The following is a 110,829-nucleotide window of genomic DNA, read 5'->3' on the forward strand; positions in this document are numbered from 1 at the left end:
AAAATACAAATTACAAATAAAATTTTACTACATATTCACATAGAAAACTTATTTTAACTTGTAATAATATTTCACAATTTTTACTGCATTTTTTATCAAATAATCTAATGTTAGCAATAACAAATACTAAAGTTTTCCTATAGATTTCCTATTCGTTATAGTACTTTATTTATTTTACTTTTATTTTAAACATTTTTTTATTTATTTGTTTAATATCTGTGTTTTTTTCATTACGTATTTTAATTATTATTTGTGTGTTTATTTTGACCTAATTTTAAATTACTTATAACTTTTCACTCATTTATTTACTTATTTATTTTAATCTAATTATTTAATTTATTTTGTTTAATCTAATGTTTATTTGTTATTTATTTATTTAATTATTATTTTATTTATTTGTTTGAATTATTATAAAATTGTCTTTATTTATATTGATCTAAACAATGTTTTTATGTATTTATTTACTTACCCCTCTTAGGGTCTCCAGACCTTTTAACCCCCGCTTCTATAATGAACACCAATATTTACTCTCCTGGACAATTTACTTTAGGAAAATTGGTAAATGAATAGTGACACATATTAATTATTTAATTGGCTTTTTTTTTTAGTTATTGCATACAGCTAAAACAACTGTACTATACTTTTTTCATTTTAAGGGATAGAGTATTAGTGTACTAAACTACAGTCAGGTGTATTCAGATTATTTTCTTTCTCTGTTGTTTCTGTCAGAGGTCCTGTGGTCGCCGTGGCCAGGACCTCCGGCGTGCGGGAAGAAGCACGAGAAGCGGATCAGTCGAGGGCGAATCCTGGGTGGGTGCTCACCCCTGGATGGCAGCGCTCTACATCGGAGACGAGTTTTGTGCAGGAACGCTGGAAATAAATATCTATTTACAAATTACTGTCAATTTAATTTTAAAGTTGATTTTATGTTTATTGCTAGAAAATTGCAACATGACACTAATTCACCATTTAAACTTTTAGTAACAGGGTTGCATATATATATATATATAAACATGAATAAAAAAGAAGCTAAACAGCTCACATACAATTTTGTTTCAATGAACATTCATTGGTCTTAATTCTTATAACTGTAAATTGTTTCAGGAGTTTTAGACCCTGTTTTGTACTTTTGTATTCATTAAAAGTCCCATGTGTGTTCAGATGTGGGCGTCTGCAACATGGGCGACTGAACAAAGGCAACACATTATGTGAAAATGTGCTTTTCAAGCTTCTCAGGAAATGTATGTAAAACACACACACACACACATGCACACGTGGCCGGTGTGTATCAGACACGCTTCAACATGCTGAGCACTAGCTCTTGTGCTGATTGTTGCTGTGCATTGTTCCCCGATCTCTGTCTCCAAAAGCACATAAATTACACTGTATTGTTTCTGTATTTTGCCATAGATAAAAACAGTGAGTGTTTCTCACCTGTGCTAAGCATTGCTATGGGGCGAGTAAGCGTGCGTGTGCGCGTGTGTGTGTGAGTGCATGTGTGTGTGTGTGTGTGTGTGTGATTTAGTGTCTTGTGTGTAATAGCAGCAGTTTTAGTGAAGCTGAAGAAGGTGCGCTCTGAAAACGCCGTTCATCAGGCCCATCTGTCTGCCTGAGAAACAGATGATGTTTCCCGATCACTCCTGCTGTAAGATCTCAGGCTGGGGTCACATGCACCAGAGTGAGTGCTGCTTTACTATCACTGAGATTCTGTTACAGTTTTACCAGTGCTTGAAGTGTACGGCACTTCTGACATGTTGCCAGTAATTACAGTCAAAGTGTCAGTGTCTGAGTGATTAGAAATGACGCCATATAAACCTCTCTACCCAGGAGGGATCACCTCTCATCTCAACAAATCACCTGAATGAATGCAAGCTCGGTCTACCAGGGGTTTTGAAAGGTACTATGAATGCTGAAAGGTATATAAAGGTTTTAGAGTAACATATGCTCCCCTCCAGATGACGTGTATTTCAGCAGGACAATGCAAAAACACATACTGCAGCTATTACAACAGCATGGCCTCGTAGTAGAAGAGTCCGGGTGCTGAATTGGCCGGCCTGCAGTCCAGATCGTTCACCTATAGAGAACATTTGGTGCATCATTAAACGAAAAATACATCAAAGATTACCACAAATACTCTTCAGCAGCTGGAAACCTATATCAGGCAAGAATGGGACTAAATTCCAACACCGTAACTCCAGAAACTCATAACCTTGATGCCCAGAGTTTTGAAAAGAAGAGGAGATGCTAAAACATGGTAAACATGCCCCCTTCCCAACTATTTTGAGACCTGTAGCAGGCATCACATTTGAAATGAGCTCGTTTTTGTGCATACAATTGTAAAATTTCGCATTTAAACATTTATGTTATATGTTCTATTGTGAATAAAATATCATGTGATTTGAAATCTTTTAGTGTTCATTTTATTCAAATTTAAAAAAACGTCCCAACATTTCAGGAATTCGGGTTGTGATAGAATTCTATGGAAAGTCCCCACAATTCACAGAAGCAAACTTGTGTGTGTGTGCGAGCGCTTTAATATCTGATTTAAATCGTCTCTTTTCATGAGGGCCACCAATGCGTGTAAGGGTTAATTATGTTTGACACACTGACCTCTGACTGACATCTGACATCTGCGGCTGACCGGTGCGCGTGCTCGAGGCAGCGGGGGCGCGCGCTCGCGCAGCTGTCATGAGGGGAAGATGAGCGACACCGTGATCGCGGAGGGAGCCGCTAAACTCAGAGACGGCAAAAAAGTACTTAAACGCCGCATGTGTGTGTGTTTGTGAGTTTGAGAGTGAATGTGTGTGAAACTGTGCTTTCTGTGTTTGCAGTGGAGGAGCCGCTGGCTGGTTCTGCGCAAACCCTCACCGGTCGCAGGTCAGTTCATCACAACACTAACGACACCAAACAAACACATATACAGCTCAGGAGCGAAGCACTCTCTTACTCTAGATGCTACAATAAACTGTACGTTTTACTCATTTACCAATAAGAGTTTTACTAGATTTACAAGTATTACCTGTATAATAAAATATTTCTGTTCTACAAAAGAAAAAAAGAAAAAAAAAAAAAAATATATATATATGTAATGTTACTGTGATGCATACTGGGAATGTTACATCTGTAAATATAAAAGAGTTTCTGTAAAACAGACAGACAGTCGTTGTGATGCTGCATCATAGACATGTATTGTTCACTGTGAGGTTGTTGTTTACATGTTTTTAGTTGTAATTTAATTGTAATAAAATTGAGCAAATATAACCATGTAGCCTGTAAAATATTGTAAGTATTATATAATAAATAGAATAGCATTCCAGCTTACAAACAACATTCTGAACTTTCTGGCAAGGTTCGCTCAAAGTTAAGAACAATCGTTCCTAGTGTTATCTGCTATTTAATACTGTTCTTAAAACATTAGCACAAAAATTACTACTCATACATCATTCACAGAACATTTTATTTCTGAAACATTTAAGTTAGTCTTTCATCTACTGTTTATTTCTGAACATTCTGAGAATATTCAAAAGTAACGAACCCATAACGTTGGAATGTTCCTTTAACGTTTGCATAACAATGTGTAACAATATGTCTTTTGAAACATTTAAATTAACTGGACATTTTGAACATTCATAAATAGAACATTCAGAAGTAACATTTTCATAACATTAACAACACGTTCAGTATTACATTTATCCTATTTGGTTCCATCCCAGTGCTATAGAATAGAATAGAATACAATTAGTCTAACAGAGTTTCTCTTTAACATGTTAATACAATATGAAAGTTAATTTTCATGGAATACTTTGAATGATGCAGGTTCTGACTGTTGACTTTTTCTTTACACAGTCATATTTTATTTCAGTCAGCAATGTTTTCTCTTGAAATAAACCTTCATGATGTTTCTTCATGATGCTTAGGCTATATAATGTAGGAAACATACCGGGTTCATGGACTTATATTGTGTCTTACATTCTGTCGTTCGTGCTGGTCACTAATTTGACTGGTCAGGCGTTGCAGGAGTTTCCTATAACAGCACTGGAATCTTTCACTATTCAGTAGAACAGCACTCCTGCTCGTATCGTACTGCTTTACTGATACACCTAACCGTCCGCTGCAGCGTGTTTGAGTGTGTGCAGATCACAGGACATCAGAAAGCCGTTTTTACAGCTGTTCACACTAGTGTGTGTGTGTGTGTGTGGGGGGGGGGGTAACAAAGGTTGTTTTGTTTGTTGGTTTGTTTGCTTTTTGTAGTCGCAGTTATCATGTTTGTCCTACCTTCATCTTTGAGAGGATGTAGAACTTGTTTTTTGGACAGTTATCTCTATATTGATATAGAGATATAGATAGAGAGATATTGATATCTCCATTTAAATGTGGTTACAGTAGTGTGTAGTAGAGCTACAAAACAATATTGTGGTAGTATGGTACAATGGCACCTGATCCACTATCATTCAAAGGTTTGGGTCAATATGCTCACCAAGGCTGCATTTATTTAATCAAAAATACAGTAAAAATTGTGAAATATTATTACACTTTAAAATAGCTGTTTTCTATGAATACGTGGTAAAATGTCATTTATTTCTGTGATCAAAGCTGAATTTTCGGCATCATTACTCCAGTCATATCATATGATCCTTCTGAAATCATTGTAATATGCTGATTTGCTGCTCAAGAAACATTTCTGATTATTATCATCAATGTGGAAAACATTGCAAACAATGCATCCTTGATTAATAAAAGCATGATTTCTTTCAAAAACAGCATCAAAAAAAAAAAAGGGTCTCAAACCTTTGAAGGACCTGTTCTTTTTAAAAAACACGAAAAAATGCATTTCAGACGTACACTTGCCTGAGTATACTTCTTCTATTATGAAGGCAGTATTATTCCTTATTTCCTTACAGGAATCCAGAACATTTCATTACCCAATTCTAGATGGAGTCACACAGCTGCAGCTCACATGCATGAAAATGGCATGTCTGAACTAGTTGATACAGGAAATCAGCAGTCTAATAAAGAGGTTGATTGGCAAAAAGTATTTTATGTATTTTGAAAATACAAAAATACTAAAATTAAATCATTTAAATACAAAATACATTCGATTTTTTTCAAAGGTATTTAAATGCAAAAAAGTATTTTGTATTTCAAATACGTATTCAAATACTGCCCATCCCTGGGGAAGGTTAATAAGCCTCTTAATATATCAGATAATTTGCTGTTTTTATTGTAAGTCTCTGTAGGTGAAGGAGTGTGTGTTTGTGTCAGACTGTCTGGTGCTGTACGTGTATAAAGAGCACGGTGTGAAGGAGAGGAGCGTGACGCTGGAGCACATCTGCGGTCTGGAGGCCTGTGTCGGCGGCGACGGCGTTCCCTTCATCCTCTCCGTCCTGTGTCTCAGTCAAACCGCTGTGCTTGGCTTCGACAGCAGGGAGGCGCTGCAGAGCTGGGACCTGCGGCTGCGCTACTGCCTCGGGGAAGGTCAGAGATCAACATTCAACAAAATATATTAATTCACAATCCACAATATTGAATAATAAATGCGTGTCTGGTGGGTGTATTTCTATAATAAATAGGGAGTTTAGTGAAAATGACATCATGCAATGTCTCATGCCCAACATTTAAAATGCTTTTTACACACATAGCTTTATGAGCTCATATTGATTTAAAGACTACTTGGAATGATTCATTTCATATTTAGTAAAATCATCAGCTCCAGAACAAAAATAAAACTCACTAGTCTTTTGATATGCTTTTGATTAGTCGAGTATAGTAAAGCGAATCGCTTGATCTGAGGTGTCTACAGCGATCTATCACGCCACATTAAAGAGCACCAAAATGGTATTTATTTCTTTATTTCAATTTTTTGTCCTAGCTCTAGCATATTTTGTTGTATTTAGTGGCCGTGTGTGTTGAACATGAAAAGTGATGCACAGTCTCTGTTCTTCTGTTATCTTCATAAATAAATAAATGCATAAGCCTATATGCTCGTCCTCTAGGTTGATTATTAAAAATGAAAACGTGAAAAAAATAAAAGCAATTCAATTTGTTATTACAATTAAAATATAAAAATTTAAATGATGGGTAATAATTGTCACAATTCTCTGGAGCAAGGAAACGAGGAGGTAAGGAACTCTTCAAATAACAAACATAGGGACCGCTAGAAACACAGAATGACATTTAAGACCGGACACCAGAGACAGGAAACACAGGGCTTAAGTAAGATAGACTAAACGAGGATAAACTAGATAATTAATAACACACAGCTTGGGACTAATAAACTGATAAGCAAAACGAAGACGGGAACAGGAACTAACCAAATATGGGCACGAGAGGAGGGGAAACACAAGACACAGGAAGACAGGACTGACAATAATAGATTATGACGGAATTTTTACGACCCTGTCTGTCATTTTGATAAATGTTGTAGTCCAACGCGACCTCTGATATATATATATATATATATATATATATAGATTAGGGGTGTAACGGTACATGTATCGAACTGTTTCAGTATGGGTCTTTCGGTTTGGTACGGATGTGTACCGAACGAATACAGTATTTTTATTTTTTTGACAGTCTTTGATGCATGACAGATCGCTGTATAAGACTCTTCAGAAACGTGCTTGTATAAACCCAACACAAATAATTATACTTAGAAATTAATTTAATTAAAATTTTATAATTAAAAGTTTCAAAAAATACTTTATCACATGGCTTATGGCTATTTAAATTGACGCAGGTGAAAGAGTGATAAAAATAGTGAAACAATTACAACATTTAAAGCATTCACTTTTAACTATGTCTTGGTGGTTCATGGACACTTTATGCATCATTTACTTGAAGATATTTGATTCATGTGATTGTTGTGTTGTGTTTGAGCTCTTTGTAGTTGTGAGCAGGAATGTGATGTAGTCAGCTGTTTGTGTGTATCTGCCTCTTTGTTTTGATTATTCAAACTCTCATAAATCTGTTTCAAAGTTAGTGCTAACAGGTTTAACCCTGCCTGCATTCCCTCGTCACATCACACAAAGAGAAGCTGTTACTGTTTCGACGTGATTTATGGCAGCGTGGAGCAAATGGCATCAGTATCACTTACTAGAGCTCTCTAGTTAGTGTGTTTACTAAAGCAACAAGGACTATTGTTCGTTTGTTGGATTAGGGATTTAAACAAACCCTGAACTATAACCTTTCTAAGACTGTTGATTTTCATTTGACAGAGATGAATGTAAGAAGCCATGCATATCCTTCAGAAAATATAGCTAAGCGTCCAGTGTGAGTGTATTGTTCACAGCTGAATGAATGGTGCATGAACATTATGGTGTTTGTTTTCTATCTCTCAGTCCACAGTTTCAGTGTATCTGTGCTGCCCGGCACTAAACTGGAGAGCGGCCCGGCAACTCTGCATTTGTGCAACAATGTCCTGGTCATTGCTAAAGACCTACCGGCTGTCATCATCGGTCACTGGAATCTGCTGGACCTGCGGCGATACGGGCCGGTCAACAACGGGTTTGTGTTTGAGGGAGGAACGCGCTGTGGTTACTGTGAGTATGGCAATAAAACGAGGAAATCGTTTTGATAAAATGCAATATCAAGGTTTTGCTAGTTATCGTGATCCAGTTCAGCTTCTTCTGTTAGATGCCAGGAGCTGTGAGTTTGAAAAAAGCTTTGGCACCTTTTGGGACTTTTTTTAGGCTGAGGAAATAAAATGGCAAACTATCTAGCCAAATTTTGAAATATAAGTTTGTTGTTTTTAAGTTGGTATTAAAAAGAACATTGAATATATCACTGTATATCCAGCTCTGAAACCCTCCACCTCCCCCAGCTCCACCTGTCTAGACCAAATACATTGCCATATCCATAAACATGCTAAAACTATTCCAAGAGTTTATGACTGAAATATTGTTATATACTATTATGCATAGTTATATATAGCATTCCTTGTATTGCTCAGTAGTTGTTATTAGCATTGGTAAATAGATGTAGAGCCATATTTCACAAATGCTTGTTTGCTCAGTATGCGGCACTAAGATGATTTATGATGCTCTAAATGGTTGCATTGGTTTGTGACAGCATTCAAAACAGCTGATTTGTTTACTTGATTGAATGTGGTTGTGTGTGTGTGTGTGTGTGTGTAACTGGTATTCCCAACGTTATGGAGACCAAATGTCCCCACAGGTATACAGTGGTGTGAAAAAGTGTTGGCCCCCTTCCTGATTGTGTATTTTTTTGCATGTTTGTCACACTTTAATGTTTCAGATCATCAAACAAATTTAAATATTAATCAAATATAACACAAGTAAACACAACATGCAGTTTTTGAATGAAGTTTTTTATTATGAAGGGAAAACAAAATCCAAACCCACATGGCCCTGTGTGAAAAAGTGCTTGCCCCCTAAACCTAATAACTGGTTGGGCCACCCTTAGCAGCAACAACTGCAATCAAGCGTTTGCGATAACTTGCAATGAGTCTGTTACAGCGCTGTGGAGGAATTTTGGCCCACTCATCTTGGCAGAATTGTTGTAATTCAGACACATTGGAGGGTTTTCGAGCAGGAACCGCCTTTTTAAGGTCATGCCACAGCATCTCAATAGGATTCAGGTCAGGACTTTGACTAGGCCACTCCAAAGTCTTCATTTTGTTTTTCTTCAGCCATTCAGAGGTGGATTTGCTGGTGTGTTTTGGATCATTGTCCTGCTGCAGAACCCAAGTTCGCTTCAGCTTGAGGTCACGAACAGATGGCCGGACATTGTCCTTCAGGATTTTTTGGTAGACAGCTGAATTCCTGGTCCATTTATCACAGCAAGTCTTCCAGGTCCTGAAGCAGCAAAACACCCCCAGACCATCACACTACCACCACCATATTTTACTGTTGATATGATGTTCTTTTTCTGAAATGCTGTGTTACTTTTTTGATGTAATGGGACACACACCTCCCAAAAAGTTCAACTTTTGTCTCATCAGTCCACAGAGTATTTTCCCAAAAGTCTTGGGGATCATCAAGATGTTTTCTGGCAAAACTGAGACGAGCCTTTATGTTCTTTTTGCTCAGCAGCGGTGTTCGTCTTGGAACTCTGCCATGCAGGCCATTTTTGCCCAGTCTCTTTCTTATGGTGGAGTCATGAACACTGACCTTAACTGAGGCAAGTGAGGCCTGCAGTTCTTTAGATGTTGTTGTGAGGTCTTTTGTGACCTCTTGGATTAGTCGTCGCTGTGCTCTTGGGGTAATTTTGGTCGGCCGGCCACTCCTGGGAAGGTTCACCACTGTTCCATGTTTTCTCCATTTGTGGATAATGCAAGCACTTTTTCACACAGGGCCATGTGGGTTTGAATTTTGTTTTCCCTTCATAAAAAAAACCTTCATTTAAAAACTGCATGTTGTGTTTACTTGTGTTATCTTTGATTAATATTTAAATTTGTTTGATGATCTGAAACATTAAAGTGTGACAAACATGCAAAAACATAAAAAATCAGGAAGGGGCCAACACTTTTTCACACCACTGTAGTAATACCAGTACATTTTAAAATCCCGGTAAAATCCCCACGAGGAAACAAGCTTATAAATAATACACAAGTTTTTTGAAAATCTAAAAATGCCTGCAGTTTTGTGTGAGTAGTAGGTTTAGGTGTAGTGTGTGTACAGTAGAAAAAACATTACACCTATGGAATGAACCCATTATGATAGGAATACAAATGTGTGTGTGTGTGTGTGTGTGTGGTCACAGCTGACAGTGTGGTTGTGAAGTCTCAGCTGGTTTTGGGTGGTCTTGTTTGTAGAGTGATGGATGTCTCTGCTCAGTGACCTCCACCTCATCAAACTTCATCAGATTCCTAGAAGGAGCAAGCCAGACATCAATGACATCCTTCTAGAGACGGACACACAACACAATACCAGCTGGAGGCACAGCATGACATTCAGAGAATATATTTATCAGTTATTTAAATCATTTAGTAAATGCACCTTCTTGTGATTATCATTATTAACTGAAACTAAAACCATAAACAATTAAACGCTAAATTTATGTCAGCAGCATTTGTAATTTGTTTAGTTTAATTTGAAATAAAATAAATAAAATTAAATAAGGAAACTAAAACTTAAAAACTATACATACATATGTTTAAAAAACTAATAAAAATTACCAAATTAATTAATTGATAACAGAATGATACATATTAAAAATAGACTCCAAATATAAAATATAAACAAAATTATAATATTATATCTTTGATACTAAAATAAGATTGATGACAAAACAGACAGATCAAAATGTTATTGTTTCTCCTGAGTCAGTTTTGAAGGTTACAGATTTGTTAAAGGAATAGTTTACACAAAATAAAGATTCTGTCCTTTTCTGTATATTAACCCTCATATAGTTATTCTGTTGATTTTTTTAAAGAGTATTCTGGCTACTTTTTTTTTCATTAAAAATTAAAGTTAAAGGATTAGTTCACTTTTAAAAAAACTTTTGCTGATAATTTACTCACCCCCGTGTCATCCAAGATGTCCATGTCTTTCCTTCTTCAGTCGAAAAGAAATTAAGGTTTTTGATGAAAACATTTCTCCATATAATGGACTTCAATGGGACCCAAACGGTTCAAGGTCCAAATGACAGTTTCAGTGCAGCTTCAAAGGGCTTTAAACGATACCAGACGATGAATAAGGGTCTTATCTAGCGAAACGATCGGTCATTTCAAAAATAAATAAAAAAGTTTAAGTTTTATAAGCACAAATGCTCGCCTTGCTCTGTTCTGTGATGCGCGTTCGTGACGTCACGTAATACGCAATTACGTGGAAAAGGTCACGGTTGAGGTAGGCGGAAGTACCAAGTCAGTAGGCTTTTTAATATTAAAACACCCAGGATACGCACACGAAATGGGCATTTTAAACGATAAACTGACACAAAGACATTTGAATATGTGTATATGGTCCTCCTTTCCGCACATTTGTAAACACTGACTCGGTACTTCCGCCTAAGTCAACCGTGACCTTTTCCACATCATTGCGTATTACGTGACGTCATGAACGAGCATCACAGAACAGAGCAAGGCGAGCATTTGTGCTTATAAAACTTAAACTTTTTTATTTATTTTTGAAATGACCGATCGTTTCGCTAGATAAGACCCTTATTCATCGTCTGGTATCGTTTAAAGCCCTTTGAAGCTGCACTGAAACTGTCATTTGGACCTTGAACCGTTTGGGTCCCATTGAAGTCCATTATATGGAGAAATGTTTTCATCAAAAACCTTAATTTCTTTTCGACTGAAGAAAGAAAGACATGGACATCTTGGATGACATGGGGGTGAGTAAATTATCAGCAAAAGTTTTTTTAAAAGTGAACTAATCCTTTAATGAGGAATGGTGCTGTCTAAAATATAAAAAAATTAAAATGGAATATCAAAAATTTATGCAATTGAAAATCTTTCTGAATTTTGTCTCTACATGTGTCTGTTTGTTCTCTGTTTTTGAGTGGTATATCGCATTAAATAAAATGACAAAAATATCATTAAAATCATAAAAGTGGACCAGTAGACTTAAGCAATATGCAACTATTCTGAAGTCATACGGTGGCTTAGTTTTAGATCAATTTGAGTCAGTTCCTCGTCACACAAAGCTCAGAATTCCTAGGTTATAGACCAGGGGTAGGCAACGTCGGTCCTGGAGTGCCGATGTCCTGCAGAGTTTAGCTCCAACCCTGAAAAAAACCTCACCTGCCTGTAGCCCTAGTAATTCTGAAGACCTTGATTGGCTTGTTCAGGTGTGTTTGATTAGGGTTGGAGCTAAACTCTACAGGACCGATGTTGCCTACCCCTGGTATAGAGTATATGGACTACTTTAACAATGCTTTAGTGTTCTTATTGAAGCTTGGAAAATTCAATTTCTATTCATTTGAATGGAAAAGAGCAACCGGTGCATTATTCATTTCAGTATCCTTCTCCATTTGTGTTCCACGGGAGACTGTCGAACACACGGGTTTGCAGTGAAAGAGGGTTTGATTTCGTGTGTCTGTGTGCAGGGGCCGGCGTGTTCTTCTTGTCCTGCACCGAGGGTGAGCAGATCAGTTTTCTCTTCGACTGTATTGTTCGTGGCATTTCTCCGTCCAGAGGCCCGTTTGGACTGAAGCCACTGCTGCCAGGTCAGTGCTGCCGCCGGGACACGTCCAGCATGGGTCTCATCACGTCTGTTTAAACCCTCATCTGAGGCCAAATCTGGCTCCAACTCCTGATGCTTTCATGCTACATCCACCAAACTCTAATTAAGTCTGTCTCTCTCTAGGGCTGTCAATTTGGCTGAAAAACTAAATTAGAATTTTGTACTAAAATATTATCAATATTCAAATTTGAACTGATGTCACATGGACTATATTAACGATCTCCTTGCTACGTTTCTGAGCCTTGATCATGTTAGGACCCTTGCTGTCTATGAAGGGTCAGAGAGCTCTCAGATTCCATCAAAAATATCTTAATTTGTGTTCCGAAGAAGTCTTACGGGTTTGAAACGACATGAGGGTGAGTAATTAATGACAGAATGTTCATTTTTGGGTGATCTAACCCTTTAAAAGGCATAATTTCTGTTAGGGGGGAAAAAGCTTTAGGCTTCTCTCCTGAGGCCACAAGAGGGAGCATCAAGCAAAATATTACTAATGTACGTTTCTTCAAAGCAATATAATAACATGACTATCTTTTACAAAAGTGCATAATGTTTAAAATAATGTTTAGAAGCCATATATAATTTATTATGTTGCTTAAACAATTAGAAAAAAAAGCATCATGTATGTATAGTTTAATAGTAAGGACCGAAAACCAATCACAAAGAGCACTTTTTCATTTAAGAACATGAGATTCAGTGGGATGGGAAAAAAACACTAAAAGTCGTGTTTTTTAAAAGTTGAACTTTGAAAATGCGATTTAATATGCGTTCTGTGTGAACGGCTTGGTTTCAGTTTTCACGTGAACAACATCTTCTCCGCATTGATGTTCTCTATTTCTGCAATATATTGAATGAACAACGCAGGAGCACCGCATCCAACGTTTTTGCATTCGAATATGGATTTTTCTTTTAAATTCGACGAATATTCGATATTTGATTTATTTTATTTTTTTTGTCAGCCATATCGCTCTCATTTATCTCCCATATTCACACTATATACGGCTTTATTACCTTCTGATATCAGGGCTTGTGTACTTTCAGACAAAGCTTTTTTGAATAAACATTCAACATTTGTCTTCACATTTTTAGTTTTAGGATAATATCAGTTTGGTTATTAATTCAAGCTAGTATGTTATGATCCCCTTGTGAAAAAGAAGTGCACTTAATAGTATTGAATGTGCATTTGTAGTGTACTTGAAATCTAAAAAATATATACTTTTAAAAATTGTACTTGTAGATAATATACTTTTAATGTGAAGCCACTTAAGTGAATTAAAGAGAGACACTTTCATGACGGTTTCTTAACACACTTTTAAAAAGAGCACTTTGTAATAATGTCTAATTAAAAGTTTTAGTACAGAAATGTATATTTTAGTTATGTTTTATTTCACCATATATGCTTGTCCATAACGAGGAAACAAACATAAATAATTGCATCATGTACACTGAAAACTGTACATTAGTGATACCAAGTTTCCTAGCTCACATGAAGAACTGCCAGTAGCGACTGACACATGAAGTTCTTAATAAGTCAACTTTACAGCATGTATTCTGGATTGTAGTCACGTGAGAGGTGAATCTGGTGCGCATTGCTGCTAATTCAGCCTTCAAAATGTCCTCAAATCGCTTTATAGTGACCGCCATATTGTCTTCAATGTCGGCTCGGCCTGCCGCGGTCACTGGTTTTGATTTCTTCTTAATTGGCGAGGATGACGGTGAGAGATAAGTGAGTTTCCGACTGTGTGACATCTCCAGACCAACGACAAACAAAAAAACTACCCCAAATGTAAAAAAAGAAGACGAACAACAGTAAAAGACGGTAATATACACAGAGCTCAGCTAATGTGTGACTTGGCTCATGAAAGCGTCACGTGATCATTCAGTAGTCTTTTAAAGTATATTATCATATAAAGTATAATATTTCCATGACAAGTACTCTTTTTAATAGAATGCTAAAGTCTACTTCTTTTTCATAAAATAATTAAAAGACAGTTATTATTTTTTTTATATAATGTATGAATTATATAAATTTTTAGCCCCAGTTTTGAAGCCTCTGACATAATTCATGCAAGATCAGCCCTAAGGCTTTTTACTGGAACGTAAGACACTAACAAGTATTTACATATCGGCTCATCCAATCAGAACGCTTCACACCTCCTCCTGACCAATCAGAGCTCAAGCTCCTCTCCTATTCTGAGACGACGGGAGATCAAGGGGTCAAAGTCACAGTTTATATACGCGATCATTCCTGATGACTGTAACCTCATCCTCTCGCTCTCTGTGCTGTGAAACTCGCGTCTGATAGCAGGTGTGAGACTGAGCTGAAGGAAAATGCCAAGTTCTGTCAATCTGCTACATCTCATGTTTGATTCGGTCAAAAAGCTTGAATGCAAAGCGGTGTTTATGAAGTCCCTCGGGATGTGTGTTGATCAGTGATGATGAGCGTCAGCGCTCCTCTGGCCGTTTGCCATCTCATCCACATGTCTGCTCTATTAATAGCACTTTAAGTGCTAGACACACACTGGGGTTCTGCTGTAACCCCCCGAACATGTGCTCAACGTGTCCCTCACTCACTCGTACAGCGCGTAACAACTCAGCCTGGACAGAGACTGGTGGGGACCACATCAGTAAATGATTTAAAAACACCGCTTTTAGTATGATCAGTGTTAATCAGTGATGCTGCGATTTTCTCTAGTTGTCAATCTCAAACCACCAGTTTTTATATTCAGTATTGGATTTATTTGGGGACGAGGGGTGATGTAATAATTACCCAAGATTGGAGCAGAAGGAAATTGCAGTGTTTCAGAAGTTTATTAAAAAAAAAAAAATAGAGAGAGAGAGATAGAGAACTGAAAACGCCACTGGGATGTGGCGTCTTTTTAGTCCATCTAAAACATAGGATTACATGTTCATCTGAACCTGAAATCCCAATCAATTTCTCCTTACAATCTCATGTATGTCCTCATATTTATTGTCTTCAGCATAATTAATTACAATTAAATACATTTTTGACAGGTCAGTTACGTGATGCATAATGCAGTAGTCATATCTTGATGATTTCTGTGCACCTCCTGTGTGAAGATGTCCACACTGAATACTAAAACAACAGCAACACTGTTTCACATGAGAAGCGTAACGCCACTTGAAGTCAGTCTTTCAGTTTGGAAACTCGCTCAGGAATGTTGAAGCCTGACTGCACCAAGATGCGGGTCTGTGATATCAAATGAACACAGTTCACTGAGGCATTTCATTTGCTTAAAAGTAAAAGTTTGTTCGTGTTTAGTAAATGTTAGCAGACATGGGTTTCCAAAACATGGCATTTGACCATCTTTTTGATAAACGCACAGCTGCAGATCAAATGCTAGTATTCCCATTTTGTTTGTTTCCATGTTAGTTTCTGGTTTGTGTGTCTCACAGTTGGTTTTGATTTTCTCTGTCTGTGTGTCAGAGCCCAGCATCAGTGCAGCTTCAGCGCAGGACAGACTGAAGCATGAGACGGAGGACCTGGAGCGGAGGCTCAGTCTGCTGTCTCACAGCACAGGTACCGGCTCACCTGAAACATCCGTCTGCTTGTTGTATATAATATTGCATGTTAAATGCAATTAAATGAAAATGTACTATAGTTTCAGTTGATATTAAATGTGATTAGCAGATATCGTATTGTATGTGTCCAACACAAATTTCCTTCGGGACAATACAGTTTATCTTATTTGATCTTATCTTATTAGCTGAGTGTTTTTGACTCACTTAAGTATGACTTATGCATATTTATATGTAATCTCATAATTACTTCTGTTGTTTTTCAAATATGGTTAAAGTACTGCAGAATGAACTGACAAGCATTTATGATAAAAGTTAATGTGAAATTTCTAGTGAAACCATGTAGTTAAATACATTTGTAATTACATATTTTTAATAGTTAAGTTGCAATTTATTGCATTTAAAATATAGTAACTTTAAACATAATATTGAATAAAACCCTGCAGTTAAAATGATAATCAAGTACTTTAAATGTGCTTTAGTATGTTAGTCAACACATTAAAATAAGTGTACTTCTTTAAAAAATGACAAAAGATTATTAAAAAATAATGATTTAAAATGTGACATTATTTACACTTAAGAGTGTTAGGTCATTAAAGTGTCTCTTTATGTCACTTGAAAAATAAGAGGCTACTTAAATGTTAAACATGATTTAAAATGTACTTCAAAGTAAAATGTTTAATTTGACATTATTTACACTTTTTAAAAGTGTACTTAAGTGTGTTAAGAAACAGTCATGAAAGTGTCTCTCTTTAAGACACTTAAGTGGCCTTTTATTAATATATTTTTAACATTGGAAGTACACTACAAGTGCACATTCAATAGAATTAAAGGCACTTTGGTCACACTTTATATTACTACTATGTACTTGCAGTTATTTCTCATAATGTGCATTAAATATGTAATCAGAATTAATAATATTGCTTTCTTTCTCTTCTGTCCTGAAAGCTTCCAGCTCGCGTTTTGGCTCTTCGCTTGCGGGCGACGACCACAGCATTTCCGGTTCCTCTGACACCTCGGACACGAGCCAATCGGACTGCAGCATAAGCAGTTGCCCTGTGCCGTGGAGCGATCTGATTCTGCCCGGCTCTGCTGAAACATCTCAGGTGGAGGAGAAACTCCAGGTCCCAGTCAATCCTGTTCGCTCACGGAAACTGAAAGAGTCCGGCCGACAGAACTCGTCTGACAGCGGCATCGTGACCGGTAGCTTCTCGTCCTACAGCGGGAGTCTGGATGCTGCGGGTCCGGGAGAGGAGTACGGCACGCTGTTTAACCTGCCAGAGAAGCACCTGTGCTCCTGCTCATCCTGTCCCGTCCACGAATACCAGGTTCCCTCGTCCCTGCGGTTCCTGTATGACTCTCCCCGCAGCCTTCTAGAGGGCAGCAGACACAGCAGCACATCTCAAGACGAGCCCTGCGCTGAATCTCCCAGCCAATCAGATTCAGAGCTTGATAAAGGGGAGGAGTCACAGACAGGGGAGGGCCTAATAAAAGGGGAGGAGGCTCAGGGATTATCCTGTGGTAAAAGCTGCTGTTCACTTCCTCCTGCGGGGATGACATCCCTCTACACCTCCTGCCCCGTCTGCGGAGGACTCAAGGTATATACACTACTCAGGTTTATTATAGTTAATTATGGTTAACTGACACATTTTAAATTCAGTGAAATTGTTACTAAAATTATTAATCATTAAAAACATTAATTTAAGTAAAATAATTAAATTATCCTAATTTCAGGTAATTGCAAAGGCAACATTTCTCATTTTCATTCCGTTTACTTTGATATACTAAAATAAATAAAACTTAAATGGTTAAAAAAACTATATAGATAAATAAAAAAAACTAATAAATTGTAAAAAACAAACAAAATTGCTAAAACAAAATGAAAACAGAAAATTAAAAAACAAAAACTATTTTAATATATACTTTCTCTTTACTTGTTACACAAAAATGAATGGATTAGGGCTGGATGATATATTGGAGTAAAATCATTAAAAATGGTTAAAACATTAACTGAAATAGAAAAAATCTATTTATATATACGTTTTTCTTGATGTCCAAAAATAACAAACTGAAACAATAAAAACTGTAGACATGTTTAAAAAAAGACAAAAACCAAACAAAATTGCTAAAAATTAAAATAAAAAATAAAAAAACTACAATGTTTATATAACACTGCTTTCTATTTATTTTTTCCACAAAAATGATCACAATAATCATTATTGTGACATGGCTTAATGTGTTAGTCATGTCACGAAGGCTGCAATTTAGTTGTTTTGATAAATACAATCTATTTTTTTTTCTTTTAACTTTAACTTTTCACAGTACTGTATCTTTGCATGCTGATTTTCCAAGTTTGGAGATGTTGCCATGGTTCTTATTACACATTGTACTCGTTTTCATCATGCTGCATATTACTGTGAACTTTACTGTTATTTTCATTGAAAACATTATATTCTATGAATATGACATAATCAAAATAAACAAATTATTTAATTTATCATCACAAAATTGTTGGCCAAATTGCACAGCCCTACAAACAAACACAGCAAACTTGAAGTTGTTTTATTCATTTATTTCTTCAATTTAATTTTAAATTGCAGATATAGTAAAAACAAATATATAATATTTACATTTCTTTCTTGGAGCTGTGAGGAAACACTGAGCTACTAACAGAACTTCCTGATATACTGCTCTAAGAGCAGACTCCTGCATTCAGAGCAGTGTTGTGTTTAGTGACATTGATGATGGTGTTCTGTAGCTTTTAATCGATGTGCTCTGTCTGTTTGTTAAACAGGGCTCCTTTCCACATCATTCACTGCCTGCTGTGCCAGGTGAGATTCACACAGCCAATATATCCGTTTACAGCCTCCCTCAATCTGCATGACCCAAAATACACTGCTTAGAAGTTCATTTCATGAGTCCTTATCTGGAAAAGACATGCACTTTAGCATACTTTTAAAAAGCACACTTATGACAGAAATGATATACTTATGCATGAACTGAATGCAATGTTGTTGAACACTTAATTGCATGTTAATGGCAATTAAATTAAAATTAGATATAGTTTCAATTTATATTAAATGCAATTAGCTGAAATTTAGCTTGCTTTTTTGACACACTTAAGTAGGACTTCAGTACATCTTTATATGTAATTTCATAATTACATCTGTTGTCTTTGAAATATGGTTAAAGTACTGCTGAATTACTGACAGGCATTTATGATAAACTAAAATATACTTTAATGTCTATTGTCATGTATTTAAAAGATGAAATTAAACACTTGCAATGAATTTTCCAATATATTAACATTAAATGTAAATCAAACACAATCAATTGTCAAATAATTTTATTTTAAAGGTCACTTTTTAAAAAGTCTACTTAAATGTGTTCAGAAACAGTCATGGAAGTGTCTCTTTTTAAGTCACTTAAGTGGCCTTTTATTTCTTTAATATTATACTATCTGCAAGGTCGTTTACATACTCTTAAGATTTTCTTATTTATTAGCTAATATACAGCACATTTTAATCTAGCTAATAAGCACAGACACACTCTTAAAGCGCCAGGTGAACATTCAGCCACGCCCACTGCTGATGTCATCGAACCACCCACCAATCAGGAGCCAGTGCAGATCAGACACTCATCTTCGACCAATCACGATCCACGGAAGCCCTCGCCTGGACGCTCACAGACCAGTGAGGAGAAGCGATCGGTGAACTACGACTCCAGCCTGTCTGATCTCCTGTCACACTACAGTCCTGCTGCGAGATCGGACAGAAGCAGCGTCTACGAGGCAATGGCAGCGTCCAGACACACCGTCCTGTACGAGAACTGCGTCCAGTGCAGGAGAGGAGAGGGCAGCTGCCGGATCCTCAGACCCACTCCTCCGTCCAGAGACACGCTTGTCCAGGAACTGAGGAGAAACATCTCAGAGTCCTCCTGCTCCTCCACAGTCGCTCTGCAGCAAATACCTGCAGAAGGTAAGAGAGCATCACGCCGGACTCTCGTCTCCTCTCTAACCCAACTCTCCTCTGAGGACCCTTCCAATCTTATCCTCCTCACTCCAGGAGTCTCTGTCTAATCGAATTAATATCACCTTTCCTCTTCTACGTGCAAACCCGTCTGTGTTGTTGTTTCCTGTTTCTGAGAGGGTTTGGATGGATGAAGATTCTCAAGAAAGTTTGATGCACGGTTACTTCCAAGTGTGTCTGATTTCTGTCTGATTTTTTTCAAAAATCTGTTTTTAGACACTTTCTGACCAAAACCTACAGTCTGTCATTTTTCATGCAAATCAGACATCAAAATATACTACACAGAAGAAACCATTAGTAAGCTGGTATAGGAGAATATACAGTTTCTATTGAAAACTGATATGTAGTGCAGATAACATGTGTTTGTTTCTGTCTTTGTGCAGATAATAACAGAGAGAGAATATGGGCAGAGAAAGGAAGAACGTATCCTACTTATGAAATCATGGACAGCCGATCACCAGACAGGAGCCCGGAGGTGACCGTCTGAATTACAGTGGATAGAAGTGTAATCGTACTTTACCCCCGGTTTCTTATTTCACAGACAAGGCTTAAGCCTAGTCCTAGACTAAAATGTAAATCTGAGCTGTTTCAGATGAAAGAAACTTGCACTGACTGATCTTAAAACATGTCAGTGCTTTTGTTTGGTCTTATGATGAACACCAGTAATGTTTTTTTTTTTTCTAAGGCATGTTTATAAACATCACTTAAATGTCCTAATTGAACTATGGTTTAATCCTGGCTTAATCCTGGTTTGGTCTGTCTGTGAAACTTTGACCTAAGACTTTGAATGTTAAAGTGAAAATTAAACACTTGACCACTGTTGTAAGTTTGCAACTATTACAATTATAAATCGCAGAAGGGTAAAAACATGCAGTATGATGTAAAAGGAAAGGGAAGTGGTCTGTGGCCAAGTATGGTGACCCATACTCTGAATTTGTGCTCTGCATGTAACCCATCCAAGTGTACACAGTGAACATACACCCGGAGCAGTGGGCAGTTGGTGGTCCGGTGTCTTGCTCAAGGGTCTCACCTCAGTCGTGGTATTGAAGGTGGAGAGAGTGTTGAGTATTCACTCTCACCCCCTACAATCCCTGCTGGACCCGAGACTCAAACCCACGACCTTCAGGTTATAAGGCCAACTCTCTATTTCATTAGGCCACAACTGCCCCCTAAGCAACACAGCTACAACAAACACTGATAATGGGTGTGTTAGATTTATAGTGTGTGAATAATCAAGCTTTGACAATAACCAGTCATATTGGCGGCACCAAGGGGCCCCCAAATAAAATTCTGCTTAGGGCCCCATAAAGGCTTGGGCCGGCCCTGTATATATATATATATATATATATATATATATATATATATATAAAGCTTTAACATACTGAAATTAATATTTACGAGTGCTTACATTGCAGTAACAGCTCTACCTAGTGGTTATTTACACACAAAATGTAATCTGCTTAGAAAATGTAAAATCTTAGAAATTAGGATTAATTTGGTCTGAAGACATTAGCTATCAGCATTTAAAAATACTTAAATATTATATTAAATGACATTTTTTTATTGCATGCAATGAAAAAAAAGAAACTTAAAAAAAAACAAATTAAACATTTTCCTCTCATTTAATAAGTCCTGCAGGGTGTGGACATAGAGGAGTTAAATACAGCTGAATGCCACACACAGTATGCTCCATTGAGAGTTATTCATGTACAAACTGCATTTGTAATGCACAAAGGCTTTATCGTCTGTCTCAAAATCCAGAGCACTTACAGCGAAACCATGCTGAACCTGTTCAGACAGGTCACGCATTCAACCGGCGTGGACATGTTGGTTTTTAAGCAGGAATCGCACTAATTAAGGTGTGTTTTTCCATGGATAAACGTCTCTCTCTTCTCCGTCTGTCAGGAGGAGTGCAGCAGGAACGAGCTCCTGGCGGCTTCGCAGAAGATTTCTCCTCATCTGACTGAAGGTGAACTCACATCTGTGTGTGTTTTCTGGGATTTCTCCATGTCGTCTAATGTGTGTGTGTGTTTCTGTGTTTTTTTCAGCGCTGACGGACAGACTCAGAGGAGACGCGGTGACATACGTGAATATCCCCACCAGCCCCACGTCCAAAAAACAGCTGCATTACATGGAACTGGAGCTGCAGGAGTCCAGCGCCGCCGTCAGAGGTGCACAACATACCACTAGTGATAATAATAATCATATATTAATAAGAGATCAGCATCATGCATAGGCATAGCATAGCTATGACTGGTTATTCAGTTTAAGTTAAACTAAATGAGAAAACACACATTAAGTCATTTAAAAACACATGCAAGATAAAATCCATCAGACAAAAATAGATTTTACTCCATAAATACATAATACTTTACATCCGCTTTGAAGCATAAATAATAAATATATATATATAAATACAATATTAAATATTCCACTCAATTTGATGCAGTTACAAACATCTGAAAATGCCAATTGTCACTATATATGTAGTGTCTATTTTGATTGCTATTATTTATGAAATTGATATGATTATTGTAGTTATTTAAAATATTTATGTATATTATGTATATGTTTTTGTTCATATGATTTAGTTACCACTGTGCAGTAAAACCATAAAAATAAATTGTGATTAAGTATTGGTTTTATTATTTTTTTATGCACAGTGGTAACTAGATAATTAATATTAACAAAAGAGCAGTTTGGGGTTGGTAAGATATTTTAATATATTTGAAAGAGGTCTCTTCTGCTCACAAAGGCTGCATTTATTTGATAAAAAATACAGTAAAAACAGCACAATTGTGAAATATTATTACAATTTAAAATAAGTGTTTTCTGTGTGAATATATGTTAAAATGTAATTTATTGCTGTGATGTAAAGCTGAATTTTCTCCAGTTTTCAGTGTCACATGATCCTTCAGAAATCAGTAATAACACATTTTAATCCGTGATACATTTTATTTTTCAGGATTCACACATGAACAGAAATTTCAAAAGAACAGCATTTATTCAAAGTAAAAATTTTCCGTCACATTATAAATGCATTTACTGTCACTTTTGATCAATTTAATGCAATTTAATCGTTTCAGCTCTCTCAGGCAAGACTTTCTCACTGAGGCTTGTTCTCATGAACGTTCCCTGTTTGTTGTCTGTAGGCAAAAGCTGCAGTAAATACGCTCAGATTGACATCACGGCGACAGAGGCGGCTCACAGAGTGGGTTCCCAGCATGCACTGGGGCGAGAGGAAGGTCTGCAGAGACTGGAGCAGCAGAGAAGACGACGAGGTCTTCCTCACGCTGAAGAGAGATCGACTCTCCTCTGGACAAACTGACCAAAACACCTGCATCGGTGAAACACAGACAGTGTAGTGTACTAGTGCAGTGTCTGCAGGCTTGTTTCTGAGGAATTCACTATGTAGTGAACAGGGAATGAGTGCACGTAATATATATTCACATCACACACGTCTGTCATGCTTAGACGAACCTGTTAAACACACATTCAGTCTACAGTGATCTGCTGCTATGTGAATAGATAGATATCTGTGTCCTCATGTTAGATAAACGTGCAATGCACAGAACCAGAAATGCATTTTTTTTATTTATGCATTTTTTTTTATTTGTTGGATTGCTTTCTAGTTGCATTTGTATGAAATAGGCTGCATTTGTGTAGCATCTTTAGTCTTTTCATTAACATAAATTCAAGTGTACTGAGTCATTTTTACATTAAACTGCTGATTTTGTATTTTGTACATTACAGGCCTGTATGTTCTCGTTTTCTTTTTCAGCACTGAAGAAAGTGAACACAATACGTATTTTTTTTGTACTGCAGTGTAAGATATCAGAGACTGAATCAGACAAATTTAAGATGCATCAGAACATCGAAACATGAGAAGCTGAGATTCCAGAAAGAGGGGGGGCCTCAAAGCTGTAACAGGACAACGTCATAAATCGGATTCCTGGCTCCAACTAGCTGAAGCAAGCCTCTGTCACAGAACATCTTACAACCTTCAGACAAAAGAACACTTATTGATAATTCCAATTCAGGGAGGAGAACGTCAAACTTGGGGCAAATAATCAAGACTGATGGTGAAAGAGATGGCCATCACGTGTTCCACGATTGAATTCATGAGCTTCCTTAGACTGACTTCTCCCCCACATAGAAGACAGACCAAACCAATATTCCTTTGTCTAAAGAACATGCCTTCGTTCTCCATAGAACTACACAAAGACTTTCTTTTTCATATGCACATAAAATCATCCTAAAAGCACATTTCTATGCAGAACCCCATATTATGTTTGTAACCCACATATTAGACTATCATGTTTTAATCAAATATTATGTATGTCTTTTTAATCATTATTGAATAGCTGAAGGATTCAGATGCGTGTTTGGTACGTATGAGTGTATGAGAAAAATCATGCTTTAAATGTTTCTTCCAATCAATTCTTTGTCAAATCTATCATAGTCTTGTTATAGAAATCATGTTCAAAAGTATATTTTGCAAGAGCCTTTAAAGTCCGGACTTCTGACTGAACAGATAACATGTTGATTTATTGATTTGGTGGAGGAACAGAGCAACACCCCAAGCAAGGACAGTATCTAATTGGTCAAGACGTCCAGATGGGACGGTCTGAAAGCAGAGTTTAAAAACTCAGGACACCATCAAACTCTCTCTTGGTCCTCTTCCTTCTCCTCTTCTTCTCTTTTGCCACCGTGTTTTGACGCTGCTCTTTGAGCGTGCTCTGGCCCACGTGCCAGCTGCTACCACGAGAAGAAAACCAACCTAGTCTCTTTACATCCTTTTATTCTTTTACTTTAATTTATTTTATTTTCCGTTGTGAGTTTCGTGTACTCAGTTAAGTTTTGCCGCCACGCCTCGTCTCTGAGTTCAACTGGAGTCTGTGACCACCTCAAAACTTCTACCAGACACAGCTCCATTGGCTTCCCAAGACGTCACTTCAAGACTTCTGAACTCTCAACCAATCAGACACTTCATGGAACCCCTTTCCTGCAACGACCATGACGACACAAAGGAAACCCCTTAACACAGGCAAAGCAAGCAAGTAACACCTCCAGGTTCTAACTGAATCAGGTGCAGTTAATACAAATGTTAGCCTCATTGAGAAACTCAAAGCGAGGGTTAAATAAGTGATTGATGGTTGTTCAGGTCTATGCAGTTGAACATATTGCTGTAAACTTGGGATTTCACATTCCCATTCTCTTAAACTCATCCTTTCCTCACTTTCTCTCTCTCTGCAACGTGTGAATGTGTGCATGCTTGTGTTCATGTGTTAGATTAGTTTGTCTTAGGTTTATATAAATAAAATCTGATTTATATTGAAAAGAGAAGTATCTTGTGTTTTGTGCCCACAAGTTAATGTATTAATCTGCCGATCTAGTTACTGTGCTATTAAATGGTGTTTTCACTATATTTTGGATTTTAATATCCAGTGCAGAGTTGATGTTATAAAGTCTAAAGTCTCTACTTCTGCAACAAAAGCAGCTGAAAAGAGCTACTAAGAATTATTTTAATTACTAATAATTGAGAAATAGTTGATTCCAATCTTACAGTAATGAATAATTCCAAGTCTTTCCACACATGGCCATGCACTATAAAAAGGCACTCTTTGGATTGGTTTTGTTCAAAACAATACAGAACAACGCAGAGAAGCATGAAAAGAAAGACATTGTTTGGAGGAGAGAGAGTTGGACGAGGGTGAGGAATAGTTGGGACGAGGGAAAGGGCTGATTGGACCAGGGAGAGGAGTAGACCAGGACTGTCTGGTTTGGTTCAACTAACATCAAGAGACTTCAGCAGACAGTCAGGACTGCTAAGAGGAATATCTGTGCCCTGCTGCCCAACCCAAGATTTTTACATCTCCAGAGTGAGGAAAAAGGCTATGAAAACCGAAAATTGTTCATTTGTGAACTGCACACTTGTAAATAACATATCTGTTCATTCATTTACACAGTTACATTTTTTCCTCTATATTTCTACGTCTGTATTCAGTGCATTATTTAATTTTCAGCTTTTCTTATAGTGTTATATTACATAGTGTTTCTGTGTATAATTCCTATGTATGTCTGCACTATCATGTATGTTTGGGAACAGATGATTTTCATTTTACTACTGTAAAGTAATCTTGCAGTAGATGAAAAACATTAGAAAAACTCAAATACCTAAGAATTGTATATGAACTTGGTATGCACCACAATACAGTACAGTAAAAAAAAAAAAGTGTGCATCCTCTGCACATTTGGTCAATTTTCATTACAGTATACAGTACTGTAGCAGTTTCCTGGTCTCCTGACACAAGACTAGCTATATCTCTAAGCAGTCATTTCTCAGTTCTGCAAACATGCAGTACACATAACATTTGATAGTCACACGTTTGAAGGTGTACAACATGTGCTACAGTTTATAGAAAAGTGAAATTTCCATCATCTAATGTATACTGTACTGTAATTATACTGAATGTGTAAATATCAAACCCATGTATATTATTCGTTCAGCTCTCTCCTCCTCCGTTGTTAGGATGCAGAGATTCTGATTGGTGTTATCAGTTTTGCTACCTAATGTTTAATACTCATTGCTAAACATTTTGAGAAATGTGTCTTTGTTTTGAGAACTGAATTAATGGTTTGGGGAAATGGGCCAACTAAAATCGAGCTGCAACAGATTCTTACCAAACTCTGCTATTAGTTTTTGTGATCGGCATCTTCTTACTGATTTCATGCAATTGTTTCATCCGATATGGAAAAAAGGCCTATATCCATGATGAAAGTGGAGCGAGCAGTCGGAGAATCGGATCACCAAACAATTACGGGATGAATCTCAGACATATCCGGATGGGATTCGATTTTAGGCCACCCCGGTAGATCCGGCCCTGCTAGGTGATGTTAGTAAGTTCATTAGCAAACATTAACAAGCATGCTATCTCATATATCTAGCTCTGTGATGGAAGCATGATATAATGTCTATTAATGATTTATTTAATGAAAGTTATTATAAAGTGTTACAGTATCTCATCATTTAGCAGACACTTTTATCCAAAGTGACTTACTAATGAGGACAATAGAAGCAATCAAACCTAAAAAAGTGTTTATACCAAAGACTATAATTATATTTACAGACCATTCAAATGTTTGGGGTCATTAAGATTTTAAGAAATTGATACTTTAATTCAAGGATTCATTAAATTGATTGAAAAAATACTCTAAAGTACTTTTTTACAGGAAATGATTTGACAGTATATGTAATAATTGCATGTGTTAAGATTAGTTAATGAACTGTGAACATGAACATTTTTATTTAGTATTATTAACAAATTATATATTTACAAATGTATAATAAGTGTTATCATAAACACTATTATGCTATTTTTTCTCAAAGTGTGAACCGGTTTGAGTGAACGCTGGTGTGTCTGTCTGCCGCTGCTCCCGGGTTAATTCTTTTAAACATTTTAACGACTTATTTGGATCTAGTTAGACGTTCGAAGTGTTTGCCTGCTTTTCCTCTCCTCAAAATATTCAAATAACTATTTTATGTGAGTTCTGCTGTTTGCGGTGGATGGACTAGTGAGGCTTGGCGCACGACGGCTCGGGATCTGCCGCTTTTGGCTGAATGCTGTGCCGCTGGGTGCGATGAGGTTCGACGTGCGACGGCTTGGGATCTACTGCTCTCGGCCGGCTGGTGCGCCGCTGGGTGTGATGAGGCTCAAATCGTGCCTAGTCAGTGCTGACTGAGGTATTTTGCAAGGGTGAAGTCTTTCTTACTCACTGCTCTGGTATGGTGCACATGTGCTACTGCTTTTAGTTCTCCCTATCTTGTTGCTTCGGATGTTGATTTATTATACCTGGGTAGTTATGACTATTTTCTACTCATCCTTGGATTTGCATAAACTGAACTGTTCATACCCTCTTCCCACGGACATTTTTAAATCCTGTGCTTCCTTGGAAGTTCTGCGCCATCCCTGATATATCCACCGAGGATCTCGTCGCAGTATTTGTAAGGGCGCGCTGTTCGCCTCCAGTAACAGTATCCCAGTATTAATTTCTTCACGTCGTTCATCATCAAAGACGGAATCCCGGTGTGTAAATCCACTAAATCTCTGTTCAGTTAAGTTGTCATCGTCAAATGCTGTAAGTGCTGTAAATACTGTGCCACGGACGGTGAAGATGGCCTTGCTAAATGCAAGGTCTTTATCAAACAAGTCATTTATTTTAAATTACTTTTTCATTACAAAGTCGCTTGATTTTTTATTTGTGACTGAGACGTGGCTGCAACAGAATTATTTTTTTTATCTCTTGGTGAACTTGCTCCTCCGGACTGTGAATTGTTTAGCACTCCAAGGCATACTGGTCATGGCGGTGGTGTTGCTACTGTTTTTAAAAGTCTTTTTAAAAACAAAAAATGGCACTCTGATGTGTACTCCAGCTTTGAGGTACAGTTAATAAGAATTGATATAGGGGGCCCTGTGCTATGTGCACTGGTTTACAGGCCTCCAAAATACAACAAAGGTTTTATTCAACAATTCTCAGAGTTTCTTGCTGATATCGTGTCTCATTGTGATAGATTGTTGATTCTAGGAGATTTTAATATTCACCTCTGTTGTCCATCTAAACCCTTGGTGAAAGAGTTTTTACTCCTGATTGATTCCTTGAATCTGTCACAATTTGTGTCTAGCTCTACTCACAATTTGGGTCATACATTAGATTTAGTGTTGTCGTATGGCTTCCCAATAACAAATTTGAGAGTGATTGATGCTGCCTTTTCAGACCATTTGCCAATTCTGTTTGAATTTGTCAGTGTTTCCACCACCCCTACTTGCTCTCAGTCTGTAAGCTACTCTCGTTTTATTCAGCCACTCACTGCTAGTTTATTTTCAGAGCACTTTCTAGCAAACTTTGCAGGTGCCGCCTCTTTCGACAAATTAAACACGGAAGAGATGTTGCAGGTTTTTACTAATTCCTGTTCCATTTCTATTGATTCTGCTGCTCCCCTTAAACCAAGGAAAGCGAAGAGAAACAACATTTCTCAGCCTTGGTTAAATGCAAACACCCGTGCTCTCAGACAGGAGTGTTGTAAGGCAGAGCGAAAATTGAAAAGGGACAAACTCCAAGTCTCATATCAGTGAGAAAATGGGCGTGTTTAGCTAGTTATCAGTCAAAGAGGCTAAGTTTGAATTCTTTTCTAAACTGGAAAAGTGGGTGGGTATTCAGGGTACCGCTCTGCAGTGGTTGGCCTCTGATCTTAAAAATAGAACCTTCTCAGTGAATATTGGGAATTTTTTTTCCTCATCGGCTCCTTTGTTATGTGGCATGCCCCAAGGTTCCATCTTAGGCCCTCTTCTCTTTTCACTATGCATGCTTCCTTTGGGAGCCATTTTTAAGAAATATAAGATCTCTTACCACTGTTATGCTGACGATACACAGTTTTATCTTCCAGCAAAAACTGACGACAGTGGCTCTTTGGATGTGCTTGACGACTATTTAGAGGAGATAAAAGGTTGGATGGCTGATAACTTTCTACAATTAAACAAAAGCAAAAGTGAAATTTTGATTTTAGGTCACTCTAGATATTCATCTGATTTTAATTTAGGGTCCCTTTCCGCTAGTGTTCAACCCTATGTAAGAAATCTTAGGGTTTAATTTGACTCGTTTCTTAAATTTGATAAACAAATTAGTACAGTGGTAAAGGGGAGCTTTTTCCATCTTAGATCCATTGCTAAATTGAAACAATTGTTGCCTCATAAAGACTTGGAGACTGTAATACATGCTTTCATAATATCTCACTTGGACTACTGTAATTCCCTTTATTGGGGACTGCCTCAATCGGCGATTTCTCGCTTACAAACTGTCCAGAATGCTGCAGCGAGGCTTCTTACTGGAACAAGAAAGAAGGATCACATTTATCCAATCTTTACATTGGCTTCCTGTATATAGCCATTTATGTGTACAAGGCGCTAGCGGGCCTTGAACAAAAATATATCAGTGACCTTCTGATTGCTTATTCTCCTCAAAGAGCTCTTAGGTCCAGTAATCAGTTTCTTTTAACGGTCCCACGATGTCGCTGTAAAACCAAGGGTGGCCAGGCTTTTTAAGCTGCAGCCCCGAAACTTTGGAATAGTCTGCCTGTAAATGTGAGACTCGCTCCTTCACTAGCTACTTTTAAGTCTGCTCTTAAATCGTATTTGTTCTCCCTGGCTTTTGAATAATGCCTGCTTAAGGCTCGGTTTTTTTTTTTTTTTTTTGATGTATTTGTATTTTTATTTGTTGTACAGCACTTTGGTGCAACTCTGTTGCTTTTAAACGTGCTATAGAAATAAACTTTGACTTGACTTGACTATTACTGTATCCCAATTTACACACTATACACTATGCACTTATACAAGGCAAGGCAAGGCATTTGTCATTAATAATCAGAGTCTGATAGCCCCTCCCCCTTCCTGACGTAATTATAGCTGCGCAGTTGAGTGCATGAAGTGTCCAACATTCCACATTTTGTTTTTTTGTTTTTCCAGTTATTTAAGTGCATCATCCGGGTATTTAAAGTGCACTCTTTCTTTTTGGAATTTTCATTGTGAATGCATTACTCGCACTATTCATACTACAAAATGTCATAGAATAGTACATAAGTACGCAATTTGGGATACACGTTATATATATATATATATATATGATACTAAAATAACACTGACTGTGATTGTTTACAAATGAGTAAAAGTTACAATTAGCAAAATTTGTTTCATTTCCTCATGGAAACAACACTAAGCTAATTGTATTTTGTAATTACATTTTCTTGCATTTCACACAGAATCATTCAAAGCTTTGTTTCTTTCTGTTGGTTTGTGTTACTGTGATGAGAGTCAGATGAAATGAAAGACTTTTGTTTCACACAGGAACTGTTCCTGATGTTCTTCCTCGTAGAAGATCAAGCAGAAGCCTACCTCCTGAGAGTAATTCTTTATATAGATGAACAAATACATGAAGAGGCAACGAGTGTGTGGATATTATTTTAATTTTGTTCAACAATGCGATATTGGATTAAGATCAATATCTTTGCATCATAACGTGTTTTGTGTTTCAGTGAGCGATCTGAGGGTTGTTCTTCTGGGGAAGAGTGTGTTAGAAAACAGTGCTGTGGGAAACTTTATATTAGGACGAGCAGCGTTTGATGATGAAGCTCCTCCAGATGTTGTAGAGAGAGTCAGAGGAAGAGTGAAGGACAGGCATGTGATGGTCATCAACAGTCCTCGGCTGCTCCAGACAAACATCTCAGATCATCGGCTCACACAGATAGTGAGAGAGTGTATGTATCTGTCAGACCCAGGCCCTCACCTTATAATTCTGGTCCTTAACCCTATCAGTGTTCGACAGAAGATGAAGAGCGTGTGAAGAAGGTGCTGGATGCTCTCTCTGAGCAGGTTTTTCAACACACCATGGTGCTCAGCACAGAAGAGACCAATGAAACCAATGACATCCTACAGAAACTCATTCAGAAATGCTTCAACAGACACTTTAGTCTTCAGAGGAGCAGTTCTCCTGACGACATTCTGCAGACATTTGAGGACTTCGTGCAAATGAATGCTGGACGTCACCTGGTTTGCAATGAAGGTTCACAGTATTTCACAACAAACCAACAGGCCAGAGCAAGATGTGAGTGTGACAATATGTTATGTTTCTAGTGATAAATTAACTACAATAATAATCAGTTATACAGTAGGTTCTTTAGATTCAGTTTAATGTTCTTCGCACTAAGAAAAGGTTCACTGAAAGGTTCTTTGGGGAACAACAAAATAGCTATTCAATGGCATTACTTTTCACTCTTAAAAATAGCTCTAAACAGCACCAGTTCTTTGTCTTGTATTAATAGTACAACCCTTTTTATAACGTTCCATAAAGAGCAATACAATGCTGTTGATGATTTCCACCTCCTAGTTGATGTGCTAAGACATTACATTTCTGCTGTAATGTCTGAGATCAGCAGAATGTCTGAGATCAGCAGGAGATTCAGTGTCAGCACTTTTCTATTAAATGTGGACGTAAAGTTAAATGAGGAATCTTAGTGCTGATATTTGCACAAATTTGGTGACAAGTCATCTGAACTTTTCTACATTACACAGTTCCCTAGTCAAGAATACAGGAGGAGCTTATCCCAGGTGAAAAAAGGGCATTTCCATAATATGCTTAAACTGAACTTTCTTCAGTTAAGCAAGGAGAAAACTGAAGTCATTGCATTTGGAAACAAAGATGAAGTTCTTGTAGCGTCTGCGTAAGCTCATTGATGGTTGATTACACTTGGTTTTAAGAGACCCTTTTAGCCTTTTGACATCTGCATATAAATTACTGACCTGGCCTCACCATTTACATTTATATGGGTGCTAAATTGCCAATGGTTTTTCCCCACTATCAAAAACAGGCTAAGCAGATCACCTCTCTGGTCTCCATATCAAACTTCAAACACATTCAGAAGAGGAGTGAATGACAGCCACAGCTTTCAGTAATGACCCTCTGTGACTTACCCTCTTTGTGGAGGGCGTCAATGTTCGTCTTCTGGATCATTGCCAAGTCAGCAGTCTTCCCCATTATTGTAGTTTCAAAGAACAAGAGATACCCAGAATTTATACTGTAGAGATGGTCATTAATTGAAACTCAAATGTAAATATTCTAATATTTTGAGATACTGATTTTTGGCTTTCATGAGCTGTAAGCTCTAATCATCAAAATTAAAACAAAAAAAAACTTTTGAAATGTTTTACAATACATGTAATGAATCTAAAATATATGAAAGTTTCACTTTTTGAAATAAGTTACAAGAAAAAATTAACTTTTTCACGATATTCTAATTTTGTGAGATGTACCTGTGTTTGCTGAACTATGGGAGTTTACAGTAAGAGTTGCTGATGCCTTGTTGATTTTGAACAAGTGATTTGTTTGATTAATAATAACATTATTATTTTTTGGGCTCTACATTTTTTAGTATTTAGATGCTGTTATTGACTGGCTAAACATAATATTTTGTGAATCTGTTGGTGTTACAAATTATTTATTTTAAATAAAAAATAATAGTAATAGTAGTAATAATAAACAGAACTCCTCTATATTCCACTTTCAAGATCAGTGATAGTGAGGACAGACTCTGCCATCATTATAAACGGAGAGAGAGGTGAGTTAACACAAGCAGACTGTAAATCATGACTCACTCTGAATGTGTCCATCAATCAGTGACTTTTATTGAGACAGCAGGAATGTGTGTGTGTGTGTGTGTGTGTGTGTTAATGAGGGCGAGATTGTTCTGGATTCTGAGTGGGCAATTGTAATAGATTCAGCAAAAATGCACTGCATAGATCTGCAAAGTACAGAAAAGCCAACCAAACAAAAAAAAACACAATTACTTGATTAAACTTTCCCAAACAATAGCACAAGAAACACTTTCACACTCCTGTCTCCCGAGCATCAGTAAACACAGCCATTACTTTACAAGTGTAAAAATGGAGAGTCTCAATCTGAGACAAATATGACAGATTCAGAGCATCGATACATTGATCCCTGTCAACTACTTTCCTTCCTCTTAGAAGGAAAATGAGCTACAATTTGAGTTACAACAGATAAATATTCTCAGGATTAACAGGTTTCACAAACCCTTGTAGGCTACACTCTTAAAAAAAAAAAGAAAAAGAAAAAAGCTGTCACTGTGGCCGAATCCTTTTAAAAGCTATTAATACCATATAAATACGAACATGTACACTTTAGGTACTAATATGTAACTTTAAGCTACTATTATGCACCCTTCAGGGGTAACCAAGGTACAGAAATATACCTTTCTAAAAGGTACCATACCCAGTGACTTTTTATTTATTTTTTAAGTAATCTGATTACGTAACTCGCGTTACTTTTAATGTGTTACCCCCAACACTGGCGATTTTCTCATCACTGTTATGTTATGTTTTTTTATATATATGTAGTACTATCTACTATATGCCTTACAGTAAACATAATCACTATTTAAAATAATGTGTTGAAAAAGTACGTTGTCAAGACTAGTTATTGTAATTTATTCAATATGCAGTCATTGTTAATCCTTTTTATCTTTTATTTAAAAAATTCACAAAAATCTTAACATTTCATTGGATAATAAGAATTTAAAATGGGGGGAAATATGACTGTATATATGCTGTATATATGTTTTCACTTTATTTTAATCAAAGGCACCCCCCCCCCCCCAAAAAAATAAAAAAATATAAAATATGTAATGTAATGGATTACGTTACTAATTACATTTTTGTCGGACTACAATTTGTCCCTTAGTTGTCATTTTCTGATAATATGGTAAATCTTTTTGTTACCATTGTGCATGAGAGGGAGAGTATCTCTGAACATCATGATTTGTGCTTCTTCTCTCGGCCTAAACTCGTGATGATGTGAGAGTCAGAGAACGCCGCTGCTGTAACCACGGCAACGCTTCCTCTCGGGCCATCGTGACGTCACTGAGGCACACGGCGACACCTGCGCGAGCACACACACGCACACACACAGAGAGAGAGAGAGAGAGCGGGGCTGTGGTCAGTCTGATCGTTGCTCCTCGCCATAGGTGAAGTCTGGGAATAAAAGCATGGAACTGGACACAGAGATGCGCTCTCTGAGCTCCGCCCCTGAATAACATCATCATCATCATCATCAGAGTCGGAGAGGAATAACTGGAGGGCACGAGAGAGGACGCACGCGGACTGTCAACCTGCTGCACGCGTCGCGCTCATCCGTCGCCTCTGAATGTAAGTCATAGTTTTCATTCATTCGGTCCGTGACTTTATCAATGCGTTTATTTGCTTTTATTAAACTGTTCGGAATTGTTACATTGCACATGATGCATCATTAGTGATTGCATGAGTATAAACAGATAAGATCAGAACTCACCTTCATAGATCCAGATTCATCATTCCGTGATTTTATGTTTGGAGATGTATGTCCTTTAATATTTGGTCCCATAGCTCAGAGATCATGAGAATGACAGGTCTGTTTCATGTCAGACAGACGGGATTATTCAGGTATGACAGCCATACCCCCCTTTAATAGAAGCATGATAAATGACAGCATTATTAGAAGTGACATTGCCATGCATGGAGAAACTGACTGATGCTGTTCACAACCTGAAATGACAAATCACTGGGAGAGAGAGATAAAAACAACGCCACTAGCATGAGTAAAGGCTTTAGAGACATGCACATATTCATTTCATTAACCAGCAAGTCAAAATATCAGACATTTACAAAATAACAAATTAATATCCATACTCATATTTCCCACTATATTGCAATTACAAGAAACAACAAATAAATACAAACATAACAAATAAATAAAGATAAAGACTAGGAGAAGAGGTAACATTTTACCAAATTACCCAACACGTCTCTATCTTTCTGCTACTACATTGTTGCTGGACTTTTTTTATCACTTTATTTTATCAGCCTTAAGCATAAATGCCTCAGTGCAATATACGGGGTAAATTTATTTAATATACTAATACAGTATGCATACATGTGAATAAACAACCTTTAAAAAAAAAATCAACCGACACAGCTGCCATTAATTTGTTCTGGTATTCAAATGTGACATAGATCTTAAAATAGACTATGAAAGTTCCATTCTTCATTTTTTTTTAAAGACAGTAACGAGTCCAAATTAAAATAATTCTGTGGCAGTCAGATTTATCAGTAGCATCAATGTGAATGGTTTTGAGCTCTTATTTGTGGTTATATAAGGTTCATGCTGTGTAATGTGCTGCGTCGGGCATGAGAGGGATGCAGGCATGCTTCTGACATTGTGCCGTTTCACTGTGACCTTGAAAATGCAGACGCAGCTAAGAGCAAGAACAAGTCAGCAATCGCAGATGCTCACAGATTCACACGCACAGACACACCTGACCTGGCAGCATATTGCGTCGGCTTTGTGTGGTGCGTGATTAACCCCTCACACTGCCCTCTCTCTCTCTCTGATTATTTTTCTCAGGCTAATATGAGGAAGCCTCCGGTGTGCTGAAGGACATCTGGATTTACTGTACAAGTAGCATTCTCAGCATGTGCTAAGCCCGACTGTAGCGTAACGAGAGAGCGTTGAAGCAGAGAGAACGGCCATGGCCTCTGACATCCAGCACCATCCGATTGTCTGCGTCTGCCAGCGCTCCTGGAAGAAACTCAGGCCTGCGCGGGTGCTTGGCCTCCTCGTTAGTCTCATAGCAATAAGTGCAGTGGCCTTGTCATGGCGAGCTACTGCTCAGTGGGAGGGGCTACAGAGCCACGCCCCACGCAGGACACTGCTCTCCACACACCTGGGTTACCATAGTAACGTCTTGGAGGACACACCCATAGCTATGCGCTCATCCGCGGAGTCAAACGAGAGTCAGGGGGACTATCCGACTGACCTGTTCAGTTTGGAGGAACGGCGGCACGGTGCTGTCGTGTTACACATGTTTGGCATGATCTACATGTTCATCGCTCTCGCTATCGTCTGCGACGAGTTTTTTGTCCCCGCGCTCACGGTCATCACAGAGAAACTCAAGATCTCTGATGACGTGGCTGGAGCCACCTTTATGGCGGCCGGGGGCTCAGCTCCTGAGCTCTTCACCTCCGTCATCGGCGTATTCATTTCCCATAGTAACGTCGGCATCGGAACCATCGTCGGCTCCGCTGTGTTCAACATCTTGTTCGTCATCGGAATGTGTGCCGTCTTCTCCAAAGAGATCCTGAACCTGACATGGTGGCCTCTGTTTAGGGACGTCTTCTTCTACACCGTTGGCCTCATCATGCTCATTGCTTTCTTCCTGGATAACTACATCACGCACTGGGAGAGTATCAGTCTGCTGCTGACCTATGCCACCTATGTGGTCTTCATGAAGTTCAATGGGAATGTAGAGTCTTTTGTCAAGGGCATCATTAACAGAAACCAGGTGGTAGAAGTGGAGGTCCAACGTGAGCCTCACGCAAAGGTGAGTTCCTTCCACTTACTATCCAACCATAGTAGAGTCAGGGGTACCCCCATTTGGGTTGGGGACTGGTTGAGAAGAAATTGGTCTAACCTGACCTGATTGTAGAGAGCGTTTTCCGAGCAGGAATACTGCAGTATCGGGACATATCACAATATCGGCATCCCAAACCCAAAGAGACAGGGTGTGGGACAGGGCCTTCAACTTCTGAAAACCCTGCTAAAAAATCCAGCAAAAACCAGCGTGGATTCCAAACTGGTCCAGGCTGGTTTATGCTGGTAAAGTGCTAGTCTTGTTGGTGGATCAGCATATCCATGCTATTCTCGAGCAAAATGGAGCTGGTGATGCTGGTTCACAGCATGGTCTTGCAGGGTTGAGTGTCAGAAGGCCAGCTGTCTGTACGCAAGTAGTGTTTTGGGGACAAACATAGCTTTTTTGCTTGCATATTTCTCTATTTAAAAAAATAATGATGTGAAGGAAAAACAAAAGGTTAAAACATATGATTTACTGAATTATAAAATAACTTTGTAATTTCTTTTGCTCCCTCTTCTGAAAGTAAAACTGAAAGTCTGTGCAATGCGAAAGGCCACGATAGGCTGTGATAAACCGCAGTCACACTAGACTTTTCATTCCATTGACTCCCATTCATACACATGTGACTGTGTCGGACTGGAAACGCAAGCCCGTGTGAAGATATTTCACATTTCGCTGTGTAACAAAGTTCAAGCTTGGTGAACTCTTGCCTGCGAATACGCATCACGTAATACCATGTGACCAACGGTAGATTGATACATCACAGCATGACCTTCGCATGACCTCTTATCTGAATTAAAAGAACAGGCATTTAAATCTGCTGCGCTGCAGGAAAGTGGAGTACATTGAATGATCTTACGATTTAGATGTATTATAATTTGCTATACAAAGGGACACGATAATCAGATAATGTGAAAGCTATGAAAGGCTATGATAGGCCAATTATGTGAAGGGAAAATGTTCGTGAAATACTGAAGCCAAAGATATAGTTGAAAAACGAATGTAACCACCACTAGTAGCTAGCGAAGAGAAACATATCAATTTTATGATCTCATGAACGATATAGCTGTTGGATCAACCTGATTTGAATAACTGAATGCTTTGTCTTGAACACAAAGAATGTTCTTGCACAAACCCATTCTAAACCCATCTGCCACAAGTGCATAAAACAACATAAATACTTATCATGGTGTAGGTTGATGTAGAGATAAAGACAGATGCTGAAGAGACAAGCAACCGTGTTTTTGATAACAGGCCCGGAAAGACTTGATGAAAGTTTTTTGTGAGCGTTCAAGCGAAAATATAATTTGATGATTGAGACACGAGCAGTGTCGGTGTTCTCGGCGGGCACTCGGAATGACAACAGACATGAACTCATTCGCTCATCCGCCTTGAAAACGCCAACATCTCTATATTGTAGCAATACGACCGAGCAACCGCAAACATTTGCTGCGACACCAGTTCGTTGCACGTTACCAACGAGACGGCGTGCATCTTGGAAGGAATGTCAAACTCGCAATCTTTCGCAGAAAACAAACTTCAGACTATATGCCAGTAACCCCGGGAAAAGTCGGGCAATAAGTCAGGTGACAGCTTGCCTTACTGAGCCGTGAACGTCAGCATCATCGACTGCAAAAAATGAAACAGAGAGTTCAGTGCTTATATACTCAGGTTGTTAAGTAGTGATTGGCCACACCAGTTAGTATGAATGATGTGACATTTAGTGTTCCTGACAGAACCTGCGCTGACGCTTTCACTTCTCTGGTAGGATATTGATTTCATCTAAGGCTGATGATACACGGGGCAACTTTTTGAGCAATGTTGCCGTCAATGGAAAACCAGGTGAGATACAGGACCCACAACCGATCTTAAATATCCAGACACAAATTTGTTACCCATTCTCAATGGGAAAGTGCCCAAGCAACATTGTTAAAAAAAAAGTTGCCCAGCAAAATTGCTCAAAAAGTCACCCCGTGTATCATCAGCTTAACGCTGTGTGGCTGTAAGTCGTAGTTTTTGTGTTTCTGCTCTCCTATTTTTCTTTTCTGTTCTTGCTTTTCCTTTTATCCTCAGTGATTCTGCTTGTTAACTGCAAGTGTCATCACTAATGCTCAGTCATCACTTGTAGAGTGAATGTACTTTATTTCACTAACTACAACACTGCTTCAGTGTTATTTTTACTCTCTATAGATCAGGACCATATGAAAACTGAGCAGTGTTTGGGAAGTCGTGGCCTAATGGTTAGAGATTTGGACTCGTAATCCAAAGGTTGCGGGTTCGAGTCTCGGGCCGGCAGGGATTGTAGGTGGGGGGAGTGAATGTCCAGCGCTCTCTCCACCCTCAATACCACGACTGAGGTGCCCTTGAGCAAGGCACCGAACCCCCAACTGCTCCCCGGGCCCACTGCTCCGGGTGTGTGTGTGTGTGTGTGTGTGTTCACTGCTGTGTGTGTGCACGTTGGATGGGTTAAATGCAGAGCACGAATTCTGACTATGGGTCACCATACTTGGCCGTGTGTCACTTCACTTTCACTTTTTTAACACTGGGGATTTTACTGTGTAAACATGTAACCAGCAACATGTGCTTTTCTTTATTTAATTATTTATTTTAAAAATAATTCGAAAATTGCCTTGGTCTTTAACTATGGGCACACACTAAGAAACATGATATGTAACACATACACTTTTTTCACTTTAGAGTTAACCAGTTTTGTTGTGGTCTTGCTGGGATCATACCAGCACCCAAAAGACAACAAATGCCGGTCCATCAGCACAACAGCATCCCAAGCTGGTCCCAGCATGCAAAACATACCTTATGCTGGTCCACCAGCATACCTGCTTACCGTGCTGTGGACCAGCAAACTAGTAACCAGCATCCCATGCTGCTCCCAACATGCAAAACATACCTTATGCTGGTGACCAGCAATGCTGGCTTTTTCAGCAGGGAAAGCAAAAGCATGCCTCTCACAAAGCACACCAGCAGAAACAGGGCTATAAAATGCTGTCCTGCATTTGTTTGTTGTTGCTACTACAGTATATGACTCTCCCTCACGCTATTAAGTGCAGATCTAAACAATCACCAGAAACACTTTTGTTATAGAAAGCAAGTAATCTGTTTTTTTTTTTCAGACCACAAGGTAATACAAACTTTAAAAACAGAAGAGGTCAGGGATTGAAACGTTATTTTGCTGAACAGTGGGATTTGGAGGAGGACAGGCCAGGATTGAATCGATCCTCTGTATGAGTTCATTAGGATGACGAAGAGCCATATATATTCTAAACACACAATACTGGACCTGAATCAGCCCTCAAATGTTGCCAGGCAACAGGCAGATGTTGTCTTTATGGGATACACGTAGACACATATACACATGTTCATGCGGGACTGTGAATATAGTTTTCCTGCAGTTCTCTTTGTTTTGGTTGTTCATGAAGGCATAAGCTCTTCATTTGTGATGCAGTACTCATGGATGCATCTGAAATAATCCTGCAGGCTTTATGTACCATAATCCATTTCTCTCCGCTACTGCAACCAGGCCTCGATTAACAATAATCATGATCTAATACCGTAGTTTAACTTTTAGCCTAATCCCTAACCCCTGCAGCTTTCAAAGCATCCTCAAGCACGGCTAAAGACGATTCCCAATCTCCAAAGGATGTTCCCTAAAAATTGTCTGCTTTGCATGGTGCTTCATTAAAGGGGTGGTTGACTGCTGTATTAAGGCTTTAATTAGGATAAAACCCTATATTAAAAGCTAACAAAAGGAGTAACACTTACAAATAACAACGTATCTAAAAGCATGAACCAACAACAAACAAAAAAAACAGTACCATACCAGTAAAAGCCATGCTTGCACAGGTTCTGCACGATCCTCTTCACTAATATCCTCTGCGGCTCATTCGGGCTCAAACTGATAAGCAATAGGTTGTTTGCAAACACGTGATTCTGATGATTCGTGAAATGCAGCTGGAGGGCAGGAAGTAATTTTTTCTCCATAGGAATCAGTAGCAGAAACTCAAGATGCCTGTGTTTTGCGTTGTTTATGAATGCTCAAATCGGTCAAATGGAGAAAACACAAGGAGATGTTAACATGTACGAAAATGTGTTGTTCATAAGGAGGGAAAAGTCAAGAAATTGACTGAAAAACGCAGGAAAAAGTGGCTTGTAAACCTGCGTCTGCGGTTGGGAGGAGCCGATTGGATAATGCTCGTGTGTGGAAATGGTTAAGATAAGATATAATAATATATTAATAAATAGATACAAGGTGACCCAGTCCGAATTCACTCAATGCTAAACGCCACACATAGACACGATGTAAATAATATATTATTTGCAGTTCAGAGAGCTTCACTGATTATAAGGAACTGTGAGATTGCGATAAACAGCATTAGTGATTACATGGAAGCGCTATTTGCTCGTTTTCTAGGCTATAATCAAATCAGAATTTAAATAAAAGTTGTTTTGCGTGCTGCTAACAGGACCCACGGCCACAAACCCTGTACATGCAGCAAAGTTTCAGGAGTGACATATATCCCATATCCCTCATATAAATACTGGATTCACTTTCGAAATAGCTTGTTTGCAGTCAGCGTAAGTTGCTTAGCCTATATCCACCGCTTCAATGGCATGCAAGTATTTCGATTTAGTACAAAAATCGCTCCTTTTGTGTTTTTCTGTTTATACCTTTCTATTGTTATAGCATCTAAACCAGTACAGTACGGACTTCTACGGAGAGCTCATCCGTTCTCTTTTTTCAGTCACTCCTGCATACAGGGTTTGTTGGTCCTAGCAGCACGTAAAGCAAAACTTATTCAAATTCTGAATTGTTTACAGCCTAGACAGCGAGTAAATAGCGCTTCTATATAATCCCTAAACAGCTGTCACTCACTTCAATTTATTGCAATCTCACAATGTTCTGTAATATTCGATGAAGCTCTCTGAACTGCAAATAATATCTTATTTACATCATGTGGCGTTGAGTGAATTCGGACTGTCTCACGCTGAATGCTTGAGGTGGCAGCCTTGGATTATCTATTTATATCTGTATTAATATCTTAATATATTAATATTGTATCTTATATTAACTATTTCCACACACAAGCATTATCCAATCGGCTCCTCCTGACCGCATACGCAGGTTTACAAGACACATTTTCCTGCGTTTTTCAGTCAATTTCTTGACTTTTCCCTCCTTATGAACAACACATTTTCGCACACGATAAAAGCTCCTTGTGTTTTCTCAGTTTGACCGATCTGAGCATCCATAAATAACGCAAAACACAGGCATCTTGAGTTTTTGCTACTGATTCCTATGGAGAAAAAAATACTTCCTGCCCTCCAGCTGCCTTTCGCGCCACAGCAATGACGTCATGTGCAAACAACCTATATAGACGACGCCATTGTTTACAATACAACACCAGAGGACATGCCACTGAGCTGAGGGGCGGGACATTCAGGACGGTTTAGCCAATCACAACACACTGGACCAGCTAACCAATCAGAGCCCATTACGTATTTCTGAGGGAGGGGCTTTACAAAAACCAGGAACTAATCGGGACATTTATCAGAGAAGGGACAGAGAGGTGTGGAATAAAGGTAAATTATGTGAAATATAATGCTTTTTTTTTTAAAAACGATGCTTGAACACATGTTTGACTGCACCCTATAAACACAATTAAGCCTAGAAAAAAAACAGTCAACCACTCCTTTAATCCCAAAAGTGTTTTGGGATTCAAGCAATATTCTTTCAAATTTACAGAAGAATTGTGCTACCTGCAAACGATAGCTAATCTAAAATGAGACAAAATAGCAGCTGGGTCATTCTATGTCAAGTCAACCAGAGGTCCCTGGCTCACATTTTTATTTTGCTATAATTTTTTTCCCTATACAATTGTTTTAATAGAGGGAAACAAGATTTATTTTATTCCTCAGACATTCTGCTTTAAATAGAGTAAGTATCAGCTGCATACAAAGTGACCAACATTTGGTTTTCAACCACTGACAATGGGTAATATTCAACAATCTGAAAAAGGAGCCTCAGTGAGATCCCCATATTTCTGAGGCTGAAAGATGTAGGCCCTTGAAAATGAAGATTCCCAAAGAAAAGTATATTGAGAACTAGAATCTAAAATCATATTGAGATATCTTTAATAGTTCTTGAGTTATAGGCACGCAAAACTTGGAAAAAGAATACTTATGGCACTTATTTTGACAGAAGAAAGCGAGATATATCTCTAGTTTCTACATTATTTGGTCTTCAGACATTCCTCTTTAAAAGAAAATAACTATCATATTTTTGCGACCCACATTTGGTTTTTCACCACTGAGAATGTGTATATTTAACAAATTACTCCTGTAGCCATATTGACATTCAAATATCCCTGGAACCGAAACATACAGGGCCTTAAAAATGAAGATGCCAAAAGGAAAGTTTGTTAAGACCCAATATCTAGAAGGGCATTAATAATACTTCTTGAGTTACTGGCATGCAAACTTTGGAAAAACAACTTGAAAAGTGCTGTTTCCCCATTTTTGAATGGACATTATTGGCATTTAATGCAACAAAGATTGCTAAAGACTTATCAATCTCTGTCTAAAAATAACATTATGATGCTGTCTTTCTGAAGTCATTTTTACCCTCTTGTAATCTGGCTCTGAATCTCAAAATCATGGATTACTCCGTAAATATTAATGCCAGTCCTCTGTCGTGTGTGTCATGTGTTCCCTCCTCTTGTATCCATATTTGGTTTGTTTCATCTCCTTGTTAAATGTGATCATTAGTTAATTCTTGTCCAGCCGTGTTCGTCTCATTATCTATGATTATTCTGTATATTTATAGTCCTGTCTGTTCAGTTTGATTTGGTCTGGTCTGCTTGTTACTCCCCGGTGTTCCTGTCTGTATCAGCCTTGCCTTGCCTTGCCTTGCCTTGATGTCTTCAGTAAAGACTGTTATTTTGCGTTACACCCTCATCTGCGTGTTCCTTGTTCCTCCCTGCTGTGTGCACCGTGACAGAAGACCAGACCTAACAGTAAGCGGCGCCCCTTCACTCTGATTTGTTTTTTGGTTTTGAAAAGTCTGGGGGTTTTTTTTGTTTTTTTATGTTCCTGTCTGTTTCTCCCATGGAATTTTTTTTTTTGGGGGGGGGGGTAGAAGGGTTCCGGCTGGAGTGGCCAGGCCGAGGAATGAGGCCACGGCCACGAAGACCACCTGCCATGGCCTCCTGAGCTCCTAGCTCCGCCATGGTCCGTATGTCTGTTCCACTCTTGAGGTCCCCATTCTGTGTTCCTGTCCGTGTCTGTCCTGAGGGGCCTCCAGAGCGCCCCCCCCCCCCCCCCCCGGTGGAACTGTTAAGGCTGTTAAGTTACATCCTCGTCTGCGTTCCTTCCTGCTGTGTGCACCATGACATTTAATATTTTGGTTTTCATCACTATACATGTTTATCTTTCTTCAGAAAAAAAAACAATATTAGAAAAAGCTAAAATTTGAACTGGGGAAGTTGTTGAAATTTGGTTGATTTGACACAAAATGACCCAGGTATAAGAACACGTTTTTGCTTGGGCATTAAATAGGATGTATCTAATTAGTTACATTTGAACGGTCTGCACAAATTTGTGCTGTTTGCACATTTAACTCGAAACATCCACAGATTCAGCAAACTGGTTCCAGGATCAATGCTTCAGTTATTGCAATCACATCCTTGCAAACGCTGCTGGTTCATCACATGGCCTCAACAGCAGTTCACATACTCCCACATGATTGTAAAATTTGGTCAGCTATTTGAAATCTTGAAACCTGCAACCTTTGTGTTAGCAACTCAAGATCTTAAAGGAGTTGCATTATGCATGTCCCTGTTATATACATGCAAGAAACTGTTTTCAAAACTATGTCTGTTCTTGGCTCGGTTCCCACATTCAACATCTTCATGTGCATCATACTGTGAAAGTTTAGTGGTGTCCGAGCTAAGAGTCACATTCAAAATCACCAACGTCAAATTTAGCAGATAGGGGATTCTTTTACCCCTAAGGCCTTTTCTTTGAGATTTTGGCCCAAAGAATTCCTACACTGCCATTGTTGTAAGTGAACATGGATTAAGGCGACCAGGAGGAGTCTTGCGCTGCTGGATCTTAAAGGAGACCGTATTGCAGCGGTAGGAGATTGTTGGATTGTGGATTCATGTTCATTGCATCATTCTGTTCACAAGGGATTAAACAATGTCAAGTGTCTGCAAAGTCCTGCTGGGTTAAGCTGAACACAATTTGTCCTGTTGAAAGAAAGAACAAATCTTTGGAAATATCAAAGGCTCTTCGGCCCTCTGCTTGGATCTGCTGTTGTGTTTCGGATATGGTGGCTTAAGTGGGCAGGAGTCATGCAGGGTTAGAAAGCTTCATCTGGAAGTAAGAAATCTCTGTATGTTGATGTCAAAAACATGATATTAGAGATGTAATAAGTGCAGTAGAACAGCTGTATCTCACTGCGCCATTAGCTTAGGCTGATGTGTCAAGGATGGCCACCACTGTCTTTCTTCCACGCTAATTGATTTGACACTAGACAGGTCTCCATGGTGATATGAAGTGAGGTGAAGAGTTTGAGAAAAACAGCCTAACAAAAGGGAAGGAAAAAACACGCTGGTGCTCTATGAAGATGCTCGTACCGTGTTTTAATGGCGGTGTAACATGACTTAAAGGCAGTATTGGTATCACGAGTCATGTGATTGTAGTCCCAGAAACATAAATGCTGCCTCACTCGGTGGTCTTTGATGCCAACTCGGTGACTTTTGAACTCTGTAACTTTCAGAAATTAATATACTTGTGTTGTAGTTCAATTAAGTATTTCTATAGTATTTCTAAGCATTTTAAGGCTTAAGGTAAGCTGCAGGAACAAAAACTGATTGTAACTTATTTAGAATGAAGATTGGAAGCCGTTGTTTAGTGATAGATTGGCAGTTATCGTGCATCAAATTGCCAGGCATGATGGTATTTTTATTTTATTTTTTTAACCATAATTACAAATGTTGATATTGTACCAATTTCTGTAATCTTAGCAAACAGGAAGAATGGTTACTCAAATATTTTATAGCTAAATCCATTGCTAATACTGACTGATTTCTGTGCTACCACGCTCTTGGTCACTTTCCGTTACAGAAATCTGTTTAAGTTTTATTTTACTTTGCATTATTGCTCTTATTGCTAGCACTCTAGATTTCATGAGTCATCGCTCAAAATGTAAACTGCATTAATGTTGATATTTCTTTGTAACATGGTTAATGTATAGCCTAATTTACAAAGCTACCATGTAGGGGAGACTGAATTGTAACACTGTCAGTTTAAGCATCGACCTTATTAATATTTTAAGATGTAAGATGGCGACATGAAAGTAGAAATAACTCGCCTTCTGTCAGTCTTTTTAAATTAGTGTCATTTGCAGTTCTAACTAAATATGGATGATAAACTGTAAAATATCTAAGCAACTTTAAATCAAGATAAAATCTACTTGAGAAAAATGTATAAGATAATAAGAAATGTTGGCTAATAATTATTACTGTATGCGTCTTTGTTTTAAATGGTTTTAATTAATGTGATGTAGCAGATCTCAACTGCTTGATTGCTTGTCTCATGGAAAAATGTAACTATATTATCATACAGCTATAATATATACTAAATGCAACTACTGTATATGGCATGGAGATATTAAGATATTATAAACAGTACCATCATTTGTGAATGAATTGTAAATACAGTAATTGTAAATACACTGTAACTACAATAATGAATTGTAATATGTGTAATTGTTTTACTTTATTGTGATTCATTAATGCTTATTACACACATTTCTAACGTGATCCAATATACTGTAGCCTATATTTCCAGAACTTTATTATCAGTTTTATGAAACTGATCTTGTTGTAAGAATGTTGAGATATTTTACAGTAAATGTGTCATCTGATGCATTTTTACAGTGAGACAAAGGCATCCTTTTTGGCAGCATGTGTCATCTGCAGAACTCGGTAGGTTCTTTTCAGGGTTGAGAAAGTGAGAGCGAGGCTGATTTGCAGTGTGTTTTGTGTGGGTGTTTTGCAGAGAAATGCGATCATATGCAGGGAATTTAGAGAGTCTTCTGTTCTGTGCTGGTTCAGGTAAAGGACCTTTCTGTGAGATTTGTTACTGACACTCCGATTATCCCCAAGGATTTAGTCTTACATTGTGACAAGAGATGGAAATTAGTTTTGGAGGTATGACCTCCAAAAGCTGCCTGGTAAATCTGGATTTATCTCGAGTGCATAAATAAAATATAGCCTAGGAGTGGAGAATACTAAGATGGTTCCCGAGCATTCATCCACTTCCATAGTGGATTTATGAAATGATGAAGAAAAGTCATATAGCAATGTATCATAAAATGATTTTGATGTTTACATGTTTTCATAAGGCTAACATGCAAGGCTGTATTTTCATGTAAAAATACTATTTAGTAAAAATAAAATCACAAGTCTTTTTGCTTTATGCATCATCTTCCCGATACCGTAATTATTAACTACATTAATACAGTTAAAAAGGCTATCTAAATTGTTTGTTTTTACAATCTTTTGTTTGGTTATTATTATTATTAATTGTCATTTTGGACCATTTCTTAATAAATCCTTGGTAAACACAAGGTGTCAATGAAGTCTGTGTTGTAATTATGGTTACATGCATCTTTAGTCAGCATATAATCAGAACTGACCATACTTACTTATTTTTTAAATGTAAATGTGTATATTTTTGTAAATATGCTGGTCCCACTGCCAGAACCATCTAGCTAGTCTATTATTTTAAAACTGTCATTGATCCATTTCAGTGCATGTCAAAAGTTGGACTATTTTTATCCTGACATTGTCTTAAAAATGTGCCCCTATTGCCGTGAGATGCCTTCAGGCAGCAAACTTCAGTGTGCTTGGCTTTATATAGCACTAAAACACAAGAGATCTGCCTTACAATTGATTCCAGCAGAGTTTGATGTTCGTCTGTTACCCAAATGCCCAGAAAAAAAAAGAAATATACTAAAAAGCACATAAAACTGCTGTGTAAATAATCAACTGACTGTTTTGTTGAAAATTTTCAGTTCTGAAATATAATCAAATATGAAATATAAGAATATTATACAATAAATAATGTTATATACATATTCAACATTATTTATTCAGCATAGTTTTGCTGCTTGCTGTTTAAGTAAGGCTTGTTAAAATGCTTTCTAGATTTAAAGGGGTCATATGATGCGATTTCAAGTTCTCCTTTCTCTTTGGAGTGTTACAAGCTGTTTGTGCATAGATAAGATCCCGGAAGTTGCAAAGACTAAAGTCTCAAAACCAAAGAGATATTCTTTATAAAAGTTAAGACTCGTCCACGCCCCCCTAAAACGGCTCATTCCAACACGCCCCCACATGTCTACGTCACGATGTGGAGATATTTGTGTAATGCCGCACAAATGTTCACGCAAAGAAAGAAGCCGTGGTTTCAGTAACCGCAGTAGTGTTGATGCAGCTGTGTCAGGGAGACGCTGTGTGTTTCTATGTAAACACAATTTATTTGGCCTTCTGAAAGTAGATGCATTTAGGAATGATTAAGATTACTTACAACAGAACAGCACAACCCAGATGTTATCACAACGCATTTAATGGACGACCGTTTCGTGAACCTAGGAGAGGAGGTCATTGTGACTTTGCTATGACAATCTGGTGCTTCTGAATCAGCGACTGTAAGTTTTGTTATTAGTTTAAGTATTTGCTATTGACTGTTCAAATGTGGAGTTTTGCGTGTTGTGTGTGTGTGTGTGTGTGTGTGAGAGAGAGAGACAGGGTCACATCACAGTGGAGGCAGCTGTCTTAAGGCTTGTGTGCAAACACATACGAGCTTCATCACTGTGTCTGTCACACGACTCTGTTCCCCTTTCGGGCTTGAGCTCAGGGCCGGCGCCAAGGAGGGGCACTCGCGGGCCGTGGCCCCCGAAACGAGTTACTGTGCCCCACCACTTTCCATCCTCCCTCCTCCTTGCTGAACGCGATCGATTTTGAAAGCGAAAGTACCGATAAAACAGCGCACATAATGATCAAGACACTGAGACACAGATCGTCCGATCCTCCTTTTTTTTTACATTTATGCATGTCAACATAGTCTGTTACACTCAAATACACAAAATAATGATCTTTAAAAATGCATCATATGACCCCTTTAAAGAGGATTTTGGAAGAGCGGTGTGTGTCTCGCACTTTTCTGAATGCCTGTTATATAAACTTGTATTAATTTTTGCTGATTTTTTCATGTAGCTGCAGAGAGATGGCGAATAAGAGGTTTTTATCTTCATTTCCACTTCCTGGTGCTCAGACATCGGAGAATTCATCTCTATCAGTAATCCTCACATACTGTATACTCCCTTTGATTTTTACGCTTCCCACTTAAAAACACACATATGTTTTAGCTGTTCTTCACACAAACGTGTTGATTGCCTTAGAAGACGTCATATGGACTGCTTTTAGTTACTTGCCATTCTAAATCATGTATTACCTCAAAAAGAGCAGCTTGGGTATTATGCTTAACATCTTTATTTTTTGTTTAGAGGCATAGAGAAAATGAAACGAGACCAGAACAACATGAGGCTGAGTAAATGATCCAAATATCAAATGCTTCTCATTTGGTGACTCAGACAGTACATATGCACTGAATCCATTACCCTGATGTTGTTTTTGTCATGCTCTTCCATCTGCAAGTACATTAACACAGAGTGGAAATTTTGACTGTCTGTAATGTAAAGCTCTTCCGGCTCGGCTACAAGTGAAGGTGTGATGCGTTTGCTGGGGATTTTGTGATCCTTTTTTATTCGCTCTAATCTCCTTATTAACTAGCTTTGATCTGTCTCTTCTCATATTTGCGAGAGAGCTTGTGACACCTGGGTCCATGAGGGTGGGCAAATAGGTCATGAGTAGCCTTAACTACAGATTTTAAGGTTGTGTTTTAGTACCACATTAACTAGCAGAATCCAGTCTTTTATACCAGAAATGGATGGTTCTGGCAAATTACTTTTTTTTTTTTTTATGTGCGTCCATCCATCAATCATTGTGAATATGTGTAAATCTTGTGTAATTTTGTTTGGTCAGGTTTAGTAATATTTAATGCTATTAGGCATACACTGATTATATTCATTTGAGACTGATGTGAAAGTTATGTAATCTTTTGCATATTTGTATATATTATATACATTTGAGTGCTAATAATTTTGTAAAACACATGAACTGTATGCAGTAGCAAAATGCTCTACACTGTAAAAAATAAACAAAACAATTTACATTATGTGACATTGCAAAATTAATTAAATAAATAAATGAAAACATGTTGCTCTTCTGAATGGTTCTCTTCCAACTGCGAAAATCACTTTATTTATTTACTTACTTGCTTGAGTTAATGAAAAACTGTTTATTTGTTTGTTTATATTATTTATTGAAGTGTTAGAGCGGTCTAAGCATAAAGCCTTGGGGAACACCACATCACATCACATCAAGATTTACTGGCCACAGCTGACAGACAGTGTTGTTCGACACTGAACGTCTGGTTTATTATAGTGTAGTTTCTAATAATTTGGGTTTACAGACAAATGTGGTCTCTGGTTTAGGATAGGAGCAGGATTGGGTTTAAGCTTTGGATGATTTACGCTTCAGTAGCAGTTTACCGTATATCAGGCACTAAGTGGTCTTGATACTATCAACCCATAAATGTTAAAAATAACACTTCCTGTCCATATGAGACCAGTGAAAGCTTGACCCTGTAACCACACAAAGACCCTCAATTCACCATTGCTTCTGTTGCTCAAGTGTGTGTGTGTGTGTGTGTGCTCACCGTTGTCTGTGGACTTAATTACCACGCCTCCAGATCATTGTGCTGATATCAGCGCTCATCAGCATTAGAAGAGTGTCTGAATAGTAAATGTTAATGTGAAATAGAGATGCATATCAATATCTCTCTTAAATAAACATAGATTACTGCAATTGATGCATCCATGAAAAAAAAAAAGATGAGATTTTGTTCGGTCAGGTTTAGTAATATTTCATGCTGTTAGGCATAGACTGATTGCATTCATTTGAGGCTGATGTGAAAGTTAGTTTTTTTTTTTTTTTTTTGGCATATTTTCAAATTATTTTCATGTTTAAATTTCCATCCAAAAGTCCGTGGCCACTAATTTAATATTTTTTTTGTACATTACAAATCATATTATAAGCATGACTGAGTGAGTTGAATAATTGTGAAAAAATGTTTTTTTGTTTGTTTGTTTGTTTTTGCATTACAAATATTATGAGCATAACTTTCTGAGTGAATTTAATGAATTAATAAATTTAATATTTTTTCTTCATCACAAATTACATAATGTTTAACTCTGAGTGAACTGAAAAATGCACATGAATCTCTTTATATTTGGTATGCCTGCCTTTTATTTTCATGACAATATTTAGAATTTTCCTGAAGATTTTGAAATTTGTTGACTGTCAAGTCCTTAAAAAAACACTAATACCCTAATGATTTAAACCATCATGATGTTCCTTATTTTATATCGTCAGAAAGTCGTTTCAAATGCATTGTGCAAATTCACCCAGCAACAGCAAGTATTTCTTCAGCTGCAATCCCACAGCAGCAGTATCATATGATGCTTCAGTAAGGAAAGTTCTGCATCTCTGCTCTGCCTTCAACATTAGCTAATTCTCTAATCTTTTAAAATAGCTTTGATCGATTGAGCCTTGGGTTTCTGCCTGCAGCTCCTCACCTTCAGTCCTCGTCATGACTGACCTTGCCGCTCAGGATCAAAAACAGACTGACGGGATCTCCTTACATACATACACACATAATTACGCATTCACACAGCGGCTGACTGAGGCACCTCTTATATTATGGGATATTGTATTGTAGGAATGATGTCCATGTTCAACGGATCCATGATCAATGGATCTAGATTGTTTTTACTCATTATGTTGTCTATGAAATGCATGATAGTGGAAATTTCTCTGGCGTAAAAACACTTTCAACAAGTAGGGCACATTTAAATGTCTATTTACTTAAAAGCATTAGAGGCACAAATGAAGAATATTAGATTTGTTAGAAATTACCCTGAAGACTCTTGACCTTCCTCGCTGTAATCAGCATTGTGTCCCACATTTTGCATGCAACCCTTTTAACAGTCAATGCCGATATGAAGTCAATAAGACACAGAAACTTTGACTGACTTCCATACTGTGACGTATGTTCGAGTGAAACTGCTTATCAAACAAGAACAAAAACAGTGCAGGACTTTATATTATCCATCAGTTATTGATTAGATTGTGAAATGTGAGTGCTGCACACCAGAATAGATGCAGATCTGAATGCAACGTCAACGGAAAGAAGTGAGTCGTATCATATATATATATATATAGTTATGTGTGTGTGTGTGTGTGTGTGTGTGTGTACACAATATTTGGCTGAGATACAACTATTTGAAAATCTGGAATCTGAGGGTGCAAACAAATCAAAATACTGAGAAAATGGCCTTTAAAGTTGTCCTAATTAAGTTCTTAGCAATGCATATTACTAATCAAAAATGAAGTTTTGATATATTTACAGTAGGAAATTTACAAAATATCTTCATTGAACATGATCTTTACTTAATGTCCTACTGATTTTTGGCATAAAAGAAAAGTCAATACATTTGACCCATACAATGTATTTTTGGCTATTGTTTTAAATATACCCCAGCGTCTTAAGACTGGTTTTGTGGTCCAGGGTCACACATATATATATACATAAATTTTTTTAATTAGTGTTCATAATTTGAAGTATTTTAAATATTTCAATAAGTTCTTACATTCCTATTTTGATGAATCATCAGAGTTTGTTACATTTTCTTGAAATTGCATTTATTTAAATTTCCCCTCCTGTTACTCCAATTCAAATACCAGTTCAGCATCCTGTGGATTCAATGTCCAACTCGTGAATCAAAAAGGATTCTGAATTTCACCCGGTTCTCATCTTTTAGATTAGAGTATTATCTAGTATTTTGAATGAATAAATATGAATATGTATGTGTGCGTGTACATACAGTGGTCACAGTGTTGGAGTCGGTGGTGCTTTGCAGGTTAAAGCAGGTCTGATTGCAGTCAGTCTCTTTGATGAGGCTTGTGAAAGGCTAATTATCATAATGACTGAATTTACTCTATGAATGTTCTTTCAGCAACCTGCGATCATAATCACAGCCTTCACCAATTCTGTTTTGTTGGCCCTCATTCCATCTCCAAGGTGACCCTGACACACACACACACACACACACACACACACAGTCACTCCCACATCATGACCTCCTTAGTCAGTATGAAATTGACCCTATGTAATTACCGAAGTCTTATTTAAGATGTATTGTACAATTGATGTCAGTGTTTTTGTTTTTTTTGCAAGATGCTTTTAAGTAAAATACTTAATCTTCAATCTGTAATGCCTGCAATTAGTCAGCTCAGCTCTTATTATCAGCTTCACTTTTGATTCACATCTTCAAATCTTGCTCTGAGCCGCTTAGAGAAAAACGTAACTACATTTAGTTAAAATCCCTGAGCACAGCTGCACCTTTTATCTAGTTAATGGGCCTTTCGGTTACACATTACATTTACCAACACAAACTGGTGTTATAGCTGGAGCAGTGATTTGGTGTTTTGTTGATTACAGAGACATGCAGACATTTTTCTCTTAGTGGCTTATTTTGGGATCCTTCACTTAAATGAGGAGGCTCTCCTTTTTTTGTATTAAATGTTGGAGATTGATGATTTGGCTCCTTTGTGATTTGTCCTGAAATCCCCTGAAGGTGATGAAAGTGGCTGCTTTTGTAATTAGTTCTGCTTGCAGAAAAGTGGGTCAGTAATTAGCAAGTGGGGGAGGCTTCAGATTTACAGATTTATTTATTTATTAATTAATTTGTGCATTTATTAATTTATCTATTTTATTATGCTTTTTATGCATTTTTGTATTAATGCAGTTATTCGTTTATGAATGTATCTGTTTATTTATTTTTCTTTATGCCTTTATTTTTTCATTTATTGATTTTTGCATTTATTTATTAATGTTTATTATTATTATTATTATTTGTGCATGTATGCATTTATTTATGCATTTACAAATGTATCCATATATTTATGAATGTATCAATTTATGTTTTTATTCATGCATTTACCCATTTTTTGTCTGTTTATTTAGATAAGTGGAATTATATTGGAAATACTAGATAGAAGAAATAAAAAATAAAAAACCTTTAGTGTTCTCAACTCTCTGAATGCAAATAGATTTAAATTACAGTTGAATAAAGGTATGGAAATGGATGCTTATTTTTAAGACTCGCACGGCAGGTCTCTTCAGGCTGGTGATGAGTGAACTCTGTGCAGAGACTTGAGGTAAAAATTGATTTTCTCCTTTTAAAATGGCCTTCCAGGGCTCTATCTTGGAGATAATTTAGCCATAAGAGCTAATTTTAGAGTCTTCTTCATCATGATTGAGGTTCCAATGGTTCTACTTTACCTGCTGGACTGATGACCTTTCAGCTCGATGGTGCTTTGTTGCAGTTTGTTGGATTGAGAACACTGAAAGGATGCAGTTTATAGCTTTCTCTGACAAGAACAACACACTTCATGAGACCATCTGACTGTAAAACCGTTCTTGATAGAACTGGATTAGAGTAGATTGAACCACGTTGCTCCAGGCTGGGCCGGATTGACTGTGTTATTGTTTGAAGTGTCATTAGCTGTTGGCTGTGGTAGCATGTTTTTACTCAGATCTTGGAAAGTGCCGATGCAGTAATAGTCATTTGATGTTTAGAGGAAATATGTTTTCCCAGGACACACTTGGCATCATCAGAGGTTGCACAGTCAGTGAGGTCATATTCAATAACATGCATTTAGTGAGGTCACAGCACTTGGTGAGGTCAGAGGTAGGGATGGGTATCGTTGACATTTTACCGATACCGATACCGGTACCGCTTATCGATACCGGTACTTATCGATGCTGTTTGGTGCAAAAAGATATGATGTGAAAAGTCGTTGAAAATTTCAAGTTATTTTATTACTGCTGAACATAAGCAACTGTATTAAAGTTCTTCAGTCAGGAGCAGAGAGTTATTTTTCAAGCAGCGGTTTCTAATTCGTCAGTAAAATTGAAGTATATGGAGGTAAAACAACGCAAGTATCGATAACAGTATCGTTTGTCCTGAAGCTTACCGGTAGTCCGGTACTGACCCAATTACATAACGGTCAAAAAAAATACCGGTTCTAGGTACCCATCCCTAGTCAGAGGTCAAAATATACACTCAGTGACATCAAAAGTCAGGGAACACATTCTGTGAGGTCAGAGGTGACAGCACACACTTGGAGAGGTCAGAACACATTTAGTAGGGTCTGAGGTCACAGCACAACCTTGGCAAAACCGAAATACACACTCAGTGAGGTCAGGTCACAAACTCTTATTTGAGGTCAAAGCATGCATTTGGTGAGATCATAGGTCAAAATAGATGATTTGTGAGGTCAAAGGTCAAAACACACATTCAGCACACACTCTGTAAGGTCAGAAATCAAACACTCTGTGAGGTCAGAGGTCAAACACTATGTAAAGGTCGGAGGTCAAACAGTCTTTGTGAGGTCAGAGGTCAAACACACTGGATGTAAAGGTCGGAGGTTAAACACACCGTATGTAAAGGTCGGAGGTTAAACACACCGTATGTAAAGGTCGGAGGTCAAACACTCACTGTGAGGTCAGAGGTCAAACACACCGTATGTAAAGGTTGGAGGTTAAACACGCTGTATGTAAAGGTCGGAGGTCAAACACTCTGTCAGCTGATGTGTTGTTGTTGGTGTGTGTCTCTTTGAGTCTGATGTCGGTGTTCTGTCCGCTGCTCCTGTCTCTCATCTCTGTGCTGTTGTCCCTTTCTCTTTCTTTCTGTGTTTTGTTCGTCTCTTGACTGTGAAGTTGAGCCCTGCTGCAGTGGAGGATGAGAGCAAGCTGTCGGTAAGTATTGTCCGTGTGTGTGTGTGTGTGTGTGTGTCTGTCTGTTTACTTGTGTTGTGTTGTGTTGTGTTGTGTTGTGTTGTAAAGCATTACGTTTATTTAATGAAACCCTGTGATCCACAATAAAAGAAAGACCCACTCCTGGGAGTTTATTATTATTTCTCTCCCTCTCTCTCTCTCTCTCTCTCTCTCTCTCTCTCTCTCTATATATATATATATATATATATATATATATTTCAAGACAAATAATAGAAGGATAAGATAAGTAAAGAAATGAATGAATAGATAAATACATACACACCCCCCCCCAAAAAAAAAGAGAAAAAATAAAATAAAAAAAGAACACCAACAAAAACATTTTGGTGCTTTAGGAAAGACAGACAAATGGATGGATGGATGGATGGATGGATAGAAGGAGAGAGAGAGATAGAAAGAGACAGCACCTTGACATCTGCCAGCACTGATCCCTGATCCACAGAGCAATTTACTCAGTGTTTGTCCCAGCACAACACACACACATACACACACACACACACTCCTGACACCTGTATGATTGTGTTAATCAGCAGCTGACTCTTCAGATTGCCCTGACATGTTGCCATAGCATCAGTTACTCTGAAGACAGATTAACCCTTGACCCCTATCACCCTCTGAAGGGTCAGGACGTCCAGACCGCTTTGATTGACGAGTCTCTCCTCCTATCACAGGTCAAACCCCGGCTGCAGAGAGGAGGAAGCTCCGCCTCTTTACACAACAGCCTAATGAGGAACAGCATCTTTCATCTGATGATCCACACACTCGACCCTCTCAGTGAAGGTAAAACACACACACACACACACACACACACACACACACACACACACACACACACACACACACACACTCCATCCACATTGAGTAGGAGCAGAATAGTGTTCTGAATTATTTAAACTTAATATTAAACCATACATGTAAGGTTCTGCTCTCAGTTGTTAATATTTCTCATGTGGTACAGTAATATCCCGTGAAGACATGCCATATTCCAACACAGAATCAAAATATAATGAATGAATAAATAAATGAAATGAAATTACAATTAAATATAATTAATGTTTAAAAAGAGCTTTTTGAATATGCCTATTAAATGTGTATTTAAATCTACTACATATCTACTCTGTAAATATACTATTTGAATATACAGTTAGGTCCATATATATTTGCAAATCTTTTATTATTTTAGCTGTTGACCAAAACGGTTATTTAATGACATATTATATTCGCATCACAACTGGAGGAAAGGAATTACAGCTCTTTAATATGTACCTCCCCTTAAGTAATTGGACAGTTGACTCAAAAGCCATTTATTAAAAATTATTATATTTTTTATGATTATATGTATTTGTCCAATTACATTTGAATCCCTGAGAATGGGGGGACTGTGTATAAAAAGCGTTTTATGTTATGTTTTTGCTCAACCCCTTGAATTAAATCTTAAAGTCTGCACTTCAATATTATCTTGATTGTTTAATTTAAATTATTTGCTGGTGACATACAGTCACAAATATTAAAATTGTGTCTATCTATCTATCTATCTATCTATCTATCTATCTATCTATCTATCTATCTATCTATCTATCTATCTATCTATCTATCTTTTATTCTGCTATTTATTTGGAATATGATTTAATTTCACATTTCTCTTGTGATCTGAGAAGTTTGTGTTGTATGTGATGTTTTGTAGAGCGGCTGTCGTGGTTTGATGAAGCGCAGCAGTGTTAGAGGGTGACCTGATGTGTTTGCTTGAGAAAAATATATAAAACTTTCATGTTACAGAGGAACAGTATTATATGATATAGCATGAAGGTGCGGTCATGTTAGCGAAATTGTGCTGGCCATTATTTATTGTCAAAGTGCAGCGATGAAGCACAGCTCACACAGAAATCACATTCAAACCAAGCAGCTTTCTGCTGGTAATTTTTTTATTTACTTTCAATTATTTTAAATTAATTTTAATGAAGTAATACAAGTTTATTTATAAAGAAGGTGTGTAGGTATGCCAGAAAGAGGCTGTTAACATGAAGTAAAAGTGAAAATGACGGCAGTATGGCCTCAGAAGAACACTCCTCACACGTTTATCATGTGTTCACACGAGGCTTACGCTGGTCATCACACAGCATGGGCTATGCGGTTAAATCAAACCTCTGCTGCTGTTTATGCATTCACACAATCATCAGCTTTTGTCATGCTAACAATTTCAGTGTAAAATCTGTCCTGAAGTAAAACCAGCTAAAGCCATTGTTTAATTAAAGACGACGGTTCATTTACTGCATGCATGCATTTCTATTGTGCAAAACAAAACAAAAACATATTTGTAAGAATTTTAGATTTTTTCAGTGCTTTATCAATCTGTGTGTATTTTTTCAAAGTTTATCTCAAATCTGAAAGACATTTTCGATTTCTCAGGGGCTTTAAAGCTCTGAAATGAACCAGAAAATGAGCAAACGAGACATTTGATTTTACCTGCACGTTTGATGGCTATTTGAACAGTAGCACATCTCATCTTTTTATTCACTTCATGGCTTTGCAGTGGAGCTAAATTGTGTGTTTTTGTCCTGTTTAGACTCCTTTTCATCTCTTTCTCTCTCTGTCTCTCTCTCTGTCTGCTGTTTCCTCAGAATTCGCTGACTCTGGTGAGTTATTCTCTACACAGTCCCAGCTGAAGCCGCTCGTCCTGCTGTCTGTCTCTGTTTATTCACAGCATTCAGAGACTCTGGATACTGTGTGTTTGTCACTTTACTTTTGTGTGTTTTCTGTCATCTCATGTAACCCATAACCCTGATATCTCATGTTGCTCTTTCACATGTGTGTAAATAATGACTTTAATCGCTCACAACAACCTGCACCGATACATGCATTTTTGTAGATACATAAACAAAAAACAATGGCCGACTGATTTCATATAAAAATCTTTTTATGTCTTTTCTGTTTCTCCTTGCTTTTATCAGTTACTGTAATCTTGTTTTTAAAGTAGTGTAATTAAATTAGTCAGATTAGTAAAAGGCTTTCTTATACATTACAAATATATTGATTGTATATTATAATTTTAATATCTTCAGAACTTATAATGACATATATACAGTATATATTAGTGCTGTGAAACGATTGTTAAAATATTTGCAGAAAGTGTACTGCATACATTTATTACGTATATATAAATACACACACATACATTTATATATTTATGTTTTTTGCATATTTTATTTTTTTATTCGATTTAGTTTGTTGTTTTTTTCTTAAATATTACAAAAAGCACACATTATTGTGTTTCTCGCAGCATCACAGCGTCAAGCATGAAACTCCACGTTACATAAACACAAAGACACATCGTGATAGTGTTCGTTATATACTGTGTTTGGTTTAGTGGCTTAATGTGACGAGTATCCCGTATATACCTCGGCACATGGACTTCTGGAGTAAGACACCCTCCCCACATGAATTGATGAATTGCATAAGTTCATTATTTGATATTGAACACATAATAAATGACTAGAGCCTGGTTTTCCACATGCACACGTAATTCATCGCTTCTCATCACACACAGACACACACTGCACAAGCTTTCATGCTTCTCACACGTAACACGCAGTGCTTTAGTGTGTGTGTGAGTGTGCGTCTGACCTCTTGCATGGCAGTGTGTATTGATTATTGAGCTCCACGCCGGACCAACAGTTCCTCTATTTTTGGAGCGATCCGTCTGCACACATTCATAAAGACGCGGTGATCCGTCATAGGCTGTTCCAGCTGATGCATACGCATGCGCAGACGCACACACAGGCCAATAACCGTCTGATCGCATCTTTCCTGCGACCTTTATTACGTAACGTGAACACACTCATGCAGTCACACACCCTTTCCCGGCTGAATCGATGTTAAAAGCTTTGGGCCGCTGGCATGAGCGGTCGCAGCTGCAGAGGTCGTTCTGCAAGGTCACTGCTGGACATGTTTATGTCATCTATGAAGTATACAGCATTTAAAAGAGCATAAATAAAACCATTGATTTTCTTTATGGCAGTGATATTACTAGTGAAAAAAATGCATTACATTAATTGAAGCATTTTTTAATCTTTGGGCTGTATATTATATTCTACTAAAATTAATTTTAGATGCAACGTCCTCAGTTTAATCTGTCATGAATAATATATAAAGCATAATCAAAGTAAGTGTTTTGAAATACATCTGGGACTTTAATCAATTTAATTTACTCAAACATGGCCCAAAGAGTTTTGCAAAAACACAAATTAATTCTAGAGCAAGTTTTTTTTTTTCATGACAGAGTGACCTCTAACCACCGGCCAATCAGCAGTCAGATCAAGGCTAAACTTCTACAACAGTAAAATAAAAATGGTATGAAAATTGACTTTGCTTGGGTTGAGATTAGCAGATTATTTTATACATAATTTATAAATAGTACTGTTATTAGTCTCACATAGCCAGACTGACAATGTGAATGTTTGCAGCTCATTCTGGCCAAGAAATGCAAAGCAATCAACCTGTTTGCACTAATAATAATGAGAAATGTTTATTGAGCTGCAAATCAGCATATTAGAATAATTTCTGAAGGATCATGTGACACTGAAGACTGGAAAATTCATGTTTGATTGCAGAAGTCAATTAGAGTTTAATATATATGAACATAGAAAAACATTATTTTTAACTTTAATATCACATTTTTTATTGTGTTTTTGATCAAATAAAGTCAACTTTTAGGTGCATCATGACACATCACTCAGTGTTCATCTCAATATAAGCATTTTTTCTCCTCCTCTTTGTCTTTTTGTTCAGTTGTTTGCACTTATGCCTGTGAAATCGGCCTTGAGAGAAATTTATTTTGACCTCATCACCTCCTCATTCTCACTGACACTTATACGTGTGTGTGTGTGTGTGTGTGTGTATGTGCTGGAGTACATGTGCCAGTGCCAGCGTGTGTTTCCTTACCCTTGTCTCTGTGTGTGATATTGTAGAGCTGGGGACTTATGGCAAGCTAAAATATTATCAGTCAATGACCGAGGAAGGTAAGACTCTTTCTGTCAACACTCACTTTTCTCTCTTTCTGCTTCGTCTCTCTACCCACGATGCCGTTTGTTCATGCGTGTGTGAGAGAGAGGGTTCTTCTCCATTTTTAGTTTCATGACCCTCTTGCCGAGATTTCACTCACATAAGTGCAAATCGTGGTTTTCATCCCTAATTTAGTATCGTTTTGAATTATCATGGTTTTTCTTTCATCCCTTCCATTTATTTATTTATTTATGTAGTTTGTTCTTGTTTGTTTATAAGGGATTTTTTTATATAAATGCATGCTCAGAAAATATTTGAAGTAAAATAGTAAAATATTTATAGTTATCCCTGTAAAGCCTGACATATGAAATAACAGTTAAACCTTTGTTTGATTATATAAATCAAATTTATTTATTTTTTGTATTTGTTCTTTGTGTTTTTTGTTGAGGATCACATTTGATACATCATTTTATTGTCTGATATAGTGAGAATATGGAGTTAAAAGCAGCTCAATTGTATTCAGAGACTCAAACTGAGCAAAAAAAAAAAAAAAAAGCAATTTGCTGCAGATTCTGATATTTATGACCAAACATTAAGATGAAATTCTGATGCTTGTAATGTAAATCAATGAGATCGTTATAACAGTACAGCAGATATTGACATAAATTGATCTAAACATCAGTCGTCACTCTATATCTCTAATAATGTCTTAGTAAGATGAGATTCAAATGATCCAAACATGTAATGCAATGCAATCCGATGCTGATTGAGAGATGAAGAAATAAACGCTCCTCAGAAGATGTGAGATGTTTTGGAGGCTCATTGAGGAACAGTGAAAGTAAAGCTTCTGGAAACAAACGCTCCTCAAATGATCCTGATGATCAGATTTGAGACGCACTGAATTCTCTAAAACGAAGATGGATAATCAAGTAAACCTAAGATGCTTTAATTAAGTGTTCATCCTGAAATATTACTAACAATATCAAAGTTATTCTGATGTTTACTTAATAAAAATCAGTAAGGATTTGACGGCAAAAATACAGATGAAGCACTGAAGCTGGACACTTGTATAATTGCACTAAAATAACTTTACTTGCTAAAACTATCAATCAGACGACAGAAGACATGGAGTAGATTGTGTCACAGGTTTCTCAGTTTTGATCACATGGATCATTCAAAGTGGTTTGAATTTAGCAAATATAGTAGCTTTATACGGCTAAAATAGGAATTTCCTGGCATTTGAATTTTAACACAAATAAGCTTTAGCAGATTTGTAGTCTTTCTTTTTGAGGAAAGTGGATCAAATACTGATGATTCATCCAGTACTGAACATGTCCAAAGAGATGCTTTAAAGAATGAGAAAGTCTCTTCCCTGATATCACCTGACTAGGAAGTAGTCATGATTAATGACTTTTGTCATATATACTTCCCAAACATCCTCACTCCAAAAAATGCTGGGTTAAATACAACCCAGTGCTGGGTAAATATTGGACAGAACACATGCTGGGTTGTTTTCAACCAACAGTTGGGTTAAATGTTCTGGGCAGTAACCCAATCGCTGGGTTCATCCGTATTTTACCCAGCGCTGGGTTGTATTTAACCCAGCATTTTTAAGAACTCAATAAATACATCCATGAATGAAAGAAAACTGGTGCTTTTAATAAATGCATTAGCCAGAACGGTGGGTGGAATGCACACGAATGCGGCAGAGTTTTCCGATAGCAAAGCTGCATTACTCGTCACGCCTGTAACCGCTCAGCAATCCGTGTTGAGTCAGATAAAACAGCTCACTGCATTCAGACACACACAGAAATAGATGGTAAGAAACATACGTCACGGTGTTGAGACCGAGAGTGAGTCATACTATAACTAGAGTTATGCAAGGGATAATGCAATAATATCAGCCCGTCTCTCTCTCTCTCACGTCTCACTAATGCAATAATGTCGCTTCTGAGACGTCTGTTATAGCTGAATTGCTGAAGTCTCTTTGAGCATCCATAACATCTATGGCAACAGATTCTGCGTTTGTGTGTTACACAGAGTGACAGGTTTCTAATTTTAGTTCCCGTAACAGACTTTGATGTTGAAATATTCAGCATGGGAAGGTACACGAGTAAATATTTCATCTGTATCTATTTAGAGAAGCTCTGCTTGTATTCAGAGCAACCCAACAATAACATAGACAATACCTGTCTGTAATAAAGAAGTGCACTTGAATTGAATGTGCATTTTAAGAGCGAGAGGGAGAGTATGTGTGTATTTATTGAAAAAACTGCATTTGAATGATGCTGAAATAAAAGGCTACTTAAGTGACTTATAGAGAAACACTTTCATGACTGTTTCTTATGTATTTAAGCCCTGCTTAAGTGGGTCAAAAACTGAATACTGAAATCTGAAGTTCAGCAAATTGCATTTAATATAGACTTATACTGTAATGCATTTTAATTTAATTGGATTTAACATTCAACTGTCTGAAAACATTACATTGATTTTGCATGTAATTATATTATTTTAAAATATTTTATTTCTGTAATAATTACTCTTATTATGTGTACTTCTTCTCACAAGGGAATATTTGCTGTGGTTTTGAGAAACCCAACTAACCTCCCCTGTTCAGAGAAACTGAAGACTACTAACTGTCCTTAATTCACCACAAACCTGAACAACAAACCTACTTAGTTCAAACTCCAAAGCCACTTTATATCCCAGACCGTTCCAGGTGTATTAATGATATGTAGGTCACGTAACATACCAGTATGTGTTGATCAGGGTCACTGCACCGATCGAGCCAGACAGGACAGTCTGTCTATCAGCCAATCAGAGTCAATGATTCCTCAGGAAACTCAAAGACATTCACCGATCATGATGTTTTCCATTAGTGAAGTGAGACCACACATTATGTTCATAGCTTTAATGCAAGCTCGTGCACATGCGGTTTCATTCGAACACACACAGAACGAGACATGCTGCTGCTGTCTGTGTGTGACCGCCTGAGATTTCACTTCCACACCGATGGATCCTGAAAGGTTGTGCAACTGTATTGATGTTTGCTGCGTGGGTCTGGTGCTGCTCTCGCCATGCTGAGTTATAGACTTTGTCTCTAATCTCCTAAACCAGCAGCAAGCAGCTGTGTTTACTGTGTGCTGTTGGCTTGAAGGTTGCATTAAAGGTCAAATGGTATTTTGACCTTTTTCCAAGCACTAAGAGGCCTTGCTAAATAGTGAATATAGATACAGTTTAAGGGTGTTACTGTTTATGACACATGCTGGAGTTACTACTTTCATTAAAACATATTCATTAAGTCTTATCTCTCGCAAACTAAGGTTAAAGTAGCTATATACATTTAAACTAATTGGTATCTGTGAATCCTGCACAGTGATAACCTTGTGAAACAGAAGTACACTGTAGCTAAAGGAGTACTTATGATGTAATGCCAATACTGTAAAATAACATACTTAAGCGTGAGCTTAATGTTTTTGTAGACACTTAAGTGCATGTTAATTGCAATTAAATTAAAATGTATTATAGTTTAAATTTATATCAGATGCATTTTGCTGAACTTTAGGGTGATTTTTGATGCACTTAAGTACATCTTTATGTAATTTCATAGTTACTTCTATTGCTTTTGAAATCATTTCTATAACATTTCTATTAAACTTGTATGTCAGACATTTAAATATATCTGAAACTTCACATTTGTAATGAATTGCAATCTAGTACATTATGCTTAAAATATTAATTTTAAAGGTGAAATCGAGGTTAAAAGTCATAATCCAGTACTTTACATGTGCTTTGGTATATTAGTCAACACCTAAGGGTACTTTACAGAACTAAAAGGCTTCATTTGATATTATTACGAAGTGCTCTTTTTAAAAGTGTATTTAAGTGTGTTACGAAACAGAAAGTGTTGTGATTATTATCTACAAGCATAGTTTTTAAAAAAATACTTTTTAATTAAATTAAGCACACTTATTTGTCACAAGAGATGTACAGTAGGTTAACAGGTGCTTTACTTTGTTTCCATTTTAGAAAAGGCGTACAGTTTTTTCATATCTAGTGAGTAAAATGAAACATGCTCAGTTAGCTGGGAAAACTGGTTACTCCAAATCACTCACAGTTTTTCTGGACTATTTATTTATTTATTTATAAATTTTTTCAGGAAAATTCCGCGAGAAAGCGTCCATCCTTCACAAAATTGCCAAAAAGAAATGCCAGGTGGAGGACTCAAATGGAGTTGCTGGTAAGTGGTATTATAAAGATTTGTGAGGTAAAGTAACTTCACACAGTGAATTATGCACTGAACCTGTGTCTAGCTCTGTTAAATTTGCCATTGCATGTTAAATCCATTGATGAAGTGAACAAGAACCAGCTTTTTTTTTCCAATTTCATCAGGTACAAAAAGCTCATTAAGGTTACAATTGCGTGTGCACTTTATAGAAATGAAAGGAAGTATCTTAATTTAACTTAATCCCATAATACTGTTTGTGTGATCAAGACACACATGGACTTTCAATTCAAGTGGGAAATTATGCTAACAGTTCCATATTAGCATCAAAAGCAGGGCAATTGAGAGCAGCTTCTTTGATGTGACCACAGAACATCTTTAACCCTTTCAAACCCATTATTTATTTGTGCCACTATTGCTCCACTACCAAACCTACCGTGATAATACAATGTTTTTTTTTTTTTTTGGACATATGCATTGGCTAGAATGTGCTAAACTTTCAGATACCTTAAAAAAACTGTAAGTACTATACTATGTAAAGGTACATTTGTGAAGGTTTGAATGGAAATATCTGGAAAGTTCAACATTTTAATATCCAGGCCTGGTAAATGTGGCGCTCATAGCGTGAGGTGCTGAAAAAACATCAGCTGAAGACTATGCTAGACCTGCTTTAGAAGGATTCATGTGGGGACTTTTGCATGAATGTGGTTAATTTGCTTAATCTGGCCATTTAGTAAAGACAAACACACTTCACTTATTTCTTTTCTGTTTGTGTTACAGATAAAAACCTGCCGAACAGCTCAAGTGTTGAGGTGGACGTGACTCCACCGATGAACGGCACCGCTGGACAGGATGGAGATACGGTGAGTCGTTGATGCTATAATAAAACAAACACGCACCAGGGTTATAACTGTTAACTAAAAAAAAAAAAACATACATTAATGGACATGAACACACTGGAGAATATAATCACATTCTTAGTACAGCATATTATACAAGATTTGATATAATACAAATAATCATTTTTTTTTTTTGCATTTCATTGCAGTGTATATGTTTTTATTTTATTATTATTATTTTTCAATCATGTTCCTCATCTGATTTAACTAACATATTTGCCAAATTCTGAGATTTGTGTGTAAGTAAACATCGGAGGATGTTTGAAAAAAAAAATAATAATAATAAAGAATAAGCTTAAATAAACCCATATTTACTCACAGTGGTATTATTGTTAACTAAAAATCAAAATAAAACATACAAAAACTTAAAGTTATTTTAAGCTAGTTACCAATGCAACATTTCTCACTTTTATTAAAACATGACTTGCTAAAATAACTCAAACTAAAAAGAATAAAAATTACATATAGTATACTAAAAATTACACAACAAAATGACCAAAAAACTTTTAAATTTAAAATTAAAAATAAATAAATAAATAAAAAGAAACAATGAACAAATTCAAGATAGTAACTAAAGCTATAATAATATCACAGTGATACTAAAATAAGACTGACGTGTACTTGCTACTGTACACTCAACTCATTACACAGAGATTTCAGTGCTAAAACGGGACAGAAAGTGAATCATAGCGCTGACTTTGGAAACAGAAGTGAAGGCCAAGTCACGGCAGGACTGCAGAAACCTCACACTTATGGTGACTCAATGGAAAACACATTTGACCGTCCGTCTCCTCCCGCTGGCCTGCGACTCCTCACACACACACACACACACACACGGTCCTGTGTTCAGAAGATGAAGCGCTCTCATCCTCTGCTCCGTGTTGGCACGGCAACATGCCAGCAGAACAGACGGCGCAGCATGCATGCAGACCGAGAGTCCTCTCAATGTCACCGTGACAACCTGCTCACGAGAGCATCACTCGTGAACTTTAGATCAATACAAACACAACACTGCTGTCTCTTGTCATGAGCATACGAGGGCTTTTACATACGGCTGGGTTAAAGGTCATCAAAGGTCATGCATGGATTCACAGAGTACAGTTTATTTATTTACTCGTTGGAGTAAACGAGAACACATTTTAATTGTAGATCAGATAGTGATGCTCTGAAGTAACGTGTAACGTGTTGCTTCAGTTTTCTTCTACACTGCAAAAAAAATATGAAGCAAAATGACTTCAGATATAAAGTCATAAACAATTCATGAAAAAAATAACAAAAAAGTTACTCAAAACTCAAAAGTTGAGTTTGTGATTAAAACAAGAACCGATGTCTGCCAGTGGGATCAGAAAAATAAACTTTTTGAGTTGAGTTGAGTTTATTTGACACAATACACACTTTTACAGCTTTCTTGTCAAGGATAACAATAAAGTTGAAGTAATTTATTTCCATTGTGGTCCTTGCTTTAAAAGAACGTTTATTTTTTATCACCACATTGACAGATATTTGTTCTCGTTTTTAAAGCATAAACTCACTAAACTCTGCTTTAATTTTTTTTTAAGTGATCAAGCAGTTAGTAAATGAATAGAGTGCAAGTCTAAAAGGGGCAAGTTTTATTTATTTATTTTAAAGAATAGAATTAGAATAGAGAGTGCTAGAGTCAGAGGATCAAATAAAGATGGAAGAGATGTGTTTTTAGCCGATTCTTGAAGAAGGCTAAGGTCTCAGCTGCTGGGATTGAGTTGAGCAGGTCATTCCACCAGGAGGGAACATTTCATTTGATTTTGACAGCAATGTAGTGTAAATTCAAGTAACTTATTACTTTAGTTGTAATCTGATGGCATAACACACATAATCTGTAACATGCCCTCACTTGCTTCACGTTTTGATTTTGTTGCATTAAAAATGGCATTTATTCTGAAGATTCAGATCTATTTTTATTGTACTGGAGAGGAGAACGGACTAGAGGAGCCATCCGTCCTGCAAACCCTCTCATGTGTGCCGAATCAAACAATACATTATAGATGAACAGAAAGATTCCTACTTTTAGGATTGTCTGATGTCTGGACAAATTGTACTGGAATATTCTAAAAATAAAGATTTATATGATATTCTGTATTTTAAACAGCCACAATGAGCATTCGCAATTATGTTAGGCCATAATTGTCATTTAATTAACTGTTAATGGTAGGGCTTTTCAAACTTTTTGATGCCATGGACCACCAAATATTATGACCCCTTTCTATATAAATGTAGGCTGTTTATTAGTACATATAAAGCACATATTCTACATGACCATCTTCTACATCCCTAACCCTAATCAATACCTAAACTTAACAACTACCTTAATAACTATTAATGAGCAGTTTTCTTTAAGAGTTTTTTTTTAAAAGCAAAAGTCATATTTAATTGTTGGTTAATGGTGAGAATTGGACCTTAAAATAAAGTGTGGCCATAAATGAATGAATAAATAAATTCATAAGAGCTGCACTATCAAATTTGGTGTGATTATGTCATTGAGATTTTTTTTTAAATAATATTTTCTATTTCATTAATTATATATAAAACGTGTGCACACACACACACACACACACACACACATATGTATGATCACATACACTAAACATTAAACATAAAATAATCATGTAAAACACATGTTGTATGTTGTAGGTGGAACCAAAGTAACTTTCCTTCACCTTCTTTTTCACAGTCATCTGCTGCGTTTTATTTTTTATCTCAGTGTCACCGATGATCGCCTCGTCTCTTCTGTCATTTCCCTGTTGAAACTATTTTGAGTGTTCGTTCCCTGTGTGTCTGTCAGGAGCCGCGGCGCTCCTTTCACACCCACAGCAGTGTTTCACCAGTGCACCGTCCCGATAATTACACTGCTCCTGCAGGACACTGTCCCACACACACACACACACACACAACCCACACACACACAACCCATACACACACACACAACCCATACACACACACACACACACACACACACAACCCACACACACACAACCCATACACACACACACAACCCATACACACACACACACACACACACACACAACCCATACACACACACACACACACACACACACACTCACCACACACACGTTTGTTTTTGTGAATTGTGGGGACATTCCAGAGGCGTAATGGTTTTTATACTGTATAACTGTATTTTCTATCGCCCTACACCAACCCGTAACCTACACCTACCCCCTAACAGGAAACTACAGGCATTTTTACTTTCTCAAAAAAACTCATTCTGTATGATTAATAAGCGTTTTGAAAAATGGAGGCATGGTGGGAATGTCCTCATAAATCACCTTCTCCTTGTAATACCTATATTATATATGTAATTATACAAATGTATGTCCTCATTTGTCACAAAAACGTGCACCCTACACACACACACACACACACACACACACTCACCCATCTCACACACACACACACACAAACAGACCCCCCCCCCCCACACACACACACACCATATACACACTGCAGCTGAAGGTGACATTAAAAATCTCAAAATATTCTCAACAAGCAGCTATTTTTACTTGAAGAAAAGGTCACATTTCTGTTGAAGCAGAAGACGGAGGAGTGGAATACAACCGAGAGCGTTTCAGAATCAGTTACCGATGTTTATTCAGACTCTTCCTCGTTTCTTCATCCAGACTGACCAACGACATTCACTGTGCAGTTTACCTTCAACAGAAAACATCTTTAATATCTTGTTCAATCGAATTTCATTGCATTTATTCGTGGAATATTCCTTTAAAAACGTGTGTCAGCATTTAAACAACGACAGAGTAATTAATTACATTTTCATATATTTCATATTTCAGAGACTTGCAAATCTGCATTTAACCTAACAATGTCTTAAAGCCATTCGTTGTCATGAAGAAGAACACTTTAGCAAATCTTTAAGAAAGTAGGCTACATATAACAGAAGTAGTAGACTTTAAAAGGATATACTTAGGATTGAACTGTTTGTAATGTTTTCAGACACTTCATTGCATGTTTACTGCAATTCAATAAACATATATAGTTTAAATTCATAATGTTAGAGTGTTTTTGACCCACTTAAGTAGGATGTAATTACATTTTATATGTAATTTGATAATTCTATTGTCCTTAAACTATTAAAGTATAAAGTTAAAATACTGCTGAATGTACCTACGACAACCATTTATGATAAACTGAAATATACTTTAATGTCATCTCTATTGAAACATGCATATGTCATGTATTTAAATATATTTTTAATGCAATTTAGTACATTTAAAATATATTAGCTTTAAATTTAACATCAAATAACACACTACAGTTAAGATAATAAGGTACTTTACACATGTTTTAGTAAGTCGACACATCAAAATAAGTGCCCTTCTTTAAAACACGACAAAAGATTATTAAAACGTAAATAATAAAAATGTACTTTAAAGTAAAACTACAGGTTTTTTATATACTTCTAAGATTGGAAGTACACGACAAGTGCATTATTTACCACAGTTAAGAGCAGTTATTGTTCATCATTGTTCTGCATCTAGTGGTGCAGCTGTAGTTCAATACCAGTGCGGTCAATAATCTAGTTCAATTAAGCCGTCGAATGGTCTTAAATACAATTTCTACAACTTTTTTTTAAAACTTTTGAACATATAACAATACCAAATTCAATAGGTTTCTAAAGTTTCTTTCTTCAGTTGAGCACAAAAGAAGATATTTTGAAGAATGTTGTTAATCAAACAGTTGACGGTAGCTGTTAACTTCCACAGTATTTTTTCCATACTATGTATTCTTCAGAAAATCTTCTTTTGTGTTCAACAGAAGAAAAACACTCATGCAGGTTTGGACCGACTTGAAGGTGAGTAAATGATGACAGGATTTTCATTTTTGGGTGAACTATCTCTTTAAGGCTACGGTTAGGTTTAGGATTATGTTATGTTTATTCTGCAAAATGAGTATGGTTCTGTTTGACGTCTGCTGTTAGCATTGCATTTGATTCCAGACTGATCGCGCGTCGTCACAAACTCTCCTCCGTCGGCTCTTAAACACATTGCGCATCACCATAGCAACCACTCCACCGCTCTTAAAGGGCAACACACACACATTCTGATTGCCTGCTCTTACACACTCACTGTACTCTCCACACACTCAGTGCAGCTGTTTCTGAGCAGCCTGAAGAGAGAAATGGCGAGAGAAAGAGCGAGAACGCTGGAGACAGGAGGAGTTTCACAGTAAGCTTGCGTGTTTGTTTTTGCTCCGTCTGAGCGGCTTCATCGCAGCAGTGATGCTGAGGGGTCTGACAGAGCATCTCTGAGGATCACTGTAACACACCACAGATACAGAAACACACTCACACACACTGGAGAAAGACCTCAGCGCTCGGCTGATGTGTTATGGGTTTATAGTGGTGCTACTTTAGTATCTTTGAGACACTAGTATAGTTGTTATTAATATTTGGAATTAGCTTATATTTTTATATATTAAGTTTTCATTTTGATTTTAGTTAAAGCTGTAGTGGCCCAATCAGTTATTAGGTTTAGGGGGCAAGCACTTTTTCACACAGGGCCATGTGGGTTTGGATTTGGTTCTCCCTTCATAATAAAAAAAATAATTCAAAAACTGCATGTTGTGTTTACTTGTGTTATCTTTGATTAATATTTAAATTTGTTTGACGATCTGAAACATTAAAGTGTGACAAACATGCAAAGAAATAAAAAATCAGGAAGGGGGCCAACACTTTTTCACACCACTGTATATACATATATATATATATATATATATATATATACATATACATATATATATATATAAAAACTAATATAATTTAATAAAACTTTAGATAAAATAAACATTTTACTATATAAAAAGTAAAATATTTTATTTAATTGTATTTATTTTATATTCATGTTTATTTTAAGCATTTTTATTTATTTGTTTTGTTTTGTTTGACGATAATAACCCTGGTTATAGCTGCATTTAAATATGGCATGTTCTGACAAAAGCTCCTCCATCCCGCAGGATGTACATGAGCTTTAATTGGAGAAACAGGAGCCCGGTCTAATGTGTCAGAGCGGTTTGTGTGTGTTGGAGATAATTGGAAATGTTCACATCTCACACATTCTCTCTGATCAGGGTGAAGAGGATGATGAGGAAGATCAGCCTCTGAGCCTGTCGTGGCCCGAGTCCAAACGCAAGCGCTTCATGTATCTCTTCATCCTGCCCATAATCTTACCTCTGTGGATCACGCTGCCGGACGTCCGGAAGGCCGTGAGTTTCTGACCAGTGTTTGATGCAGATGTGAGAACTGTGAATAACCGTGAGATGATTCTTGTGTGTTTTTCTTCAGAGTTCCCAGAAGTTTTTTCCCATAACGTTCCTGGGAGCGATTTGCTGGATCGCGGGATTCTCCTACCTGATGGTGTGGTGGGCTCATCAGGTAAGACCAGACACCAGACAAATAGGGCTGTTTATATCTTTATTCAGAACATCTGGACTTAGTTATCCATTTGCTGGAGATGATTATTTATTTATTTTTTGAGTGTGCTTAATGGTTTTGAATGTGCATTTGTATTGTACTTCAAATTTTAAAATTGCTTATATTAAAAAAGGCTACTTGCAGATAATATAATATTAAGCCATATAAGTGACTTAAAGAGACACTTTCATGATGGTTTCTGAACACACTTAAGTACACTTTTAAAAATTGACCTTTGTAATAATGTCAGATTAATTGTTTCCCTTTAAAGTGCATTTTTAATCATGTTTTAATAATCTTCTGTCATGCTTTAAGAAGTACATTAACATACAAGTTGATTAACATACTAAAGTACATATAAATAACTTGATTATTATTTTAACTGTAGTGTGTTATTCGATATTAGATTTAAACTTAATATATTCTAAATGCAATAATTTGCAACTTCATTATTGCAAATGTTTAATTGCCATATGTATGCCTTGGTTTCTGTGTATTTTTAGTTCTTTCCATTGTGACCTAGTTTTCCTGTGTTGCTCGATTATGTCATTCTGTTCACCTGTGTCTCATTAGTCCCAGTGTTTAAATAATCTTAGTTTCCTTCTTGTCACAGTCCGTCTTGGTTTACATTAATATTTGGGTGATTTCTATGTGTACCTGTGGCTTTTTATTACAAGTTTGTTCCTAAATGTTCTCCTTCATTGTGCGCTTAACTCCCAACAACCAAACCTGTAACATTAATAGCATGTATTAGCAATTTGAATGCATTTTAAGTAGAAATTACATTAAATTATACTTGAATTTATCATTGTCGGCACATTCAGCAATACATGCACCATATAAAAAAAAAACATTCTGAAATGACAAATAAAAATGTAGTTAATCCTACTTACGTGGGTTAAAAACACTATAAAATTCAGATTGTTTGTTTGATTTCATGGAGTCTTTTTAAATTCTCGCTGTGAAATAATCTTCCACTGGCAATGTGTTATTGATGTTGAGCTGAATGGTGATTTGAGGCAATTGTTCTGATTGTTTAGAGCTAATATCTCTGCAGGTGGGAGAGACTATAGGAATCACAGAGGAGATCATGGGACTGACGATTCTAGCGGCGGGAACCTCCATCCCAGATCTGATCACCAGTGTCATTGTGGCCCGAAAGGGTCTGGGAGACATGGCAGTGTCCAGCTCCGTGGGCTCCAACATATTCGACATTACTGTGGGGTATGGCATGTTTTTATTTAAGAAATGTATACTTTTCTTCAGCAAGCATGCATTAAATTGATCACAAGTGACAGTAAAGACATTTATAATGTAGCAAAATATTTCTCTTTCAATTAAATGCTGTTGTTTTGAACTTTCTATTCATCTGTGAATCCTGAAAAATAAACTGTATCACGGTTTCCAAAAAAACTATTGGAAATTGGTTTTCAACATTGATAATAATTCTTGAGCAGTAAATCAGTATATTAGAATGATTTCTGAAAGATCATGTAACACTGAAGACTGGAGTAATGATGCTAAAAATACAGCTTTGATCACAGAAATAAATTACATTTCACAATATATTCACATAGTAAATAGCCATTTTAAATTGTAATAATATTTCACATTTTTACAGTTTTTACTGTATTTTTAATAAAATAAATGTTGATTTGGTGAGCATATAAACATTGTGCGCTCCGTAATGTTAAATTAAAACTTTTACTTTAACATACATTTTAAATCATTATGTTTTAATAATATTTTGTGTTTTAATGAAGTACACTTATTTTGATGTGTTGACTAACATACTAAAGCATATGAAAAGATATTGATTATCTGTAAACAGTAGTGTTTTATTAATTATATTTTACATTTTAAAGTTAATATATTTTATAGTTTAACATTTTAAGGTACTAAATTGTAACTTTGCATCATTAGAAATGTTTCATTACAAATACATTTAAGTATATGACAAACATTTAAATAGAAATTACATCAAAGTATGTTTTAGTTTATCATAAATGCGTGTCAGTACATTCAGCAGTACTTAAGCCATATTTCAAAGACAACAGAAGTTATTATGCAATTAAAAGTGGGTCAAAACACTCTAAAGCTCAGCTACGTTACATTTCGTTTTGCACGCAAGTATATATTTTGAAAGTGTTATTTCTGTATTTCATTATACTGTATAATGCATTAAGCAGTTCACTGGGTTTTGTATCAGAGCTTCAGATTTGTATATTTATAGGAGCGTTTCTTTGTTTCCCAGGTTACCGCTCCCATGGCTGCTGTACTCCATTGGCAACAATATGAGCCCGGTTCGGGTGAGTAGTAACGGTCTGTTCTGCGCTATCGTGCTGCTCTTCCTCATGCTCCTCTTCGTCACCATCTCCATCGCCGCCTGTAAGTGGAAGATGAGCAAACTGCTGGGCTTCATCATGTTCCTGCTCTATCTCGTCTTCCTGGTGGTCAGCGTCTTGTTGGAGGACAAGGTCATCGTCTGCCCCATCTCTATCTGACGTCCCGTCTCATTTACACACACCGGCATGAAGCTGAAACCACGTTCCTGCTGACTTTACCTCACCTCCGTAATCATTTATCTTCTTATGACAGAGTTCCCAGCCTCCTTCACACTTCATCTAACACCCTGTGTGTGTTTATGAGGTGTTACACACTTAACAACATGCTTTAATATTAATATGTGTCTTACTTTCCAATAAAATATCTAAACATCCTTAAAGAACTTTACTGAACTGTGTACTTCAGAAGCAAAAGTTGTATTATTATTTTTATTTTATTATTTTTTTTGTTGGTCTAATTAAGCTCAAACTCCATTAGGCATACACTTAGAAATTTGTTTAAAACAAATAATTTGGCAGTAATTAATTATATATGAATATATATATATATATATATATATATATATATATATTTTTTTTTTTTTTCTTAGTACTTTTGTCTTGTTTTCCAGTGCAAATATCGCAGTATTCTTAAATTTGAGAGTGGAAATTTCTTAAGAAAATGATGAGAGATTAAGTCTTGTTTTCTTGAATGAATTTCAGTTTGAATTCTAGAGTTATTTTAGTATCATTGAGAAACTAGTATAGCTTTTATTCACACATTTGCATCAGTTTTTATTTTTATATTTTTCATTTTACTTAAAAGTTTGAGTAATTTATTTTTTATTTATTTGTATTCATCTTTATTTTAGTTTTAGTTATTTTCGTACATCAAATTAGACTAAATTAAAATGAGAAAAATTGCCTTGGCAACAAGCCAAAATAAAAAGCTTGTACGTTTTATTTAATTGAACCTTTATTTTATATCAAGTAATGGAAATGTGTTAACTATAATATGATCTATAAATGATCTTGTTTTCCCTTTTTATGTCTTTTTATTAATAATTTATGTATTTTTATTTGGCTACTGATTCTTTTTTCCTTTAACTTTAGTTTTTTATATCTTAAATCTTTGTACTTCTGAAGTAAATGTGTCTTGATTTAGAGATGTTTAGGTCTGGCTTTGATTTGTACTTGAAAACATGACAAAATTACAGAGTAAGAATTGTTAATTTTTTTCCCCAGAAAACAAGTATAAATTTAATAATAATGTAAACGTTTTAGTGCTCCGCTCATTGAAGTGACTAAGCTAAACTAGAGCTGTAACGGTACGCCAAACTAAATTAGTCTAACATCCTTTGAACTGGATGAGGTTCATCAACACAGGGTAAAGCCTTTATACAGATTTGAGTTTTTCTGATTTCTTTTCAAGCAACACGCACCACGGTTGTGATCAAAGCGGATGGAGCTCTGCGTTCAGAACGATCTCTGATTATTTGGTGGTTTGAATCCCTCTGTGGGCAGCGGTGAGGATGTAGACAGACGCTGTGATTATAGCAGGCAGCGTTTGCTCATTTCTCAGTCTCTGTAGGCCGTTTGTTCACGCTGTGAATGTGCTGCACTGCTGAATAATCGCTGGTGTGGAGCAATTATTCCATGATATGACACATATAGTGTCCAAAATTATTTTCACTTTGCATGAGCTGGTGGCCATGGATCCTTTTCTGATTTATTCTTTTCTTTCTATTACATTTATATGCTAATAACATCTTAAGAACATGAAAAGAAAACCAACTTTCTTGTGGTAGTAGTAAATAGAAGTATGGTGTATTCTGCATGTTCAGCGATTACTGTATGTTTTAATGGGTATTTATTTATTTATTCATATATAATGACCAATAAAACACCAATTCAGCTTTATAATATAAGAAATAACAAGTGGTGTGTTTATTATTATTATATTATTATTATTATTATTATTTTAACCAAATGGGACACAAAATTAAACTGGCCCTAAAACTGAGACTCTGTGAACCGTTACTTCCCTTAGCTTTCAACAAATGACAGACAAATGCTGGTTGATGTATTTTAGATGTTGAATGTTGTTCAAACACCTCCTGAAATACTACAGCGGTTTGGTTTGGTTTAGCTTCAGTTCATGGGTTAAATATACTGGCATAATATATTGAAGGTTTGTATAGATCCAGGGTGACACACAGGAATGTTTCTTTAAAGAAAACACTGATTACGTATAATATATTATAAATATTTGTATATTTTTCTTTCAATTTTGCCTGTATGTCAAGAGGCCAAGTAGCCAGATACATTGAATTTGAACATATTGTTTATCTGGTACTGTATGCCATCCTTTCTATCCTTTCATTTATTTATTTATTTTATATATATATATATAGTTAATTTAATAGCAGTATAGAGGTATTTGAGCTGCAGTATTGATTGTAAAATAATAATTACTTGCTGCCTCATTCACACCGAGGGAGACTACGATTACTGCATGCTGCTTCCCCAATCATTATTATCACCCATTTATAGAAAAAATATTATAAACGCGAGGGAAATGTGTAAATGTGCTTATAGTCTGTGAAGTGTTAAAACCTAGAAAACATTAGACATATATTGCACTCCCAGCTGCTAAAACCATGTGCAGTGATTTCCCTAAATAGTCTGCGTTCACACTGCATGTATTTGGATTGAAACCAGATCGGAGACGATAGTGACGCGATAGAAAAGACATTTTCAGGTAGGCGATGCATGCATGAAAATGTGTAGCCTATTAATTCAAGATGTGCTCATTGCTTTACTGTAAGATTTAAAGACAAAATATTTGCATAATGATTTGCCTAACAAATAGTTCTTTGGATGTGCTAGCGCTGTCTAAACCTATTCTAGAGACGTAAAACACGCATTATTAAGAGTAGCACGATCCATGTTACACTAAAGGTGCTTTAGGACTCGATCTGTACAGACACACATGTAGTGCATTTACTAACTATAGAGAACTCACTGATCAAGAATATTCACGATTCATATAGCACTTATTCCAACAGTGGATTTATTTGTGGAGGCAGACGTTTTGTGTTTTGAAGAAGTTTTGGCGACAGGAAATCTGACCGCAGCTGCTGTGTATGTATACCTTAGCAAATACTGCTCTCTAGTGTAGCAAGACTTTATTTTTGTAGGAGGTTTCCATGTGTAAACCGAGGCCTGTTGCTGCATCTTTCCTTTGTGAGCAGGCAAACACATGCACTGGACAATGCTTCTTGATCTCTTTTGCTGTACTAAATACTTATTTTTAGGGAAGAAATACAATATCCTTGTCAGCCCAATCATATTTATTCCTCTCATCCAGATTGCTGAATGTGTTTTTCCATTTCAGCGGTCCTCAAATTAAATCTTGTAAGGGTTGTAATTGTTTTCTGAACCAGTAAAACTGACGAGACTGAATCTCAACAGGTCTGGACGGAGCAAATAAATGTGAGAATGTGTATTAAATATACGAATGTGGAGATATTGATCTGAACTAATGTGATTTATGATATGCATTATATCAATAAACAGAGAAAAAAAGTTTAAATTCTCAAACATTTAAAGGTTTTTAATAAAAACTGATGATAAAGGTGGTATTAAAACTGATATAAGCAGTATATGTAGCTGTTTGAAAATGTATGTTTTATAATTTATATTTTTTCCCCCAAACTGGAATTCAGATTTATGTATCAGTAGTAGTTTTCTATCCTTACTTGTTACACCATAGTATTTATTAATTTTCCAAATTAGCATCTGCTTTTGTTAATGATAATGTATTCTATTTTATTTTATATGTATTTTGTCTAATAAGAGGGCTGTACACACTGTTCAAGTGCCCCGCTTTATTCTGTGCCTGCTTTCTGGCAGGGTATGGATTATTATGATTCATTTTCTTTTGTGTCAAACAGCATTATTAATATGCACTTTGCATTTATATGTGACTGTTTAATTATTGTTTGTTCACTCCTAATGAGGCTGAAATTGAATGTTCGGCCTGTATTTACACAAATCTGGAGTTGCTGAATGCTTTTCTCAATTTTTACGCTGACACATATAAAAGTGAAAGTGAAAAAGAGTGAAAACGCTGTTTCTGTTCACCTTAATTTCTTAGCATTTGTAGATGGCCCTGTTTCTGTCTCCACCGTTGTCTGTCTTTCTTCATAAAACTGCACTTTTGTACTGAATTACTAGATTCATGCCTGATTATAGACAATTACTCCATCACTGTTTAACGTCCCATTTCACTAGTGTTCATGTGAGTCACTTGTACATATATACAGATGCTAATAAGAATATAGAGAAACTGTAAATGCAAAGTATGTAATAAAAGAAATAAAGGCAAAATATAAGGGCAGGTTCTCCGTGGTGAATGAAGTTTTTCATGGAATTAGCAGCTGCAAAGACACAAAGCTGAAATAAAGGTGAAGCACACTGACAGGATTCTCACTTTTCTTTATTTTACAAATGTAATATGCAAGAAATGTAAGTATTTCTAATTCTTGCTATTTTTTTTTTTGACCATTTCTTGACATGATCAAAACACCTTGCTTTGGCCTAATTGCTAATAATGAAAGCACAATGGATATGCAAGAAATATGAGCAGGTAAGTAGATCGTTTTGACTCACTGCAATCAACAGTTTTAAAATAACACTAAAACGTTTGACAACACTGACATAACTATCATGTTAAGTCATGTAATAGGGAAAACTATAATGTGGCTATTTATAATCAGGGGCGGCGCCAGAGAATTTTGAACGCAGGTGCTGAGGGGGTGCTAGATCAATGAGCTGGGGGCAATTAATAGTAAATATGACCAAAACAGGTTGTTATTGTTATTTTTTATATGAATAATAAAATCGCCATATAAGCGCATGTCAAATGTTTATGAGGAGTGTGGGAGTATTATCACGCTTACTGTATGACACCTGCGCAATCTTTTTTTTTCTTCTGCAGAAAGAATTTAAAATAGCCTATACTGCCATCATTTTTGCAGTGGTGGAGGTAAGAAATTACATCTACTGTAATTACTGTAATTAAGTCGTTTTTTCGGGTACTTGTACTTTTTTGAGTAGGCCTATATTTTTAAAAGCTGTAAGTTTACTTGTACTTAAGTACAAATTAAGCAAAATAATCTACTCTGTTAAATTTAAATCATAGTTCGTTACTGAGTACGCCCAATTTTAATTGATATTCAAACCTTTGACGGCACTTCAGTAGCCAATAAAAATATCCGATCGTAAACGGACCAATAAAAGCCCTGATATCTGAATATCTGCAGCAGGTGAAGAGCTGATTGGACAGTGAGGGAGCTCAGCTTTACTATGGAGTCAAAGTTTGGAGAAACAAACTACAGGTAGTGTTATCATAATTATCTATATTTTGATACCGATACTGAAATATCTGACACGGTTCCATTACTCATTTTCCACAGTATCTACAGTATATAGCCTGCCCTACACCGATACACGCTGTGTCCCTGAGTTATATATATATGTAGTTTTCTCCTTGACACATTTTGTATCATGAGGTCCCTGCTCGATGTGTCTGTCAGGTCCTTGCCCTGAGAAACGTTGGAGACCCCTGCTCTATTTTATTTCTATTTTGACTACTTTTTATTTATTTAAAAAAAATATCTATTTATATAGAAAATGTATGTATTTAAAGAAATAAAAACTTGACCCCCTAACACTATCTATTCTATTTCTTTTCTAACTACTTTTTTCTTTTTATAAAAAAACTAAGCAAAACAAAACACCCGATCCTTTAGCACTAGCATTCTCTATCCTTTTTCTATCTTTGTTGTTTTCTATTTATTTATTAAAAAAACTGTGTACTACATTAGACTAACTGAGACTTGTCAAATCACTTACATACTCTCTTTTGTTGTTGTTTTTTGCTTCTACTGCTCTCATTTGTAAGTTGCTTTGGATAAAAGCATCTGCTAAATGACTAAATGTAATGTAAATGAATGCTTTTATGTTAATTCATTTTCCACTGAAGTTACTCGTAAATTGTGTGCTTGCCTATTGTGTGTGCCTTTGCAAGTGGCAGGGTTTAGATTGGTTGTCGTGTGAGTCTGGATGCAAAACTCTGCTTTCATTGGAAGTTTGACAACTGTGCTACATAAAGCTGACATAAATGCAGCTGAAGTAAAAAGTTTTTGAAATTAGCCATATTGTGTTTGCAAGTAGTTGTTGTGAATCGTTGGTCTAGCGCATGTTCATATGGAAAAACTATGGAAAAGCAGCGCAGTAGAATGCAAAAAGGCTTTCTTTGTGAAAGGTCCCCATCACACACAATCTGTTTTCATATAGGCCTGGGCGATAAAATGGTATCAGTATTTATCGACAGTACACCTTCATCAATAATGATAGAAAAATTGAGTTTGACACTCATCCGCTTCCCGACAGTTACAGAGTCTGAATATCCACGCGGGATTGCAGGTATTCCGCATAATTTTAATCATTTGTTAATCATAATTTAATTGCAGAAAACTGGATGCGAGCTCTCAAATAGGCCTGACTTATACAAATGAACTGCCTGTCCTTTCACTCCGATAGTGCTTGTGCACACTCAGACTGTGTGCTATCGCGATCTCTCCGTGCTTTTATAGTAGAAATTATTTCTCTTTGCTCCTAGATTAAACTAAACTTTGTCAGAAGTTATCATTCAGAATAGATCCGTGCCTGACCGATGAAAATGCTACTGGAAATGTTATTGGCTGTAAGTGAAATGAATGAACTTTATTTTCTTTACAATGTAAGTTTTAGGACTCGACCGATTATCTGCCTTTTTATGATTATCGGTATCGGTCATTTTCAAAACCGATGTGCCGATAAAATTCTTTAATTTTGAAACGTGCTATTTGGCTCTGATGCTACCTATAGGAACTCACCGCTCTGTGGCCTAGAGCAGTCTCCGCCCACCACGCATCTGATTTGTTGAGAGTCAGGAGTCCGACCAATCAACGTGGAAGACTAAAGGCGCTCTCACACCGAAAGCGCTTGCTAACTGGTGCTGCTTCATCACGCATCAGTTGTCTCTCAAAGGCAGCAGCAGACGTTGCTCAAGTTGCAATAAATCGCAATCCACTACACTGAAGTTGCAAAACACCTCAATATTATCTATTTATGGTTTCACTAGTTAAAATGCTAATTCTTGATATCAATAATTAAATTGTTGATATCTGTAATTGTATTTTCACTAGTTAAATGTCACCATAGGCTGCCATTCAAAATCAATTGTTGATATCAAGAATATAAAAAATTCCAATTTCACATATCAGAAATGCAATTCTTACTAGTAAAAATATCTATTCTTGATGTCAACAATTTAATTCTTTATCAACAATTTAATTGGCACTAGTGACTATGTTAATTTCTGATATCAAGAATTAAATTGTTGATATCAGAAATTACCCTCCCAATTGTTGATATCAGAAATACATGTTCAGATATCAGAAATGAACATTGTCACTAGTGCCAATTAAATTGAAGTGCGCGACGCTCTCTGTGTTTTCTGCATCTGCCGTCTCACTAAATGAGGACAACTATTTTCATTTTTGGGTGAACTAACCCTTTAATGGATAACTTTGGAAAATCTAAAATAATCCCATCTTTAAACCCATAACCATAAAAAATATGTAAAATAAAAATGTAACTGCCCAAACCTCTAAATATTTCCTCCATTGAAACTTTGTTTTTTACATTATTTCACCTTAGCTGTGCTAGGTTGGTTTATATTTTTAATTTATATATTTTATATTTTGAATTAAGGTTAGCGTTTAGAGTTTACCTACATTTCACTGCTGGTTATACTCTGTATAATTGTGTATGTGACAAATAAATATCTTGAATCTTGAAAGTCTTCTGTAGACTTACATGAATAAAATGTTTGATGTTCAATATGGAGCTGACTAGTCATGATATAATGAGCTTATTTTGCACACTGATTTCCTCTTGGTCTTATGCATTTGCATGATGAATTGTGATTGGTCTCTTCCACTATAAAAAAAAAAAAAAGTGCTGTAAAATAATAATTTTTACTGTAAAGATGACGCTGAGGCAGAACTGGAATCCATTCGCAGAAGTTTATTTGAAGGACTAGCAGTAGACAGAAACGTTAAATCAGACAAAGGGTCGAAACCAGAGTATCAGTGGAATCGTTTACCAACACAGGGGCAATCCAGAAGACGAGAGTCAGGAGGCAGGCAGAGGGATCAAACACAATCATCCGTCCAAACAGAGCAAAGGGGCAAATCCAGGAAATCAGAAGTCAGGGTAATCAGGCAGAGTAATACACAGAAAATCAGTCAGAGAATAACAATGGATAACGCTCAGTAAAGCAGGTAAACTGGCAATACTTGGCAATCTGCCATGTGCTCAGTATCCGGTTTATAAAGTCACCAAACAGGAAGTGTCAGTAGAGGAAGCAGAGAGAGCGTCATGCAGTCAGTATTCAGGTGAGGGCTCCCTCTGCTGGTTTGGTGTTACATTTACAGTATGTTACTGTTATAATACCATGTGGTAACTCATTTCATTTGGGAAACCGAGTGCTTCAAACCAGGGGCGTCGCTAGGGCTAAAGCAATGCTATGCTATATCTGTATGCTATAGCAAAGCATGTGAGAGTACGAGTTTCTTGATTTGTGATTTGTAGAATAGGATTTGTGTCTCTGCAATGAAGGATCCGAGCAGGTGTAGTTGTTGTGTTGTGTTTGTAAGAGAGAGAAAAAAATCTACAAGTCTGCAACTTTTGTCTGTGGCTTCAGATTTACTGATACACATGTGTGGCTATTCTCTACAACTACACATTCTGCTGTCACGGATGCTCAGTTGTTTTGCACCAAATTTACCTTCATATTTCATATTCTTCAGCGTGAATCCATTTTGCATCACTGTTTTTGCTTGCAAATTGCCATTTACAGACTCGCAAGGCTTTTGACCGCGTTTCAGAACAAAAAAAAAAAAAAAAAAACGTGCCAAAAGTGTAAGCGCGGAAAACGTAGGTCAGAAGAATACAGATCATATTTATTTCGAATTAATATGAAGTTGCAGTTTTTCAACACATGACATTTACACTTACAAACACATTTACAACACATTTACACTTACAAAACATAGTACAATGATGCAAGTCCTGTTTTCTTGAGCTTATACCTTGATTTGCACCCTTACAAAACTTATTTTGCGCATGCAAATTTATTTCATTTTATGCAATTTTCACATACACTTTAACAATATTACCCTGCGCATGCAAATCTTTTTGACGTCATTTTACCTTCATAATGGAGCCTAATTTGCTCGCATCAGGGAGTCAGTTTCAAATCGGGGTTATTAAAATGTGCGCGCACGTAAATGCAGTAAGTAGCTAGATCTCAGTCATGCATATCAGCAAGTAATTTTGGGAGTGGAGTCAAAAAATGATGTAACACTAAACACACACAAGTATGGCAAGCCGTTTTGACTTTTATTCCTTCTCAGGATATGAATTCTTGATATCAACAGTTTAGTTCTTGATATCAAGAATATACATTTTTACTAGGAAGAATTGCATTTCTGATATCTGAAATGGAATTTCAACTAGTAAGAAATTAATTCTTGATATCAACAATTGATTTTGAATGGCAGCCTATGGTGACTAATGAAAATACAATTACAGATATCAACAATTAGCATTTTAACTAGTGAAAATTTTATAGTTGATATCAAGAATTCATATCCTGAGAAGGAATAAGTCAAAACGGCTTGCCATACACAAGGGATTATTCACAGGTGGCTTCAAGTCATGCCATTTTTCAGCAGATCAGTGAGGGGCTGTAGTGTACGGAGCCCTTTTAGGGACATTGTGGTGGGAAAAATTTGGGGTGGGAGGAAAAAATATTTTTCATATGTTTTGCGTTCCCTCGAGAAACTTTTGTTCTCTCTCAAAGATATTTGCGTTCTCTCGCAAAACCAGTTGAGTTCGAACTTTACTTTACAGCTCGCAGTGGTTCATACATCTCCATATGTTCACAATGGAGAGGTTCATAGAGTTTTATTTTGAACTTGGACTCAAGTATAAAGAAATACAGTCAGTGTTTAGTTCAATCCACGGTTTTGGGACATTCTAAAACGCTTAATGTGGCTTAATGCTTTAAAACAGTGACATTGGAGGACCAAATTCGATAATAATAAAAGGTGATCAAATTATTAGGCTAATATTAATAACCTTATTAATACTATGACTAAGCAGAAGCCCAGAATATGAAAGCAATGACCTGCACGTAAGCTTTTCTCCCCCATAAAACGTTTAAGGTAGGCTAATGAATGAAAACGATGATTTAAAAATACAAAATCCGTTGGATTCATATTCTGGGCTATTCTGTTTTATTAATAGTAATATGATTAATAAGGTTATTAATATTAGCCTAATGATTTTATTAGTATTTATTATCTAATTTGGTCCTCATGTTTTAATAAGCCACATTAAGCATTTTAGAGTGTCCCAAAACCGTGTCTTGAACTAACCTGTATTTCTTTATACTTGAGTACAAGTTAAAAATAAAAACTTTATGAACCGCTCCATTGTGAACATACGAGTATGAACCTTTCATTAGCCTAAGCGTTTTCTATGGGGAAGAAAAGGCTTAATGTGCAGGGTGTTGCGTTCATATTCTGCTTAATTAGTAATATTATTAATAAAGTTCTTAATGTTAGCATAATTTTTATCAGGATTTATTATTGAATTTAATGTCTGTTTAGAAACATTAAGCTACATTAGGCATTTTAGAATGTCCCAACACTGTGCCTTGAACTAAGCACTGACTGTATAACTATTACTTTGAGTTCAAAACAAAACTCTATGAACCTGTCACGGTCACGTTCTGTTTTAGTCCCCTTAGATCTACGTCATCCTTAGTTTTTCCCATGTCTATTAGTTAATTAGCTCCACACCTGTTTTCTGTTCCTCCTTGATTGTGTTCTACATTTAAAGTCTGTGTTCTCCCCTGTTGCCTTGTCCGCTATTGTTTGCATTTTTATGTGTTATGCTGCCCCGTTCACCTGGATTGTTATTAAATTACTGTGTGTTTGGAACTCCTCGTTTTCAGTGCGCTTTATAGCATACACTCGTGACAGAAACGCTCCATTTTGAACATAGCAACTGTAACCACTGCAAGCTGTAAAGTAAACAGGAAGAGTTTGTCTGAACTCGACTGGTTTTGCGAGAGAATGCAAATATATTTGCGAGAGAACACAAAAGTTTCGAGGGAACGCAAAACATTTGAAAAAAAATTCTCCCACCCCAAATTTTTTCCACCACAATGTCCCATAAAGGGTAGTGAACCACTTGTGTGGTAATATACCTGAATAATATTCTAATAATCAACAAGAATTCATGAAGATCTGAAGGAAGGTGAGCTGAGGTTTAAATGTTTGAATTCATGGAGTTAAAGGCAGACTTTTTGGGCCACCAAGTGGACTCTACTGGCCTTTGTACATTGAACAGAATATAAACTGTCCAAGAAATCTGTCAACCCCCATAAACAATCAACTGAAAAACAGCAAGAGATAGCATTAGTGAACATGGATTAGTGAACAAAGATAAGTGTTTGAGACAATGGTGTGGACATAAGAGCAGAGGACGGTGCTTTATTTTTTCTGACAGTATAATACCGGCCCACTTCAAGCACTGCTGCATTAAACTGAGGATGCATGTAACTAACAACTCCCACTGATAGGAACACTTTTTTTAACATCATGCTTAGGGTGACTTGACAAATATGACAGAGTGGTAATTGCAATTGGTTAACTTGGTTAATGAAATTAAAATTGGCTTTAACTTCTGTTTAATTAAATATGCTGAACGTCTCTCTCTCATCCTTAGCTGGCGTTGTGCTGAAGACGACTTCTTAGCTCATACGCTGCTGTATGCCGACGGCCTCCCAGCGACATCCACAGCTTGATCCCATGCTAATCGATTGGTGGATAGAGTCTTGGCATCTACGGGTGTTGAGATGATGATTCTTAAGGCTGTCTTCCACTTATTTCACCCAGGTCTTCCCAGGTAGTTGGCACCAAAGTAGTTTGTCGAGAAATGTCCATTCAGCACACGTGCCCAAACCACTGTAAGCATCTTTCCTGTGTTGCCTCGTCGATTGTGGGCTGGTTGCCACATTCTTGACGTACAGTTTCATTCTGGAGCTGGTCAAGCCGGGATATGCCCAAGATTTGCCTAAGACATTGCATTTGAAAGGTCTCCAGTTTGTTGATTTCCATCTTCAGAAGTGTCCAAGTCTCTGATCCATATAGTAGGATCGGAATGAATAGGGACCGGAAAAGGTGCATCTCGGTCACGATCGTGATATTGGCTTTCTTCCACAAGCACCACTTAAGCAAATACTGCTGCTGCTTGGCCGATTCGGCACTGAACTTATGCGACTGCTGCAATCTTCTTCTCCTGAACCATAGATCCTAAGTCCTAGTAATGTTGCACTGAACGTATCATATGCAATCATGAACTGAAAAGATAGAGAGTTTGCAGCCCTTCTCTTAAAGAAAGAAGAGGAACTGCATCTGAATGTGTGAGCATTTCACAGCTATCAGTCTAAACCGGATGAGCTGAGCCAGTGTGGTCAAACCCACTGTTCTCACACTCTGTAGTAACATGTTTCCAAACCTCAGCAGTGAGACTGCGGCTCTGAAAATACTAGAACTAGAAGGGTGTAATATAAATTTTAAAAAATAAATAAAAAATAGACATAAAATATTTCTGATTGTAAAAATTGTTATAGAGTGGATCGCACATCTGATAAATATTGTTATAAATACAAGATGTCAATATATCTTGAGAGTAAACTTACATTTCAGTCATTCAACAGACACTTCTCCAGAGCAACAAACTGCTTTATTTATATTTTTTATACATGAGACTCCATTCATTATAAACTGATGGCAAGCACGATTTTCTTTCTGAATTTTCAGCTGTGAGGTACTAACCAGAAAACAAGAGCAATTCGACAATGTTAATGCACTAAAGGTGATATACTGTATAAATAATAACAACTAGATAAAAAAAGTTTGTCAAGACAGTCTTTAGTTTGACTTGAGAAAGCCCAGCCTGAAAGTTTAAAGCAGATGTTGATAACATGCTTCTAGCACGATTAGCATGTTTTTAGCATGATTGGAATGCTACTAGCATATAGTTGGCATGATTAGCATGTTAATAGCATGTTGCTAGCATGACAAGCAAGTGACAAGCATGTCACTAACATGTTTCTAGCATGATTAGCATGACGTTAGGATAGATAGACAGACAGACGAGTTTGAATGAGTTTGAATGGGTTAGAAATAGTACATTGAAGCCCACAATTAAATTATCTTTCTACACTCATTTTAGTTAGTAATTAATTTTTAGGAGTTTTGTTATTTATTTATTTATTTATTTATTATTATTATTTATTTTTTTACAAATTTTTAAACAAATGTTCTAGTTTCCCACTTTTCAGCTGCTGTATAGATTTATGTTGCATTGCTAAGTTAGAATCTGAACGAACCTAACTAATACAGTAGATGATGTTTCACATCAGTATAGTTTGAGTGAAATGTAGCTGTATAGTGTGAGGAATAAACGGTCAGTTGTTTCAGATCAGAGGAAGTTAACACCCACAGGATGAGCTGAAGATGTTTAAATGAAGAGATGTAAATATAGACTGAAAAGAAAGACGGACAGAAACAGAAAATGTCTGATAAGAGTCACATGTGTCTGCTGGAACTGATCCTTCTCTCTGCACTTCTCACAGGTAAAGACACCTGTTTATGATCTATAATACTCTATAAAAGACCTGTATAATGAACCATTTAAAAATTATTTAATTGAATCACTCTAGCAGTGAGTCTGGCTGGAGTTTGAATGTGAAAATTGAGGCGTTTGACATTTTTAGCACGTTTCAGATTTTGTCTGTCAGAGGCTCTGGCCCTCGAGGAGGCTCTTGATAAAACTCACTTGCCTGTAACTTTCTGTTAATCCTGAAGACCTTAATTAGCTTGTTCAGGTGTGTTTGATTAGGTTTGGAGCTAAACTCTGCAGGAAAATGGACCTCGAGTTGAGAAGCTCTGCTGTGTGTCATATTACACTCAGAAACGTGATGAAAAGATCTCAGGTTAAGATTGTTATAAATGAACTAAACTGCTGTAAGATATTCAACACCAATTTACTCTGCATTAAAACAGGAAAAAAAAAGAGTAAATATATTAGAGTAAGAGTAAATATAAATGTTTTAATTTGTAGGTAGCAGTGGAGTGGATGACACTCATGTGTTCTGCAGTTCTGGTGAAGATGTGCATCTGTCCTGTAATAATGCTCTTCCTGGCTGCACATCAACTACATGGAACTATAGCATCAGACAGTCAGCAGCAGTTGCACTGATTGAATTAGGGATAAATAAGAATAACATAGAGAGAGATGAGAGACTGAGTCTGGGCTCTGACTGCTCTCTGAACATCAAGAAAGTCACAAAAGAAGATCGTGGATCTTACACCTGCCGACAATTTGTGAATGGAGAACAACAAGGAACTGATGCACGTGTTTATCTGCATGTTCTTCATGGTCAGTGTTTCTGTGAATATTATGATTATATGTTGAATTAAACAGTAATATTGTCGCTGAAAGACAGGAATCAGTCGTGTAATCTCTGTCTGATTCTCTGTTTCAGTCTCTTCATCATCCTCACAGTCTGAGATCAGATCAGGCCGCTCTCTGACTCTCTTCTGTCAGTTATATTACGATCGAGTCTCTTGTGATTCTTTGGTTCGTTCTGAGGGTATTGATCTGATCTGGGTGAATCAGTCTGGTGTGAATCTGCAGACAGACTCCAGATTTCAGATCTCCTCCTCAGGACAGTGTATCAGGTCTCTGACTACAACACTCCTGGATGAAGATCACAACAGAGAGTGGAGATGTCAGGTTAAACAGAGAAATCAACTCAAGACATCAGCCACATATACTGTCAAGTATCCAAGTAAAGTATTTATATTAACAATGAATTATCAGTCATTTAAATCTGATTGTAGTCTATAACGTATCTGAACATTCATCTTCAGCTCCAGCCGAAACAAAGACAGCGTCTCCAGTCACCAGCTCTAAATCAACTGCAGCTCCTACACAACCAGGTACATAATCAGCTGTTAAGATCAATATTTACTGTTAGCTGAAGACCTCAGACACATATACTGACAAGCATTCAGACAAGAAATACATTTATTTAACCAGTTTCAGGAGAATCTCTGATACAGAGACATGACGTGATGATTAATAATTTCATTCATTAACGACCAGATGAAGGTTTATGGGCTGAAGATCACTCTGTTTTACTCTCATATAATAAGAGGTGCACAGTAGTGAAGTATTTCTACTTTACTCTAGTAAATTAAAGTACCAGTACTCTATTAAAGTGTTTTAAAGCTTTTCTCTATGGAAAACTTTTACTTCACTGCATTCATAATGTCCTACTATATATTTCACTTATATATAATATATAACCTTTAATACTTAAGAACATTAAACAGTACTCTCTTGTACTCAAGTAAAGCTTTGATTTACTTTTACTTAAATAAAAGTAAGAAAGTAATAGATATCTAATGTAATTCAGTATAAAATGATTTTTAATATGAAGAGTAGTGCAGTAAAAAGTACAATATTATTCTTTGTAAAGTTGTGAAGTGAAAGAAAACACTGATAAAGTACAGACACTTGAAAATAACTTTTAAAGCAGAGTAAAATAAATAATTAAATTGTCAAACTGAATGTCATGTGATGCAATGATTAAGTATGCAAATATGATATTAATGTTGAACATTATGATGCATCTGAACATTCATCTTCTGCAGGTCTAATGGATTCAACACTGATTCCAGTCAGCAGCTCAAACTCTGAGAAGAAATCAAGCCAAACTACAGCAGCAGCTCCTACAAAACAAGGTCCATGATCCCTGACACACTTCATCAGTCTCTCACTTCAGTGCTTTGCTCTCGCTCTCACAAACTGTATCATTACACCTGCATCTGCAGAGCAACACAGACTTAATCAGATTTGTGAAGAGAATGTAGTCCAGGGTCTTTTGATAGACATGGATCCATAATCATTTCTAGTACAGCGTGTTTTCTGATGTTCTACCTTTTAAAACATTCATGAATCATCAACATTAAACAGATCACTTGTAACATACAAGCCATGATCCAGCTTCCAGATGTAAATATGTATTTCTGCTGATAAACATGATCCATTTCTGCAGGAGGCTTTAAACAGTTCCTGTCATTAATCAGACTATCTGAGGCTATGAGGCTGTTCTCGCTAAAAAGCATAACAACAACAACAATGAAACAATTTGAAAGTCAAACAGTGTTAAGATGTGTTTTATAAAATATGGTGCATCAGATTCAGAACTAATATCTTCCTCCTTATACAGATAAAAATACTGCCCAAACCAATGAGACAACTTCAGCTGCACAGAAAGGTATTTATATGTCTGACTCATCTCAGTGGTTTAATGTGACACTTATAGTAGCGTTGATATTCACATAAGGGTTTTGTTTGTAGACTCTAAGGTTGATGATACATGTGGCAACTTTTTGAGCAGTTTTGCCAGGCAACTTTATTTTTGAGCAATATTGCTTGTGCTCTTTCCCATTGTGAATGGGTAACGCATTTCTGTCTGGATATTTTAGATGGGTCGTGGGTCCTGTGTCTCACCTGATTGGCCGTTGAAGGCAACATTGCTCAAAAAGTTGCCCCGTGTATCATCAGCCTAAGAGAAGCCACTGGTCTTGTTTAATTTGTAGATCTCAAGCACTAGTTGTGCCGCTCACTGAAAGCAAGTCAATGTAAAAGCTATATGTAAATGGACTCTTATGTCATAATTAATGTATTTACATATAATTGATCAAACTATCTGAGGCTTTGAGGCTGTTTTTGCTTAACATTTATTGAGGGGAAAAATAATAAAGTGAAACAGGGCTAAGGTGCTTCTCTATTACTTAAATGCTTATGTATTTTATGAAATATGGAGCATTTGAACTAGAATCCTCCCCTTATGCAGTTACACAGATTACCCCAAACCATCAGCAAGAGCACTGATTCCAGTTATGCATATACTGTATGTTTGAGTGATTTCAGTGGTTTTATTCACATTCTGGAGTTCTTCTAGAATCAGTCTCTAAATATGCAGCTGATTTCTCTGTGGAGATGTTAGAAAAACTGATCACAACTTTGACTTCATGTCATGAATTATATCTTTGATTTCAAAGAGGATGTCCTGCTGTTGTTTTCCTCTGAATCTGATTGTGTCTCTCTATAGTCTCTCTCCCAGTGATTGCTGGGATTGTTGCTGCTGCTGTGTTGGTTGTTCTGATCACTGCTGCTATTCTTTGGGTGATTCATAAAAAAAGAGCTGGTGAGTTTTCTGCATTTACAAGAATTACAACCAACAAGGGTTTCAAAATATCTGACTTAAAGGATTTACAGACAGGCACATCAGTTTCAGTTTTATCACAGGAATTTATTAAGATGTGATGTGATCAAATGTTTGTCTTGAGTGAACAGTAATCAACGAACTAACAAGAAAATGTATGATATTTTTCAGCATTATAATTCTTCTAGACTTTTGTAATTCATCGTTTGCATTCTGTGTTTTGTTGGCGAGTTATCATAAATATTCCCATTATTTTTCAGATAACAGAAAAGGGACTAATGACTCTGTGGTGAGTATCATGATGCCAATGACCCATGAGATCGATGCATTAGATATTATTTAGTCTATAATCACTGCTCCAGGGCAGACTGTCTCAGTTATATGTGTACTTTTATTAGTCAACTTTTTAAGTGCCACATATAACAATAAATATAATGGAACCCACTGATGCAACCATAACTTACTTCAGCGTGTTTCTGTTAATGTTTAGGAGCAGAAAGATGTGACTTATACTGAGGTTGCCACACACTGTAAAATCAGAGCCAGAAAGGATGAGGTGAGTAAAACACTTCCCTGCTCTTCTGTCGCTGCCACTAATGCCATCCTCCTTCTCTTAACACCTAAACCAGTTTTATTCTTAGATGCAGGTCCTCTAAATTTCAGAGATGGGAAGTAACAAAGTACAAATACTTCGTTACTGTACTTAAGTTGATTTTTCTGGTATCTGTACTTTACTTTACTATTTAATTTTCTGACTACTTTACTCTTACTCCTTACATTTTTACACAAATATTTGTACTTTCTACTTCTTATATTTTCAAACCAGGCTTGTTACTTTAGTTTTGATGGATCACCATTCGATAACAAATCTATAATACATCATGAATCGGTTAGTTTTAACTGGGAACGCGATTCGGCTCTGCGTCTCCACCAAAACGTTTCTATCAGAGTAATCAATGCAAGAGACTCGAGGATGGAGTGGATCAGAGAGGCAAAACTAGACCTGTTCATGACTTCAAGTGCGGGTCCGTTTCATCTGTAATAGGCGTAGTTTTGTGTTTGTTTACTTAGTTAAGAATTAAACAGCTAGTAACTCTTAGCAGTAGCAGCCAGATGATTAATAATAGTCTACTGTAAACTAAATTACTATCATCGCTCAAGATACTGTATGATACAGGACATCATTATTATCTACTGTTAAGTTACCGTAGTAATTTAGCAGACAAATGGTATAAAACATTGTTTTGTAATACATTTAGAGGTACGTAGGACAGAAAACAAACAAAAATTCAAACCAAAAAACACGGTAACTAGTTAAACCTCGGTAACAACAAATTAACCATGGTTTTGCTACACTAACCGTAGTCGAACCATGAAATGTGTAGTAAAACTGTGGTTGTAAATTAAAACTGATTGTAATCAATCTGACAAAAAAAGAAAAAAAACAACTTTTACTGTAATAAACCATGGTTCATTTTGGACTCATGATAATGCAATAAAATGAACAGTGTTAGGATTTTTGTTTAAATATATTGTCATGATGTAATTATTATTGTACTAATTTTGAGATTTAGGCAATTTAGAAAGTATAGTATTTAAGTCATTATAAGAGAACAACAACACATGGTCATAATGTGATAACCTTTGGTTCAATTTAAACTGTTATTGCAAACAGAATACAGTGAGGTGGAGACGGCTCTGTTCATAACAGTAGAGGCTGATGGGAAAAGTGACAGGTTCAAGAACATTAGTGGAAAAAAGTAAACACACAAAGTGAGATGTAGAGAGATATAATGGAAAATGAAGAGTCTGAAAAGGACAATGAAGTGAAGCTGCAATTCAATAGAGAAACTTTAATTATTTTGCATGGCCCCAGCCTAAAAAAAAAAGGCCATACAAAAACAAAAAAAGAAGTGTTATCCGTGGTTTCAGTATTTGTTGTGGGTGTATGGGATGGCCTGGATGAGTGTGAGATTTCCTTGCCTGAAATGTTGTCTCAGTCCTGCCCTGTTCTACATGATAGTTGTTCAGTCACGATACATTCATTAGCCAACAAGATATTAAATGTAATATTAAATATTAAATGTAAGTTATTTTGTACTAATGTGTCAATATGACGTGAGGTCCAGTTACCAGCACGACTAAAACAGGTTGTAGTAATGGGTATTTTTTACTTAAGTACATGTCAGAGCCCATACTTCCTTATTTTCACTTGAGTAAACAAGTTTAGTCAGTACTTCTACTTTTACCAGAGTATTTTTAAACACGAGTATCTATACTTCTACTTGAGTAAAGGATGTGTGTACCTTTGTATCTTGAGTTAAGCTCTAACATCATGCTGTGATGTTTGTGGGTTAACACTGGCATCTTGTTTGACAATATTTGTGATGTTCATTCAGGTTCATGATGAGGATAAAGTGACTTATTCTTCTATCAGATGAGCAACAGATGGACCTCAGGATGACTGCAGTCAACTTGCATTTGTGAACAAGAACCATCACAAATAAGTTAAACAGTCATTAATTAAAGAAAGACCTGCTAATATCAATCGTAGAGGAATATGAACCTTATATAACTAACTCCTAAGGGTTTCAGTCAGTCCTATTATAAATGCTGTCTCTCGCATTTTAACAAACAATCCCAAGTGATGATCTGACTGTAATATTTTGGTCAAATTGGGATGTTTATTTCAAAGTAGCTGTCTGCTTGTAGAATTAATGTTAGAGCCTTTATTATTAATGCTGGATTGTGCATCAAACTCTATGCTTGAACAAAGAAAATGAAAGAGTTTATATTTACTTTTCTCTCTTAAGCCCGAAACACACTGCAGGATTTCCGACTGTCCCAGACGAAAGACTCGATTTCTGATTGACCAGGATTGTTTCACGATGCCAATCTTTCACCTGTGACAGCAGACAATCGTGCAGTGTGTTTAGGGCTTTAGATCATTCTCATTAAAGCATCTATTTTCTTGAGTGATTACTGCGGACTAATTAGCTGTCAGCTTGCACTAATTATGAAAACAGAAAGAGTTATGATTTAAATGTTTATCACAATAAGACAAGAATATAAGATATTTTGGTGTTTGAACCACTTGAGCACCTGCTCTCAGTAACACGTGTAATATCAGATTTCATTGGTCAATAATGTAAAGCTGTGTCAAATGTATATTTACAGTGAAATATTCCTGATTTGGTAGACATCATACAGAAACCTCTTGATTGTGTTCAAACCTTTAGGATACAGTGCATGCAGTGGAGTTTGAGCGAAACTATTTGTGTTGGTGTCAGATCGTGCCTGTGAGGGACTGAATCGTCAGTGGTTTTTCATTGTAAATTTTGCAACGTAACTGTTTTTACATCCTCTTTTAAACTATTTCTGTGCTTGAGGCATTTGTGAGTCATGTGAAAATGTCCAGAAATGCTTAATTTAACATCTGTAAGAGCTGAAAGTTAGTTTTGAAGAAACCGAAGAGATGATGTCTAGGGAATGATTTAATGATTTAATTATTCTGGTACTTTATCGGTTCTGTTGACTATTGTTTAAGGACTTCAAGGAAGAAATATTTGAAAATAAATGCATTGGCAAAATATTTGGATCATTGTAATAATTACATTTCTCTTACAATTCTTTTTTTTTTGTTGTTGAAAAATGTCTTTAGACATCATAAATGCAACTACATTGAAGTCTTATAGTTAGGTGTGATAAGAGTCCTTTGTTTGGGAATCAAACTGCACTGATAGTGTTATACATTTTTGACTGACTAAAGAATCAAATAATCACACAATTTGCTTCATTATCAATGTTTTGGGGTCGCTGCTGAATAATGCAAACAAAATGAACCGAGTCTGAAATCCTCACCTAAACCCTATTTGAGGGGAAAGTCATTTATAGGGTTGTGAAACCATAGTGGACATTATCAAATACACTCATTATATTCCCACAATGCACTGCAAAAATGACTACAACTGATGTGTAAAATAATTGTAAAAATAATGTTATAACCGGTCTTTTTTCCTACTCAAACCAGTTTCGGAACGGTAGTAATGCAGTGGAACGCATGAACAGAAACACTATAATACTGATTCTGCTCGACGTGAACTGATAGATTTTTATTTATTACTATTTTTTTCATTTTTAAGCCCTGATACACAGAGTCGTGTCTGTTACTATGGGTTGCTATGCATATGCTGTCCACCATATTGGAGCAGTCAAATATTGTCTGCCATATTGGAACTCATTTGTGAACACAAGTTGACTGCGTCTGCAACCATAGCTATACGCATGCATGAGTATCTGAAATAGACTTCAGCAGATGATTTTGCTAAACTAACATAAGACAAAGCCGTTAGCTAACATGGCATTGAAAAGTTACTACAGTTTAAAAGCCAGTAATATTGGGTTAATAATGCATAGAAAAACACAAATCAATTCATTGTCACCTATGAAAAGTTTAAATCTCAGCAGTTATTACACCCAGAAGCTGCACAATATTTTGACATCTTGGATGATGGATTTTTTGTGCTTGAAGAATAGTTGACCATTTCAAGAAGCCATCGATGTGTCTTGAGTTGTTGATTTTTTTGCATCTATGTATACATATCTATGATTACAACACTATCTTTACATGGCAAATAGTTGTTTTTGTGTGTGTAAGTGATGAGATGTGAATATTTTACTCATATATTGAGCAAACAGCTGACAATATTGGCTTTAGTCATCTTCAGTCTAGCTCGCTAATAAACAAAAATCATGTGTCATCATAAAATCGTAATTACAATCCCCATTAATTAGTTGAGACAGCAGTCAACAAGGCAGAAGCAACATCAGGGAATATTTTATCAAGCAGACAACACATACTACTGAATTCAGAACCGCATACCACTCTTACTACTTTTACCATATATTTCTAATGGCAGAAATAGTAATAATAGTGTGCTAGTGTAGTAATTTTAGAACTATTATTTTAATTTTAGCTTTTGGAAATTGAGTATTGATTCGATATTTATATGATTAATTGATATTAATCAGAATGTCCAACTTATACCTTATGAACGATACCTCATTGATGACTTGTCCAGCAAGTATTAAAACCAGTATGTTGTACCAATTCAGATTATTCCTGTGGCCTCTCTTCTAAATATATTGTTGAAGTTTTAATGTTGATTTTGATGGCCTACACCACTAGCTGATACCACTCTATACTTGTTCATTGTTTTTTTTTTAGATGAAGACTATTCTCAGAATCTGGTCAATCATGTGATAAAAACATTATAAGATAATAAAAGGATACTTCTACAAGAGGTCGTTTAAACAGAGATTGTGATGTACTGTAGCGCTGTTTCTGGTCCGTCTACAAACCGGCCGCGAGACACAAGCCCGTCGATCTTCTCTGTTACATGTACATCTAAAGCTGCACATTACTTGAAGATGGTGTGGAAACACTATTTTCTTTGTTCGCGTCTCTAAACATGACTTTAATAAATAAATCACAGATGTCATGTAGTTAATTCATTGAAAGGTGCATGTTTTTGACCATTTTAGATGGTCTGCACTGGCACACAGACACATGTTTTAGGTATTCATCTGACCGAAAGGTCTGATCTTGTGTGTGTTGTCATGATTGTCTTCAGAAATGATCCACTTTTATTAAAACAATGCGGCATGAAGTTACTGTATTCAACAGCACGGTCCCTTGAAATATTGTATTATATCTTTTTTTCCCTTCTAAAAACATGTATTTAGTTTAAATATGGATTTGGATTCTAGTTTATGCTGAATATTGTTTGTTACTGTTCCGCATGTTTAACACCTCATTACTTGAAGACACGTACTGTATAAATCAAGTTTTTCACTGTAGTAGGCCGACTCTGAAACCAGACCAAAAACAATTAGCTGTAGACTTGTAGCAGTATGAAAATTGTTGTGTTTTTATCTTTCTATGACTTGTTTGTGTCGATCTGAACATCGGTTTCATTTTTAATAACACTTTTAATAAAATAACATTTCTGCAATTGTTTAACCTTTACTTGTCATTAAATGTTTCAAGTCAAATGTTGCCGCTTCAAGCGACAGGTTGTACGGCAGGATAATCGAACGCTCATTGGCTCTCGCCTGCATTCGTCACAGATCGGCATGCAGTGTTTCAGGTGCGGTGTGTTTGAATGATGCATGCGAGCCTTCACGGAGTGGATTGGGAAATAATCTGGATAATATTTTCAGTGATTATTCTGCTCTGTACCTCACACAAACCTACTGTATTCTGCGGCTGCAACGCATCATTTATTTTAGTACTGCTTTTGACATTTTTGCAATAAATGAATGATTAATTGCATTTATCTGTCTGTCATTTTTTCTTATACTGTACAGAAATAGTTGTGTTTAGGTTTAGAAGTAGGAGTGGGATTAGAGACTATAAAAATATTTTTAATGCTATATTGTTACTAAAATGGTTATTGTCCTGCCAATTGTGTTTTATATCCGCTATAAAATGGGTATAAGCTTGGGTTTGGGGATAGGTTAAGGGGTCTTAAAATATTAATCGCTTATTGATAAAATTATAAAAATGCATTTGATTAGAATTTCTTAATGATATAGCCTAAATATATGTAAATATTTTACATATTTTTAGCTAAAAATACATAGCGAGTTGTACGTTTTAAACACGTCTAAACTTTGTTTTAGCACCAATAAAAACGTACAAAAATGTATGTTTTGTGCTTTTAAATGTTATGTATTAATACCAACGTATAAGCAATGAGACACATTTGATTCATGTAATCAGCTCATTAATAAAGACTCCAAGAGCTGAAACGGTGGTTTCATTTAACGGAAACATTCAAAACTTGCACTATTGGGAAAACAACTACTCAAATGTGCAAAAAATAAAAATGGTACATGCACAGAATCACGCTTTACATCAGGTTCATCATTCCTGATCCTGCAGACACACTTTACTGTAGAGTTTAGCTCCAACTCTAATAAACAAACCTGAATTAACTCATTTGAGCATTTTAGCTTTGTTGGATCTAACTTGAACTAAACATTTATACATTGCACCATTTTAACTAACAGTCGTAAATGGTTTGTAGCAACTATAGCAATATGAAAGGAAAAGCACTTAAAGAGGAAATGGCATCATAATGTGTGAGAATTCACAGCCATCAGAATAAACTGGCTTCAGAGATGATGAACTGTGGGTTGAGCAGGTGTGGGCAAACTAACGGAGATCTCACTCTCTGTAGTAATGCGTTGTGTATCTTCAGCTCACAGCTTAAACACCTAGAACTAGCATGCCACAAAATAAAGAGGACAAAAGACCATTAGTGATTAGGGGGGAAACAAACAAATAAACAACCTAAGGCAACTTTTGAAGTTGATTAATAGACAAAAATATTGCTGATGAGAAAATTGAACTTGAATGTTTTTGTAGTCATCTTATATTTTTGAGAGCTGGTGGATGGTTGAGTTATTGAAGTTAATGTGTTAACAGCATGTTTGATTTTAATAGATACAGTTATACTGTATCAATTTATTTCAGTGCACTTCTGAAAATAGCAGTGTTTCTATTGGAGATTCCCCCACTGAATGCTGGTTAATAGTTATTGACCGCTGCAGAACGCGTCAGGGAGTAAAACCAGCCTGATGACCAGCCAACCAGCTTAGGCTGGTTTTAGTTTTTTTTTTTTTTTTGCAGATTATACTCAGAAAGATGGCTATATTTATAGATACTTCTTTATCACACATATCGTGTGAGTGAAATGCAGCTAAACGGTCAGTTGGTGAGATCAGAGGAAGTTAACACCCACAGGAGGAGCTGAAGATGTTTAAATGAAGAGATGTAAATATAGACTGAAAAGAAAGACGGACAGAAACAGAAAATGTCTGATAAGAGTCACATGTGTCTGCTGGGACTGATCCTTCTCTCTGCACTTCTCACAGGTAAAGACATCTGTTTATGATCTATAATACTCTATAAAAGACCTGTATAATGAAGATCGCCAATTAAAATTAATTTTAGTTCATTCATATTATGAAGCACAATTGTAACAAAAAACGTTAGTTTTTACTGTAACTTATCATCTCACAATATGGATCTGCATTCAAAATGATTTTTGCAACCGAACATTTCCTGTAATTTCTTGAATTTAGTGATAAAAAAAAACGTGCATCTTACAACAAATGTGGAAGCTACATGGCAAAACAAAAGAAATGTTTACGGCCATATTACCTTCCCCTTGGCCACTACACAGTAAATTTTGCAGTGTTAAATGAACTCTATAAGACGCGGCCTGAGTGCATTTGGTCCCACTCAGAATTGGTGATAATTGACTCTCGTCATAGTGTTAAATCAACTCTATTTTGAGTAAAAAATTAACACTGCTCACTGAATAGTGTTACCAGAGTTTAACACCAGGGGCAATTAACTCTGTTCTGTGTTTCCAGAGTTTAACTTGCAGGAAAATTTACTCTAATTAGTGTCAATATTTCACTTATGTAGAATTCATTTACATTTATAATAGTGAAAAATTCTCTAATTTTAAATCCCATCTGGTGTTTTAAAAACACAACAAAAAACAAGATCAACGACGTCAGATTTAAAACATTACAATGCTGTCATGCTCAAGAAACACACAATTACATGCACAAAAATACATCACACCTGCATGAAATGACAATACATCACTATATTCAGTACAGAAGCTGTTGAGCCACCTAAGCAGCCTTGCTCTAACCTCAGCAATACAAGGACCTTCACTTTGCCAACATCTGTTGAACACAGTGGTCTGAATGAAACTGTACATCTTGTGTAGAATAGGGTTATATGTGGTGCCAAAAACAAAGTGCCTTAAGAAGTTTGTTCACCAAAAATTAGAATTCTCATTAATTACTCACCCTCATGTCATTCCAAACCTATAAGACTTTTGTTCATATTCTGAACACAAATTAAAATATTTGTAATGAAATCTGTCAGACTTCTATCCTTTCATCGACAGCCTATAACTACATCTTTCAAGGCCCAGAAAGGTGTTAAAGACATCATTAAATTAACCCGTGAGACCCGTGATTTAACTTCAGTTTTATTTAGCAACACGAGTGCTTTCTTTGCGCGAAGGAAAAAAAAAAAAAAAAAAAAAAGATAACTTTACCAATTTATGAAAATATTAATCCCTGACAAGCGTACACGAGAGCACGACGACAGATGAGGGTTTTGTTTGAAATTAAAGCAGACATTTTGTGAATGCATGCATAAAATTAAGGTTAAACCAGTGGAGTCACATGGATTACTTTAATGATGTCATTACTACCTTTCTGGGCCTTGAATGTGCTAGTTGCGTGGACTCTCAATGTAAGGACAGAAAGCTCTCAGATTTCATTAAAATATCTTCATTGGTGTTTTGAAGATGAACGAAAGTCTTACAGGTTTGGAACGACATGAGAGTGAGTAAATGACAATTTTCATTTTTGGGTAAATTAACCCCATTAAACAGTTCGTCAAAGGCATTAAGAGAAGAGATTGACTTTGTGGCGGGAGGAGCAAAACGACAGACACAGTGGGTGTGGCGTCAAGCCTCGGAGAGGTTTTTATTAAACAATAAAAAGGGAAAATAAAGTGTCCAAAGGGGAAAAGTGTCCAAATAAACGGGGAAACTGGTGTCCTCGTTGTGCCGCGGGGCTAGTGAAGGAGGGTAGTGTTCAGAAGGGAAGGGTCCAGGGAAGGGGCGGAGTCCGGTGGCCGCACGCGCTGCCCTCTCGGGGCCGGGAGCGAGTGGCGGCGGCAGCTCTTGCGCGGCTTCTTCCATCTCCTGGGTTCCCGGAGCTTCTGGGGGATTCGACGGCCCGGCATCCTGGCCCGTCAGCCGTCTAACGGGTGCGGCAGTCCTCCTCGACGCACCCTTCCTGGACCCACGAGGACACCAGCGTGCATGCACGGGGAAGAGACCGGTCTCCCGAGGAGAGGCGCGCTAGGCGTTTAAACAGCGGCGGTGATGAGGCTCTATTCACGTCAGGTGCGCCTCATCACACGCCGCCAGCCCTGGCTATCCAGCGCCCCTCCTCTCTCACACACCCACTCCCGTCGGGAGCCTGGTGAAGGGCGGCGAATACGGGACGGGGTGGTGATGATAGAAAGGGGGGAGGCAGCCGACTCGTCACAACTTGCATGGAAGGGCATGCTGATCAAAACTGAAGTACTGGTGAACTGAATAATTCTTCCCAGAGCCAGGAGGCAGGGCTGAGCACTTCCAGCGATGTCTTGAATATGCTCCTCAATGCTTGTTCCACTCTGGAAAAAACAAGCAAATTGCAGAGGACTATCACTGATGTGTTAAATAATAAAAAACTACAAAAAATAATAACAAAAATAATTAAAAACAAACCTTTTAGAAGATATCCCTACTTGAGACGTAGACACCTTTCCTTGTCTCTTCTGGCCTTGACAAGACACAAACAGCAAAGCATTATAAGATCATCAACACTGCTTAAAGAATACTATACGAAGTCAATCCTTAGTCACAGTTAAAGCAACTCGATGGCTACAAAACTGCTGTGAAAAGTGGCACAATGAGATTTCTCTTTTCATTTTGTATCTTCAAATGATATTCCTCGTTCTTTAGAAATGCCTCTCTGTATAGTTATGATTCTGGTGCTTCTTAGAAAGACAAAAATACAGAAAAAGGAGGAGAAAATGTGTTTTAAAATCCAAGAGAAAAATACACCTGTATTATGGGCATGTGATCAAAACATTTAAAAGTTGTCAAAAATGCATTAAAACTAAAATAAAAATAACTTACGTAGCCATTTTTGAAGAAGGTACAGGAACAAAGGCACAGTTTTCGTTCACCTTCCTTGGTGGTTATGCACTGCAAAAAAAATATTATTTTTAAACATAAAAATTATATCATATATGCACAGTTATTCATATGAAATATTTCCTATTCTTTTCTTTAATGTCAGAATACTGACACTTTCTTTTTTCATCGATCAGGCCAGCTTATTAAGCAAAAAGCAAAGCAAAAACATAATTATGGTATATAAACAAAAAAAGTACTACTTCAAATAATACTTAATTTTAAATACCTTTACCTTATAGAGATCAAATTAATGTTGTGTTTTTAAGAAGATTTATGAGTTTAACAGTCCCCCAAATGCATAAGTAATAACTTCTTGCCCAGCTTTTAGCTCCATCATCTAATCTCATTCCTTTACTGGAAGACCTTTCTTCAATGACGAGTGTGTCCTGGAGTCAAAGGATGAAGACAGGGACTCATTGACTGCACAGGAGAAGCTTGTTACTTATAAACAGGAGAAAGATAATACGTTAGTTCTGCAATATGTGCTATATCATGCCAATAACAGTCACTCTTTATAAACAAGCAACAATTACAATGTCTTAATGTCGTTGGACACATTTAGTGTTTCGTGAGCTGAACAGTGAGATGAGTATAAACGGAGGTCGGAGTTATATATAATTGGGCCCTAACTAGAAGATTTCGACCGTCCAATACATAAAAATGTCAGCTTAACAAATGAAGCGGGTATACCAAAGCTAAATACAGCTGAAAATCTAATTAAGTAAAATTACTGACATCATATAAACTTTATCATTAACCACATTGAGATGAAAAAGCACATTTCTCCAACATACTGACTTGCCTATTCAATACCTATTCGATATTTCCGAGTTTAAACCAATCAAATTACACAAAGTTAATAAATAACTACAACTTATGCATTAATAGTAGCACAATTATTAACCTCATTAAACTTGTGTTTTAACAAATTAATTAAAAGAGCTTACCTTTTGGCGCAAGGCAGAAGAAAATGGCGATGACTAGTGCTGGGGTCTTCGGGGGTAGGTTGAGGGGCTTAACAGAGTAAAGTTAACAATGCAAAATTCAACTCTGATCATTTTCACCAACACTAGAGGCATTTTTCACTATTTGTTGTTAAATTAACTCCTTAAGAGTAAACGGAGAGTAACACTGCTTAATTAACACTGACGATTTTACTGTGTATGGTAGTCCAACCAGGGTTATATACCCCCCCCAAAAACAAAAGTTTTGGGGAAGCTCCTCTCTGGATGCGCGGTCACTTGGAGGTGCTCTGGAAGGAGCAGGCACTAGAGAGCTGGACGGGACCAGCGGATTCAAAGGAGGGCTCTGGAGCAGGCACTGGGGGGCACTTGCAGTTCTCTGGTGGGCTTCAATATGCTCAGACTGCGTTGCGTTGGCCACAGACGGCTGTCCTGCGTTGGTCGCTTATAAAGGAAAAGGAACAAAGGAGCAAACAAGATGATTAATACAGGTGATCTAAATGAAGGAAGATTAACTAAACTAAGACAGGAAATACCAAATAAGGGCAAACAGGAACTAAACAGAAACCAACACGTTACAGCTTGGTTCATTTCCTGCTTAAAACAGGACACAACGAGTTTATTTAAACTATTTCATAATCGAGTCATTAACCCACATTAATATTATTACTATTATTGATATTTGTAGGTATCAGTGGAGTGGATGACACTCATGTGTTCTGCAGTTCTGGTGAAGATGTGCGTCTGTCCTGTAATAATGCTCTTCCTGGCTGCACAGCAACTACATGGATCTATTACAGACAGTCAGAGACACTTGAACTGATTAAATTAGGGATAAAGAGGAATAACATAGAGAGACATGAGAGACTGAGTCTGGGCGCTGACTGCTCTCTGAACATCAAGAAAGTCACAACAGAAGATCGTGGATCTTACACCTGCCGACAATATGTGAATAAAGTACAACAAGGAACTGATGCTTATGTTTATCTGCATGTTCTTCATGGTCAGTGTTTCTGTGAATATTATGATTAAATGTTGAATTAAACAGTAATATTGTCGCTGAAAGACTGGAATCAGTCGTGTAATCTCTGTCTGATTCTCTGTTTCAGTCTCTTCATCATCCTCACAGTCTGAGATCAGACCAGGCCTCTCTCTGACTCTCTTCTGTCAGTTATGTTATGATCAATATTATGATCGAGTCTCTTGTGATTATTTGGTCCGTTCTGAGGGTATTGATCTGATCTGGGTGAATCAGGCTGGTGTGAATCTGACAGACTCCAGATTTCAGATCTCCTCCTCAGGACAGTGTATCAGGTCTCTGACTACAACACTCCTGAATGAAGATCACAACAGAGAGTGGAGATGTCAGGTTAAACAGACAAATCAACTCAAGACCTCAGTCACATATACTGTCAAGTATCCAAGTAAAGTATTTATATTAACAATGAATTATCAGTAATTTAAATCTGATTGTAGTCTATAACGTATCTGAACATTCATCTTCAGCTCCAGCCGAAACAAAGACAGCGTCTCCAGTCACCAGCTCTAAATCAACTGCAGCTCCTACACAACCAGGTACATAATCAGCTGTTAAGATCAATATTTACAGTTAGCTGAAGACCTCAGACACATATACTGACAAGCATTCAGACAAGAAATACATTTATTTAACCCCTTAACTGTCACAAGTTTACTTCAATATATTATGATTAAATCCTAATCTAATCATGACTAACTATATATCGTTGGAAAGGTCTAAGACTCCTAAATAGATATTTTTGCCACTGTTTGTTGTTAAAAATTGTGTAGGAACAGTAATAGATTAATTTATGACGAGAGTGCACCTCAAAACATATACATCATAACAGAAGTTCTGACCTTTCTCACAAAAAAATATTTTTCGTTTACTTTTTCCCTATCATGTTTTAGTAATCATCATAAATTATATTATATATCATTTGAAAGGTTAAAACGTCAAATTTCATCCTGAGAAAACCATTTTCAAATCGGACATTGCATTACCATGGATTATTTACACAGGAATCATGATATAAATGGTAATCTTATTTTAATCTTTAAAATCAATTAAACATTTATAAAAATAAATGAAATGTTTTAATAGTCCAGTTCAGTGATTCTCAAAGTGTGGTACTCAGAGGAATCACTCAATTAAATAAATTAATGTTAAAACACATTACATTTTAATTGTGAAGTTTTTTTTTTTTTTTTACATTTAAGTACATTACAGTTTTTATTTAACTTTTAGGTAAAACACATTTAAATGTAATAATTAAAGTGTTTTCTTCACCTGTTTGTAAGCACAGTGCAGTGTTCATGTTCAAACTGTGTATTTACAATGTTAAAGTGTCTGATAACAATAAATATTCTTATTAGGAATAAAACGGCCTCATTTTTGAACTCTGCAGAGCTGTATCTGGACTGGGATTACTACGCTACTGTATTTTACTGTTGGTCATTAAGAGCCCTCGGATTTGATCAAAAATATCTTAATTTGTTTTCCAAAAGATGAACAAAGGTCTTACGAGTTTGGGACAACATGAGGGCAATGTGTTTTAAACCCATAACCATAAAAAAAAATAAAAAATTAAAATGTAACTGCCCAAACCTCTAAATATTACGAGCACATTTGTTTATTATCATTGTACACAAGATACAACGCAATTTCAGAGCTTCTGCATAAGGTGCATGGTACATAATAGACCAAAAATGTAAATAAATATACATGATACAAAGTGATGTACAATTAAAATATTTAAGCTAAGACAAAAGAATAGGTCTTTCTGGTCTCTACTAATTAGAGTGATTACCGCTCTGCGCTATTAGTGATCTCGGTCTAGACAGGAAAGTAGTCTGTATTTGACAGGTTTGTGTATCATCTGAGGCCAAAGTTTGAGTCTGACAAAAGAGAACATGTTTTTGACTAAACTATTTGATTTTGACCTGGAAGTTTGAAGTTTGCACAAGTTGGTGACAGAAAAACTGTAATACAGTTCAGCCGTTCTGAAGTTTCCCCTTTCACGGTTAGTCAACTCAGAGTTCAAGGTGCTGAAGCTCCTTATTGAAACGGGCCCCAGCACAGGACTGCAAACACTGGGAGACTTTCTCAATATGTGTTCTTCAGCGATCTTGTGTCCTTGTGTTCTCATGTTTTAGTTCTACGTCAGCATTAACCGTCGAAGTTCAGTTCCAATTCTCAAGAACGCAAGTAAAGAGGACGCATGAAAGTTTCTGGATGTGTTCTTGATATCGAGGATGAATCGAGTGCTGACTTGAGAGAATCAAGCCGTTAGAAATGTACACCCGACACATGACATTCAAGTTTTAATGGAGGAAAAATCAAAACCCTATCTTCAAGACTTCTCTCTAGAAGTATGTTATGATCGACAGTGTCAAACGCAACACTAAGATCTAGTAGTACCAGCACTGACATTTTGCCAGAATCAGAATTAAAGCGAATATCATTTATTATCTTAATGAGTCCAGTTTCTGTGCTTTGATGCGCTCAGAAACCACATTGAAAACTGTCCAGGTATCCATTTGAGTTTAAGTAGTTGTTCAGCTAATTAAAAACTACCTTTTCAATAATCTTACCTATGAAGGGAAGATTTGATTTCGGTCTATAGTTGCTCAACATGGTGTTATCAAGATTGCGCTTTTTCAGAAGGGGCTTAACAACTGCAGTTTTAAGGGAGTTTGGAAAAGTCCCAGAAAGAAGTGAGGCATTCACCACTTCTAAGAGATCAGCTTCCAAACAGATAAGCACACTTTTGATAAATGATGTGGGAAGTGTGTCAAGATAGCAGGTTGAAGATTTAAGGTGCTGTACTATTTCTTCCAAAATTTTGCTATCAATTGCTTGTTTGATATTATTGATCTTCTCAGAAAAGAAGGAAGCAAACTCATTGCATTTGCTGTCGGAGAGCATTTCACTGGGAATCTGACTGGGGGGGGGGGGGGGGGGGGGGGTGGGGGGGGGGGGTGGGCAAAAAGAGTGTGAGTGTTGTTTAAGTTACTGTTTATAAGGTTTGAAAAGAAAGTCTGTCTAGCTGTGGCTAGTTCCACATTGAAAGCATGAAGGCTGTCTTTATAGTGAATTTCGAGTTTCGTCTTCCGCCACATCCGCTCAGCTTTTCTGCATTGTCTTTTCATGCTCTGAACTGCTGTTGATTTTCTCCAAGATGATTTTTGTCTGCCAGTCTTCTTGCTGACCTTTATCGTTGCAACATCATCAATAACATTCTTAACTTTTGAGTTAAATGACTCCAGGAGAAGATCAACAGGGTCTGCAGAAATGCTTGGTGTTAATGATATTGCCTTCATGAATAGCGCACTAGTCTTCTCATTAATGCATCTCTTTCTGATAGAGACAGATCTAGATTCAGTGGTGACCGAGATCAATATATCAAAGAAAATACAGAAATGATCAGATAATGCTACATCCTTAATAACAATGGATGAGATGTTTAGACCTCTACTGATGAGTAAATCTAGAGTGTGTCCACGATTGTGTGTGGGTCCGTGCACATGCTGACTCAGGTCAAAAGTGTTTAAAACAGTTATCATTTCTTTTGTAGTTTTGATTTCTGCATTATCTATGTGAATATTAAAATTCCCTGCAATAGCAAAACAGTCAAACTCTGAGGAAATCATTGATAACAGTTCAGTGAAATCATCAACAAAGGCTGGAGAATATTTTGGAGGCCTGTAAATAATGATAAACAGAGTGTGTGGAGCTCCTTTCAGCACAATACTTAGGTATTCAAACGACAAATACTGACTAAACGACACTTGCTTGCATTGATAAACAGTACAACATTAAACAGAGCAGCTACACCTCCACCTCTCCTAACAGTCCTGCAGACACTTAGAAATGTAAAGTTAGGAGGGGCTGTTTCATGAAGGACTGATGCACTGCAGCTGTCTTCTAACCATGTTTCATTTAGAAACATAAAATCCAGGTTGTTTGTGGTTATTAAATCGTTGATCAGAAATGATTAATTTTTTTAGTGAGCAAATGTTTAAAAATACTAACTTGATGGAATTACATTTAATCTCTACAGCAATCTTAGATTGATGCATTATAGGCCGCAGATTAGATGGGTCAGCCGTACGGCTTGAGAAGGCTTTCTATCATGTGATAAAACAGAAATAGAGGAGGCTACAGGCACACTGGGTTCCCGCTTGTTCTGTAGACATTTGTGAATGTTGCTGCTAATATAGCCGGGACCCGACACATGACTGAGTGCTGTCATCGGTTGTTTTTGGTTCACCTACACCAGATGGAGGAGGGCTTGGGCCCTGGTGTTATGGCAGCGGCCGGAGAGCTCTCGCAGGAGGAGGAGGGTGAGCTGGGCCTGCAGTCTTTGGTGGTTGGGGGGCCCGCCGTTTTTTTGTTGATATCTGGGGCAGAAGAGCAGCAAAAGAGTGGGAGAGTTTGGTCCCAGCATACACCAGTTCCTCCATTTTCTGTGAGAAGCTTAGAAGTGGAGATACTGGAGAGAGGGATAATGTGTCTGGTGAGATGGGCTCTGGCTCTGGTGTTTCCGGTGGCTGTGAGATGTTGTCCTGGCTTCCCTGACTGTTTTCCAGAAAGTCGTCCTTGGGTGCTGAGTCTAGGAGCTGTTGTAATACGTCACAGTCTGCATGTGATGAGCTCTGTGGGCAGGACTCAGCTGGGATGTCCATGAGCAGTGGTTGTTTTGGCTGCATGGTGTTATCAGTATCCTTGTGGGATGTGTCAACCACATGATGACTCGAAAGCTGATATGAAGTCCTGTGGTCTCTCATATTCTGTCTAGGTGTGTGTGTGCGCCATTCAGGCCGAGTGGATTGGCACACACCACTGAAGGATGACGGAGGGAGAAATAGATATTGTCCTTTAGCACTCTTGCACAAAGTTTGTTTGGGTGGAGGCCATCCAGTCTAAACAGTTGTCTGTGGCCCCAGAAAAGATTGAAGTTGTCGATAAAGTTGACTCCTTTTATACCGCAGGTTCTTTGTAGCCATGTTTTCAGCCCAAGCAACCGTGCAAACATATTAGTTCCCCTTGCTGGGAGTGGTCCACTGATGAATGAATGAACTTCGTCTTTGAAGAGTTTCAAAGAGTTCACTGAAATCCTTCTTAAGGAGTTCTGACTGCTCCTTCCGAATATCATTCTTCCCCACATGGATGATGACTCGATTTGCAGTCTAGTGCTTCATCAGAATGTTCAGAAGTTCCTTGTTCACATCAGAGACGGTTGCTTGAGGAAAGCAGTATGTAGTTGTAGTCCTGCCACTGATATTTCTGATAGTAGAGTCACCCACTATCAGAGTCCTGGGCTCGGCTGCACTCTGAGCTGAATGCCGCTGTCTGCTCGACTTCGAGCGCCTGTTAGTAGCAATGCTAGCTGCTGGCTGATTTGATCCATGTTTTGTCACATTTGGGGATTCCTCACCCACATTCATTAATGCTTCAAATCTGTTCTCAAGATGTATAGGGGGTTGTAGAATATCAGTGTTTACAAGTCTTGTCATAGCCGTATCTGGGGTAGAGGATGCTACGGCAGCAATACGAGATACTCATGACAATCTGATGTCTCGAGTGCCTTTGGGTCTCGCTCCCTGTTTGTGCCATCGATTAGTCTGTCGATCAGTTTCAACACTTTGAATAAACTGTTGAGATTCACTAGATTCACAGGACTCACCGGCTGCATGCTGAGGGGGTCCGTGATTACCATCTGCTGTGTGATCCGCCTGTTTTGGAAGTCCAGCAAGTAACTTTGTTTCAAGAACCGCAATCCTTTGTAGAA

The 110,829-nt window shown here is 36.9% G+C and overlaps 4 protein-coding genes across 5 annotated transcripts in view; all 4 read left to right on the forward strand.

Annotated features, from left to right (window-relative positions):
- Nucleotides 1–2,699: 2,699 nt before the first annotated feature.
- Nucleotides 2,700–23,039, forward strand: LOC306870470 (protein Dok-7-like; the record flags this gene model as incomplete). Its single annotated transcript, XM_079417771.1, has 13 exons — nt 2,700–2,753; nt 2,832–2,877; nt 5,263–5,475; nt 7,338–7,538; nt 12,010–12,129; nt 15,592–15,684; nt 16,632–17,281; nt 18,478–18,514; nt 19,241–19,660; nt 20,095–20,186; nt 21,617–21,680; nt 21,760–21,882; nt 22,864–23,039. 13 exons carry the CDS (start codon nt 2,700–2,702, stop codon nt 23,037–23,039), a joined length of 2,289 nt encoding a protein of 762 aa, XP_079273897.1.
- Nucleotides 23,040–35,840: 12,801 nt separating this feature from the next.
- On the forward strand, nt 35,841–74,888 carry LOC306870474 (sodium/potassium/calcium exchanger 2-like; the record flags this gene model as incomplete). The annotated part of the gene is made up of 11 exons (XM_079417786.1): nt 35,841–36,692; nt 55,710–55,748; nt 56,456–56,564; nt 58,403–58,417; nt 60,749–60,799; nt 64,942–65,022; nt 65,788–65,870; nt 72,042–72,176; nt 72,256–72,345; nt 73,442–73,608; nt 74,639–74,888. 11 exons carry the CDS (start codon nt 35,841–35,843, stop codon nt 74,886–74,888), a joined length of 1,872 nt encoding a protein of 623 aa, XP_079273912.1.
- A 13,587-nt stretch (nt 74,889–88,475) lies between these two features.
- LOC306870481 (uncharacterized protein) lies at nt 88,476–95,788 on the forward strand (the record flags this gene model as incomplete). The annotated part of the gene is made up of 10 exons (XM_079417798.1): nt 88,476–88,536; nt 89,025–89,342; nt 89,449–89,754; nt 89,837–89,905; nt 90,623–90,712; nt 91,201–91,248; nt 92,089–92,184; nt 92,463–92,491; nt 92,693–92,758; nt 94,602–95,788. The coding sequence occupies 10 exons, from the start codon at nt 88,476–88,478 to the stop codon at nt 94,641–94,643; spliced, it is 1,125 nt and encodes a 374-aa protein (XP_079273924.1). The 3' UTR covers nt 94,644–95,788.
- A 4,289-nt stretch (nt 95,789–100,077) lies between these two features.
- Nucleotides 100,078–110,829, forward strand: part of LOC306871552 (uncharacterized protein) — a 24,923-nt gene continuing 14,171 nt past the window's right edge. Inside the window, exons 1-2 of one of the 2 annotated variants that reach the window (XM_079419585.1) lie at nt 100,078–100,143; nt 105,524–105,592. In XM_079419585.1, the coding sequence (XP_079275711.1) occupies nt 100,083–100,143; nt 105,524–105,592 (130 nt within the window). In that variant the 5' untranslated portion in view covers nt 100,078–100,082. The remainder of the gene's footprint in view (nt 100,144–105,523; nt 105,593–110,829) is intronic. The other variant, XM_079419586.1, reaches the window with a different exon arrangement.

Source organism: Barbus barbus (genome assembly GCF_936440315.1).
Source record: "Barbus barbus genome assembly, chromosome: 1".
Classification (NCBI taxonomy): domain Eukaryota; kingdom Metazoa; phylum Chordata; class Actinopteri; order Cypriniformes; family Cyprinidae; genus Barbus; species Barbus barbus.